Source organism: Notamacropus eugenii, chromosome 1 (assembly GCF_028372415.1).
Source record: "Notamacropus eugenii isolate mMacEug1 chromosome 1, mMacEug1.pri_v2, whole genome shotgun sequence".
NCBI lineage: Eukaryota > Metazoa > Chordata > Mammalia > Diprotodontia > Macropodidae > Notamacropus > Notamacropus eugenii.
The window spans coordinates 272,162,952-272,302,139 of NC_092872.1; the positions used below are offsets into that span (position 1 = coordinate 272,162,952).

Genomic DNA, 139,188 nt, shown 5'->3' on the forward strand with positions numbered 1-139,188 from the left:
CCCTCTAGCATTCCCTGGAACCCAGGGTAATCTTCAGACACCAAGCTTGGGGTTTCTTACCTGAGACTGAGGCAAGAAATCTAGTTGATTCCCGGTCCCTAGTCTCTTTATAAAGAGCTCTGTGTGGTCAGCAAATCTCTATAAGGACCAGGTTTCTTTCTGAGACAGGAAACTTATTTTCACTACTTTTATTTCTTATTTTCTTTTTGCTTTGGAGTCAAGGCCATTCTAATAGCAAGCCAGGCACTTGCTGAATGTTGAGCAAACACTAATATTAGATACACTTTGGGAAATGCTCCTTGCTTACGGTATCTGAAAAATTTATATTTGGGGAGAATTGTGATTTTTGCCAGTAAATATGAGATGGTGCCACAGTGCCTGTTTTGAGATGCTTCCCTGGGTGGCACTGTGGAAGCAAGCAAGGGAAAGGATAGTTCTGAAGACTCCTCAGACACTGCAGAGGACTGCTCTGGATTGAGAGTGTGGGTAAGGTGTTCAAAATGCATTTCTACCTATTTCCAGGGAAGTTTTTCAAACATGGAGGGATACAACAGGTTTGGATCTGAGACAGTGGAACCAACCCATACATGTTGCACAGAGATAGGTGAAAGATCACAGAAAACTTGAGGGGCCTCCTAAAATTAGAAGACAACCTGCCTCAGTTTGGAAAGAAAACAGTTTGCATGTTGTTGATTAGTGAGCTTGATCACCAGTCTCAATTCTTAGAAAACTTCTGAAATAGGTCATTGAAGAAATAATAGTCAATATTAAAAAAAGGGAAGTGGACTATAGAGAGGTAGTGTAATTAAGTTATTATCAGATCATGCCAGACTAACTTATTTCATTCTTTTCTTTTTTAACAGGATTACTAAACTAAGAGATGAGGGAAAAGCAGTGGACATTTTGTTGTTGCTTTTTAATTGTTTTAGTTATGTCCAATTCTTTTTGTAACACTATTTGGAGTATTCTTTTATTTTCCTCCAAATTTATTCATTTATTTGTTTTCAATTGTCAACAATCACTTCCACAAGTTTTAAATTTTCTCCACCTCTCTCCACCCTCTTTCCTCAAGATGGCATGCCATGTTATACGGGCTCTACACATACATTTTCATTAAACACATTTTTGCATTAGTCATATTGCATAAAAGAATTAAAATGCATGGGAGAAAGCATGAGTAAAACTAAACAAAACCAAACATAACAAAAGAGAAATAGTCTGCTTCATTCTGTGTTCTGACTGCATGGTTCTTTCTTGGAATATGGAAGGCATTTTGCATTACGAGTCCTTTGGAAATGTTTTAGGTCCTTGCCTTGCTGTGAAGGACTAAGTCTATCAAAAACAGTCCTCTCACACTGTGGCTGTTACATATAATGTTCTCCTGGTTCTGCTCTCTTCATTCAGTATCAGTTCATATAAATCTATCCAGGTGTTTCTGAAGTCCACCTGTTCATCATTTCTTTTTTTATTTTATTTTAATTATTTTTATTTATTTTCAGTGTTCTACAATCACTACCATATAACTTAGATTTTTTCCCCTCCCTCCCTGAGATGGCATACAATTTTATATAGGTTCTACACATATCTTTCTATTAAATAAATTTTCACTATAGTCATGCTGTATAGAAGAATTAAAATGAATGGGAGAAATCATATTACAAACCAAAACATAATACACACACACACACACAAATGATCTGCTACATTCTGTGAATGAATTCCATAGTTCTTTCTCTGGATGTGGAAGACATTTTGCCTTAAAAGACCATTGGGGATTTTTTTAAGTCCTTGCATTGCTATGAAGTTCCAAGTCTACCAGAAAAAACTCTCGCACACTGTAGTGATTGCTGTGCACAAAGTTCTCCTGGTTCTGCTCCTTTCGCTCAGCATCTGATCATAGAAGTCTTTCCAGGCCTCTCTGAAGACTTCCTGTTCATCATTTGTTATAGCACAATAGTATTTCATTATGTTCAGATACTACAACTTGCTCAACCAATTGATAGGCATCCCCTTGTTTTCCAGTTCTTGGCTACCACAAAAAGAGCTACTATAAATATTTTTGTACATGTGGGTCCTCTTCCCATTTTATGATCTTACTGGAATACCCTAGAAATGGTATTGCTGGGTCAAAGGGTATGCATATTTTTATAACCCTTTGGGCATAGTTCCAAATTGCTCTCCAGAATAGTTGGATCAACTCACAGCTCCACCAACAATGAACTGGTGCTCTAAGTCTCCCACATCTTCTCCAACATTTATCATTTTCCTGTTTTGTCTTGTTACTCAATCTGATAGGTATGATGTGCTAAATCAGAGTTCTTTTGATTTTCATCTCTCTAATCAATAGTTATTTAGAACACTTTTTCATATGAATATAGATAGCTTTAATTTCTTCCTCTGAAAACTGCCTATTCCTTTCTTTGACTGTTTTTCAATTGGGGAATGGCTTGTAGTCTTGTAATTTGACTCAGTTTTATTTGGAATATTCCTGAAAAAGATAATAGAGTATTTTAGAGATGAGGAAACTGGGGCAAACAGGATGAAGTACTTACCCAAGGTCACACAGCTAATAAATGCCTAGGGTCTGATTTGAACTCAGGTGTTCCTGACGCTGGTCTAGGTGTTCTAACTGCTACATCAGTTAGCTGCTATGCATATAGTTCCCTAGTGTTTACAAAGTTTTTAAAATTTTGTTTAATATTTTATTTTTTTCCCAATTCCATGTAAAAACAACTTTAACATTCTTTCTTTTCAAATTGCTTTCCAAATTCTTCCCCTTCCTCCTCTCCCCCCCCATTGAGAATGAAAGTAATTTGACATAAGTTATGCGTGCATAGTCAGGCAAAACATGTTGCCAGATTTTGCAAAGCTTTTGATTAAATATGTTTTGCTGTTCTTATAAAGAATATGGAAATATATAGATTAAATAATAATTCAGTTAGATAGACACAGAACTGGTTGGATAGACTTTCTCAAAGAAAAACTGTTAATAGTTAAGTGTCTCTGGCACTGTGGAATGCCACAGTGATCCACACTTAAACATGTGCGTTCTGTTTGAACTCAGATTTTCATGTCTTAAGGCCCAGTTCCCTATCTATTGTGCCACCTAGCTGCCTCAGAGACTAGATGGCCACTGGCTGGGGAGGTTTTTGAATGATTTCTTGGTCAGTTATGGATTGGACTTGATGCCCTCCAAGAGTCCTTCCAGCTCTGAGGCACTGATCCTTTGGTTCCATGGCAGCCAGAAATCCAAACCACAGCTTAACCCAGAGAAATACAGAAAGGAATGTTAAGGTATTCTTAGGAGACCTGGGCCTACCACTTAGCTCCAGTCAAGAATCAATGTGACAGTGCATTTATGCATCTTAAAGGGAGTGAACCTTTAGCTCTGTCAGCTTGGCTCCCTTAATATATTTGAAATTATTCAGTCCAGTGAATAATTCACTCCATGTACACTGTCAGAAATAGAACTGTCAATCAAAGTGAGTCTGAGGATGACTCACTCAGCAAATCATCCTGTCTAATTCTTTACCTTTCAGCCAGATGTTTGGAATCTTAGAGTGAGCCTCAGAATAAGGAATGTGAGACTCCCCAAAACGTCATGAAGATACCTCAGAATGAGCTAGGAAAGGTGTCCAGGTACATGTTATGGAGACAGGCAAACCAAACATGAATACTGAGAACAATAATATGAAACCCTAGATTTTCAGGGGTGTCTGAACATTTACAAATCTCTTACCTTCTAAAAGCTTGGAGACACTGATTGACTACTAAGCAACCAAGAGCCAATTCAGTTAAAATACATTTGGAAAATAGCCTCTCAGAGTTGGAAGAGACCTCAGAGACCATTGAAACAAATCTATGCATGAATCAATTTTCCAGCATAGTCAACAATTGTTTGTCCAATCTTTGCTTGCAAATTTTCGGTGATGAAGAACTCGTTACCTTGGAAGGTATCTTATTCTCCCTGTGGATAGTCTTACCTCTTGGTTTTTGTCCATTTGCTTATTTTTCCCCTGATATCAATCCTGAATGTACCCCTATGCAGCTGCCTACAACTGTTTCTGGCCTTGTTCTCTTGGGCTATGCAGAACAATTTCCTTCCTTCTTCTTGGAAGGAAGGGAGCAAATAAGGAAGGAAGACATGAATGGTCAAGGAAGTAGCAAGGAAAGAAGGAAGAAAACAAGCCTTTATGTACCTATTCTTTGCCAGTCCCACGCTATGTGCTTGACAAATATTACCTTGTATGATCCTCACTACAACCTTGTGAATAAGGTGTTATTAGCACCCCCATTTTACAGTTGAGGAAACTGAGACAAATAAAGATTAAGTGACTTGCACATGAGGTCAAAGATGAACTCAAATCTTCCTGACTCCAAGCTCAGAGCTCTATCCTCTGAACCCTTGTAATACTAGATAACAGCTCTCAGCTCTCCACTAAGTCTTCTATTCATTTACTGTCTTTTGAAGGAGCGAAACACAGCAAACAAAGTAGACAAAAATAACGACAGCTAAGATATTACATCAATGACTGATTTACTTCTTCATCTGCCTCCCACTCTCCCTACATCCCCCCAACAAATATGCATGCAAATTTTCCTGTTGTTCCCACACAGAAGTAATTGAATCATTGAGTTTAGAGGCTCAAAATAACTTTATAAAGCATCTAGTCTAAAGCCATTATTTCAAAGATAAAGAGATGAGGCTCAGATTTTAAGGGACTTGTCCAAGGTCACAAAGCTAACATGCTAATAAGAATTCCCCTTCTCTTTCTAGTCAGGTCAATAACAAGGACATATTGATTTCATAGATAATAGATAATGGATCTGGAGGGAAGCTTAGATTTGAATTGGGTTTAGCCCACTCATTTTATGGATAATGAAAGAGACACAAAAAGATTAAGTAATTTTCCTAGGCTTATACAGCTAGTAAGTATCTAAGGATGTATATGTACATGTACATATGCACCTAGGTTTCCTTGACTTCAAGTCCAGTGCCTTTTCTCTTTTCAATTCACTTCAATTCAATGCATAATTTGGATAGAAATGGAATTTTGGTTTGAGTGCTTCATAAACCATCTTCTTTCTCCTTTTCCCTTTTTCTGTGCAAAGAAATTTCAGGCCAGACAACTTGCCTATTTATTCAGCCTTATGATGGTAATGTGACATGAGTCACAAAATCATTTCTATGATGAGTTCTTTTTCTCTTTGCACTAACAGGTACTGCATGCTATGTCTGGACTGATGTTCCCCAGTGTTGACATGTGATGTTCCCATGATCAAGTTCAAATACCATGGGGGGGAGGGTCAATAGAACAAAGCTGTGTCCTGCTGCCATGGCTTGACTCTTGTCCTGGTTGTCACCCTCTGGTGACAGTGTTGTAAAGGTTGGCCTGCATGATCCATACTGGATTTCACTTATTTTCCAGATCTTTGATGTTGGCTTGAGAGGTTTCCTAAGTGAGATCATATGAAAGGCCCTGATTCCCCCTTTTTTCCTTTTTATTCACTTCATTCATCATACTCCACCTAAAGAAGTGGTCCTATCTACAAACTAGACAAAGGACACCATCCTTACTGAGTAATGGAGAGAAATTATATAGAGCATATTTATGCTCAGCAAGGCCTGAGGGACATTCTCATATATTTGTCTGTCTGTCTATCTATCTATCTATCTCCATATAAATCTATAAAATGTATCTCTACCACACTGACAACATGCAGAGAAACCCTAATCATAATATCTCATAGGCCTTAGCATAATCCAATTATAATAGCTTAAAAGAGAAACCAATGGGCCAGTTGTGGGATCAGGGGAGGAAGAAACTGACCATGGAGAGGATGATTGAAGATAGAATATAAACTAGTTCCTTAAAGTTTGAAATATATGCACACATACATACACACACACATGCTCACACATATACATATGTTTGTATCTATGTATATCTATCTTTGTTGCTGTTATTATTGTTGTTGTGTGTGCATCCTTTGTTTTTGAAGAGGACCATGACATCAGAGGAATGATGACATGACTTGCCCTTGACATTGTTTTGAGTGAGGGAGGGCTGCGAAGGTCATGAGTCTCACTTTCTCCTCCTGAGCCATCTGGATCCAGTGACCAGATATTCATCAGGATGGCTGGAGACCTTGGCCTTTTAGGCTAAGGCCTTTTCAGGTGCTCATTAAAAGTGAGGTAATGCCCATTCAGTAATAGACCTCTTTAAAAAGTAATCAGGGGATGGCTCCTTTAATTAGAAAAGAAAAAGTAATAAATGAAGCTGGGAGGGTCCCTGTCCAAGCTCTACTCAATGGCTGTTTTTGAATGCTCCTGGCTTAGAGTGAATGCCAGTAGTAACTGATTCTGTTCGAAGCAGCAACCCTGTGGCTCATGCCCAGCTATCTTTGTGTCTATGTATTGATGTCTGTCTGTCTGTATCTAGCTATCTATCTGTATCTTATCACTGAAGCTTCCCAACCATTTATGATGTGCTTACTACAAGTATTATTATTTCAATCAACTTTTATTGATAGTAAATTGTTTTCTCATTACTTAGATTTCTTATTGAAATTCTCTCCCTCAAAGAGAGACACAACTTCTAACAAAGAATGTTTTTGAAAAAGGAGAAACACTGACCAAAACTGATCTATACATTAGAATCCCTCCCCCTCTGGCATTATATGTAATTTTACATGCCTCTAGACAACCACTTAGTCCCTGCAAAGAAGTAGGGTGAGGTGTGAGGAACCTTCTCATATCTCTTCTTTAAAATTTCACAGCTTTCTACTTTGTATGTTTGGGAATTATTCTTCCATTTTCATTTTGACGTCCTTGTGTATATTGCTTTCCTCTGCTTACTTTGCTTTGCATCAGTTCACCTGACAGTTGCTATTAACCTTATTGTACTTATTATTTGAAAAGGTCAGTGACTTCTATAGAGTCATACAGGGAGCAGATGTCATAGGAATGGTTTGAACCTAGGTCTTTACACTCTCATTTAAGTTCAGCAGCTATGATTATGGTGTTTTTTAAAAAAAATCTCTCTCTATATATATCTATTTCTTTATACGATACCATTATATAATATTATAATATGCTGTACAGTATTATATAATATTGTATTATTTTATGTTATAGGTTACATTATATATTATTTTATATATATTAAAATTTTCTACTGTACTGAAGGAATATAGAAATGAACATGGACTAGTTACATGGTAGGAATGAGAGATAATTTATGGATATACCATCATTGGTAGCCTTACAATTTCAAGGGAAAAAGTGAAAGACTTTTGGCATTTTGGGAAGACACCTGTTGGTAGGGTTATGAGATAAGACAGAAACAAGCTCCCATGTGCAAGCACAGATATGGATGGTTTTGATTTGCATCATTAAGGGAACATTTACAAAAATGAAATGTGAGATCCATTGGAATAATTCAGTTTGCTACTGATTATCAATGTCACAAAAGATACAACTGGATCAGAGTCTTAATGGAAGAAGAATTTTCAACAGGGAATGAAGTAATTCAGATATCCATATTTGAAAATGATATTCTACTGATTGTATCAGACTCTGGGACATTTTAGCTTTCACTTAAAGGAATTTGGATTAACTATCCACATGGTAAGAACCAATTGGATGAGGAATGCCCATTTTCCAAATTATGATATATACACACATGCATGGCTCATAGAGTTGGACCATAAATGCATTGATCTTGGATGGATATTGTAGATGAGAAGTGAACTGGAGCCAAAATTGACTGCTAGGGAGGATGGAAGGGTAAATTCATCTGGGAAATGATTCATTCATCTTAATGGCTAAAAGATTCTCTATGAAAAAAGTTCCAATTATTTTAATATAGATATTTTTCTACTTCTCTACAAAGTCCCAATCCAATTGCAAATCATAGAAAAGAAATGAATCTGAAATTTGGGAGGATATTACAGTCAAGAACATGATCTATAAGGTTCTACAACACTAAAAGTTATTTTTCTGGTATAGTATAAGCAATAGACTATGTCTAGTTTCTGAGGATCAACTCAGTCAAGTATGGAGAAGGTCATTACTTTTAGGCTATTTATTTGTTGATTAGTCTTTGGCTATGCTATCTCATGAAAAAGGAGATATAAAAACATGGCCCTCAATCTTGTATTGTGCCATTCTCTTTCTACAATATTGGTGACAAAGTGATAGAAAAGGAACCAGAAAATCCCTTAATCAAATAGTTTAAGATAATCTATAAACCTTAAGTGAAGTATTGGTGCCCTAAATGTCATGTTTGTTTCAAAGGTCTAGTGAATGGACAACCTTCCTAAGGCTCCAGATAATCTCAATTGACCTTCTTACTATAAAAAAAAATCAAAAGAAGAAAAACTTGTAGGTCAATGAAAGGATGACTCACTGGGTCTCTTTATAGAGGCAAATGAAGGAACTGTTTTTGTTTTTCATGCATTCAAAGGCAACAAGAGACATCATCACATAGGATTTTTGGTAATCTACTTTGCAGAGCATATGATAAATATTTACAAATACAGACATGAAAACCAGTGCAATGTATGCACTGATGTCTTTTGCATAGAATGAAAAGGAAAGAGAAATTTCACAAGAATATTGATGAGATGTCCTAATTTGAGTCAGCATATACTTTGCTTTTTGGTAACCCATTCAAAAGTAGATAGAATGGAGGAGTATGAAAAAAATAGAAAATATGTTTCAAAAGGAGAGAAGTCAAAAATTTGTGCATTACATAAATGTTTTACACATATGTCATGATTACTTTTTTGGAAAGAAGAATCAGTAGGTGCTAGATTTGACAGGTCCTAAAAAGCATCAAAAGCATAACTGACTATATTTTAACTGAGAGAAAAATGGATTGTTGCTGCTGTGTGAGTCATTCATGGATTAGCTGTGGGTGTACAGTTAGTTCACTGGCTTATTAAAGCAAATACCAAAATTAATATGCAGATAGAAGCGATAAAAATGAGAAAAATTCAGATATGGTGTCAGTCAGTTAGTTGGTCATTAAACTTTATTAAGCACCTGTTAAGTGTTGGGGAATATGCTAAGTGCTAGAGATATAAAGAAAGGTAAAAGACAGTCCTTGTTCTCAAGGAGATCATAGTCTAATGGAGGAGACAGTATGAAAACAGCCATGTGTCAACAAGATATATGCCAGGTAAATTGGAGATAATCAACAGAAGGAAGGTATGAGCATTAGTGGGGATAGGGGCATAAGTGCAGATTAGCCTCATTTAAACAAGTTATTGGTGCCCCCAAAGCAAAATGTCATCAATTGTGATAATCTCATAAAGAAATTTAACTAATGAAAATTGATTGTCATGAGGAGAACAAAAGAGCCTAAAAATTACTTTTAAGAAATAGTTGATTTCTTTGTCAAGTGGAGAGATATCCAATTGTTTAGAATATAAGCTTGGTTATAAAATTTTACTGTGAAATATTGTGGAAGAAGGATAGTAGACAAAGCAGAGAAGAAATAGAAAGAAAAATAGTGTTGAAAAAGCTTGATGTGAGATTAATATTATCCTAAGTGTATTCATAGATAAAATTAGGAGGACAATAAATCCGTAAAAATAGAAAAGATTTGTAAATTGTTTTATGGGAATCCCTTTACTATCAAGGAGAGTAGAGGCTACATTTAGAATTACATGGGTGAGTCCTGAATGTACTACCTGGGTAAATAGAAATGACATTGGAACAAGGAGAACAAAGCAGAAAAAACTGCTTAGGTATACACAAAAAGTGAACATCTTGAAAATGACATATTTTTGAGGGCATCAATCAAATCAATCTCAGGGTACATGAAACAAGGGAAAATACCAAAAGCATGTTTAAATGAACAAAACCCAAAACCTCACATCTCATTTTCACCAAAATTATCTACCTAAGAGAAGATTAATAACAATTAACCTATATTCCTTCAACCTATATTTACATCTAACCACAATTTTATGAAGTCAATTTACATGTGCATCAAGAAAATATTTGATGAAGAGTGGAGGAAGAATTAGTTCAGTTGGATGCTATTCCAGAGTAGGAGGCAGATGGATATCTCAATGGATAGAGTGCTGGGCCTGGAATTAGGAAGACATGAGTTCAAATTCAGCCTAAGATAATTACTAGCTCTGTGAACCTGCTTAAGTTGCTTAAACGTCAGTTTGTTTTAATTCACTGGAGAAGGAAATGGCAAACCACTACCGTATCATTGCCAAGAAAAGACCATGGACAGGATGGTCGATGTAGTCATGAAGAGCTGGACATGACTGAACAACAAAGTCAAGTGTAGAGCATATTTTTACAACCACGCAATTGACTAAATAACGTGATGAGTACAAGATCATATTTATTCTGCTTCTACGTCTATATACTGATATGTATGTATGTATATATATATTATATAATTTTTGGACTCTATAGAAGTGGTTCAGTAGAGCAAAATATTTCCTTAAAAACTCTCCAATAACCAGGCAATTTCCATTTCTATGTCAAAATTCTATTTTGCTTAACAGTTCTCTGATTAGTAATATAAAGAAAAGCAGAGAATAGGTAGATGAATTCTCACCAAAGATACTCACCACCTGAGATTCCCCCAAAGCAGAGAAACAAGGAAAATTATTATAGAAGGCAATATCTTCTAGATACTGCTGTTTGCAGATGTTACTGTACTGATCACATCAAATCTTGGAACGCAGCCAAGTTTACTGAATGAGATCTGTGGTCTCTCAAAAGAGTTAGTTTTAACAGTGTACACAGGAAAAGAAGAGTAGATTAGGAATGCCTTTGTCCAGACTATGAGATATAACTATATGGACAACCTACAAGGTCAGTTATATCATAAAGGTAAAGCACAGACAGAATCCATGCATTATTGGTGGCCCTCCAGTGCCAAAAAGTATTGAAAGAGCCATGGAAAATTAAGTATACAAAAGTGTCAACGTCATGAAGTATTTCCTTCAAAATGTAGGCTATCTGTAGAAGCACGAAGAAGAACATTTCTCTCTAAGGAGGGAAAACAAAGAAATAATTACATAGCTTCTTTACTAAAGACTGTTTACCACAGCAGTCACCCCCAAACTATTAAAGAACTTTTCACAAGAGAACTGGCAATGAAAAATCCTAGTTTATTTGAAGACAGCATCTCGTGACAGGTGATAGAAATTGTGTTGCATTTCTTTTGAATAAGACAAGTCTTATGCTATGCTATATTATAGTATGATGTCCTCCACAAATTTCCCAAGTAGATCTATATAAATTTATTTTAGGGTGAATTATTATTTTATGTGCTGTAAGTTTTTCTTTATTGTGGTTTACTTTTAAAAGTTACTGCTGGGATCCCAAAGTATCTGACTGCAAAAGGATTAGGAACTAAGTAACTCTCTAAAAGTGGGAAAACTCACAGATTTGTTGTTCATAAAAGGAAATGTTTATTTTTTCCCTAAACTCTTTAACATAAGCCTCTTAGTGCAGTTTTTTCATTGTTGGGAGCTGAGAATGTAGGAGGAAATAAAAACCCTCAAAATAATTGTTTATTTTAACAAAAAGCATTTCAAGACAATATCTATTTTTTGCACAATATGCCCTCTTGACTTGTCTTATTCAAAAGAAATGCGACATAACTTATATTACCTTTCATGAGATGTTGTCTTGAGACAAACTAGGATTTCTCATTGTGAATGCTCTTGTGGAAAGCTCTTCATGAGTCTGGGGGTGACAGCTGTGGCTAACAGTCTTCAGTAATGACTCATGTTGTTTATTCATGTCCTATTTGGTCATGCTGAGTGCCAAAAGGCCACATTGTCAAGGAACTTGACCAGCTGAATTATTCCCCAAAGAGACCCCCAAATGAATGAAAATCCAGCATAACATTTTGTACCTCCACTGAATGTATTCATAGAAAAAGAAATTAGTTCCATTGATATTGCCAGTTGGGTGCTCTGTGACATAGCAAACTTAATCATCTGGGTTAATTAAAAACCCCATCAGAGAAAGATCTACTGTGGGTAGAGCCAAGATGGCAGAGTAAAAGCAAGGACTTCTAGAGCTCTTCCCCCAAACCCAGCCAAATACCTGTAAAAAATTACTCTAAACAAATTCTGGAGCTGCAGAACCCACAAAATGACATAGCGAAGCAAGATAGCCTGGAAAGTGGTAAGCAGCTATCACACCAGGCTGGGAGCAGAGTAGTTCAGAGTAGGTCACACTAGCACAGACATAAACTGAGCAGGTCTCAGGGGACTGAATCATTGATCCCTATGGTAATTTCCAGACTTCTTGACCCCAAAACACTGAGGACAAATTGGAAGGTCAGTGGAAAAAAAACTGTCTGGCCTGTGTGAGAGAGTGGAGAGGTCTGGCCCCAGCCCCAGGGTGGTGATGGAGGGGGAGTAGCCTGCAGAAGCCACAACAGCAACAGGGGCAGAGGCAGCAGCTATTTCTGGAGCTCTAGGCTCACAGATTGTGTGTATGGAGGGGATGGAGTAACTGACAGTACACTCCCCAACCCACACTAGGTGCAGAGAACTACTTTGACAAAGAGCTCAGAAGTCACATAATTGGCTGGGGAAATGAGCAAAAACAGGAAAAAAAATCAGACTATGGTGACAAAGAAGACAAAAACATACAACTAAAGTGAGACAACAAAATCAAAACTCCTAAATCTAAAGCCTCCAAGAAAATATGAATAGGTCTCAGACCATGGAAGAGCTCAAAAAGGATTTTGAAAATCCAGTAAGAGAAGCTGAGGAAAAATTGGGAAGAAAAATGAGATTAATACATGAAAATCATGAAAACTGAGTCAACTGCTTGCTAAAGGATACCCAAAAATGTTGAAGAAAATAATGCCTTAAAATAGACTAACCCAAATAGCAAAAGAGACCCAATGAGGAGAAGAATGTCTTAAAAAGCAGTATTGACCAGATTGAAAAGGAGTTCCAAAAGCTCACCAAACAAAATAATTCCTTAAAAATTAGGATGGAGTTGATGGAAGCTAATAACTATGAAAAAAATCAAGAAATTGTAAAACAAAACTAAAAGAATGAAAAAATAGCCGACAATATGAAGTATCTCATTGGAAAAACAACTGACCTGGAAAACAGTTCTAGGAGAGACAATTTAAAAATTATGACTACCTGAAAGCCATGATAAAAAGAGCCTAGACATCATCTTTCAATAAATTTTCAAGGAAAATTACCCAGATATTATAGAACCAGAGGGTAAAATAGATGTTGAAAGAATCCATAGCTTGCCTCCTGAAAGAGATCCCAAAAGAAAAACTCCTAGGAATACTGCAGCTAAATTCCAGAGCTCCTAGGTCAAGGAGAAAGTATTGCAAGCAGCCAGAAAGAAATAATTCAAATATTGTAGAAATATAATCAGGATAACACAAGATCTAACAGCTTCTACATTAAGGGATTGAAGGGTTTGGAATATGATATTCCAGAGGTCAAAAGAGCTATGATTAAAAGCTTTTATTACTATGTATCTACTGTATGTCAGACTCTCTTCTAGACACTGGAGATTTAATTCAAAAGTGAAATACTTCTTGCCCTCATCTGGGCAGATGTGTATATACACATACAGAAATTTTCAACCTGCATTCAAAGTAGTCAAATAGTTGGAGGATAGGGGGCACCAATAGGGAAATCAAAAAAGCCTCATATAGATGTGGCACTTTCCTGGAATCTTGAAGAATTCAAGGCTTTTGAAGAGGGAAAGGTGAAAAGGGAGTTCATTTCTGGCTTTGGGAACAGCCAGGACTAAAGTATGTAGACAGGAAATGGAAGATCATGTATGAGGAATGGCAAGGACAGGCTGACTGATGCTTAGAGAAGAGGATAAAATTTTGGATAATCTACTTCTGAAGCAACTGATAAACAATCTGCTCATCTCCCTTCTCCAATAGGCATAGGTTATTAGGGATTGGCCAAAGGATCCTTCCAGAGGTGAGACTGCTTTGAATTTCTCTACACTTAATTAGATTAATGGGTTTCAACAAAGGTTACATCCAATTTATAGAAATTATAGTAACTAATTAATCTAATCTCTATGTATCTCATATTCTTCCATTTTTAGAAAGTACAATGATTTGGTCCATACTTACGAACAGGAAGACCATGTCCAAAGTATCAACTGGTGTCTGAGGAGACCAAGTAGGCAATGTGGTTATAGTAGGTGAGATACTGATTCATAATTCACCATCATTTTCATGTCTCATACTGTCACTATGTGTTTTAACCATGAGTCATCTGGGTGAAATATGAAGTCCCATGACTTAGAAAACCTCAGGTCAATTCCCAGTTTTACTTCTTTCTACCTCTGTGGCCATGGGAGAGTGATTTTCCTTTATGCACTTCAATTTCCTCATCTGTAAGATGCAGAGGTAAAACAAGATGATCTCTAAGTGGTCATCTAGACATCACCGCACAATTGAATCATTGTTTCTCTACCTCAGAAGGTTTACCTGGTATAATGTTGCCCAACTTGTGGTAGAATATCTGACAAGGAGTCTTGGTTCTGCTTAAGGATTCCCAACATGGGAGGCCTTTGGCAGAACTTCAGTCTTTAAGCAGGTAGTGTATCATCCCAGTATGGGAAAATACATCACATGCTGAATGGGAAGAATACTGGTTCTGGAATCAGGAGATAAAAGTTCAAATTCTACCTCCAACATTGTGAAATCTTAGATTGTCTTAGGAACATTCTGAAGATCACCTGGCAGGATAATGTACTAGACACTGGAGTCCTTACTCAAACTAAACTGCCAAGCACTCCAACTATGCTTCAGAGAGAGCAACTCCAAAGGACTGGGCACATCATTCAAATGTTAAATGCACGCTTGTCCAAAAGACTATCATATGTCATGCCATCCCATGTAATGTCACCATATATTTCTACTATATCATATTATGTTAATCACATTATTTATCACAATATATGTATATATTTTCTTCACATGTATTCATGTATCCATGTACATGTATGTGTATGTATCAGTTCTGATAGAAGGTCAATTCCTAGAGTTCAGGGGCTATCTCATTTTTGTCTTTGTAGTCTTAGCACTTAAACAAAATGCCTGACCTATGGAAAGAACTTAATAAATGATTATTGGTTGATTGATCACACGCACACACACACACACACACACACAGACAGACATTTGTTATCCTCTGATAGAATGTATACTCTTTGGAAACTGGGTCTTTCATTTTTCTCTTTGTAACCCCATTGTCTAATACAGTGCCTGACACATAGTATGTACTTAATAAATGCTTGTTGATTAATTAATTAATTGATTGGTCTACACTAACAAATAATTTGATTGAATCTCTGATCTCCTCCTTCTTTCAACCATACTTCTCTTTCCTTCCTCAGTCACAAAGTGTACATTTGCCTTCCAATACCAGTGATGCTAGGTGTAATGGGTGATATACACATTTTTTATATAGTGTCAGCAGTCAAAAAATGGGTGGGGCTTCTGGGGGATGGGAAGGAGTTCGTTAGCTGTTTCACCAATGGGCAGATAGAATCTGAGGTTCCATATCTGTCTAAATAGTTCATCAGTTTATCTGAATAATGATAACTAGTGATCAAATTAGTGAATTTTAAATCTGTGTGGGCACATTTCTCATGTCTGTCTACACTGATAAATACCCTAGTTGTTTCAGTAAATGCATTTTTAAAAGGTCATCGGTTTAGATGAAAGGGAAATAAAACCTTACTGGTTCTCAGTTTCCCTATGAGGATGAGAGAGTTGGATTGGATGATGCCTAGTTTTATCCTCCCAACTTTAATTTGCCAAGAGTCTTTGTAATCCAGCTAGGACTAGTTATGATACACAGTTCAGACCCACAGACATAGAATTCAGTAGTAATTGTCATGGAAGCACACATCAAAGCCATTGCCAATGGGCAAAGGCTTTAGGTTGTTGATGGCTTTCTCCCCATTCAATCTCTCTTCTCCCTGCCCAGGTCATATTTGCCTATTTTAACAGTGCCCCTTTATGGACAGTACTTTTACCTTTGTCTTACCTGAGGAGGGACCCTGAGTATGTGATGGTGTCTCAGGTTTCTAATGATCCTAATCTTTTAGCATTTAGGGAGCTGTGGAAAGACAATTTTCCCAATTATAATTTCCTACAATAACTTCCAGCTCTTTTTTGCTCTAAGGACTCAGATGGGAGTTAATTTCACTTATTCTCCTATTGGCAGCTCTCTTATTGGAATAAGATCTGCGAATATCTGTTTTACACAGTGCTTAAGCTGTGTCATGCAATGACAAAGCTTTAAAGAAGATACTTTTAGGTGTAGGAAGGGTCTTTGGAAGCACCTTATAGAAGGCCTTGGAATTGCCCAGATGATGCAGAATGTCAAGGACTTTCCAGGTAGGACACCACATATGTCAGTGATCAGGAAAGTAGAATACTTGACCCACGAGTCAAAAGGGAAATTGCCATTATTTTAACTGGCTTTGGCAACATGGGAATGAGAGCTTCTCTTAAAATAGTTGCAAATAAGAGGTTTCAGAGAAGAGGAAATTGCTAGACATTCAGAAGTCAAAAGGCTGGGAGCCCAGGAAGTTTGTCCAACTTAGCCTTCTTCCCTTAAGTGTAGGTCTTTGGATTTTTGAGGGTCAGTTAGCCTTGGTTTGTACAGACTCCCCAAATAGTCCTGGTTGAGCTCCTTATCATCATTCATCTACTACCACTGAATCTGAAGCCCAGAGAGATTCTATTACCCTAGCTTACATTCCTGGATGTCCCTGACTTGCTGATTTTCTCCATTTCAGATTTTCATGGCTGTAAAGTAAAGAAGCTCTACTGTGTAGCAGTAGCAGAAATAGCCATCTGATAGTTTTTTCTTTGGATACCCTTGGGCTTATTGTGATCAGAATCTATGTGTTCTCATGAATGCGAGAATCCAAACCACTTTGGTGATTTAAGACTCATGAAAACGAGGATCTAATTCATCCATTGTATCATTGCTTGTGCTCCAGAAAAAAAAAAAAAAAAACTAGGAGAAAATCTTCCTACTTTGTCAACTTGTCACAGGGATAATGGGAAAGGAGGCCAAGCCTGAATAAATGCGATAGGGGAGGGCTGAGTTAATTCCATTCTGTAATGAGATGCATTTGCAGGAGAGGAATTTACACTCTTAATTAGTATGCAGGAAGGTGTGGAATGTAATGAGGGCTCAGATAAAATTAATGGCTTTAGAAATTCTGACAACAGAAAAAGCCATTAACCAAGAAACTCAGCAACAAAATCCTGAATAAAGATTGCCCTAGTGCAAGGTGGAGAAGGATGGACCTAAATTGGGGGAAAAACCTTCAAGCACTGAAGTGTATGCATATCCATGCTCTCCAAAGGTGGATGAAATGGGAATCCCTTCTACAACTCACTTGACAATCCAGTTCTGGTAATGAATGTTAGCCATCAAACATCTCTTTTGGAACTTGGGTCAAGGAGAATTCTGTTCTTTATACATAAAGAAAGTAGAACCTATGTCATATGACCTTGCTTCAAGTGACTTTCACTTAAAATCCTGAGAATTTCAGTAAAATATATTATTCTCATCCTTTGAGTAGGTGATGCCACTACTAGGTCTTTATCTCAAAGAGATCAAAAAAAGGTGAAAGGATCTATTTATACAAAAATGTTTATAGTAGCTCATTTTGTGGTGACAAAGAGGAGGAAATTGAGAGGAAGCACATTAGTTTAGGAATGACTGAACAAGTTGTGATATATGATTGTGGCAGAATATTTTATATATATATATGTGTGTGTATGTATATATGTATGTATGATGACAAGCAGAATGGTTTCCAAAAAACCTGAAAAGATTTATATGAACTCATGAAAAGTGAGGTGAGCAGCACCAGGAGAATATTGTATACAGTACCAATAATATCGTAAGAATGTTTGACTGTGAAAGACTTAGCTTCTCTGATCAAGACAATGACTGAAGTCAATTCCAAAGGACTCATGGAGAAAAATGCTCTTCATCTCCAGAGAGAGAATTGATGAACTCTAATTGAAGATTGAAGCATACCTTTTTGGGCTTTCTTTATTTTCATTGCTTTATTTTGTTTGTGTTTTCTTTTGCAACATAGCAAACATGGTAATATGCTTTGCATGACTTCACATGTATAGTTGATATTGAATTACTTGACTTCTCAAGGAGGGGTGTGGGGTGAGAGGAAGGGAGAGAATTTGGAACTTATAATTTAAAAAAAGATTATTTTTTACATGTAATTGGGAAATATTTAGTGAAATAAAAATAATTTAAAAATATTATTCTTGATTGGGTTACCTTTTAGGATCATAGTTGGAGACTATGGGACTTTAGAGGCTATTTAGTTCATCTCTCTTATTTTACCGAAGGAGAAATTTAGAATCAAAGAACACAAAGAATTTACCCGAGTTCATGCTGATAGTAAATGCAGAGTTAGGATTTCTAGAATGCCACATTGCTTGGGTAACCACCATATTACATCTTGATTTTCTTTATTTTCATGGGTCCTAACTACTGAATGTGTTCCCAAATTGAATGGATTGCTTAGAAAGGTAAGAGGTTCCTGATCTCATCTGGATTGTTTGTAGATGACATTCAGGAACTGAGTTGGAGTTGGACCGAATACAGTTCATCCTTCTTTTGAAGTCTAACTCTGTTACTCTGAGATTCTATTTGAGATCATTGGAAGAAAGATAATTTGCTCCAAATAAAAAAGTTAGTAAATAGCAGAGTCAGGATTAAAATCTGGTTCTCTTGAAATATGATTGAGTTCTTTCTACAACACAATGCTGCTTCATCCATACTAATGTTCTAAGTAGGCTTTATGGTGTGGCATTGCCCAGACACTCACAATGGAGAGCCTCTTGGCTAGTATATTGCTCTGGGCAATACTGGTCAGACAGAGACTGGGAGAGAGTCCTCTGGGGCCAAGATTCAGCTTGTCTGGCCTGAGGATTTCCTGAAGGGGAGTTAACCCTAGGGAACATGGCTGAGAGGAAGTATATTGACATTAAGGGGATGATACTAAATCAAGCCTTGCTCCTAAGGATATCCCTGGGAAACATCCTCTAACATGAGGCTGGAATTCCAAGTGACAAGGAAGGGTCAAGACTTTAAAGATTCTGTAGAAGGAGTCACAGTCAATCTGTGACAATGGAATAAGAGTTCAGAGAAGCCAAGGAATGATATTGTGAAGCTGTGAGGCAGATGTTGCAGAAAGGAGCTGACAAACTAGGTCAGAAGTGCTGGCTGATTTGTATGATGTTGGAGTGCTTCTGAACGGGAGTAGCCAGAGCAGTGACATGAAATCTTTGTGGCCTCCCTCTTCTGTGGTACAATGGGAAGGCAGGTGGATTTTGAATCACAATAGCTAGATTGAATACCACTTTTGCTATTTAATATCTCTGTGTCCTTGGGCAAGCCAATTATACTCCCGATCCACAGTTTTCTTGTCTGTAAAATGAGAGAGTTCAGCTAGAAGGCCTTCTGGCTCAAGCTATAAGATCCTATGAAGGTAGGATGAGTCATTTGTTTCTTTCCCTGTAGATGTGACGTTAAATTAGCCCATTTAGCCTACAAGGCTTGGAACACTGGGGAAAGAGGCAGAAAAGTGGTGAATATTCTTCAATCAGAGGATGTTAAAACTATAAAGAACCTTAGAGAAACATGCAAATATGAACATACATGTGTACGTTTAAGTGTGTCTTGGCAGATAGTAAGCACTGTATAAATATTTACTATTAGTATTATTGTTATTATTATAATTCTAATGAAAGAGAAGGCAGACAGAAGGGCAGAGTTACAGAGACACAGGTAGAGACAGAGATCAAGAGAGATGAAGAGATAAGAAAGTCAGGGAAAGAAAAAGATAAAAGAGGGACAAAGAAGATAGGACAAAGAGATTCCATACAGCACTTTAATTTCAGGAAGAGGTACTTACATGACCTCTCTGTCATTTTTTGGATATGTGAAAGGTATATACTGCCAGCCTTCATATTCAAAGTGCTTTAAGATAACTAAATAATCTTTCTACATTTTCTCATTTCATTATATCATGAAATATTCAAATTGGAAGGAATCTTAGAGATCATCTATTTTGCCTTCCTCTCCCCACCCTCAGTTCTATCCCATGTAACAGATGAAGTAACCAAAGTCAGGAGAGAAGAAGCCAGTTTCCCAAGGTCACACAGATAAGAAATGGTGGAGTTGGCACTTTTTCCTGCAAACTGTTAGCTCTAGTGTAGTATATTATTTTCTGGAATGGTACATGGCAAATTTTTACCTTGTCAGTACAATCTTGTCCTTCTCTCTTTTTTGCTCTCTTTTTCTTCCCACTCCCTCTTTCATATAAATATATGTGTGTATGTGTATACATACATACATACATATGTACAAGTATATATATAATATATATAGTATAAGTGCATGAGTGAATGTAGACACACACCCACACACACACCCACACACACACCCACACACACACATACACACACACACACACCAGGCCTAGAGTCAGGAAGACTTCCCTTCCTGAGTTTAAATCTGAAATCAGACACTAACTAGCTATGAGACCCTGGACAAGTAACTTAAATTTCGTTGCTTCTGTTTCTTCATCTGTGAAATGAGTTGGAGAAAGAAATAGCAAACCATTTCAGGATCTGTACCAAGAATATCTGAAAAAGGGATCACAGAGGCAGAGATGGCTGAAAAATGGCTTCACACCCACACACACACAAAAGTGTTTTATGTAGGAGGTAGCATCTAAATTGTGTTTTGAATTAAGTTAGAGGTTCTATGATGCAGAGGGTCGGGGCTAGTGCCTTCTTCTCATGGAGAACCATTGCTTATTCAAAGGCACAGAGAGGGTTGATGAAATCTTTCAGGTGAGGGATAATAAGGAGGTAGAGGTTGGACTGGTGAAGCACACTAATCTATAATAAGCCTAGAATATCCAGTTCACTTCTAAATGACAATGAGCTGCTAGCAGAGGGCTTTAGTGGGTGAATAGTGTTATGCCCCGCATCTTAGAGATGAGCAAAGTGGGGTCCAATGATATTGTGTAAGGTGCCCAAGTTCATACAGTCAGTAAATGTCAGGACTTGAGCCACGTTAAAGGGAATAATAATAGCACCTACTTCCCTGGGTTGTTTTAAGGATCAAATGAAACAATATATGTAAAGTTGTTTGGCAAACTTGGAAGCACTATCCATGTAAGCTCTTATTGAACACAGATCTTAGGGTGACTAGATGAGTGATGTCTACATTGTGCCACTGGAGATTTGCTCTAACACAGAAAACTACGTTAAATTTGTCAATTTTACCAGGTAATAGGGAGAAAAATTTCTGCAGCAAAGTTCTCTGATAGATGTCTCATTTTCAAGATACATAAATATCTGATTCAAAATTACCAGAAAAAAGAACCTTTTCCCAGTCAATGAATGGTCAAAGAATATGAACAGGAAATTTTCAAAGGAAGAAATCCAAACTTCCATTAGCCATATGAAAAAAGCTTCAAATCACCAAAAATTAGAGAAATAAAAATTAAACAAACTCTGAGCTTTAACCCATCAAATAGACAAAGTTGACGAATCAAGAAAATGACAGATACTGGAGAGTGCAGGAAAAACAGGCATATTGATATACTGTTGTGGTGCTGTGAAAGGGTATAGTCATTATGGAAAGTAATTTGGAATTATGCACCCCAAATTACAAAATGTATATATATATATCCATTTTCCCAGAGACACTGCTATTTTGTGGATGCCTCCAAAGAAATCAAAGAAAGAGGAAAAGATCCTATATTACAAAAATATTTAAAATAGCTTTTTTTTTTGTCTTTGCAAAGGTTTCAAAACTATAGGAGATGCCCATGAATTGGGAAATATCTGAATAAATTTCAGGATGGGAATGTAATAGAGTACTATTTTTCCATAAGAAATGATAAAAGGGATAGTTCCAGAGAAATTTTGGAAGACTTGTAGCAGAAACAGAAGAACGATGTATAGAATAATAATATTGTAAAGCCAAACAATTTTTGAGAGATTTAAGAACTCTAATCAATGCATTGATCAGTTGGTATTCTAAGAGATCAACGACATGCTACTTCCTGCCATAAACATTCCATATTCAGTACAAGGAATAAAATACACCTTTATGAAGTTGGATAGTTTGGGAATTTGTTTTTTTTTTGACCATGTATATATGATTTTATTTTTCTTTTTTATGGGTGAAGAGTCTGTAGGAAGAGAAAATAAAGTAATGCTAATTGAAAAAAAGAAGCTTTCCATGATGCTCCAAAGGTTGTCCCCAAAGACAGTCCTTGGCCAGGGGTCCTATTGGATGTTTTCCAACCTTTAAAACCATAACTGATCTTTAGGAGCAGGACTGGTCTGGTAAATGCTTAACTCTCAGCTTCAATATCTTTGAAGTACTATTGGAAAAATGCAATATACAATCAGACAAATATACCAATATTTAACAATATAAATTATAGGCAGAGAACTCTAATAACAGTGGATTGGGATAGTCTTTTTATTAAGGATGGGGAAGAATTTGAGCTGCACCTTGAAGGGACCTAAGGACTTAAGGGTAGAATGCTATATTCTAACTGTACAGAGCAACCTACTCCAAGTGATGGAGGCAGAGCAAGTAACCAGTTTGAAAACATAGACTGGACTCAGATGGTGAGGGACTTTAAATACTAAGCTGAGGAGCTTGCATTTGATGTGGGAGGAAATAGGGAGCCAGTGAAGCTTCTTGAACAAGAGGAGCATCAGACTTGTGCTTTAGAAAGATGATTTTGTCAGCTGTGTGGATCATGAATTAGAGAGGGAAAAGGCTAGAATCAGTGAGGCCAAAATGCCTGGCATATAGTAAGCACTTAATAAATGCTTGCTGATCAACTGACTATTGCAAGAGTAAAGGCAAGAAAGCTGAGGGTTTGTGCTAAACCTGAACTGTGTGGGCAAAGCCAAGTGGATAGATCAAGCTAAGTTGGAGAGGTCTGAATACCAAGACCCCCAAGGCCTTTGAATGTGATCTTAGGGTGTAATCGATATGTTGACTGCTACTCTCCAGTGAGGCTGAGAAGTTTTCCTACCAAAGACTGGATGATTGGCCCAAAGTCCTAAAGAAAGGTAAGCGATCCAGTGAGGACCAAGCCCTGGGCCTCCACATTCCTAGTTCATGTCCTTTACACACTGTGTGTGTGTGTGTGTGTGTGTGTGTGTGTGTGTGTGTGTGTGTGTGTGTGTGTATGTGTGTGTGTGTGTGTGTGTGTGTGTGTGTATTGAAGTACCTGCTACATTCTCTAGAGGGTGAAGAGACAGACACAATGTAGAAAATGTCAGCTCATGATTTGTATCCTAGGCAACCACCAAGGCTCCCCATTGTCTCTGACATTAGGGCCTCACTCATAGGCTAGCCTCAACTGATCTTTCAAGACTGATATCACAATTTGGACTTTAATGCATCCTATCTTCTAGCCCCAATAGCTTATTTCCACTGTTACCCTTTCCTTGTGATTTGTTTGTTGCATTGGATCTACCTCTGGAAGTCTCTCTTTACTTGTACCCCTGGGACTGAAATAAAATCCCCCTTCTCCCCATGAACTACGGACGGCTTCCCTCAATCAACTGATGGATCAGGAAGTCATACAAAATTTGTATTTTCATTTCTCCTGCCATAACATTATTCTCAGCTAGATATACTGAGTGCCTCCTGGGGGCTCTCACCTATGCATATATTCATATATTCTCTTTTATATAAAACAAAAAACATCTTAGCTTTTCATGGAATGTAGCTATTATTTCTGGATTTGCTTTGAAATGAGACATAGTTATAAGTGCATTTCCCATTCAATGATTAAGAAAAATTAGCATTCATTAAAAATAATCCTTTTTACATTTTCTATGCACCCAAAGGGGAGCTGATAAGTATTTAACATGAATCAAAGTAAAGTTGATTGACACAACCTGGAAATTCCATGCACATTTAAATCCCTGCAAGGGACCTTGAAAATGATTTCCTGACCTGACTTGTCATACAAAAAAGAAAAAAAAATGCTCTCTGTTAAATCACTAAATAATTCTCCCCATAATGAGAATATCAGTATTTCAGTGGTACCTTCAAAAGAATTGATTTGACAGCCCACAAAAGTAAAATCTGACTGAGGAAAATAATCCTCTTTCATCCTCTTCTTGGGTTTCCATTTACTAACCAGCTCAGAATGACAGAATCACAGAGTCTTAGCATGGAAATGGACCTAAGAGACCATGTTGTCGATCCAATAGCTGGACAAGATTCCACTCCATATTATACCCCCAACGCTCATGAAGACTCTGAAGATCACAACCTAGAGGGAATCCCCCAGTTCCCAAGGTGGTTCCTGACATTGACTAAGGAGAAGGGGCTTAGGATCTTAGGAAATGTTTCCATTAGGAAAGCTTTCCTCCTTGTAACTTTCTCCTCTTGCTCATAGTTATCTCCTTTAAGACCAAGCCAAACCACTCAAACCAAGCATCCATGTGACAGGCTTTCAGAAATTTGACCACAATTATCCCCCTCTCCCCCAGCACAAATACTCATGGAAAGAAAAAATGTCTAGAAAAATTGAAAATTAATTTGTTTGCAAAATGTGGTAATTTTAATTAGTTTATCAGATTTGGGAATAAAAACTTCTGGAACATTATTTGTAGAAAGTGCATCCCATTCCAACTCTCACCAACATCATTTACCAACCAGCTTCCACCTATGGGCAGGGAAGTCCAAAAGTCCAGCATCCCTAAGCCCTCAGGCCTTGAATATAGCCAGCTCCCTGCCTTTGTCATCCAAGGGAACAGGTCTTCTGACGATGCAAGCTGGCAACTACTTCTGAAGATGCTCCATTTTCCTCTTCCTTCAAAGCTACAGCTGTTGGAGAACCAGAAAATAAAATGTTTACCACCACAATCCTTGGCACTATCAAGCAGGTCACTTGAATAGTGCTTTATCAGTGGGAATGACTTAAAAGAAGATGTGTGACCATCTGCTTTACTGCTGCACTGTAAGACCCACTGAGGCTTTTCAGCAGATTTGAAGCTGAATCCTCCTAGTTGCTCTGGCTTTGCCCACTAGAAGGTTAATGTCTTGAGAATAGAAACTGGTTCTTCTTTCTTCTTGCATCCCCAGAGCTTAACACAGTGCAGTGTACCTAGTAAGTATTTAATAAAGGCTTGTTCACCTTCCTTCCTTCCTTCCTTCCTTCCTTCCTTCCTTCCTTCCTTCCTTCCTTCCTTCCTTCCTTCTTTTTTTCCAATTTTTTTCTTTTTTGTAACCTGTCTGTGTATACAATAAAATTTGTAGAATGTAATAGAGAATAGGAAAAACTTATGTAATATCCTCTAATAAGAAATTAGACAGTTATAGAACTCCAAAACAAGACTGCATAATTGTTGTTATGCAAAAACAGTTTTTTTCAACTTTATCATTGCTGCTTCTAAGTAGAAATTGGGGAGTCAAAAGAAAATCTTGCCAGTCATGAAATTGGTCAGGCATTAATATTGTCTTGGGTTCAAATTTGGACACTTCTAATTTACTCTTTATTTGACATTAAACAGGTCATTTAAACTCTTTAGACTTAACTGCCTCATTTGTAAAATGAGGAATTTGACTAGATTTTTTTTCAACATCTCATTCAAGTCTAAACCGATCTGTCCTTTATTGGAAATTTTACAAGATCCTCTAACACTCATTCAAATTTATGTTCAATTGTGTCATAATAATTTATATATGTGTTTTATTCCCCCTACTAGTTTTCAACACCATTCTGGCAAGGCCATTTCATTGTTATCTTTCTCTCTTCCTTCATACCTAGTAGAGTTTCTTCTGTTCTCCCAGGTGTTCCTGCTCCTCTCTCTCCAAATTACCACACATATATTTTGTATGTAATTCTTATTAATTTATCTGTCTATCTATCACCTAACAGATTTTAAGCTTCTTAAATTCGGGGCTGTCAACTCTTTTTTTTTTTTTTTTGGTTTTTAAGGAACCACCGAAATACAGATGCTTTCCTATATAGGGAGAATTATTAAATGATTTAACCAGGAAAATCTTCTTTTTTCTCCCTCAGGGAATTAGGGGCTTATACTTAACAAGCTAAGTCAGGTATTAGTTTTCAAGTTCCCTCACAGAAATTTAAATGTGCATGGAGTTTTCAGGTTCTGTCAATCAACTTTACTTTGATTCATGTTAAATACTCATCATCTACTCTTTTGGTGCATGGAAAATGTAACAGGATGCTTTATAGTAAATGCTAAATTTTACTGATTATTGAAGAGGAAATGCAGTTATAGCCAGCTATCATTTGAAACTAAATCCATAATTAATTAGTGGTCACATACCATAAAAACAGTGGGTTTCTGCACTTAAATAAAAGGGAATATGTGAATACATGCATTGTATGTCACTCACTATTGCTAGTTGAGTTCAATGTTATGGCAGGGAAAAAAATGGAAGTGTATATTTCCATTTCCCACATATAAATCTCTAGGAGGAAGCCTTCCTTTATTTATGGAGGAATAGAGGAATTTTGTTTCTTTACCATAGGTTAAGCATAGCAAAAGGAAGATTTTCATAGATTAAATAAATTTAAGAAACATAAAAGTTACAAGAGGCTGGATATCTAAGGGGATATTTCCTTCTGAGCTTCCCTCATGTCCTGTTTCACCTTATCTCTTCAGACTATGGAATGGAATTCATTTTCCATGCTCACTATTTTAGACAGAATGTCTACTTGTAATTCCTAGTATTTAGCACTTTATTTCCCACCTCAGAGCCTTTATATAGGCCTGGGCCCATTAATAGAATCTACCAGCTTTCTTTCTCTACCTCTTAGAATCTTTTATCTTCCTTCAGGGCTCAGTGTTACCTCCAATGAAACACCTCGTTGGATAATTACTGTTTTCTGCTCTACAGATTATACTATCAGCATATTATGTGTGATGGTAGGCAAGTCACAACCTCTCTATCCCTGATTTATATCATCTGTTAAATGAAAGGGTTGGATTAGATAGTTTCTAACATCCCTTCCAACTTCAAATCTATGTTCCTATGATCGTTGTATCCTATACAATATCCTTTCAGTCCACTGTAAACTCCTTGAGTATAGGAGTTATCACTCATTTTATAGTTCTTTAAAAATGACTACCTGGACCCCACTGCCTGAAAACCAAAATTATTTTTGTTTGTATTTTATTTTCACAGAGGGCCAGTGATGTCATTAAGGTGATGTCTTGACTTGGATTTAAGTGAGAAAGAATTCCACAAAGTTGTCAGTTTCATTCTCTCTTCCAAAGACAAGTCAAGATGGCTGGTAACGGCCCAGAATGTAATGTATGACTTTGATATCTTTAATGTCTGACTAAGTTATAAGTGCTCCACAGTACCTACTTCAGCTACTTTCAAGGCTTTTGGAACAAATTGTTCTCATCCATCCATTTTTCCATGGGGATGTCTTCACATGCTTGAGTAGATACCCCCTAACTCATTGGTAGTTTGAGGCTGGTTAGTTATCCTCAATTTGGTGTAGCCTGTCTGTTCAGATGGTTTTAGCAGGGTGTGTTCCTTGTGTATGCTACAGCTTCTTGGAGCTGCAGGTAAGCATTGGGTGGCAGGTAGACACCAAAAATGGATGACAACCCTGAAAAGGGCATGGCAAGCCCTCACATCAGAGGTGCTAGTCTTCACTGAATATTCCATACACCCCAATAAGAATTCACCCTTATATAACTTCAGTCTGAGAGAAAGGGAGGAGGATCAGGTTCACAATTTAACTCAGTTATCTTATTGCAGTGACCCAACCAGTTCAACATCCAATGCCTCCCTAGTCTGTGGTTGCAGCACCCTGACTTTTTAGGACTTCCTCACCGGACCAGCAGCAATAACTGGCCTAGGATTTTGTCTTCAAATTCATCATGGCTTGAGCTTCTGGGTCTGAGTACTCCACTGCTTATGGTTAAAACTAAGAAGAACAAATGAGACTAAAGGCACAAGCTCAATTATTGGGGCCACAGAACCTGTAATTAAAGGAAGTAGAGATAGCTTTCAGCCTTACCTCTCTTAGGCATGATGCTTAACTTCAGGTGAGCAGGGTCTTCTCCTGATCCCAGATGTTTGGATGCTTCTAGAAAGAGAAAGGCTATCTCAATCTGGTATTTTTAAAGATGCAGCCCAGTCCTCCTATATGGCCAAAGGACAGAATCTGTTTCTACCCAAATGATAGGAGAACATGGAATATCTTTTCCCAGAAATAAGTCCCTGCTATCTCCCACATGGGTGCCTCTGTCTTATGTGATCTAGGTATGACAAAGCACACATATACTAATAAGCCCAATAGCTAGGATAGTGAAATGCAAATAGGCATAGTTCCAGTTGTGGAAGAAGAAGAAGGAGGAGGAAAAGGAAGAGGAGGAAAAGTGGTTGTAGTAGTGATCCTAATCCCAGCTAGACTATATGAAACTCTTTAGGGTCTTTACAATCCTTTGTTATCCCACTGGTTCCTCATAATAGCTCAAGGAATTAGAAATTATAATAATAATGATAATAATTTTTTTACAGATAGAGAAATAGAGACTTTGCCAGTTTAAATGAATTGCTAAGGGTTACGAAGTAGTAAAAGTCTGAGGCATGGTTTGAACCTAAGTCTTCCTGATGCTAAACCCAGTGTTCAATTCACTTAATAAAGAATTGTTAAATTATATTATGATTCAGTCCCCATCCACAGAGATGACACTACCTCACACTCTTGGGTAAAATGCAAGAATCACTTTTTTTCTAAAAGAAATTTTTTTTGGAATATGAAATGGAGATGTACAATAGGCATTGTCCTAAGAACTATCTTTATCTCATACTCAAGCCATTAACAGACATGAGGTCAGCTTCCAGAGGCTCATTTTTTTCCCTTCCACATACTGATCTTTATTTTTAAAAAAGTGGTTTCACTTGAGCTGTTTCCCAGAAATTAGACGTGCATCCTAAAGTCTCTAGGACTGTCTGGAATATAGAAGGCTTCATCATTGTCATGTTGGCAAACACACTGGGTATAAAAACTGAAGGTATTCATCAAAGTCACTGGGTGAAGGCATCAATGGTAATATCAGTGGTGACAAGGTGAACCCTGAAAATAGAAGAAATGTATATGATGATTTTTGTGGCTAAAGGACCACATAATTGAAGAAAGGTAGTCAATGTTGCTAACAAGGATCATTTCTTTAGAAGAAGTTGTTATCTCTGCTTTACCTTTCAGCAAGCAAGGGAAGACTTTTACAAACTATTTCTCCTAAGAGATTCTAAAAATTAGCATTACTTAATTTTTTCCACTGTGGTCTTACTTAGCAGAAAGGAAGGAGGATAGAAATGAATAAAACAGATGAAATAAAGGATAGAACTATGGGAGAAATGAAAAGAAGGAAAAAAGAATGAATGAAAGGAGGATTAAAGAAAATAAGAAAGGGAAAGAAAGAAGAAAGAAGGAAATAAGAAAGAAGAAAAGAAGGAAGGAAAGAGAATAGAATAAGAGAAATTTTGTTGAAAGGAATCCTAAGAGCTATCCAGAAACAACTTTCCTTAAAAAAAAAAAAAAAAGAACTTGCATTACAAAATACTTTATATCTTTGCCAACTTTTAATTTTAGGACTTCAAGAATGTGATCTCATGATGTTTTGAGGGAGTCCATCTGAGGGAGTGGATAGCCCTGTTAGGGACTTTTCTTATTTGAAGCTTGCCTCTTTTTGCCTCTTTATAACTTTCCCCAATGATTCCTTGTTTTGTGCTTTGGGTTCAAGTAGAAAAAGATGCTAGACCTTCAGATAGTTGAAGAAAGTTGTCATTTCATGCCACAATTCTATGTCTACTTCTCCTTCCTAAACATCCTAATTCCTTCAACTTATTTTTTATGACACAAACTCAAGGCCTGAAAAGTAATCCCCACTAGAATTTGTCATAACTGACAAATATTGATCCAACCTTTGTTTGAAGACATCTAATGAAGGAGGACCCACTTCTCCCCAAGGCATCCCACATCACTCATTGGTAACTCTCATTGTTAGGCAGATTTTTCCCCTTCCACCAGGCATAAATTTGGCACTTACTAGCTTCTATCCATCATTCTTATTCCTGTTTTCTAGAGTTAAGCAAAACAAGTCTAATCAAATTTCCACAGGGAAGTCCTTCAAATACCTGGAGGCAGCTAATGTATCCTCTAATTTTTTTTCTTCTCCAGGCTAAATGATCCTGCTTCTTTCCAATAATCCTAGTATGAAATTATCCATATACCCTTTACCATCCTAGTTGCCTTTCAATTAGGAGATAAACTCACTTGGTAGACAAATTTATGAACTTGGTAGACATTCTGAGATAATTTTTGTGACTCCTCTTCTCCTCCATCCCCCTTTGAAAGAATCCAGCCTGGGCATGAACCTGTTTGAATTCAGTTGGGCTTATTCTTAGATAAAGGACCCATTGCACAACTCATACTTGAATCCCTCAAATTAGCTGACACCTTTCAGAACTTGTATTTCTCCAGCATACCCATCAAGAATACAAAACTACCTCTTATGTAATAATGCAGCATCAGAAAATGATTTTACATTTCTTTGTTGTTATTCCTCAATATTCCTCAATAATTGCAATATATATGTATATATTAAGACAGAGACAGAGTAGAGCAAAGTGTGAGCAGGACCAAGACAAAACCTTCAGATGGAAAAAGCAAAAACAGAAACAGGTAATAAATACATATACATACATATATACAGAAGGTAAAATGAGGTGAAATGAGGAGAAGTTCAAAATAGGCATATTTAGGCTTGAAGAAATGAAAAGAAATTCTTCACAATTAGAATTCTCCCAAAGTAGAAGGGGCTGCTTGGGGCGTAGTATATTTACATTTGCTGGATGGAGGTCTTCAGATAGAAGCCTCACAAATCCTTCTCAGGTATACAGAACTGGGGATTCTTTTGTAAATATTGATTAGGCTGAAAGACTGCTGAAATCTTTTTCACTTCTGAACACCTATGATTCTGTGAAAGTAAAAAAAGGACATTTGAGATATGATTAAAAATAAGCTATCACAGTTATTGATAGGAATTTTTTATTAAAAAAATGAAAACAAATTAATGGCTCATTCAATAGATTTGATGTGAGATTAGAACTATATCAGTTTACTTTTTCTCTGAACAAAGACAGAATTGAAGTGTGGGCAGGTATTATGTAGGCACATGATGCTGATTTATTTTGAGTGAGTTACAAATGGGAGAGGAAATTTAAAATCAAGAGAAAGCCACAAAGTGTCTTTCCATATCTTGGTGAACTATGATGGAGTTAAGAATTCCCAGAGACCAGAACTCTATTCTACTCTGGAAACCAGAAGAACCTCCAGAGTGGAATAGGTTTCAGGACTTTGAATCTAAAGTTCTGGGTTCCAGTCTTTGACTTTGGTCAAGGTATTCTGTGTTTTAGTTTATTAATCTATACAAGATAAAGACTCATAAGTCTTCATGCAAGTTTAGGATTCAAAAGCTTCAAATTGTACTAGAACTTTTGAGAAATCCTGTCTATAGATCCAGACCTTTCAGAGAAAGTTATTGTGAAGCTCAAATGAGCCATGAAATATCTCACATGTAGTAGGTACTAGAGGTATTATTGCCATTTGACAGATGTATAAAAGAAGCTGAGAGGTTCAACAATTTGTTCACAAATACTGGTGACTTTAAAGCCCTATTTATTCATTGTTTCAGAAGCATTATACATACAGTTCTCCCTTCACAGAAATTTGCACTATGCAAATTTGACTTTATATAAAGAGTTTTGAAAAGAAATCTGCATTCCAAAAAATACCTGTGTTAACTTTACTGTATGGTACTGTGCTCTTTCTCCCTCCTGCTTCTCCACTTGGTGTTCTAAGACCTCTCACTCCTCCCCCCAAAACAAAAATCAGTAAAGAAACAAAAACCCTACAAGTGAAAATGAATGAATGCTGAGAGGTCAAAGTAAGATTGGATTTTGGCTTGAGGAACCTCCCCCGGCAAACCCTAGTCTGCGTGTCTGTCTTCAGTCTGTCCCTGCTGATTACCATGTGTCTGTCCCTTGTCTAGCTGTCTCCTGATCTCTGGTGTGTGTGTCTATTAGGCCCCGGTAGTCTGCCCCCTCTCACAAATGTCCTTCCTTTGAGTTCTGGCTGGCCCCAGCTCTGAGTATTTCTCCTCTTGCTCTTGCTTCTCTTTCCCTGGTCCCCATGTGTCCTTGAACCATATGCTGGCCCCCTCCCTCTGTGGGTGCAGGTGGACATGGGGAGTGTTTCTGCCACTCTTTTTTCCACAGGTCTGCAGGCAAAATTGTATTACATAAAAATCATTTTACTGAGAGCTGCCAAATGGTCCACTTATATAAAGCCAGAACTGTCCTTACCTATTATAGACAGTGGGCTGTCCTAGATGCTGATGGGGGAGGGGATACCAAGATAACTAAGCCATGCCTCTTTCTCTCAGACTGTTTACATTCCAGCCGGGGGTGGGTGGGTGGGTGGGGGAGCTATGACTCAGATAGGCACTATAAGACAATAACTAATTGTAGAAGAGTAAATAAAAATCTATTAATGAGTTATAGGAAATAAATCTAATTTCTTATTACAGAGATAAAGGAAGGCTTTATGGAGAAAGTTTTTGAGGTGATTCTTCAAGGATTTTGAAAGGTGAAAATGGGTTAGATAGAACAGGGAAAGGTTTTATGTCATAGGAAACAATGTGAGGAAAAGTATTCATGAAGGGAAATGCTGGATGAGGGAGAGTGAGTAATTTAAAGAAGGATCATCAGACAACAGTGAGATTCAGGGGAAAATCGATGTCTTTGGACTCAGACAAACTGGGTTATGAGAAAGAGACAGAGAGATAGAGAGAAAGATAGAGACACAGAGAGAGACAGAGAGACAGAGACAGACAGAGACGGAGACAGAGAGACAGATATAGAGACAGAGAGATACAAAGAGACAGAGACACACATAAAGACACAAAAAGAAACAGAGATACAGATACTGAGACAATCAGAGAGAGACAGAGAGACACATTAAGACAGACAGAGTAGAGCAAAGTGTGAGCAGGACCAAGACAAAACCTTCAGATGGAAAAAGCAAAAACAGAAACAGGTAATAAATACCTGTTGGGGGTGTAAGCTCAGTTCCATGTGGACAGTCTCGGGCGGGTAAAAGTGAGAACTTCTAAACCTTAGAGTTCTCATGAGGCCCCCCAGGGAACAGCAAGGAATTGAGGTGTGAGACCGGGATATCTCGTGCATTTCCGCCTCTTCCCGTGGGAAACGTGATGGGAGAGAGCATCCCTGCCCTCGAGATTGGCCCAGATCTGGGCACACCTATTGTTATCTAACAGGCACGGTATTGAGGTGCAAACGATGCGGCAGAAGAGCTTAAGTAGGGTCAGGAAAGCCCGAAGGCGCTCTTAGCGCTGAGGGGCCCTTACAGGACAGAAGGCCCCTCTTCCTTCTTTCCTCTCTTCGCTCTTCCCTCTCCCCTCTCTCCCCACTTCCACTTCTGCTTTCATTCTCTTACTGTAAGATCTTTGCCTCCTTGGGAGATTTCTCTCTCTCTCCTAAGGAAGAGTTCCCCCTGCACATGTAACCAAGACCCTGAATAAAGCCTAACCCTTGTTCGACTCTGGAAAGTCTCTTCTCTCATACGTTTATCCGGTTTGGCCAGCCGAAGACCTACGATAGGTAAGGTAAGACTCGGGTAGCCCTCAGGCCTCTAGGCCTGGCAAATACCAGAGGGTTTTTCTGTTTTGATTGTTTGAAGGCATCACTAAAAGTCCAGTGACCCAAAATCATTTACTTCAAGCCTGAGTTACTATTTGAACTTGAAGACATCAGATGATTGACTGTGATCTGATTTTTTTCGTTAGTTTCTGAAGGAGAGTACTTTTTTCTCCTGAAGGATGAGTTTGTATCTTTCTTCCCTATGAGGACCATTGTTACCACACTTTGCCTTGTAGTGATGTGAGGCAGAAATATTCTTGGATACCAACCTAAAATGCTACCTCCTCCCTGACACTCACAAATGTGCATTCTAGGATGCTCTGAGTAATGGGCATGACTTCTCCATTGTTTGGAGTGGCTGTTCTCTGCAATATTGTACTTAAACTACCCATGCCCTGATGAACTGAATTTTTGCCATGTATGAATTCCACTAGTTGATGGGCCTGGATATCACATTTGAAACAAATTATAGAATGTTAAAGGTAAACCCCTCAGCATCATAGTGGAAAACTGCTTCAGTGCAAATATGTCATTGACAACCTAACTGCTTGTTAGTGGGACTTCCTGGACTACCTGGGGTTTCATCCTGCCATTGACTCATCGGACCTCACTTGAGTAGTGAATGAAAGAATGGAGCATGATTTTGTAGAGTTATTGAGAGCCATTAAACCAAACGATTTAGTCAAAGAGAAAGAAAGGTAAAGTTGTCATGGGGAGACTTCCCTAGTAGCCTTGAGATGAATGTACTTACATAGTCTGAACTCTACTTTCTGTGAGGATAGAGTCCTTATGTAAGCAGATCCACACTTAATTTAAGGAGGTAGAAAGTGGGGCAGAGGAAGTTAGTGCTCCGTATTTATTCCTGAAGTTGTCTGGCATTTGTTAGGGCTGTAAGAATTTGTAGAAGCTGCTGCCAGTGTCTTCAAGACCCATTTGTAAAGATGAGACTGGATACTTTGCCATCTGCTATAAATGTTCCCTAGGAGATTTAGCTGCTCATGTTCCCTAGTTTCCATAGTTTATTTCCCTTCCACAGCTATTTATCCTATGGTGTAATTTGGGGATCCAATCTGCTTAAAATATACAATTTTGGCACTGCATGGAGTATAATTCTTAATGGTTTTGCCCAGCAAAATCAGGTTTGTCTTGGGTATCATGAGGCAAGTTGTATTCCTGAAGGCCTGAAGAGGATTAATTTTATGTTTCAAAATGGAGGACATTATTGAAATAAAGATTCTCTTTATAGGAATCATGAGAAAGAATTTGACTCTCATGCTAGAGCCTCAGGATGCTGATAAAGCCAGAGAGTTGGAGCTGAAGGGACCTTAGCAGTCATCTCATCCAATCCCCTCACTTTATAGACTAAAGAAATTGGGCTTTTGAGAGAGGAAGTGATTGGCCTAAGGCTACTTGGTAAGTTGAAAATTCTGAGTCTGAGCCAGGATTTCTAACTCCAAACCCAGTATTCTTTGTGAAAATGTCACATCGTTTCAATACTCTGTTCTGTTCTAATTCCTTCAATTTCTTCTTCTTCTTCTCTTATTGCTACAGCTAACATTTCTAGCACTGTAATGAATAATAGTGGCGATAATGGATATCCTTGTTTCACTCCTGAGTGTTTTGGATATGCATCTAGCTTATCTCTATTGCATATACTGTTTGCTGAAGGTTATAGGTAGATACTGCTTATTAGTTTATAGAAAGTTCCTTTTATTCCTACACTCTCCAGTGTTTTCAATGGGAATGAGGGTTATATTTTGTCAAAAGCTTTTTCTGCATCTATTGAGATAATCATGTGGTTTCTGTTAGGTTTGTTGTTGATGTGATCAATAATGCGAATAGTTTTCCTAATATTCAACCATCCTTGCATTCCTGGTACAAATCCTACATGATCATAATGTATTATTCTCATAATAAGTTGCTGTATTCTTTTTGCTAAAATCTTATTTAAAATTTTTGCATTTATATTCATTAGAGAAATTGGCCAATAATTTTCTTTCTCTGTTTTGGCTCTTCCTGGTTTAGGTATCAAAACCATATTTATATCATAAAAAGAACTTGGGAAGACTGCTTCTTCCCCAGTTTTCCCAAATAGTGTACATAGTACTGGAATTAACTGTTCTTTAAATTTTTGATAGAATTAACTTGTAAATCCATCTGACCCTGGAGATTTTTTTCCTAGGGAGTTCACTGATGGCTTGTTCAATTTCTTTTTCTGAGATGGGGTTATTCAAGTATTCAACTTTCTCTTCTGTTAATCTAAGCAATTCATATTTTTTAAAATAATCCCACCCTTCCTTTTACTACCCTTTACCCTTACTACTTCTTCCCTCCCTTTTAGCCTCCCCCCCTTTCTTTCTCCCTTCCCCTTCTACTGCCTATAGAGTTACTCAGATTTATATGTTTAATTTTGTTGTTCACTCCTTGAACCAAGCAGATGAGAATACTTCTCAAACAATGCTCCTCTACCTCCCCTTATCCCCTCTAAGGCAATATAATTTTGTACTTTTTCCTATGATATAATTTATCATTTTCTGCTTCTTCCTTTTCACGTCTCCTGTTACAATCCCTTCAGATGCTTAAATCACATTTTTTACATCACATCATTTACTTTATACCTACTCCCTTTATCTGTGTATATCCCTTTTATATTTCTTAATAAATATACAATTCTCAAGATTAGCAAGTATCATCTTCCCTTATAAGGATGTAAACAGTTTGCCCATATTGAGTACAAGTTTTTTCCCTCTCTTTAACTTTTTATGCCTCTCTTGAGACTTGTGTTTGAAGACAGAATTTTCTATTGAGTTCTGGCCTTTTCATCAGGAAGGTCTGGAAATCCCTTATTTCATTAAATGTCCATATCATTGCCTGAAATCTTGTGCTCAACTTTGCTGAGTAACTGATCCTTGGTTGTAGTCCCAGCTCCTTTGCCTTAAGGAATATCATATTTCAACTCCTTCTATCTTTTAATGAAGAAGCTGCAAAGTCCTGTGTGATCCTGTCTGTGTCTCCTCTTTATTTGAATGGTTTCTTTCTGACTGCCTGTAGTATTTTCTCCTTGACTTGATAGTTCTGGATTTGACAAAGATATCCTTTGGTGTTTTCAGTTTGGGATCCCTTTCAGGAGGTGAACAATGGATTTTTTTTGATGATTTTCACCTTCTGGATCTCGGACTTCTGGGCAGTTTTCCTTGATGATATCTTGGAAGATATTGTCCAGGCTCTTTTTTTTCATCATGACTTTCTTATAGGACAATAATTCTTAGATTTTCTTTCCTTTATCTCTTTTCCAGGTCAGTTGTTTTTCCAATTACATAGTTTACATTTTCTTCTACTTTTCATTCTTTAGATTTTGTTTGAATAATTCTTAATGTTTCATAGAGTCATTTACTTCTACTTGCCCAATTCTAATTTTATCAAATTGTTTTCTTCAGTTAACATTTGCATCTCTTTTTCCATCTGTACAATTATTCCTTTTAAGGAGCTATTTTCTCCAGTTGGTTTTTGTACTTCCTTTTCCTTTTGTCCAATTTTCCCAGTTTTACAATTTTCCTTTTTAAGGAGCTGTTTTCTTCAGTGAATTCTTTTTTCATACTTTTAAAATCATTGACTAGTTTTTCTTCTATTTCTGTAATTTGGCTTTTAAAATCCTTCTTCAGCCCATCCAAAAAGCACTCTTTGTGCTTGTAACCAGTTCATAATCTCTTCTGAAGTTTCAGATGGGAGTACAGTCTCAATGTTGACTTCTTTGGTATTTGTGCTTTGGTCCTTGTCCCCACAGAAAGTTTCTGTAGTCTTTCCTGTTTTGCTTCTTACTCATGGTGATGATAATCACTCTTTTCCTGGCTTTTAAAGTAGATCTCTGCTTCTAGGGCATGGGGAACTCTTTCCCACAGTTCTTGTGCATTGAAATTGAGGCTTTGTGTGTTGTGGCCTCTGGTTCTTTCAGCTAGAAGCTGAAGTGATGCAGCTTACCTGGTGCTGAACTGGCTGGTGTGAGAAAGCAGAGGCCAGGTGAAGTCTTTTTGTGTTTTCCCAGATTTGCCCTGGAGCTAGCTTGTTAAGTATGGGGTATTGGTGGTCTGGTCACAGGAGGTCTCATCTGCTGAGCTAGAGCATAGGCAAGGACAGTGGTTGATGATCTTGACTGCCCTAATGTCTTCCCAACTCCCCTGTGGTGCTGAGGCATGACTGAGGTCCTGGTGTAGGTGGTTGTGGGGCTTCACCCCCCTGGGGTTCTGAATTTCCTCCCAGTTTGCTGAGGTGGGGCTGTCTGGGACAGCTCCGGTCCTGCACTGGTCCCCTTTAGCAAAGCAAGAGGGACCCTCCTTAGCAATTTTCCTAGTCTCATGTGCTAAGAGACTGTTTGCCCCTTCTGCTGATCCCACTGTTCCAGGATTTTTCTGGGAAAATATTTTATGACTCTTTCAAGGTCAGCAAGGGTAGGGGGAGAGAACATTTACTGACCACTCTCCCATTTTGGCTCTCAGAAGTGCAAGTCTGTGAAAACTCTTAATGAATGCAGAAAACTTTAATCTAACCAGTTACATAGAGCTTGCCATTTCTGAATGGTCTTTTCCACCTTAGGTAGTTTTTCTCTTTAGGCATGAGAAGCTTTGTAAATACATACTTTGGATGACGATGACACAGATTTAGAACCGGAAGGATTCCATGTAATCCAAGACCCTCATTTTATAAACAAGGAAACTGGGGCTCACAAAGATCAGGTAACTTGCCTGATGTCAAACAGCTAATAAGACAGGGCTTCAATTTGTACCCTGCTGCTCTAACTTCAGATTTGGTATCCTCCACAGTGTAGTATGATGTCTCATGGCTTAAATTAAGACATGTACAAAAGATCAATTTAAGAGAAAATACTGCTTTCTTAACTTTTAAGTTATAGAAACAAGGAAAGTAAATCAAGAGCCCAAATAATAGATGTTTCCTTAGGAAAGCTGGTGGAAAGATGCTTAAGTATGGATACAAAGTGACTGCCAGGACAAACATCATGCTGTGAGAGCTTTGCTCCCAATTGGATTTCCTCTAGATCATCTCCCAGGGCCCCATACACCTCCCCAAATTCTTGCAACTGCCTTTCTTTTTGCTCCATTTCCAAAGATATTTGAGACCCTCCCTTGCTGTCTCTCCTGTTCAGTGTCTCAATTCCCCAGGCTCTGAAGAGCTCAGGGTTCTACCCCCTGCTTCCTCTCCTTCTGCCACTCTTCTCAATTGCCCTGATGCAGCAGCAATGGGAAGGAGAATGAGTTTTTCTCAGTTCTCTGAAGTCAGCCAGTGTTCCACTTGGATTCACAGAACATCTGTTTTAACAAGGTTAAAGTTATCAAAAGGCCTTCCACTGTTGCTTTGCACTGAAAAGCAACCAAGGTGCATTTTAATATTTCCTGGGAGAGTCAAACTCTCCAAGCCAGCACATTCACTCTCTCCTCCACCACACTCTAAGCCTGATGCTGGAGACCTAAAATCTGATCCCAGTTCTTCTGGTCCCCAGGTTTTTTGAAGTGGAATACATCACAGTATATAATAAAGTCATTGACTTGTGCCTGGATGGGACATTGGGGAGGTTCAGTAGCACAATGGATAGAGCCTTGGACCTGGAGGTTCGGAAGCCCTGCGTTTAAATTCAGCCTTAGACAATTACTGGCTGTACAATCCTAGGCAAATCACTTAACATTGATATGTCTCATTTCACTCATCTGTAAAATGGATATAATTGTACCTAACTCTCAAGGCTATTGCTAGGCTAAAATAAGACAATACTTACAAAATACTGTGAAAATACTTTAAATGTTATATAAATGTTAGCTATAGTGGTGGTGATGATGATGATGATTATGTGATGTAAGCAAAGTCAGCATTATCCTCTGTTGACAGATGAGGGAACTGAGACTAAAAAAAGGTTAACAATGATTCCAGGGTCAGACAGTTGGTATATTTTAGAGGTGGTTGGCTTAATAGTTGGATGGTCATTTGCACTCCTTCATTTTTGAAGAGAACTGAAATGATATGCCTATGTCAGAGTAAAATATGTCAGACACATCTGGCTGTGTCTGATCAAACCAATATGAGCTCAGAATGCTCTACCACAGGTTGGGCAAAAATGGTCCATTTTGGGTGCAATCTCTAAGTCTGCACATCTCATGCTTCTTTCGAGCTGTCTCAATTCTGCTTTGCTCATGGAGCACAGCACCTTATCTGATGTGGGTTTGCCATGCTGAGTGGTCCTGTGCCAGTGTCTCCCATGCCACACAATAAATTCCAAAGTTCTTAAGAGAGACCTTGAGAGTGTCCTTGTATCACCTCTTGACCACAATGTGAGGACTTGTCCTGTGTAAGTTCACTATAAAATTGTCTTTAAGGCAAGCACACATTTGACATTTGAACAACGTGGCCAGCCCACTGGAATTACACTCTCTGTGATAGAATTTGAATACCTGGCAGTTTAGTGTGAGAAAGGACCTCAGTGTCTGCTACCTTGTCCTACCAGGTGATCTTCAGAATCTTCCAAAGATAATTCAAATAGAAGCAATTCCATTTCCTGGCTTGACACTGGTAGACTGTCCATGTTTCACAGTCATACAGCAGTGTGGTCAGCACAATGATTCTGTAGACTTTCAGTTTGATAGCTAGTCTAATGGCACACTTTTCTTTGGAGTTTCCCAAAACACTGAGCTAGCTCTGGCAATGCATGTATCAACCTCATTAATCAATGTGCACATCCACATAAAGTATACTGCTGAAATAAGTGAACTTATCCACAGAATTTAAAATGTCTTCATTTGCTGTAATCAATGGTTTCATGTATGGATGGTGTGGTGCTGGCTGATGGAGCACTCGTGTTTTCTTGGTTTTAATTGTTAGGCCAAAATTAGTACAAACAGAAAAGAAATGATCCATTCTTTGTTGTATCTCAGCTTCAGAGGCTGAATTCACTGCACAGTCATCTGCAAACAGAAAATCATGCACCAACCTCCCTCCATTTTGGTCTTGGCTTGTAGCCTTTTCAAACAGAAGAATTAGGTGAACCTTAATGCTGTGTTTGTCCTTACTGAGGACATTTGGCAACATGGCTGCTAAAATTCATGGGAACAAATATACACATTTTAGAGAGGGAGGACTTGAATGCATATGTTGACTTTTAATTCAATTCAATTTCCCTAGACCACACTAGATCAGTTGAGGCCCCTCATGTTCCTTGATCCTGCTTTGCCTCCTCCCAAGCCTAGACAGTTTTTGAATCTAAAGTCTCAGGAACTCATACAGCTTTGGAGTTAGGCTGGAGGGGATCCTTGGGATCTCTGAGACTCTCAAGTCAGTGGATCATTTTCATCATTCCCTTGATGTTTCTAATTACTTGAAGGAATTTGGAGGGAGAGTTGCTCCAAACCAGGACACTTTCCCATCTTCATTGTTCCCTCCATCACACTCTCCATGGGGCATTTTATAAATGATTATCATTCCAGCATAGTAGGACTTGTGTTGAAAGTCTGCCCTGAGACTCATTGCCTCTGTGACCTGGGTCAAGTCACCAATTTTTTTAACCTTCCCAGGGTTTACAAGGAATGTGGCTGGGGGTTGGGGTTGGAGTGGGTGTAGTTGTTGATCTATATGACTGAATTTAGCTTAAATTTATGATTCTGTGCAGAAAGGTGAGAGAGTCACCTACTTGTAGATCTAGATTGAATAGTTGACCCAATGCTTTAAAAGAACTTCCATGAGCAAGAAGGTCTCATGGAGCTCTGCCTTCATACATTATTACTTGGGTAAGATATAGTTAAAATGAATGTGAAGAGCATCCTTGGCAAGGAAAAGAAGCCATAAGAGACTTTGAAGGTACTAAGGATTCAGTTCTCATCCTCATGTAGATGCCTCACAGATCGATTTCTCCAGCCTTGAACTCCAGGGCCACATCTCAAATTGAGTGTCCCTTAGAAATCTTAAACTCAGTATGTCCCAAACTGAACTCATCTTTTCCCTAAACTCTCCCCTCTTTCTGCTTCTCTCTATGGGCACCATAATCCTTCAAGTCACCCAGGCCTGAAACTTAGTTGACATCTTCAATTCCACAATCTGTCTTAAGCTCCCTGCACCATATCAAATCCGTTTCCAAACTCTTCCATTTCTTCTTTCTCAGCAAATCTATATTCTGCTTTCTTCTCTCCTATTACACTGTCACCATGCTTGTTCAAGACCTTATCACCTCATTGTGAGACTATTGTCATAGCCTACTGGTTGGTCTCGCAGCCTCAAGTCTCTTCCCATTTCAGTTCATCCTACAGTCAGCTGTCAAAATGATCTCCTTAAAGTGAAGGTCTGGTCATCTCAGGCCTATATTCAATGAGCTCCATCTCCTCTAGGATCAAATAGAAAGTCTTCTGTTTGGCATTCAGTGCCCTTCCCATCCTAACCCATCCAGTCTTTCAAGTCCTCTTATACTTCTACCATCTTTATAAACTCTGTAGTTCAGTAACACTGTCCACATTCTTGTTCCTCACAAGAAGTACTGCATCTCTATCCCATGTGTTTTCATTGGCTCTCCCCTATACCTGTGATAGTCTGTCTTCTCTGCCTCCTGACTTCCTCCAAGTATCAGCTAAAGATCTCACCTTCTTTGAGAAGATTTTCCTAGTCTTCCGTAATTCTTTTGTCTTCCTTCTGAGATTACCTTCAATATATCTGGCATATAATTTTTATGTGGATATTTATGTTGGTGTTTTCTTGCTCATTAGAATATAACCCTTTTGGGGACAGCAACTTTCTGTTGACTTTTCTTTTTATCTTAAGCACTTAGCACAATGTTTGACACAATGCATACTTCATACTTGTTTGATAACTTGACTTAATTAAAATGCTGACCCCAGAGCTTTAACTTATCTTCCTCAAAGAGGCAGTACTTCTATGACAACTATTTCGATGGATCAGAATTGGAGGGAGCAGGACCAAACTTGAGTCCCAACCTGAACATTGGGCAATCAATTCTACTTGTAGCTATTCTTCAATTCTCTTACCTCTTCTCAATTTTTCTTTCCTAAGTCAGGCCATCATCAACTCTTCAGGGTTAGTCTCTCTTATTTGGATGCCAGGTTTTCCCAGTTATAATCAGTCTTTGATAGTGCTGTTTATGTTACTTGGGGAATAAACAAGTCTGATGACAATAGACCCTATGTGATACCCCCTTGTCTGGAATTATTTTCAGACTTTTCAGCCCTGCTCTAATGGCAAAATCTAGCTCCAATTTATGCTATGGTTCAAACAGATTATACTCTACTTTGCATTTATTATCTAATTTTCATTATGGTTGTATACATGTATGTAAGTGTTATCTCTTTTGAGAGTCTAGATGGTGAAGTATAATAGGGACAGGGCTTTGGCATCTGGAAGATCTGCCTCTGGACATATACAGGTTGTGGGATACTGGGCTAGTCAGTAATTTCACCTCTCAGTATGTCAGACAACTCTCTAAGATACCAAGTGGTAGATCAGTTACCAACCTGCTATGGGAGAGGAGTTTCCTCACTTATCCTGAAGAAATGAAAGGCCTGATGAAAAAAGAAAAAAAAAATCTCCTTTATACATTGAATGCTTTCTGAGGGCCAGAATTACATTACATTCAACAGTGCATCCTTACAGGTCATATAAAATTTCAAAATTTACAAAACAGTCTTTTCTCAACAATCCTGTGACATTGCCAGTGAATTTATTATTATTTATGTTTTACAATGGAGAAAACTGAAGCTGTGAGAGGGGGAACAACTAGCCCAGAGTCTCACCTTGAGTGATATGAGAAACTACCAGGCTTTACGTCCTGCTGTCCAGCCTCTGAGCTTTGCAGACCCTATTTCCTGCCTTCTGATCTAGTGACATAATATCAGTACTACATCATCCATTTTATTGTTGAACCCTTAGAACTTGAAGCCTTTTCTATTCATCTCACAACTGAATGTTCTTTTATCGCCTGTTTCCCCCAGGTAGAGCATGGGTTCCTTGACAGCAGAGACCGTTTTATCTTTTTATATTGTGTCTCTAACACTTAATATTGTGCTTATCTCAGAGTAAGCATTTAGGTGATTTTTCATCCATCTGTCCATGCATCCATCCATCCATTCATCCATCCATCCATCCATCCATCCATCCATCCATCCATCCATCCATCCATCCATCCATTGACCCACTTATCCATTCATCCAGTTATTTAGCTCTTAGTTTGGGTCCTGATTCCATATACAAAAGTTTTCTCACTATGTCACTGTCTTAGTGCAAGCTACTTAGTTCAGACAGTCTCTGTAGTATGACAGACAGAGCGGGCTTGTGGTCAGTTTGGGTGCCTCAGCTTTATTTAAGATTATATGGAGGTGGGGGGTAGAGCCAAGATGGTGGAGTGGAAGGAAACACCTCTAGAAGCTCTCCTCCCACAGCCTATAAAATACCTGTAAAGAATGACTCTAAACAAATTCTAAAGCACCAGAAGCCACAAAACTACAGAGTGAAAGAGATTTCCAACCCAAGGCAACCTGGAAGACTGACAGGAAAGGTCTGTTGCACCAGGCATGGAAAAGAGCGCAGACCAGCCTTGGCTGCACTGTGGCAAGTATAGTACTGGAGTGGCTTCAAAGTGCCATCAGCAGCAGCTGCAGGTCCCAGATCCCTCAACTCACAAATGCTAAAGACAACTTCAAAGATCAGTGAGAAAGCTCTTTCACCTGAGTGAGAAGGGAATGTAGCGGTCTAGCCCTGGCCTCAGGTGGCAGCAGCTTCCATTGATGGAGCCCTAGCTTAAAGACCCTGGGAAAATTGAGCAACTGATCTGCATCTCAGCCTTGAGTGGCAGCCCTGGGGTGAGGAGGAGCCCTGGCTGGTGGAGCCAGCCCCATTTTAACACCTTTAAAACTAGACTAACTCAAATGACCAAAGAGGGCCAAAAAAGCCAATGAGGAGAAGAATGCTTTAAAAAACAGAATTGGCCAAATGAAAAAGGAAGTTCAAAAGCTGACTGGAGAAAATAGTTCTTTAAAAATTAGAATGGAGCAGATGGAAGCTAATGACTTTATGAGAAACCAAGAAATTACAAAACAAAACCAAAAGAATGAAAAATTAGAAGACAATGTGAAATATCTTATTGGAAAAACAACTGACCCAGAAAATATATCCAGGAAATGCAATTTAAAAATTATGAGACTACCTGAAAGCCATGATCAATAAAAGAGCCTAGACATCATCTTTCATGAAATTATCAAGGAAGACTGCCCTGATATTCTGGAACTAGAGGGTAAAATAAATATTGAAAGAACTTACCGATCACCTACTGAAAGAGATCCCAAAAGAGAAACTCCTAGGAATATTGTAGCCAAATTCCAGAGCTCCCAGGTCAAGGAGAAAATATTGTAAATAGCCAGAAAGAAACAATTCGAGTACTGTGGAAATACTATCAGGATAACATAGGATCTGGCAGCTTCTACATTAAAGGATTGAAGGGCTTGGGATATGATATTCTAGAAGTCAAAGAAACTAGGCTTAAAACCGATCATCTACCTAGCAAAACTGAGTATAATACTTAAAGGGGACAAAAAGGTCATTTAAGGAAACAGAAGACTTTCAAGAATTCTTGATGAAAAGACCAGAGCTGAATAGAAAATTTGACTTTCAAGTACAAGAATCAAAAGAAGCATGAAAAGGTAAACAGGAAAGAGAAATTATAAGGGAATTACTAAAGTTGAACTCTTCACATTTCTACATGGAAAGATAATATTTGTAACTCTTGAAACTTTTCTCAGTATTTGGGTACTTGGCAGGGCTACACACACATACAACTCACAGAGTGAGTTGAATAGGAGGAGATGATATCGAATAAATTAAAATTAACGAGTGAGAGAGGAGTATATTGGGAGGAGAAAGGGAGAAATGGAATGGGGCAAATTATCTCTCATAAAAGAGGCAATAAAAAGCTTTTTCAATGACAAGGAGAAGTGGGGAGGTGAAAGAGAAAAAGTGAAGCTTACTCTCATTATATTTGTCTTACGAAGGAAATAGCATACACACTCAATTTGGTATGAAAATCTATCTTACACTACGGGAAAGTAGGGGAGAAGGGGATAAGTGGGGTGCGGGGGATGATAGAAGAGAGGGCAAATGAGAGGAGGCAGTAATTAGAAATAAATACTTTGGGGGAGGGATAATGTCAAAAGAGAGAATAGAATAAATGGGGGGGCAGGACAGGATGGAAGGAAATATAGTCTTTCACAACATGACTATTATGGAAGTCTTTAGCACATAGCCTATATTGAATAGCTTGCCTTCTCACTGGGGATGGGTGGGGAGGGAGGCAGGGAGAGAAGTTGGGACTCAAAGTTTTTGGAACAAATGTTGAAAATTGTTTTTTCATGTAACTGAGAAATAAGAAATACAGCTAATGGGGTATAGAAATCTATCTTGCCCAACAAGAAAAAAGAGAAGATGGGGATAAGGGAATGGAGGAGTGTGATAGAAGGGAGAGTAGATTAGGGGAAGGGATAATCAGAATGCAGGGTGTTTTGGGTTGGGGGAGGGGAGAGATGAGGAGAAAATTTGTAACTCAAAAGCTTGTGGAAATGAATGTTGAAAACTAAAAATAAATAAATAAATTTTAAAAACTCATTACTTCAATGTGCCAACAGACGTTAACATTCTTTAGATGAACCTACACTTCTGACTTTTTCTATCCTTATAAGGAAACCACTTTACTGTGGAAGTGTGATTCCTCTTGGACTTCACACATTATGTCCTCTTTTCCTTCAATCTCTCCTTCCAATTGTCTGGCTTTTCCTAGAACTTCTATTTCAAGGAGGACAGCCAGGCCAATCATGTTGTTATTTCTACCTGGTTTCCCGTTGAGGTTCTGAGTTTTCTTCCTTTACTACAATGTAAACTCTATAAGGGCAGGGACTATCTTTCTGCTTTTATTTGTATCCTCAGCACTTAGTATGGTGTCTAGAACATATTAACTTCTTAGTAAATGCTTGTTGACTTGACTAACAGCTTCTCTGGATAGTCCCTGTGGTTTCAGGACCTTTTGAATCTAACCGAAGACATGGTCAGTGCAGAGAATTTGCCTTGTGAATGTTTGGATTTGTGTTGGTGCTCAGGAACCCACCCATTCATGGGGTGGATGGTTTGTATGTATGTAGGGCCTCTACTGAATGATTCTGTGTGAAGGGGAGGCTGGTTCTACCTCAACAAGTCTCAGGTGATATTTACCTCTCATATTCCTTTCTTCACTCTATGTCCAAGAACTGGGAATATTCAGAAGGCTTAGATGATACATATAGAACTGGGAAAGCTGTCATGGGTATTGATTTACACACAACAACCATACTGGCCATCCAATGAACAAAGTGCTTTCATAGAGTAGGTATTTATTTGTACAATTTATATGAATGACAAAATCATCCTGATTCTCAGTTCCTAGTGGAAGTTTCAGGTCCCGAGATTGCCCCATCTGAACTTGCATTCTTGGGAAAGACTCATAAACTGGCTCAAAGGGTGTGCATCAATAATATTTTTCTTAGCTGTGCAATGGAAATTATTACTATAATATCAATGACTGAAGTATTCCCTTGCATTTTCCCACAAAGATTGAAGTTTTTGAGGTAACAATACAATTTCAGTCTGAAGATGGCAGGCAGATTGCAGATTCTGAGGAGGAGAATTTTATTTTTGCCTTTCCTTATATAGAGGAGTTGGATTTTGACCAATCTTCTAGCAAAGAAACTAGAATGTGATCTCAGAAAGTAAGAGTCAGATATTGGGGTATTCAACTAACAGTTAAGGCTGGGTGATTGATCCCTTTGGGAAATGGGAACATATTTACTTTCAACTGACCCTTAAAAACAATCAAAAGACTTTTAATTAAGGTGAATCAAAGCCAAAAGCAGTTTTGTTGATTTTTTTTCCTTCTCACTTCTAGCAGAGGATGAGAGAAGAAATTTCTACATTTTTCCTTCCACATGCTTTGAAATAGTTACTTGCCTAGTGTGAAACACATCTAGTAATGTTCCTTTTCAGAGAATTCAAGGCACACTAGAGGAGGCAGAAACTACCTATGTAGGCAAATGTCTGTCTATATCTATCTATCTATCTATCTATCTATCTATCTATCTATCTATCTATCTATCTAATCAGAAAGGTAATAGTTTCAAGGGCCAGGAGAGTAGCAGCAGTAAAGAGCCAAATGAGAATGCAAAGTATTGCTAGCTCCATCAATTGAACTCTGAGGAGGAGCAGACCCTGAGAACCCAAGTGAGCACTCCATTTAAGCAGAGATAATGGATCCAATAGAAAGTGTTGAGAGTCCTATACAAGCAGAGCAAGGACTTTCAGGTCCTGCAGAAACAGGCAACATTTCATGCTATCGCCTTTTTCTATTCTTGATGGTGTGAGGAGGAGGTGGGAAGATGGGTATTTTGCAAATATTTTAACTTTCTGTTAATATTTTTCTTGTCCTTTTCTACTACCATGCTCAGCATTCTACTAAGTATCTGGGAGATGTGATATAAGAAAAGACACACATGCAGAAGTGAGGTTTTGGAAAGGAATATTAAGAATGAGAAAAAAATAGATGAAGAACTGACTAGGACATAGCTATATGGACTATGTCATTTTGACTTTTTGAAGACTGAGATTTCTTTTTGCCACCTGCTGACATGCAACATTAGGTGCTGATCCAGTCACATGGTTCATTTCTAGGTGGTCTCCTGCTTTCTGCTAATGTCTGGTTTGCATGTGGTATGTTCTCTTCCAGACCCTTCCCTTCCATTAGAGAGCAGAGCTCCTGGGTTGGGCTAAGTTCCTGACTAAGCTTCCTGATCCCAATGACTTGATGTTCCAGTGGTAATTGGAAAATTATCATCTCAGTGTTTTCAGGTTTTCTTGATCAATCTACAAGGACAGATGAGGCTGGAGTTAGGACTGGCCTGACTAGATTAATTACCTTCCATCCCTGAAGTTTGGTAGAATATAAAATTGTTTGCTTGGCTCATGTATGTTGGGGACATTTATTTTTCATGTAATTTTTAATCTCACAGTTCTAGATATTTTTAAGGAATAGTTTTTGTTTGTTACCACTGACATGAATTTTAACTAATTTGTTAGGACAACTAATTATATATATATTTATATTGGAATTTGCCAGTGAAACGAGTAAATATAAGCTAAAGAGAGTATCTAGAGCTTGGAAGTGAGAGGGATGGTCCTATGACTATACAGCTGACCAAGAACAATCAAGTTAAAAGCATTTATTAAGCACTTATTAAATGCCAAACACTGTTTCATGATAGGGGTACAAATATAATGAATAAAACCTTCCCTATTTACAAAGAACATACATTTGAAAGGATGCAGTTTGCTGTCTTTCTATCACAAAGAAAAGTAACAAAAGATATTAGCTTTTCAGCTACAAGTGGCTTTCAAGGTCATTTAGTTCAATCTTCTCATTTTACAAATGAGGAAAATGAGGCCAGGAGGTTCACAGAAAATCTACAGAGACAATCGACTCTTCAAAGAAGATGTGAATTTGACATTTTTAGGGCCTGAATCCAATATGGTCAACAAAAAGACATTTAGGAATGCTAACAAAAAGGGGGAAACCCAGTTTGAATCTTGACTGGGCAGAACTTTTGACAGCAGATGTTATCAGTAATTTCAATGTACCTGCCTAAATTAGAAGGCTGTAAGGGCTCATTATTATTTCATGGTAATGCACTCTAGAACATTTTAATCGACTTTCTTGCTTTTCAAGATTAGTGAGTCTATGCGTGTGAGGGCATAATTAAATAAAATTAATATTTTAATAAAAGATTAGCCATACCTCCCATAGAGTATATTAAAATACATCAGTATTAACATATGGGACTTTTAAGGATTTAAAGCATCGTATGAGCAAAATTTATTTTCAATGAACAAAGACGTTGTGGAAAGACAGCTGGATCTAAAGTCAGGTGACCTGAGTTCAAGTCCCAGATCTGTTAATGACTACCCCTCATTGCACCCTTAACAATGGGAAAGTCATTAAGCCCCTTTCCCCTTTTATGCCAGTTGAGGGGAATCAATCATGTTGACAAACACTTATTGGGTGCCTACTATGTGCCAGGTACACCTAAGGACTGGGGATTCAGAGAAGGACAAAAACAGTCTCTAAGATTCCTCCTAGTTCTGAATTTTATGATGCTAGATACTTGGATGAAGTATAAAGGTTAGCCAAACATTCAAATTAATAACCTTGATCTGTTCTGCCCTTTAGGGTTTTAATATGCTTTCAATGGATAATTCTATGAGGACTACATAACTATTGCAAAATTAAGAAAATATTTATTGTGTTCAGATCATTGTGCCTATGGTAGTTACAGGAGTTGTAAGGTTCAGATGAAATGTTTTGCTGCTCTCAAGGAGTTCACAATCTGGCATATAATTGTATGCAATGGATCTATGATCTTATTGACAGGGATCTTCCTTCCACTGATCAATCAACCGGTATTTCTTTTACATTTAGTGTATTCAAGGCACTGTGCTAAGTTCTGGATGATGCTGATTGCAGCCCACTCATGGCTAATTTGTGCTTTGCAACTTAGATCATGTCCTCTTACCTATTCTTAGACGGGTTCCTTCTATTCCTTTCCCATTGTCTGGCTACCAGTGAAGAACCCAGACTGTTTGTAAATTGGTCATTCTTGCTACATAATCAATCAATATTTGTTTTATTTTGAGGAGAGTCATTCATTCATCTGATTTGTATGACATCCCTTTCATAGTTCTCACCCACCATGTACTCCTTCATTGCCACCTGAGTGATCCTCAAATACAAATTTCATAAACTTCTGTCTTCCATACATCATGGATATATAAATTACCAGGAGAATATCAGAATAAGTACTTGTTTCAGTGAGAAGCTTGGAGTCATTAAAATAATTCTGTGATTTGCCAAATGATTTGACCTGCTTTCCCTCTCCTGTTCAATGGTGGGCCCACTTCTTTGCCCATTTCCAGTCTGTTCTAATGGACAACTTAATGGGTAGTCAATCCAAAAGCATATCATAGTCTAGATAACAGGCATTTTTCATCCACTTGCTGTCTATTTGTTTTGTGTGGGGATCTAATTTCAAACTCTTTTGAGTGACTGTGGATCTCATTTAAAAGACTCTGAAATATTCTGTCAGATGAAGCAATTAGCACAATGTTATCCCCATATAGGAATATTTGGAGAACCTCATGCAAGAAATAGTGGAAAGTAGGAGCAGCATGACAAAGTGAAGAGAACAATGTGTCTGAGATTTAGCCTAGCATTGTCACCTGCTATATAACTTTCACAAGTAACTTCATCTCCCTATACTTCAGTTTTCTCATCTGTAAAATAGGGTCAGTCTAGTTTCACTAGAAGCTAGGGACACAAGAACAATGAAATCAATGACCTCCATTTTCAAGGAGCTTATATTCTTTGTGCATTCATTTCAAGTTGATTTATACTTATGTAAGAAAGGTTACCAATTTGTTCATATCCTTTGACCCAATATTTTTCTTACCTGTCATTTATATCACAGAAAATCAAAAGTTTGATACCCATGGATATATTAATTACTAGCATTTTTCTGGGTAGCAAAACACTGGAAACAAATTGGGTGACCATTGGTTGGGGAGATGACTAAATAAACTTTGCTATATGAATGTAATATTACTGTGCCATTAAGATTGATGGGATTAAGGGATGAGTAAGGAATGAGAAGCAGCATAGTGTAGTGGTTAGAGAAATGATCTTGGAATGAGGAAGACCTGAGGTTGTCTCACTCTTTACAGGGTCTTTGTGACCCTGGACAATTCACTTAAGTTCTCGGTACTTTAGGCAGCTGTAGAGGTACAGAGGTGATGCTTATCTGCATTAATAGAGGGAGATCCATGTGCCATTGAAATTACATGTTCAATTTCTATCCTATCTCTAAGGAATGATGAATATAAGGAATTCAAAGTAACATGGGAACACCTGTAGGAACTAAAGGAGGATGCAGCAAAATGAATGGGGGCAGGGAGAATATGCACTATTACTGCAATTCTGTAACTGTAGGTCATCTCCAGTCATCAGAACCTATGTCTTGCCACTGGACTTGGATAACCCTGGAGGAGAGAATGAAATTGATAACTTTGCATATCCCTGCCCCACTTAAATGCAATTCACTTGCAATTCAAGACATCCCTCCCCCTACACCGATGTCTTTGGTCCTCTTTGAGAATGAAGGACAAACAATAGGAACAGGCATCCCTAAAAGATAATAGAACCAGGACAAAATGCAATGGTCAGTATTGGTTCTGGGTGACCACTTATATACATGCTCCTATATGAAAAAAGATGGGGTATTCTTAGGAATGTATGAATGCTAATTTTCTTTGGAGGCTTTGCTTAATTTTTTTTTTTTTTTGCAGAAGGCTCTATGGAGGTCATAATAGGGAAGTGATTAATGACAATGTGAGCAACCAGATGCATAAAATAATATAAAGGAGCTTAATAAAATAAAATAAGGAAACAACAATCTCTGCATCATCCCATCCCAGTCTCCAGTAGGAAAATCTAGAGTTCTTCTATATCAATAAGATAATACGTCTTTTCCCCAAGGGAACAGAATTCCATGTGTTGTTTAGCAAGATCTAAGGTTCTAATTCAATAGTCATTTCCATTTCCCACAAGTTCCACAGGGTATGACATTGTTTACACATAGTTTATCTTCATATGCTTCTCCTTTGTGTCCCTGCAGTTCAATGCATATTAATTTGTTTGCAGTACTGTTATAAATGGTATTGTAATGATATTAATCAACTGTTCAGCCTGAAATACATGAGTTAGTTTACTCTGTCCATTGTATCTGAATATATATCATCTTTCTTTCAAAATGCCAAAGCCAAATTTGGAAAGTTTGAAGGAGCAATAGCTGTAGATTACAGCTGGCCTTTCTCATGTGTATTCTAAGTGCACTGTTGTTTGATTATGTTATTTTTAAATAGTCACATGCTGTATTGTGTGACCATGGCAATTAATTTGGTTCCACAGAGTCTCAGTTTTTTTCATTTATAAAAATGAGAATAGTAACACCTGCAGTATCTACTTCCCACCATGGTATGAATATCAACTGAGATCATAAAATATTTTGTACTTTACAATCCATCAATAAGTATTTTCTTAGCCCAATATGTGTCAGACACTGGGGACACAAAGACAAACATGGAATTGTCTCTGTCTGCAAAAAAGTCTACAATCTGTCTGAGGGACACAATCAGTACATATGTACAGTCAATTTTTAACTTTTGTGGGGGCAATGTTACCAGAAAATGAAACAAAACCAAAAAATGTTGATGCATTGAACCCTTGGGAAATAAAGGATTAGGTTTTGGAGATCACTAAAATCTATAATTTTTCTTAGGGATTGCAGAAAACACTTTTATGCATATGATTCTTTATAAGAAAACATGAATTCTGATAATGTTGTTTTTCCTTTGTTTAGAAGAGGAACAATGATGTCACAGAGTGATGACTTTACTTGTGTGTGAATTAGATTTAGGTCAGGCAGAGTTTCACAAAGTTGTCACCCTCCATTTGTCTTCTCAAGTCATTGAAGTCCAGTGGCAAGACAAAAGTCAAGATGCTGACTGATTGCCTAGGATGCAGTGGGTGACCTTGGAGTCTTTGATGTCTGACCTAGCTCTGAGCACTCCATTATCAGAATTCATGTATGGGAGCATAGCAAGCCTAGCAGGATATCAGCCATTCTCCCAACTTGTGTGCATTGTGCCTCCTTTTGTCCTCTGTTTCACACGGTCATGAATGTATATGTTTGCCAATGTGAAAGTAAAAATGTTATTATTGTTTTCAGTCATGTCTCACTCTGTGTGATCCAATTTGGGATTTTCTCAGCACCTGGAGTAGTTTACCATTTTCTTCTGCAGCTCATTTTACGGATGAGGAAACTGAGGCAAACATGGTTAAGTGACTTGTCCAGTGTCACACAGGTAGGAAGCATCTGAGACCAGGTTTGAATTCATGAAGATGAGTCTTCCTGATTCCATACCCAGGGCTCTACCCACTGTGCCTTCTTGCTCCTTAGCTGTGAAAATGAGGTTACTAATAAAATCAGAAGACTGCTGGAAGTCAAGAATGTTAAACATAGGAATGCAGAAGATGAACTATAATACATGTGTGTGTATGTATAATAAATATGACTCTTCAAGCATTACAAAAAAGTGATGTATTTGGGGTTTTATCATCATTACTAGTGAAGCTCAGTGGGCAGAAAACTATCCTCAGAGTCAGGAAGACCTGTAGACAAGGCCCACCTTTGATGCATCCAGGCTGTATGACCAAGACCAAGTTATTTTACATTTCAGTGCTCCAAGCAATTCTATAAGACTATTATCTTTCAGAGAAGGTGCTTCCTTGTGTTGGTAGAGAAAGATCTTTATTATGAATTTTCCACATGGATGAAATAACTAGTTCAATAATAAAAAAATAAGCACATATTATATGTATACAAATATGTATATATGTGTAGGTATATTTGTATGCATACTCATAATTTGTACGTACATGTCTACATAATGAATGCATGGCATCTCAAGAGTCTAGTCACATTTTAAGTTATTCAAACTTCAAACCACTTGGGACACTCAGTATATTAGGTTCAAGTGCAGAATATTTTCATAGACTCTCCCCTGCTGTACTGACTCAATGCTGTGGGCCAGTGTGAAAGAGGAAGTTGGCAGAAGAGCTCTGGGAAAGAGACATTCTTCCACTTTCCTGTTTAAGAGGGTATATATGATACTATGCTCTCTCTGGAACCAATTTCCAAAGATAAATATAATGCTTTAGCAGGTAGACACCAAAGAAAAAAAGTGATTGCTCTGTATGTCCCTGATTTCTAGTTTGCCTTCTACAGACTTTGGGGCATTTCTCTCTCTTTGTATGAGATCAGGGCGCTTTCTTCATTGTGTTTCTGTGAGAGGGCTTTTTCATGCGTTTACTTTCTGGTATATTCCAGTCCACAGATGTCAAACTCACTTCAAGAGCCTCTCAAACTCCAGAGTGCTGCCCAAATCAGATTAAACTGTAACTGTGAAACGTTTAACAAAATAAATAAAAATATAATAGAACATAGATAATGTTAATTTGTGATTTTCTAAGTCAATATGTGGGCAAGCTAGATGATACTGTGGTGGAGGGCCCAGTCTAGAATCAGGTGGTCTTATCTTCCTGAGTTCTAATTTAGTCTCAGACACTTTCTAACAATGTGACCCTGGGCAAACCACTTAACCCAGTTTACCTCAGTTTTCACATCTATAAAAAGAGTTGGGGAAGGAAATGATAAGCCACTCCTGTCTCTTTGTTCCCAAAAGGGGTCATGAAAAGTTGGACACCACTGAAAGGACGTAACAACAACAAAGAAGCAAAAGCCAATAGGTAGCTCGCAGATGGCACTCTGTTATAATTTGAGTAACTCACCTGATATCTGTTGGCTGTTTCCTTGGATAAATGGGTTTACTCCCTATTATCTTTTAGTGACAGCTTTTTGTATGACCATAATTTTTTCAGAAGGGATAAGATATGAGCCTGTCTTTCAACCTCCTCTTTTAGGGATAACAAACAGAAAAATGTCCTGAACTTTAAAAAATAAACTATTTAGTGAGTGTGGGAGTGAAGTGACAAAGGGATCTATCTATTGATGTATCTCCAGCAACCATATTTAGAAAACCCATGTAGACATGTACATAACCTACAAGGCAATAAACACTCCCTTCATATATATGCACATGTGCATATATATATATATATATATATATATATATATATACATACACACACACATACACACACATATACACATATGCATGTATATACAATATACATCTTATGTATACACATACACACATGTGTATGCATATGTATATTGTATATCTACCCCATATATACATAAATATATATGTGTGCACACATACACCCCCACCATATATACCTGTGTGTGATTGCTGTCATCATAATATAATTCCCTTCCCTTCTATGGGAAAAACGATCTCTAGTCTAGTTTTAATATCCAGCTATTTTCGTCCTTGAATGTCAATCCTCTTTCCCCCTAAGACAGATATCTCTCAGTGTGAGGTGCTTCCGTGCACTGCTGGCTTTCAGATTGGAAGTCTTCATTTCAAATCCCAGCTATCCACTCACCTTCTGTGAGATCTTGAATAAGTCACTTAATCTCCATGGGCCTCAGTTTCTTTATCTATAGAATGAGGGCATTGGAGTCTATGACCTGTAAATCTCCTTCCAGCTCTAAATCTATGTTCAGGTACGTAAAAGGGAATCGGACACAATGGCCTGGATGCAAAAACACTAAAGGAAGTTGTCTATATTATTAGCTGCCTCTCCCTGCTGCTCTCCACCTTTCAGAGCCAATCAACACAAGCTTTTTCTTTTTCTTTTTTTTTTCTTTTTTTGCCTTTGGAGGTGAAAGGTTCTGGCTTTCATCAAATCTCAGGAATGAATATTGGTATTCAGTATAGAAAACCACACATTAAGGTTCTTGGTAATTAAGCCAAAGCAGATGGTTGTTCACAGCATTTATAATGTTGTTTAAATTTTATTTTGATTCATTAATGGAACTATAAAATCCCATCATGAAGCACGGGGACAAAAAACCCCCAAATGAAAAGCAGATGATTAGCTGGGCTTCTATTACCCAGGCAATAAAAGTGAACAAGTAAACACCCAAAGCCTAACCACTATATTATTTATAGACTTTTCTTTAACATAAATATTTTTGAATATGGATTCTATATTTCCAGGCAACATAAGCAGGAAACCCAGATCAGAGTGAAATTCTATTTTAAGGCATTCAAAAGTTCCATGCTGTCATGAGCATAGCAGCAGGACAGGCCCTGTAGAGCCCTAACATTTTGTGGTTGAAGGGGCATCAGTGGCTTCCTTATGTAGTTGTCACTCAGTTGTTTTAGTCATTTCTGACTCTTAGTGACCCCATTTGGAGTTTTCTTGGGAAAGATACTGGAGTGGTTGGCTATTTTACTCCAGTTCACTCCAGTTCATTTTACTGAAAATGAGACAAACAGAGTTAAGTGACTTGCCCAGGGTCACATAGCTAGTAAAGTGTCTGAGGTCAGATTTCAACTCGGATCTTCCTGACTTCAAGTCCAATACTATATTTACTGCACCACCTAGTTGCCCAGAGGCTGTCTAGTCCACCTCATACTCCCTTCTACCCAAGAATTTCTGGCAAACACCTGGCAAAGGATATTCTAGCCTTGGTCCAAACACCTCAGGTGAGGAAGGTGACCCGAGAGCCTAATGCATTTATGAGACAGCTGTAATTTCTGAGACGTTTTTCATGAGCTGAGCTTAAATTTACTTCTTTGAAACTGTAGGAAAATTTTTTTTATTATTTATAAATATTGTTTGAACCTTGCTGTACATGACTAGAAAATTGTGAAACCAAAGCTTCTGGTAGAGGGCAGGTTGACCTCACTCTGGGGAAGCCAGATGATTGCAAGGAATTCTTAGAGCCCAACCATGAATTGTTTTGGGTCCACTCAAAAGTTGTATTTTGGCTTCTCCAAATTGAAATATTTATGTCCACTTGTTGATATACACCCCAAATTGCTTAACTGTGACCACTCAGGAAAATTTCTTGCAATATTGTCTGAAGCCTAGATGATATAACCTCACAAAGACTTGATGAGGTGGACCCATCTTTTTCCAGCTGTCTCCTTTGCCAAACGATCTCCTAAGATTCTTCTAAAATGATTTCAGGTTTTACACTTTGGTCTCAACCAAAAATTACTGAAACAACTTCCATTTATCACTCTTAGTTCTACTCTGTAGCCAAAGTGAACAAGTCCATTTCTGTCCTCCCCAAGGCAGCTCTTTAAATATTTGAAGAGAGCTAACATGTCTTTTCCCTGATGATACTAAATCTCCTCCGTTCTTTGAAGTGAATCTTCACATTGCATGAATTTGAAGCCTGTCATCGTCCCAGTTATCCTCTCCTGGTTCCTGTTTGGCTTATTCATGTCCTTCTTAAGCTGTGGTGCCCACACTAGACATAATGGACTAGATGTGTTCTGTTAAGGGTCATGATTGGGTGATTAATTAAATTAAGTGGATATTAGAGGTCATCAGCAGGCAAGAAGTCCAAGTCCAAGTGACACAAAAAGAAGCATGAATATTTGGAGTGACCCATGATGTAGCCATAAAATCATAGCTTAAGATCAGCAAAGGCCCAATATTGGAAAAGAGACCTTGTTCTCTAGACAAGGAATTACAACAATACCGTTAAGACACTTTGCTCAGACGCTAGAAAAGTGGGACTACTTCTTCCTTATTCCCAGATGTTATGCCTCTTTTCATCCACTCCAATGTTACATTCATGTTCTTTGCTGCCATATCCCATTGTCAACACATACTGAGCTTGTAGTCCTCATAGTTCATCCTTTTCCTGAGAAATTGTATCACCAAGGCAATATTCACAGCACTGGGGGTGACTATGAACATGCCAGCATAGTTCTCAATCACAAAATATAAAAGACTCTCCATATAGAAGGCAGAAGAAAAACATTTATTTAAACACTAGAATGCCAAATCCCAGAACCAGAAAGCAAAATCCATCAAGGTGACCAAGAAGTTAATAACCATGATCACAGCAGGGGGGCAAAGCCATTTTCAAACCTCCCCTCCCCCAGTCAGGGCCCTCTCACTACCAACTGTGACAATGTGTCACTCTCCAACCTCCCCTCCACCAGCCAGGACCCTCTCACTATCAACTGTCACAACGTGCCAGTTGGTCCTGTGTCAGTTGGCCTGCATTCTTTCCCCTCTGACCTGAACTCACTCACTCACTTCCTTTCAGTTCTACTCCACCCTTCCTCTTCAGCAAGCTCCTCCCACCACATGTGACCCAGGCTTTCAGGCGCTTTAAGCAGATGATATGGGCCTATTAATTAATGAGAAAGATCTTTCCATTTAAATTGCTATTACAGAAACTTTTGATTTGTGGCACCTTCCCCATCTTGTACTTGTGAATTTGATTTTTTGAACACAATTATAAAACTATTTCCCATTTATACATCAATCATTCAACACATACTTAAGTGCATACTATGTGCCAAACACTGGGTGACTTATAGTGATGCATACAATGCAATCAGATTTGGAACCTTAAGAGTCCATACAGAATATGTGAGAGAACAGGATGAATCCTTGACAAATAATCACAGCTGGAGATAGGGGTTGTTTCATTTCTCTTTTTTATGCCTGACAGTGAGGGTTTAGTATGTTCTTAATAACTGATCCAAATCTATCATCTGACACTGAGTGAATATGGGTGGAGAGAGATTAAATAATTTGCCCAAGATCACACAGGTAATCAGCGACAGAAGCAAATCGAACAATTCCAACATCATCCTTCTTTTCATGACACCAGGCCAAAGGTCTCTGTTATCTTTCTTTCTTTTTTTTGTTTCCTTGGCTCTGAGTTAGTTCTTCATCCGTTGATCTGTATACCTTTATGAAGTACCTACTATGTAAAAGGCATCATGTTAAACCCTGGGAATAAAAAAAGGCAAAAGACATTCCTTGCTCTCAAGAATATCACAGTCTAATAGAAAAGCTCACAGAATAATTGTCTAATTCTTTTCTGGGCTTTCCCTAAAATCTAAAGGCATTACAAAATAACAATTTAACTGGATATATTTTTTAATTATTCTGCTCAGTAGAAATAATGCACTAGGGGATATGGTGCACTCATTAACTTATTTTTTGAAAGCCTGCCCTCAGAAAATTTACAGACTGACTTATATTCCATTACTTTGTTTTTTATTGGTAGGTTCATATGTTGGTTCAGTACTATTTAACTTTTTTTCTTAATTTTGTAATTCATTGAAAGATAAATGTATCTGTAATGATGAGTATTTCTATTTAAGGTCATGGGAAAGGAGACAAGAATTGCTGAAATTCGAAAGGCTTTGAAGGTGGAGGACAGACTCATCAGGCTTAAAGGTTGTTTTCAAGTTCTTGCCAAGAACCACCCCCAAGGGGCAGTCAGTGCTTTGAGGTTGGAATTAATTGAATAAAGAAGTAGCACACATTACTTATCTCGACCCATATCCCAGAGAGTACTGATAGATAGAACATGGAAGGCACTAAAGAAAAGAGGTTGAAGAAGAAAATAAATTATTAAAAACCGTCGAATGAATCTAGTTTGATTCCAGTTTGGACGATAGCTGGGAATCTTGAGCATTTAAAAATAATAAATATTGAGACCTAATCTAAGATTATACAACAGAGAGACAAACCCATATCTATGGATTAATTGGTTTTATATATTTACACACAAAGACCTGTATTTCCTGAGGAAAGTTGGATGTGAATCTTGTGATTTCATCAATTTTGAAATTACAGGCATAGAAAAACAGTCCACTGAGGATTAAGTGACTAAGAAGTTAAATGATTTTCCCAGAGCCACAAAATCTGTATAAAACAGAGGCATAGCTTGAAAAGAGGTCTTTCTGATCTCCCAGATGGCCCCTCTATCCACTCTGCCAAGTTGTACCAAGTTGTATTACATAGAAAGCCTCAATAATTCTATATTATTAAGGTAATTGACAAAAATGTGAGCAAGATTTGCAAGGGAAAACTGGGTTTAATGCCTTAAAAATCTTTAGAAATTAAGAGGAGGGCTAATGAACAAAAAGCGTTCTGTAAACTTTGTAAAGTATGTAGAGAAGTCAATTTTCATTACATATTATTTTACCATCCTTCTGTTTTTAGCAAACGCTCTTGCACTCATCCACCTTGACTATATGTTTGTGGTTGTCAGAGATAGGGATAGACGCTTAATACTAATAACCACAAACATATAGAGTACTTGAGACTCTCCAAACATCCCTATTCACAACAACATGTTCAGGGAGATAATGCAAATTTTCTCATCCCACTTTTATTTATTTGTTTAAATCTTTATATTTTATTTTTGTGTAATTACATGTGAAAACAACTTTAACATTTTTTAAAATTTTGGGTTCCTGTTTCTCTCCCTCCCATCCTTTTCTTCTCTCTCCTTGAGAAGAAAAGTAATTTGATATCAATTATACATGTACAGTCATGGAAAACAATTTCCACATTAGCCACATTGCAAAAAAAAAAATGGAGAACAAAAAATAAAATAAAAAAAAGTACTCTTCAATCTTTATCTGAAGGTGAATGATATTTTTCATAAGTCCTTCAGAATTGTCTTGGATCATTGTATTTCTCAGAATAGTTGTCATTCACAGCTGATTGTCATACCATATTACTCTTACTGTATACAATATTCTCCTAGTTCTCTTTACTTTCCAGAAGGCTTCCCAGTAAGTTTTTTTTGAAAGCATTCTGCTCATCATTTATTACAGCACAATAGTATTCCATCACAATTATATATCACAGCTTGTACAGCCATTCTGTAATTGATGTGCTTCTTGTCAATTTCCAATTCCATGCTCCCACAAATGTTGTTATAAATATTTTTCTACACATAGAGCCTTTCTCCTTTTTAAAAATTTCTTGAGACACAGGGTCAGTAGTGGTATTGCTTGGCCTTTGCACATAGTGCAAAATTACTCTCCAGAATGACTGGATTGATTTACAACTCCACCAACAGTTTATTAGTGCCCCAGCTTTTCCACATCCCCTTCATTATTTGTCATTTTCCTTTTCTGTCATATTACCAATTGGATAGGGGTGAAGTGATACCTCAAAGTTGTTTTAATTTGTATTTTTCTAATCAATAGTGATTTTTAAAAATAGTATTTTATTTTTTCCCATTACATTTAAATATAATTTTTAAAATTAATTTTATAAGATTTTGAGTTTTAAATTTTTCTCCCTCCCTCCCTTTATTCTCTGTCCCTTGCTCCTGTTCTCCCTCCCCAAGATGCCAAGCAAGGTGATACAGATTGTACATGTTCAATCACAAGACATTAGTCATGTTGTAAAAAAAGAAATAAAACAAAAGGGAAAAATCATAACCCACCCTCAAAAAAAGAGAAAATAGTATACTTTGACCTGTATTCAGGTCAAGAACTCCATAGTTCTTTCTCTGAAAGTGGATAATAGTATTTTCCATCATGAGTCTTTTGGGATTGTCTTAGGTTATTGTATTGCTGAGGAGCTAAATCAGTCATGGTTGATCATCACACAATGTTGTTATTATTGTGTACAACGTTGTCTTGGTTCTGCTCACTTCAGCCAGCATTATCTTGTGTAAGTCTCTCCAGGTTTTTCTGAAATCCAATTGTTCATGATTTCTTATAGCACATTAGAGTTCCACTATATTCATAAACCCTTTCTTGTTCAGCCATTTATCAGTTGATGGGATTCCCTCCATTTAAAGTTCTTTGCCACCATAAAAATACCTGCTATAAATATTTTTGTACACATAGTTCCTTTTCCCTTCTTAATGATCTCTTTGGGGTACCTATCAGTGGTATTGTTGGATCAAAGAGCATGAACAGTTTTGTAGCCCTTTGGGCATAGTTTCAAATTGCTCTCTAGAATGGTTGTATCAATTCACAACTCTACCAACAATACCTTAGTGTCCCACGTTTCCCACATCTTCACCAACATTTGTCATTTTCCTTTTCTGCCATTAGTCAATCTGATAGGTGTGAGGTGATACCTCAAAGGTGTTTTAATTTGAATTTCTCTAATCAGTAGTGATTTAGAACATTTTTTTTCATGTCTATACATAGCTTTAATTTTTTTGCCTGAAAACTGTTCATATCCTTTGACCATTTGCATTTTGGAGAATTGTTTGCATTCTTATAAATTTGACTTAGTTCTCTATACATTTGAAAAGTGAAGCCTTTATCAGAAACACTGGTTGTAATTGTTTTCCATCTTTTTGCTTTCCCTCTACTGTTGGTTGCATTGGTATTGTTTTGCAAAGCCTTTTCAGTTTAATGTAATCAAAGTTATCCATTTTACATTTCATAATGTTCTCTGTCTCTTGTTTGATCCTGAATTCTTCCCTTCTTCATAGGTCTGACAGGTAAACTATCCCTTGCTCTTCTAATTTTCTTGTGGCATCACCTTTTTGTCTAATTCATGTACCCATTTTGATCTTATCTTGGTATAGGTTGTGAGATATTAGTCTATGCCTAGTTGCTGACATATTATTTTGCAGTTTTCCCAGCAGTTTTGGTCAAACAGTGAGTTCTTATCCTAGAAACTGGAGTTTTCAGGTTTTTCAAACAGTAGATTACTATAAGCATTTGCTACTGTGTCTTGTGTACCTCATCTATTCCATTGATCCATCACTCTATTTCTTAGTCAGTCCCAAATTATTTTTGATTATTGATGTTTTTTAATATAGTTTTAGATCTACTACAAATAGGCTACCTTCCTTTGCAGTTTTTTCCATTGATTCCCTTGATATTCATGAACTTTGGTTTTTTCAGAGGAATTTTGTCATTTTTTCTAGCTGTATAAAATAGTTTTTGGTATTTTGATTGTCATGGCACTGAATGAGTAAAATCATTTAGGTACAATTGTCATTTTCATTATATTAGCTCAGCCTATCCATGAGCAATTAATATTCTCTCCAATTTCTTCTGTCTGACTATTTGTGTGAAAAGTGTTTTGTAATTGTGTTCATGTAGTTCCTGGGTTTGTCTTGTCAAGTAGAATCCCAAATATTTTATATTGTCTACAATTATTTTTTCCTATATATATATATATATATATATATATATATATATATATATATATATATATATATATATATATATGCATATATATAAGAATATATATATAGGAATAATATATATATCCTTTATATAAGAACATATATATATATAGGAATAATATATATAGGAATATAATTAATATAATTTATTTATTTTCAGTTTTCAACATTTTGAATTCAAAATTTTCTCTCCATCTCCCTCAGCCCAAGAGAACCTGCACCAAAACCAACACTTTCCCCAATCTGCCCCTCTTCTATTCCCTCCTTCTCCCATTCCCTTTCCCTCTGTTTTTCTGTATGGCAAGATAGATTTCTATACCCCATTGCCTGTAACAACTTATTTCCCACTTACATGCAAAAACAATTTTTAACATTCATTTTTAAAACTTTGAGTTCCATATCCTCTCCCTTCCTTCATCCTACCCACCCTCATTGAGAAAGCAAGTGATTGATGTAATACATGTATAAGCACACAAAACAATTCTATAACAATCATGTTACAAAAGATCATTGCCTGTAACAACTTATTTCCCACTTACATGCAAAAACAATTTTTAACATTCATTTTTAAAACTTTGAGTTCCATATCCTCTCCCTTCCTTCATCCTACCCACCCTCATTGAGAAAGCAAGTGATTGATGTAATACATGTATAAGCACACAAAACAATTCTATAACAATCATGTTACAAAAGATTAACCATATTTCCCTCTATCCTGTTCTGCCCTCCATTTATTCCATTCTCTCCCTTGACCTATCCTCCCAAAATAGTGTTTGCTTCTTATTATCCCTTCCCCCAATCTGCTGTTCCTTCTATTATCCTCCCTCTCCTATCCCCTTACCTACTGCCTTCCTGCAGGGTAAGATAGATTTCCACACCCAATTGAACGTGTGTAATTCCCTCCTTAAGCCAAATCTAATAAGAATAAGGCTCACTTATTTCCTCTCCTTCCCTTCTTTCCCCTCCATTGTATAAGCTCTTTCTCACTTCTTTTATATGAGATGATTTACTACATTCTACATATGTATATATATGTACATATGTGTATGTGTGTACATGCATACAAACATATACATACACAAATAGACCTATACATATATAATATACATAAATGCATACAGCTCAACTTTAATGAGTCCCTTATGGCTCCTTTTTCTTATTTACTTTTTCATACTTCTCTTGATTCTTTTATTTAAAGTCAAATTTTCTATTCAGCACTGGTCTTTTTATCAAGAATGCTTAGAAAACCTCTATTTCATTGAAATTTCATTTTTTCTTCCCTGAAGTATCATACTAAGTTTTGTTGGGTAGTTTATTCTTGATTTTAATCCTGGCTCTTTTGACCTCTGGAGTATCATATTCCAAACCCTTTGATGCTTTAGTGTAGAAGTCGCTAAATCTTGTGTTATGCTGATGGTGTTTCCACAGTACTTGATTTGTTTCTTTGTGGCTGCTTGTAATGTTATCTCCTTGCCCTGGGAACTCTGGAATTTGGCTACAATAGTCCTAGGAGTTTTCCTTTTGAGATCTCTTTCCAGAAGTGATCATTGGATTCTTTCCATTTCTATTTTGCCCTCTGGTTCTAGAATACCAGGGCAGTTTTCCTTGATAATTTCTTGAATGATGGTATCTAGTCTCTTTTTTTGATCTTGGTTTTCAGGTAGAACAATAATTTTTGCATTATCTTTCCTGGATCTATTTTCCATGTCAACTGTTTTTCTAATGAGATATTTCACATTGTCTTGTATAATTTTTTCATTCTTTTGGTTTTATTTTACAATTCCTTGATTTCTCATAATGTCATTAGCTTCCATTTGCTCCATTCTAATTTTTAAGGAATTATTTTCTTCTCTGAACTTTTGGACCTCCTTTTCCTATTTGTCCAATTCTGCTTTTTAAGGCATTCTTTTCTTCATTGGCTTTTTAGATTTTTTTTGCCATTTGCATTAGTCTATTTTTATTATTTTTTTTTTTTCTAAGAAATTTTGGTGCTTTAGTTTCTCTCAGAAATTTCAATTACAAGAAAATTACATTTTCACAACTATCATCACACAAAAATTGTATTTTCAATTCTGTAAGTGGACTATTTGCTTAAACATAAATGCTGCTTTTGTTTTTTTTTTTTAATTTTTTTATTTTTTTAATGTTTAACAATCACTGCCATACAATTGCGATTTTATCCCTCCCCACCCACCCCCCACTACCTCCCTCCCTCCCCACGACTGCATACAATTCTGTATAGATTCTACATATACTTTCCTATTTTTAAAGGTGTTATTTTTCAGCATTTTGGGGGATCTCCTTTAGCAAACTGTTGACTTGTTTTTCATGATTTTTCTTGCATCACTCTCATTTCTCTTCTCCATTTTTCCTCTACTTCTCTTACTTTATTTTCAAAATCCTTTTGGAGCACTTTCATGGCCCAAGACTATTTCATATTTTTCTTGGAGGCTTTGGATTTAGGAGCATTGATCTTGCTGTCTTCCTCTGGTTGAATACTTTGGTCTTCCTCAGAGTATATTCTTTGATTTTCCTTGTCATAAGAAAATAACTTTTTAGCAAGAAAGTAACCTTCTATTGTCTTATTTTTCCCCCTTTTTGGTCATTTTCCCAGCCAATTACTTGACTTTTGAGCTCTTTGTTAAGTGGAGGGTGTACTGCCCCAAGTTGCAGCTGTCTTCAGAGATAACTCTAGTGACATATAAATTCTCAATTCCTCCAAAGTAGTATGTTGAAAGAAGCGGTGTTTGCTCCTCTCGTGTCTTACTGTCTGGTCTGTGAGCAACCACAAGCAATCTTTTCTGTTCTGCAACTGCAGATAGAATACCTTCTCCACAACCTTCCCCAGCTCTTCCATGCCAATACTCCTCCTTGCCCCAGGACTGTCACCCAAGACTGTGACCCAGATCAGCCACTTGATTCCCCCTCCACCTATAGATCAAGAGCTCCAGAAGCAGCCACCACCATTGCAGCAGGAGCCACTGCTACCCTGGGGCTGGGGCTGGACCATGTTCCTCTCTCACCTAGGGGAGAGAGATTTTCCACTGACCTTTGAAGCTGTTTTTGGAATTTGTAGATTCAGAAGTCTGGAAAACATAGCACAGTGATTCAGCTCCCAGTGGCCTGACCTAGTCCTGTCTGTGCCAGTGCAGCCCACGCTGGGCTGTGCTCTGCTCTGAGCTTGGTGCAATAGATCCTTCCTGCCAGCCTTCCAGTTTGTCTTGGGCTAGAAATCTGTTTCATTCTTTCATTTTGTGGTTTCTGCTGCTCTAGAATTGGTTTAGAGTCATTTTTGCAGGTATTTTGAAGGGTTTGAGGGGAGAGCTCAGGCAGGTCCCTGTTCTACTCCACCATCTTGGCTCTGCCCCCCTTCTAAAATTATTTTAAATGAAATTTCTCTTATCTTTTCTTGCTGAGCTTTGTTGTAATGTATAGAAATGCAGATAATTTATGTGGATTTATTTTATATCCTGCAACTTTTATACATTTCTCTTTCCTTTTACTCTGTCTGTCCTTATCAATGTTTTGCTTCTGATCACTGCCTTTTCCAAGATGCCCTCCCTTTTGTCTTTCCCTACCTTTTCTTTCCCCTTTCCCTCCTAATTCCCTATAGAGTAAGAAAGATTTCTCTACTCAAAGAAATATGGATGTCATTGCTTCTTTGAGCCAAATGCAATGACAGTAAGATTTAAACAATGCTCACACCCTCACTTCTTTCCCTCTGTGTAATAGGTCTTTCATGACTTTTCATGTGGTATAATTTTCCCCATTCTGAATCCCCCTTTCCTCTTCCCCCAGTACAATTGTTTTCTTTTACTTTTTAATTTATTTTTTATCAACACATCAAAGTTAACTTATACCCACACCTGTTGTCTAAGTATACTCCCTCTAATTGTCCTAATTGCGATACAATTCTTTTTTTTTTTAATTTATTTATTTAACTTTTAACATTCATTTTAACAAAATTTTGGGTTCCAAATTTTTTCCCCTTTTGTCCCCTCCCCCCCCAAACATCAAGCATTCTAATTGCCCCTATGACCAATCTGCTCTCTCTTCTATCATCCCTCTCTGCCCTTGTCTCCATCTTCTCTTTTGTCCTGTAGGGCCAGATAACTTTCTGTACCCCTTTACCTGTATTTCTTATTTCCTAGTGGCAAGAACATTACTCGACAGTTGCTCCTAACACTTTGAGTTCCAACTTCTTTACTTCCCTCCCTCCCCACCCCTTCCCTTTGGAAGGCAAGCAATTCAATATAGGCCAAATCTGTGTAGTTTTGCAAATGACTTCCATAATAGTTGTGTTGTATAAGACTAACTATATTTCCCTCCATCCTATCCTGTCCCCCATTACTTCTATTCTCTTTTGATCCTGTCCCTCCCCATGAGTGTCAACCTCAAATTGCTCCCTCCACCCCATGTCCCCCCATCCATCATCCCCCCCACCCTGCTTATCCCCTTACCCCCCACTTTCCTGTATTGTAAAATAGGTTTTCATACCAAAATGAGTGTGCATTTTATTCCTTCCTTTAGTGTAATGTGATGAGAGTAAGCTTCATGTTTTTCTCTCACCTCCTCTCTTTATCCCTCCACTAATAAGTCTTTTGCTTGCCTCTTTTATGAGAGATAATTTGCCCCATTCCATTTCCACCTTTCTCCTCCCAATATATTTCTCTCTCACTGCTTGATTTCATTTTTTTAAGATATGAGCCCATCCTCTTCAGTTCCCTCTGTGCACTCTGTCTCTATGTGTGTGTGTGTGTGTGTGTGTGTGTGTGTATATGTGTGTGCATGTGTGTGTGTGTGTAATCCCACCCAGTACCCAGATACTGAAATGTTTCAAGAGTTACAAATATTGTCTTTCCATGTAGGAATGTAAACAGTTCAACTTTAGTAAAGTCCCTTATGACTTCTCTTTGCTGTTCACCTTTTCATGGTTCTCTTCATTCTTGTGTTTGAAAGTCAAATTTTCTTTTCAGCTCTGGTCTTTTCATCAAGAATGCTTGAAAGTCCTCTATTTCATTGAAAGACCAATTTTTCCCCTGAAGTATTATACTCAGTTTTGCTGGGTAGGTGATTCTTGGTTTTAGTCCCAGTTCCTTTGACTTCTGCAATATGATATTCCACGCCCTTGGGTCCCTTAATGTAGAAGCTGCTAGATCTTGTGTTATCCAGATTGCATTTCCACAATACTTGAATTGTTTCTTTCTAGCTGCTTGCAATATTTTCTCCTTGACCTGGGAACTCTGGAATTTGGCCACAATGTTCCTAGGAGTTTCTCTTTTTGGATCTCTTTCAGGCGGTGATCTGTGGATTCCTTGAATATTTATTTTGCCCTCTGGTTCTAGAATGTCAGGGCAGTTTTCCTTGATAATTTCATGAAAGATGATGTCTAGGCTCTTTTTTGATCCTGGCTTTCAGGTAGTCCCATAATTTTTAAATTGTCTCTCCTGGATCTATTTTCCAGGTCAGTTGTTTTTCCAATGAGATATTTCACATTATCTTCCATTTTTTCATTCTTTTGGTTTTGTTTTGTGATTTCTTGGTTTCTCATAAAGTCATTAGCCTCCATCTGTTCCATTCTAATTTTGAAAGAACTATTTTCTTCAGTGAGCTTTTGAATCTCCTTTTCCATTTGGCTAATTCTGCTTTTGAAAGCATTCTTCTCCTCATTGGCTTTTTGAACCTCTTTTGCCAATTGAGTTAGCCTATTTTTCAAGGTGTTATTTTCTTCAGCATTTTTTTGGGTCTCCTTTAGCAGGGTGTTTACTTGTTTTTCATGCTTAGCTTGCATGTCTCTCATTGCTCTTCCCAGTTTTTCCTCCACCTCTCTAACTTGATTTTCAAAATCCTTTTTGAGCTCTTCCATGGCCTGAGACCATTGAGTGGGCTGGGATATAGAAGCCTTGACTTCTGTGTCTTTGCCTGATGGTAAGCATTGTTCTTCCTCATCAGAAAGGAAGGGAGGGAATGCTTGTTCACCAAGAAAGTAACCTTCTATAGTCTTATTTCTTTTTCCTTTTCTGGGCATTTTCCCAGCCAGTGACTTGACCTCTGAATATTCTCCTCACACCCACCTCCCCTCCTGATCCTCCCAGCCAGAGCTTGGGGTCTGAGATTCAAATGCTGCTTCCAGCCTCAGGGCTTTTGGTGGGGGCAGGGCTGCTATTCAGTGTGAGATTAAATTCAGGTGCTCAGGTCAGGGCAGGGCTGCCTCACAGGCTCAGTTCCCTCAGGAGGTTTATGCAGAGACCTTCAACAATGGATCCAGGCTCCTGCCTGCTTTGGGAGCCCCTGTCTGCTCCCACCTCTGCTTCTGCCTCCCGAGGGGGCCCGAGTTATGGGGGCACCCCACTCCCCTCTCGACCTGCCAAAGAGACCCTCTCACCAACCCCCATCACCTGTGGGTGGAGGGGCCCATGCAGCTGCTAGAGAGTCTGTCCCTGAAGCCTGCTCGGATCTGCTCCTCTCGGTGCCGCGGCCAAGGCAGGGCTGTACTTGGCTCCCAGTCCGCGGTGCAAAGGACCTTTTGTGAGAGGTTTGCAGGTCCCTCTGGAACAGAAATCTCCTTTGCTCCAATGTTCTGTGGCCTCTGGCCCTGCAGAATTCGCAGTGAGTTGCTATTTACAGATGTTCTATGGGTTGTGGGTTCAGAGCTATGTGTATGTGTGTCTTTCTACTCCGCCATCTTGGCTCCGCCCCCTTCAATACAATTCTTAAGAGTTAAAAGTATCATCTTACCATGTAGGCATGTAAACAGTTTAACCTTATTAAATATCATTTTTCCCCTTTTCTTTTTACCTTTTTGTGCTTCTCTTAAGTCTTGTATCTGAAGATCCAATTTTCTATTCAGCTCTGGTCTTTTCATCAGGACAGTTTGAATGTCCCCTATTTCATTGGATGTTTATCTTTTCCCTTGAACAATTATGCTAAATTTTGCTGGGTAGTTGATTTTGGTTTTAATTCAAACTCTTCTGCCTTCCAAAAGATTTTATTTTGAGTCCTATGATATTTTAATGTAGAAGCTGGTAAGTACTGTGCAATCATGACTGTGGCTTCTTGATATTTAGAGGCTATTTAGAGATTTTTTTTCCTTGACCTGATCCAGAATTTGACTACAATATACTTTGGAGCTTTCATTTTGGGAATCTCTTTCAGGAGGTGATAGGTAGATTCTTTCGATGACTATTTTACTCTCTGATTCTAGGATATCAGAGTAGTTTTCCATAATAATTTCTTGAAAGATGCACTCTAGGCTCTTTTTTTTATTTGATCATGGTTTTCAGGTTGTCCAATAATTCTTAAATTATCTTTGCTGGATCTGTTTTCCAGGTTAGTTTTTTTTTTTAATGGGGTGTTTTATATTTTCTTCTCTTTTTTCATTCTTTTGATTTTTTTTAAGCGATTCATGATGTCTCATAACGTCATTAGCTTCCACTTGCCCAATGCTAATTTTTAAGGAATTATTTTCTTCAGTTAATTTTTGTACTTTCTTTTCTATTTGATCAATTTTCTTTTCACAGGAGTTGTTTTCTTCAGTACTTTTTTTTTTTTCAAATTTGACCAATTTTATTTTTTAATGAGTTATTTTCTTCAATCAATTTTTTTTGTGCTTCTTTTTTCCAAGCTGTTGACTCATTTTTTTCATATATCTCCTGCATAACACTCATTTCCCCTTCCCCGTCAACATTTTTCTTCAACCTCTCTTATTTGATTTTTAAAATCCTTTGTAAACTCTTCGAAGAGGACTTTTTGAGCTTGAGACCAATTCATGTTCACCTTTGACGTTTTGCAATAGGCAATTTGACATTGTTTTCTTCTTCCAAATTAGTGTTTTTATCTTTTCTGTCACATTAGTAACTTCTTATTGGGCTTTTTTGTTTTTTGCTCATTAAAAAAAAATTTAAGCTGTACTACTAGGGTACAGAGAGATCTTATTGTCCCATTTTTCTTGTACTGCGGGCCAAGGATCTGGTCACTGGCTTTCTGTGTCAGGGTATCTGGGCCTGGTGGCTTGCCCACTGGTCTAGGGTGGCCCAGCCTAGTAACACCTTTTGTGTCCTTGGTTCCAGGGCTGGCAGTTTGCCTTCTGCACTTACTCTGGAGGCCTCAAGGCTAGCCTGCTGTTCCACTGGCCTGTTTAGCCAGAACTACCTGACCATGGCTACTGATCTGTACTGTGGCTAAGAGCTTCCCACTGGCTTGTGTAGACTTTACCTGCACTGGGCTGTGCTCCCCTTTAGCCAAGTGAGATGTACTTTTCCCAAAGTCCTTCTAGGTTATCTTGGGCTGGGAAATTGTTTCACTACATCTTTTTGTGGATTCTGTGGCTCCAGAGTTCTTTTAGGGGCATGATTTAATATTTTTTCCAAAGGAAACTGGGGGAAGCGCAAACAACTTCTTGGCTTCTCTCCACCATCTTGGCTTCACCCTCAATAATGATATAGAGTATTTTTTTCATATGATTATTGATAGTTTTTATTTCTTTTTCTGAAAACTGCTTGTTCATATCCTTTGTCCATTTAGCACCTGGGGATTGACTTGTTTTCTTTTATGTTTGGCTCAGTTGTCTATATACTTGACAAATGAGTCCCTTATAAGAAAAAAGTGATATAACCCTCTAATTTTCTGCTTTCTTTCTAATCTTGGATACGCTATTTTTTTGTGCAAAACCTTTTAATTTAATGTGATCAAAATTATCCATTTGTATCTTATAATGTTCTCTATCTCTTGTACAGTCATAAATTCTTCCCTCATCCATAGATGTAACACATAAAATATTCTATGCTCCCCTAATTCGTGTGTAATATCACCCTTTATGGCAAAATCATATACGCATTTCCAATTCTATCACATGAGATATTGGTCTATACCTAGTTTCTGCCTAACTGTTTTTCAGTTTTCCCAATAATTTTTGTCAAGTAGTGAGTTTTTCTCCAAAAAGCTTGGATCTTTGTTTTTATTAATCCCTGCAATTATTTAGTGCTTTGATTGTGTACCTAATCTATTTCACTGATACACCTCTCCATTTCTTAACCAATACCATATTGTTTTGATGATAGTTTCTTTGTAATACAGTTTGGGATCTGGTAATGCTAAGTCACCTTCATTCAAATATTTTCATTGATTCCCTTTATATTCTTTATCTTTTCTTCCAAATAAATTTTGTTATAATTTTTTTAACTTCATAAAATAAATTTGTTGGTTGCTTAATTGATATGGCACTAAATAAGTAATTTAGGTAAAACCGTAATTTTTTTTTTATTATATTGGCTCAGCCTAGCCATGAGCAATTACTATTTTTCCAGTTGCTTAGCTATGACTTTTTTGTGTGAAAAGTGGCTTGTAATTGTGTACATACGGTTCTTAGTAGACACCCAAATATTTTATTTTGCCTGCAGTTATTTTAAATGGAATTTTTCTTTCTCTCTCTTCCTATTGAATTTTATTGTTATAGAAATGCTGATGATTTTGGGCAGGGGGTTATTTTATATCCTGTAACTTTGCTGAATTTGTCAATTATTTTAATTAGGCTTTTAGTTGATTCTCTAGGATTCTGTAAGTGTACTATCATATCATCTGCAAAGAGTGCTAGTTTTGTTTCCTCATTGTGTATTCTAATACCTTCAATTTATTTTTCTTCCCTTATTGCTAAGGTAACATTTCTAGTACAGTATTGAATAATAGTGGTGATGAAGAGCCTCATTGCCCCATCCTTGTTTTTTTTGGAAAGTCTTCTATCTTATCCCCATTACAGATAATGCTTGCTGATTTTTCAAAACAGATATTACTTATCATTTTAAGGAAAACATAATTTATTCCTATACTTTCTAGCATTTTTTAATTTGAAGGAGTTATATTTCAGCAAAGACTTTTTTTCTGAAGCTATTGAGATAATCATATTTTGTTTTTGTTGTTGGTATGGTCAGTTATAGTGACAGTCTCTTTAAGTCTGAACCAGGCCTGGCATTCCTGAATTAAATCCCACTTGATCATGGTGTAGGGTGTGTGATCTTTGTGATATAATAATATTCTTGCTAGCATTTTATTTTAAAATTTTTGCATCAATATGTTTTTAGTCTTCCTCGTTTAGGTGTCAGGACCATATTTATGTCACAAAATCACCCCCCTTTCCCTTTTACAGAGGACACAGCTTAGCCTCAGATTGATGATGTGCTTTGCCCATGTTGCCACAGTTTGGGAGCATTTCAACCCAGAGCATATGCTACCAAGTGCAAAGCAGTTTATACTACACACCTGGCTTCTATAAACTTGATGCTATTAAATAGACTAATAAGCACTAAGATCAAGCAAGTCCCAAAGACAATGTCAATCAAATGCATGTCTTAAAAACCTTAGTACATACTTCATTCAAAACAACAACAAAATAAACATCTAGAATAGTTATATTTTGACAAGGTATAATTTCCTCCTTTATTATATATTTTATTAAAAAATACTTGAAGTAAGCTACTCTACAATGTGCTCATGCTTTTGTCTTTAATGAAACCCCATGCCTGGAATGCACTCTGTTCTCACTACCTACCACCTCTTAGAATTCCTGGTTTCCTTGAGGGTTCCTTTCAAATGCCTCCTTCTATATGAAGCCTTTCCTTAGGCCCATCTCCAGATGCTATTGCACTTTCTTCTCAAACAATCTTGTGTCCATTTTGTATTTATTTTCTGTAGGCTTCCCCATTGAAATGTAGACTCCATGAGGGCAGGGCTTTGTTTTCTTCTACTTGTATTTCAAGGATATTTCAAGGCTCAGCCTACCTGGAACATAGTGGGTGCTATGTAAATGTTCATTAACTCTGAATCAGACTTATTGATTCTTCAATCAATCCATCAATATGCTCTTTCCCCAACAGAATGCCAGTTTCTTGAAGGAAAGGTGTTTTCCCCCTAAAGACACCAGAGATTAGGATAGGTATAACTGAAGCCTAAAAAAAAATTTGTTGCATGGTTGATAGAAGTTTTTAACATTTTGATCTCATTGCTAAAGATGTGGAATTCCTATTAGAAAAAAAGTTCCAACTACTCTCTAAATGAGACCTATCATGACCTAATTTATTCCTGAGCCTCATCATCCATCAAGATTTTTAGGATGATTATTAAAGTCTTCAATAATTGCTCTTATGAAGTGTTGATAAAAAAAATAGACACATAATCTACCAGTGCCAAGAATGTTTAGGAAATCAATCTAAAGACATTTGAAAACTTTTCAAACCATGGGGAAAGTGGTCTTTGGGATATCCCAGTTTTGACAACAGAATTGGTGTAGTGAAGAACAACTCTAACACTTCCAAAAGAAGACTTAAGATATTTCCAAATACAGTCCCTCTCATAGAGCATATATACAATATTTATCAGTGCATGTGTTTGTACCAGCCATATTTGTTACAGCTCATTAAAAGTGCATGCCTACCCCATGATCACAAAATAATGTGCATGGTGTCCATGAATAGTGCATGAACCAATGACAGACAAATCCAAATTTTTATTTGATCAAGGATTCATTAAATTTTTAAGATCCTAAAGTAAATTGGGATGTTTATTCTGAATTTGTCATGAAAAACCAAGATCTTTTCATTAACAATTCCCTTAACTACAGTTCCAAATGGCCTCTTTTTGTTGGTTGCACTACTGGGGAACAACTGCTTACAACCGAATCCTACAAATGTCAGCTACATATTTGTCATCATCCAAGATTATATCCAAATGAAGCATGGTATACATGAGAAGTTTCAATCAGGAAGGCACTCAGTTTCTAGGTACTCCCGATACAGTATCTGTATCTAGAAACATAGCTATACTATATACTATATAACGTAACTACAAGATAAGTATAAATCTCATCTGAAAAAAAATAGAATTTCTACCTAGTAAAGATGGGTTTTTTGGTATTAAATTATGAAAAAGCAACTGTAATTTCCAAAATCACCTCCTAAGAATTATGAATTGTGCCCACTGAGAAAATCTGGCTCAATAGCAATTTCAAATTAAAATGATTCTCCAACACATTCACTGTTGATGTAGACAGATCTCACACACCCTTTTCATATTTTGGGACACAAAATCTGTGTAATATTTAGAAATGTGACATCACTCTTGCATGAAAATTTTTTTAAAGTTCAACCTGATCTTTGGGCTATGAATGCTTTTTAAAAAATCAGTCATTTAAAAGTGATACATTCTCATGTCTCAACTAGTCCATATAGTTGTGGTATGATGGAAAGAATAATTTCTCTGGTATTAGGGCTTACCAAATCCTTTTTAGGGTTGATAATCTGACTTTAAAGTACACCTGTCACACAACTCTCACCTGTGACTCCAAGAAACTGTGACATGTGCAGTGGCCACATGCTAGTAAAAATATCTCAGCAGAAGGGCTAAGCCACAATATGGGTAACTAAAAGGCCTCAAACCTATCAATCAGTTAGGGATTTGTCCACCCCAAACATGTGACAACTCCCCTGTCCCCAGCAGATTGGGTGGATGAGACCAATTTGTTCCAGCAGCCATGAAGGTGGCTGAAGTAGGCACTGGAGACAGCTTAAAGCTTTGTCAGGTATCAAAGACTCCATGGTCATCCATTGCATCCTAGGTCATCACCTGTCATCTAACTTTTGTCTTGCCTTTGGGCTTTGACAACTCTGTAAGAGAGAGTGAGGCCAATGACTTGGAACAGCTCTGCCTTACTTAAATCCAATTCACAAGGAAATCAAGAAGTCACTTCATGATGTCATTGGTCCTCTTCAAAAGGCAAGGACAAACAACTGTAATAGTTGTCAGACTTAAAAAAACAAACTAGTCATTACAATTAGCTATTCCTGTCTGATTTTTAAGGTAAAGAATAATAATAACATATCAATATGTTTCATATGTATAGATACACACATATATTCAATTTCTCAGCAAGAATTTTATTTTTAGTTCCATTCCTTCCATAGCTGTATGTTTTCCTTGTCTTTATGTTGTACAGACACACACAGACACAGACACACAGACACACAGACACACACACACACACACACACCCTTACATATTGTCTCTACCTATAGAATGTGTGTTCCCTGATGGAAGGTTTATTATTGCCTTTACATCTTCAACACCTAACATAATATGTGGAATGTAATGAACTCTTGTAGATTAAGTATGTTCATATGTGGCATAGGAGTTTCAAATCATTCTTATCTTTGAGAACTGAAAGACCTAATCTTTCTATAGGATCCTCCATTCTGGAACTTTAATTCTTAGGTCTCAGGCTGCCACAAATTGCTAGTGCAGGCACTTGCAGAATTTAGGGAGGGTGCTATGAAAGAGCTCTTAGACTAGCCAATGAGGAAAAGTTGCGCTTGCCTAGCCTTTTGGCTTGTTCTTTTGCTAAGACCTCCAGCAGCTTATAACACAGTGTGGGACCAAAAAATTTCCAGAGCCACAAACAATATTAAAAAAAAAAATCTAACCTGCTGAGAAAGCATACAAGGTAACAAAATTTCCCAGAACTGTATTTCTTTGCCAAAAAGTGGTCTAATCTTTTTAATGGTCTCTTTTTACAACATATAACTCAACCACCTTGATTTAAAGTAATGCAAGCCTAGAGTTAAAGGGTTTTCCCATCTTTATCTGCTGTTCACAGACTGCTTCAGAGTGGGAGAACGACTGGAATCCTTGTTTCTATAATTGGCTATAGCTCTGCTTTCTTGTCCAATAGTTCCTTTGCCTTCCTGAGTAAGATAACACTAGGGCTTAAGCAATGTACATGTTCACTGTACAAGACAATATAAAAGTTTTTGCTGTTTTCTATGTCTATCCCACTATAACTCTAGATCTAAATTTTTTCCATAAAATTCAAGAATTTGATAAGAGGAATAGACTGTAGAGATGAAGGTCTGCCTGTTTGAAGAAAGCTGCTAGGGCAGAGGTTAAGAGTGTGTGTGTGTGTGTGTGCATGCATGTGCTCACATTTATGTGATGGTAATGAACTCAGCCATGTTTGGAGTTACAGTATTACAGACAACGTACCAGATGAGGAAATTGAGACTAAGAAAATAATAATACTGAATCTCACTTGCTAATGAAATATTAAGACTCAGGGAGAATGCTATCTAATTGATTTTTCCCAGAGAGCATTATAGGGTACCATCTAGATACACAAAAGACCACTCATTTATCCAAAATGTTGTATTTTTGCCAAACATTACTTTTCAAAATAGTGATAAGAGAGTTCTCAGAAGAACTGCTATGTATTTTGAAAGTGAATCCAACATTATGTTAGGTAGAATTTAATGTGGATAATAAACATTACAAAATAACCAAAGTTCATTATTTTATGACTTTCAGGGGTTCAATGTATAGGTAGGCAGTGGTAAGTAATGCCAAATGAGAGAGACCAAAAGTTTTAGATAAATTCGATAGAGCTTTTCTTAATTGGATTTCAGTTGTGGAAACATTTCTATTTACATATAAGCATATTTATCTGTAAATAGCCAAAGGACTCCTGCTTAATTAACAAGAAAAATTTAGAAATAAACAAATGCAAAAGAGGTACATTAATAAATGAAACAATAAGCTCTTTACCAGATACTTAGGAGACATTTTTGAGAATTCTATTGCAATGACTTGAAAATCAACAGAATTTATTACCAAATTGGTAGAATTTTTTTCCTGCTAAGTTCAAGGCAAGAGTAATTGACACTGATTTTATATATTTTATCTTCTACCATTCAATTCAGTTAATTCAACTCAATTAAAAAAGCATTAATTTGATTCTTACTGTATAGTAAGAGACAGTATGATAGTGGGTAGGTAAGAAACCTAGTAACAAGGAAAACTTGGGTTAAAGTCCTTTCTCTGACATTGACTCTGACCTTGGGCAAGTTTCTATGATGATAAGTTGTAGAGAAACTTCTGACTTGAATTAGTAGAGAGAATTCCCTCATGTGGGAATTCCTGATGCTAATGAAATCACAAGTTTGGTCTCAATTCTTTTATCCTAATCACTGTGCTAAGCCTTGATGATTCAGAGGGAGGAGAAAAGAAGGAAGGAAAAAAGAGGATGGAGAAAGAGAGAAGGAAAGATTGAAGCAGTTCTTGACCTCAAAGAACTGGTACTCAACTGAACGAAAACAATGTAGACATGCACGCACACACACACACACACACACACACACACACACACTTGAGTAAATATCAAATATATATAAGAGGTAAGTTGGGAAGAGATACTAGTGTGAGAGACTCTGGAAAGGTGGTAGATTAGAGGCATGTTCAAACTGAACCTTTAGGGAAATGAGAGATTCTAGGATGTGCTGAGGATCATCACAGAATGGTTGACATGAGACTTCTCTCTCTCTCTCTCTCTCTCTCTCTCTCTCTCTCTCTCTCTGTCTACCTTTTATGCATATGTATATGCTCACAGACATTTTGAAACCATTCATTGCACAAATTATCTACTAAGGTGTGAGAGATGGTTATCTGAATTGGTAGAGGGAATGTCTACACCAAAGAAATCATTGCTCTTCTAAATTATGGAAGGAAGAAAGCTTGTCAGTGGGGGTGGAAGTTAAAGTGAGCTGATGTGGATTACATAACAATTGTGAACTAATATTTCCTTTGAAGTCCTGGAAGATATCATAGTATAATAGAGTGAATCCTCAATTGGGAGTCTAGAGATCTGGGTTCTAGTCTCCATTTTCCCATTACCTAGGTGTATAACTTGAAAGGCAATGTGGTATAATGGACGGAGACTTAGATCCGGAGAAAAAAAGACTTGGGTTGAAATTTTGGCTCTTTTATGTATCACCTGTATGACAACAATCTTGGAATAAGATGAACCTGAAGATCCCTTATAATTCAAAGACAAGTTTTATGCTTCAACTCTTTCTACCATCCTCCTTATCCACTGACCAGCAACAGGATTATCTTTCATGACAGAAATTAAACATAATAGCTGACTTTAAATGTTATTGAAATAATACATTTCTTCCCCGTAATTAGCAGATAATTTAAATCAGTTTTATACTTCTTAACTTGAATTATGCTGCTTTTCCTTTTCACGTTTGTAAATAGTTCTGTTTTGTCATTGGTTAAAATTCTCTCCTAAGGAGACTTTGTTTCTTTGGCCACCTTTCTCCCGTTTCTGGGATGTGAGCCATCTTGTCCCAGAGCTTTCAGACTTTAATTTGTCTAAGGTGAAACCTTAGTTTCATTAATTTTTCACCCTCTGCCCCAGGAAGCTTATCTAGGTTGGGCATATTTCCCCTAAATGTCTTCAGTAAACATGAGATGGAAATTGATTTTGTTTCCTGATGACACTCTCATTATATGTCATTTACAATATTCTGTCAAAGGCTCTAGATGAGATCATGTGGAGCATATACTCTCGTGAACATTTATTATCCTATCCAATACATGAGAGCTTTATGGTGTCTTTTCACTTTGGTTTTCCTTGTGTCTTTTTGTGCTTGTTTATATGTTTTTTCCTTTGATAAATCTTGTGGTGACAACCCACCTAAATCACAACTATGGTGAATTCCTTCAATCTATAAAGAAGAGGAGTGATTGTGAGTGATATGAGCACTCTTGTAAAACCCCTTTTTAAAAGAAGGGAAAGCTGAATGCCTGAAGTTTAACTAAGGGTTGTCTGGTGTATTTCACCTTACTTTGATGTCATTCACATTTTTCTTTATTTACATAGGGTTAGCCAAGGAGCCTATTTGATGATCTATTTCCTCTATTCTATCATTTATTACCAAAAAATTATAGACTTAGAATTGGAAGGGACCTTAGAATTCATCTTTTTCAACCTCTCTTTTTGATAGAGGAGGAAACTGAGGCCCAAGAGAGTGAACTGACCCAACTGAGGTTGGTTGGCTGTTGTCCTTAGTGCTTGATTATGGATATCACATCACTACGTAGGGGTCAAGGTACAGTGTATCTGATCAAATCAGTATAACCTTAGAAGACTCTACCACAGGTCACACACACACACATATTTGTCTATGTATATACATATACATATATATATATATATATACATATATATATATATATATATATATATATATACAGAGAGAGAGAGAGAGACAGAGAGAGAGAGAGAGAGAGAGAGAGAGAGAGAGAGAGAGAGAGAGAGAGAGAGAGAGAGAGAGAGAGACAGTAGTGAACCTAGAATTTGGACCCAGATCTTGATTCAAAATCCTATTTTTTTATTGCTTTACCAGACATTCACCAAGTTTTCCCTTACTTCTTTGACTACTGGTTTCATAATCATCATTCCTCCCTTTATAACTTTAAATTCCCAATAATCTTCTTGCTATCTTTCTAGTTAGATTTTACATCATTCCCTTCATGAAAGCTAGATTCTAGTCAAATTATACCCTATCCCCCATATCTAGAATGGTTACCAAAATCATTGTCCTAAATAATAGAAACCATTATAATAGAGTTAAAGCTGAAAGGGCCTGGAGAGTCTACTTATTTCCATCTCTTTCATTTTACAAATGAGGAAACTGAGATTGAGAGGTTAGTGACTTGCTTAGAGTCACACAACTGGTAAATATCCAAAGGATAATTTTGAATTGAATGACTGTCTTAAACAATTAAATAGAATGATGCTCTGTCTCATTTTCAAAGATAAATGGTCTTGACAAACAAAAATCCGGTGTGGAATAATATTTAGGGAACAAATATAACAAATCTCCCAGAATCAAGGAAGTTGATTTGTCCAATTGACAAATCTGACCAATACTCATTGGATTACATGCTAATCTTTTAGAAATAGACAAATGAAGGAATCTCTTCCCCAATGGTGAATACCATAAACATGTAATAATGACAAGATAATTTCAAAAAGTTATTTCAATACATGTGAGTATCCGACTGGTTAGTGAAACTAAATTAGGTTCATTATCATATTTTTCATGCCCTCAGTTATGTGATATGAATAGAATGATTTAGATTTTCCTTCTCAATAATCATGTTAAAATTCAAGGTTTTCAGGAAGAACAAAGGGTTGTTATCAAAAAGGACACATGTAATGGGAAAAATGCTGCATGTATAAATGGATGGGATGGGGCTGGATCAATTTACATAATTACTGATAATAGCTAACAATTGTATTAAAGTTATTAAAAAAGTTAAAGTTAAAGTTTTCAAAGTGCTTCACAAATATTTTCTCATTTCATTTTCAGAACAATCAGTAGAGGGAGATGCTATTATTATCCCCATTTTACCAATGAAAAAATTGAGATAGATAGCAGTTATGTACCTTGCCAGGGGTCACATAACTAATAAGGATCTAAGTTTGGATTTAAATTTAGTTCTTCTTGATTATAAGGCCAGCACTCTAGCTACTATACTAAATTAATGCATTATCTAGAAAATGAAGGAAAAATAAATAAAATTATCTTTTAAGGAAGTCAATTGTTTCCAAGTATAGTATGAAGCAGTAAGCATCTCAGCTATTTAATACTGGTTAAAAATAGAAAATAATTCATTGAGACAGAGTAGATAAGCAAGACCCCAAAGTCACCAGATAGAGAATTCTATGTTTTGTAAACCCAAGTATTTAAGTCATAAGGAGGATAGCTTATTTGCTGATAGCAAAATTAGGAAGAAGATTGACAGATATACATTTAGATGAATACATTATATTGTATAACTCAAAAAGCTCACAATATATTGTTCAGTCATTTCAGTAGTGGCCAGCTCTACTTTGTGACCCCATTTGGGTTTTCCTTGGCAAAGATACTACAGTGGTTTGCCATTTACTTCTCTGGATCTTTATACACATGAGAAAACAGGCAAACAGAGCTAAGTGACTTGCCCAGGATCACACAGGTAATAAGGGTGTAAGGACAGATTTGTACTCAGGAAGATGAATCTTTCTGACTTCAGATTTGGCACTCTATCCAGTGTTATCACCTAGCTGCAAATACACTTGTAACCTAAATATAAAATGTATAACCTCATATATGGATTCACTGTGCATATGCACTTCTGTAAAGATGCATATATTTATCTATATACCTGTGTACACACATATGAACACGCCCATATATCAGACATGCCTGCAGGCATGTGTACACATATGTACACATATTTGGAACATAGACATATGTGTATATATGTACACTAGCACGCACATAAGTATATGTGAATATACATATACACACAAACATATACATACATGAAACAATATACAGGTATATAAATGCATAGTACATATATACATACACTAACCTATGTGTGTACATATGTATACATACATGTGTATATATGTATACATGAAAATTTCAAGATGGTAGGTCGATATGTTTGGTGATTAATTCTGGGGTGAAGGAAAGTGTGTACCCAAGGAGGAAAGATTTTCTCTCTTGTTTCTCACACATAGGGTTTCACCTCTGTGAATTCAAGAAGAGAGAACCAAATTGAATATCATCAGTTGTATGAATCAGGCCTTTAAATATATGAAATATTTGAATTGCAATATTTCTTCTAAATTCAGGTCATGGCCTCCTCCAGGGAGATAGTAAGAGCATCTGTGTTTGGCTTGTTTTGAGACTCAAGGGAAATAATGAATGCAAAGTGCTGTGACCACTGGGATGATCCTTTGAGTTAGCATAAGTGAATGGATTTTAAATCTATTATGTCATATGGCTCCCAACCTCAAATTGGGACATAGGAGCTAAAAGTATCACTGTTCCCACGCAATAGCTGAGGAAACAGACTCAGAGAGGTTCAAGGATTTGCCACAATCACAAAGGGTCTGAGCTGAGATTCAGATCCAATACTTAACATGGCACATGCTTCTTGTCTCATGAACCTACAAGAAAAGGTACATAATGAAACCAGGATGCACCTTTTCATTCCTTCGTGTTCCCTGCCCTTTGCTCCAGAAATGGCAATGGTCATTTTATAGCAAATACTCCTTTAGGAAAAAAAAACCCAAGATCAGTCCAGCAGATAATTGCCAGAAATCCAGAGCTCAGATCAACTCTGTTTCTCTTACAGAACAGATCCTACTCTTGCACACAAGGTCTTAAACAGAGAGAAGATTCCACAGGAGTACAAGGGGAAAGTGACGAGCCCAGCAGCCTCCTCTTTCACTTGTCTTCTCCTCAACTTTCCCAACTTGAGGACAGTTGCTGTTTGCAGAATCTCAGAGTTGAAAGAAAACTTGGAGTCTAGTGAGGCTTTTAGAATAAATAATACAAGGCTTTGAAAAACACTTGTGGAGTGAAATTGATGCCAGACAAAAAAATCTGCTCCAATTTGGCTATGGGCTTTTATTCTATTCTCTGTGTCCTGTATAAAAGCATCAATTTAGCTGGACAAAGAGGTTGTTTCAGAAATTGGAGTGAATGTGGAAGTCTAGCTAAATTCCTTGGGAAGAGATGATATGGGGTGGGGAGGAGACGACTAGGTTTTGGCCTTGGGCAGGTGTCTTCCATCACTCCTTTGACTGGAGAAAGACCTTCTAGCTTTAAAGGATTGGAGTGTATTGGACTTTACATTTTCCTGTCAGTGTTCTTGAATCATATTCTTGAAACAGTAGCAGGTCACAACTTCCTGTCTAAATGACACTTTAATTGTGAGTTCCCTAAGGAAGGTACTGTCTTTTGCCTTTTTTGTATCCCCAGCATATAGCACAGTGCCTGCCACAGAACAATATGCTAATTGACTGACTGGATGACTAAAGGGTCATCAAAAATCACTGGAAGTGTCAAGGACAGAATAGACTCATGGCTTTTCAGGGAAACCAGAAAAGAGTGTACACCATACTTAAGGATAAGTTCTTGAGAATCTCAAGAATTGGAGCAAAGGACTTCCAGAAACCAGGAATATGAATCACGCTTTTGCTATGTGTGCTACTTAAATTTGAGTCTATTTTTTTTAACTAATCCTTTTTAAAAATCATTGAATGCTGGCTGACTAAACAATTCCCAAGTAATAATGTTGGGAGGAGGCAGGCATAGAAGTGGAGGTTTGAGTCAAAGGCTCAGGAACAAGTTCCTGCCTTGCCCCCTCTGCCTGCTGCTCCCTCATGGAGAGCAGGTGACTGGGGTACAGCTGGTGCCAATGAGACCATTAGGCTGCCCAGAATTCTGCTCTCAGGTACACCAGGGATTGGAAAGACCACACTAGGTAAAGGACTTGCATCAAGAACAGGACTGACATACGTTGATGTGGGCAAATTAACACAAGTAGGACAGATTTATGATGGTGTTGATGAAGAATATGAGTGTCCCATTTTGGATGAAGATAGAGCAGTTTATGAGTTAAAAAATAAAATGAAAGATGGTAGAGTTATTGTTGATTACCATGGCTATGACTTCTTCCCAGAACTATGGTTTCATAGCATTTTTGTGCTTCAAACAGATAATTCTGTATTATATATGAGACTTGAAAAGAGGGGATACAGTGTAAAGAAACTACAGGACAATATTCAATATGAAATTTTTCATATTCTTTATGAAGAAGTCATGGCCTCCTACAACTATGAAATAGTACACTGGCTGCCCAGCAATATACTAGAAGAACTTGAGAATAATTTAGATCAGTTAATGAAATGAATAAAGCAGTGGATAAAAGATAAAAATTGAAGCTTGGGGGCAAAACATGGACTTTCAAGGTTTTCCCCATGATAGTTAAAGAATTTCTTGATGATTTGTCCTTCCCCATGCAGTAGAAATTAAGACAATATACCAAATCTTACCATTCAGGATTGTGTTGTAGAAGTATCAGATGGACAATATATAAATTTGAGTTAACTGAATTAATTTTTTTCTCCCATGAGAAAAACTGAAACCTCCCAAATACAATAAGTAGGATAAGAACTTTTTAAGTTTAGGAATATTCAGTATTCTCATTTATTTTGGTTAACTGCTAAAGAAAAAGCAAATTTGAGAAAATAGATCAAAATCTTTAATATCTGACATGTAAAAGAAAATGAAGGCTAGGAAGAATGACTGACATAAGAGTCTAAGAATAAAAAAATAGAAGAAACCACTTCTGATATCTCAATGATAACTCTAGAACATTAGTTCTGGGACCCTTAGTACATGCTAGGGACACAAAGACAAAAGTAAAGTCAGACCCTGCCATATTGGAAAGTGTCTACCAGTGAAATGTATTATGGTTTATAAAGTTCATGGGATTAAAGTTAATGGGATTGTAGGAGGGTGGGGACAGGGGCTGTTGAGAAGATGGTTTGGGAGTAAAGGGAACATGACTGGATCTAAAATACCATAGTAGGCCATGTAAGACACAGACACTAGTTAGTATATTGAGGCACCAGGGTATAGAGCTTAAAGGGTAAGATCAGTCACCATGAGAGAACAACAAGAAAACCAGTTAGATAAGGCCATACCTTGTAGGAAAGGGAGTAAGAAGGAAGGAAAGGCAAGTTGGTGGCAAGTCAGGTTAACACATCAGAAGATGTAGTGTCTTCTGCAAAGAACAGCAAGTAAGCTAGTTTCAGGGTCAGTATTTGGAGAATAGACACATGGAAGGATCATTCTCAAGTATTTAATAAGCACCAATTATCCACCAGGCACTGACCTAAGTGCTGGACATTGGGGGGGAAATATTAACAGTCTGATAGAGAAGACAACATGTCAACAACTACATAGAAACATTTCATACAGGAGAAATTGGAGATTATCAATGAAGAGAAGGCACTAGAATTAAGAGGGGCTGGGAAAAGCTTCTTATAAAAGGGGATTTTGAGCTGAGGCCTGAAAGGAAGCTGGAGAAAGAAGCCAGGAGGCAGATACGAGAAGGGAAAGCATTGCATGTGTGAGAGATAGCCCTTAGTTGGGAGTTGGAATGTCTTGTACAAGGAATGGTAAGTAGGCAAGTGGCACTACTTGGAGAGTACATACTTAGTAAGATCATTCTCAAAAATTCCTTGGCCTATGCTGGTCTAACAATAAAGAACTCAGGCCCACACTCATGCCTCAGTGAGGCACTGGAAAAATTTAGGAGAGAGCTAGGGACGAGGATTAGATCAGTCATTTCATTGGTATAAGGACCACTTGGAAGAGAAAACTCCTTTTCCCCAAACTGGTGGGCATCTTCTCTCTAATTTACAGACATGAAGAGTTGCTTATGGTGCTGAGAGGCTCACCTGGCTGTCATGTGTCAGAATTAAAACTTTACCAGAGTCTCTATGGTTGTGCCCCTAGCTCTCCATCCACTGTACCAGGCTGCTTCTTTAGTAGAAGGAAGTTACCATAACTGAGGTTAATTTGACTCTTGAAAAGTGAACAAAAATATTTTCCTAGGCAGTTTACTGACTGGATCATTCCAACTTGACAAAATAAAACCACATAGGGACTCCTACATAGGGAGGAAGGGATGAGGAAGTGAAGCCAAGAAGCATTTATTAATCATTTAATCTATGTCAGGCTCTGTGTTAAATGCTGTAAATATAAAAAAAGGCAACTCCTCCCCCAAAATAAAAACAAACCAAAAAACCAGTCCTTGATCTGAAGTTTGCAGAGAAAGAGGTTATAAGTGGGATTCTGGAAGCCCATAGGATCATCATTTTAGTCGTGGAAGGGATTGTAGAGGTTACTGATTCCAGCCCCATCATTTTAGAGTTTGCGGAAACTGTCACTGGGCTGGGTGAAGGGACTTGCCTAGGGTTACACAGCTAGTAAGTGTCTGAGGCAGGAGTTGAATTCCTCTTGATTGTAAGGCCTACTCTATCCATTGTACCACTGAGAGAAAAGGGCAAGTTAATGAGTGTGCCCCATAAGACAGAGAGGCCAATATTTTTCCATTCCCAAATATTTCTCACTCTTTTGAAGCTCACAGGGGCTCAAGGGGCTGGTAACAGAAGGACTCAGGTGTATTTAATTTTGATGGGATATGACAAACACCAAATGGGCAAAATTTAAGAAGAAATTTGAGTTGGGCACAATGTGGAGATGCACTTGGTGAGTGGGTGGGGGCTGCCATTTTACTTGAGCATGAAATCACGGAGATGGAAGGGACCACTGAGCTCTCATTGCCTTAACTGTATCTTAAAAGGTGCTCTCAGTCTCACATCCCTGTCAAAGAAGCCTGTTGTGAAGAGAAGCTTCTTCCAGAGTACAGAATCCTTCTCTGCATGTGCATAATCATACTCTTATTTATATGTTCAGTAATTTCCCGGAGAGCACACCTGCTCTTGACAGGAGTTTCCCCCGATAGCAGATAAAGCTGTTATCACTTACAGATCCAAACCACTGCCTCCTAAGACTTGAACTTCAGAAGAATAAAATCACAAAAACAGCAATAATGTCTTCTTGACATTGGACTTCCTTCTCCTATTAGTCTTTTGGGTCTGACTGAAAGTGCATAAACCCTGTTTCAACACAGACACCTTCTTTCTTCAACTATCAAATCCTTCCAATAATAGAATAACGTCTAACCAAGCAGATCAAAAGAAAGGGCTTTAAGAAAGTCAGATGCCAGAAGTAGATGGGCAGTTAATAAAATGACTTCTGAGAATATAGAATTTGGATCCCCAGACTACAAATAGGAAGGATAAACTCTTGTCCAGGCATAGAGGGCACCAGACTAGGACTGGGGAATATGTATTTGCCTAGTTTTTTCAATTGAATGAAAAGGACTTTAAACAGAAAAGAGAGATGGAGAAAACTAAGGCAGATATCCAAATAGCAATAATTTTTGGGGGAGAAATCCAGATAGATATCCAAAAATTCAGATAGATATCCAGAAATTTGGAGGAGACAATAATCTAGGAAGACAGGAATAAAATCCAAGATGTCAAATGTCATATCTGAGTAAAGCAAAGCTATTGACTCTAATGAAAGGGGGCCAATTTGATTGTAAGTATCACTGGAATTTGATGGGATGGCCACGACTTTACTCTGACTTATGACTCTGATGTAGCTTATACAAAAGGAAAGGGAGAGACTTGGGTGATGAAGGGGACAAATTATCATGAATAGTAATAAGATATACTCATGTGAAGAATCCAGAATCAAGAGAGAGGAAACATAGAAATATTTTGAATGAAGATTAATAGATACAAAAATAGAAGTAAGATAATCATTTGAGTAATTTTGAAGTACTGCAGGCCACCTTGATAAGAAAAAAAGGAAGAAGATCATGATGCTGGCAGTAGAACATGATGTAGCAATAATTTAGATATGTAATTGAGGTTTCTCTCTGCCAAAACAAGAGAAATTAATCACATTGTTATCTAAGTGATAGTTTTATCCTTCAAAAAACAGAGAAAGCAACACAAAAATATAATCACAATCATAGGAGCTTTGATTTCAAACAGAAATTGATCTCGGAGACTATCAAGCTCCACCCGATCATTTTATAGGCCCACAGAGAATCCCAGTGACTTGTCCAAGATCACACAGCTAATAAAAATCAGGGGGAAGGATTTGAACCTTAAGCTTCCTGGCTCCTAAACTTTCTATTATGATCACATTGCTTCTCAGTGTTATTTGTCCTTCATTTCAAAGAGGACCAATGACATCATGGGGTGGTATCTTGACTTCTGCATGAAATTGATTTAAGTGAGGGAGAGTTGCACCAAGTTGTAAGTAAGTCTCTCTCTTCCAGAGTCATCAAAGTCTAGCGGCAAGACACAAGTCAGGATGAATATCAATGACCCAAGATGCAGTGGTTGGCCTTGGTGTTTTAGATGACTGAACAAGCTCTAAGCGCTCCTTAGCACCTACTTCAACTGCCTTCTTGTTAGTTGGAACAAGTTGTTCTCATCCATCAGGAGAAGTCTTTGCATTCTTGGGGTTGACATCTCCCTAATTAAATGGTGGATTTGAGGCCTGTAGGTTACACTGAAGAGCTTACATTGCCTCCTAGTAGTTGTAATAATAACAGCTAGGTGGTTCACTGGATAGAGTATTAGACTTGGAATCCAGAATACTTGAAGCCAGATTTTCAGAATTTATATGGATGATGGCACTTGAGTTGAATGTTGAAGGAAATCACTGATTCCAAGAGCTGGAAACAAGATAAGGAAAAAGAAAATATTCAGCATGAGGAATAGTCATTGAAAAGGTACAGAGATTGCACATCAAAAATTACTTTTTAAGGAAAAGCAAGCCGCCCAGTTTGACTGGATTGTAAAATGTGTGGAGGTATGTAATATGTAGGAATATAGGAAAGGCAGGAAAGAGGCAAGTTGGAAAGACCTTTGAGAGTCAAAAAGAGTGGTATATATTTGATTCTACATGTAATAGGATACTACTGGAGCTTATTAAGTATGGAGATTAACTATACATTTTATTAAAATCATTGTGACAGTTATAAAGAAGATAGATTGGAGTGGAGAGAGATTTGAGGCAGCGAGACTGTACTCCAAAGATCGGGAAAACACTGTGCAAAGATACAGTCTTAGGGGTTGTAATATCATGGAGAGAGAAGAACTAGCAGACCATTTTAGTTGGAATAGAGAATGTATGAGGTAAAGTCAAATGTAGTCAATTTGGAAAGGTAGATCTTTCCCCTTCTACTAGACAGTGAGCTCTCTGAGGACAAGCACCTCATACCAACTTTGTATCTTGCCAAGCACTCAATTAACCATCTCTGAACATAGCAGGTAGTTAACTGATATTGTTGGATCAATGAATGAATATTATTCAACTACTCAAATTGATCTTTTATCTCATATATTTGAGTTCTTTCCAAAAATATAGGTTGAAATCTATCTATCCTTGCTCAACTCCTGCCATTCTCATCCTAGTTATTCCAAAGGTTGATTATAAAAGGTCCACTCAACTTGTTTGAGGACTTCCTTATTTTCTTCTGAATGATCAGAAGGACTGAGGACTTTGCCATACACCTTGATATTACCATGTGACTAGCTCTAATGTTAATAAAAGTTGCTTGATTAGGGGAAGTTTGATTGTAGGAAGGCAAAGATCTTCCCTGGGTATTAGTAGGCCGCAGATGGAGCCCATTAAGGGAAACTTGATTAGGAGAGTCTTGTTTTATAGGAAGGACCACATCTTTTGTTAATTTCTACTGAGGCACTGGGTCCCAAGGGTCATGATGCCCTCTGACTCTGAAGAGTATATAAATATTCTGAGGTGAGGTTTTACTTTAGAGGCTTACTCTTTGGAAGAAGGTTCCTGTGCTAGATCAAACTCTAGTTAGCCCTTAAGGAGACCTCCACCCTGGCTTTGAAAACCCAGATGTTGGTGCTTCTCTCTCTGGTAACTATATATGTATGTAATATTCAGACAGTTGAATCTATCTGTTGATCTGGGATATATGCATTGCTTATAGTCAGATAGTCAGAAACCTTGTCTGCTTGTCTTTATTTTTCTGCTTTTGTTTTCTCTGTTGGCATATGTGATTAAAGAAGATTGTTGACCCCTCAAAAGTTGCTTTTCTTTTAGATAAGAAGATCTAAGAACCTGTGCTAGCAGACCATCCTGAATGTGTCAAGAGTGCTTGCTACTACACCAGCCCACACTTTCTGTGTGCAATGAAATTCTTTGGTGGTATCTTTTACTACCATTTTTCTTTACAATTCCTTCTTGCTTGTATATTGCAGACTGTTTACAACTATCATCCATCGCCCTTTGTGTGATATTCATCTTTGATAGTGTTCCATGTCCTATTGGAATACAACATCAGTAAAATGTTTGCATTAAAAAAAAAGATTGGCCTTTTCTATTATGAGAAATATATAGGCAAGAAAACAACATTCCATCTTCCTGAAAGAAATCCAGCCTGCTCTCTGCTTTCTTACCAACTCTAGACCTAGCTCAATGTCTATCTGAATTATCTGTCCTGGATACACATACAATTAGCCAAGGTCTATAGAGTATATATTCAATTTTATGTCAAAATCTGTACTTTAGATAGTCTTCGTCCATTTTGTCTTTTCTGTATAGATGGATAGGTGAACTTCCTTTAAGTGATTACATATCTCTTCCAGGAGGCTGAGTAATGTCTTGAGGCTTGCTGCAATCTATACAATATTATTGATAAAGTGAATGTTAGAAGGAACTCACAATTCATTGAGAATTCCTCCTAAACCTTGACTCAGTGCTATTTCTCCCCTCCTCTGTGGCAGATACTCTAAGTGAGCATACATCTGCTTATGCCGTAATTGAAGTTTATTATTGGAAGGTCATTGAGCAGTTTTATTTTTCTTGTTACATTTTCTAAGTTATCTTGAATAATATTGATGTAGGAATAGGAGATATCTTGTAGTAAGGCAATGTTTTGTTCTACCAAGATAAACACTCTTGTAATCACCAAAGAGTAAAAACAATGCGATATTATGTCCTCTATATCATTCAGTCAGCTGTGAGAAGGTAAAAGATGTCAATGAAATGCTATTTTCCTCCTGTTAATATCCTCACTGAAGATGCTCTCAGGTCACGTTGCTCTTCTTTTCAGGATGAACGTCACTCATATAGAGTCATTCATGTTTTCTCAGTCACCATTTTTATTAATATCAACATCTGACTTTTTTTCTAGGTCTGACATCTTTGAATACTTGAGATATCTTGGAAATCAATCCCTAAATGACATCAAAATTGTGCTGCCTTTAGCATGGTTCTCCTCTTTCCCTCTGTGTTTTATCGAAATGACTGCTCTTCCTGATTTATGTTTTCTTTAATACTATTCCCATTTAAATTAATTAATTAACATTTATTAAGCACTTACTATGTCCCAGGCACTGTGCTAAGTTCTGGCCATGCAAAAAAGCAAAAAGACATGCATTGCCTTCAGAGAGTTTGCAATAAAACTGAGGAGACAAAATGCCATCAAATATATACAAAATAATCTATCCATAGGATGAATAGAAAGTAGTTAATGGGGAAAAAGCACTAGGAAAGAAAAAATTAAAAGAGACTTGAGAATGTTTCCAATAAGAGATTTCAGTTGGAATTTTAAGATGACAGAAAGGTCAGTAGTTGGAGCAGAGGATGGGGAGCATTCCAGGAATGGGGGCCAACCAGAGAAAATATTTGGAGTCAAGAGATGGAGTTTTGTCTGTGGAACAGTCAAGTAGCCTTCACTGGGTCAAAACATATGTGTCAGGAAATGAGGTATAGGAAGACAGGAACAGTAAGAGGAGGGTAGGTTATAAAGTGTTTTAAATGCCAAAGAGAGCATTTTATATTTTCTCCTGGAAGCAATGGTATGTAAAATTTTCAACTGTATCCATGGTGTCCATGTTATGTGTAGGCATATAACTACAGATATATTAATAGATTTAAAAAAATTGGGATTATGCCCTGATACGTTTTTTTCCCTCAAAGTATGAGAAGTTTCAGGGAATATAACTGCTCATGAGAGATTACAATGTTTGCTGTGGTCTTTACAAACATCCTGGTACTTAGAGCCCAACAGGGAGCTAAATCTAAGGTGAACTTGATAAATCTACAAAGGTTGCAAAGGATTTCTAGGAATCAGTGCTTGCCCTCTGCCATGTGTTCTCTATACCTCTATCTCACTACTCTTATATTTAATTCTCATGAGCTCTGAGAGTATACCTCTGATTTTGGAGAAAGAAATGGCAAACAATCCAGTATGTTTGCTAAGAAAATCCCAAGTGAGGTCACAAAGAGTCAAACATGACTGAAATGATTTAATAACACCAAGTGCCCCTGATTTGGGAAAAGGAGTAGTTTTAGAACTATTCTTTTTACTTATAATCTCAGTAAATACCCTTTGCTAAAAAGCAAACTTATCTTGTCTGGCAGAGTAATTTCTAATAGGGAGTACATTGATGGAGATTCATTATACACAGTGCTAGAGACCCAGGTCCTCTAGATCCTTGAGAATAGCAGCAGTAAATACCTTCTTTAGACCTGGCCACTAAAGAGAATGGGGGTTGGTGCAAATAGCTCAAGAGAAGGCACTACCCTAAGTATGTATGCATGCATGTCATATCTATATGTACATAGGTAATATATGCAATGCTAGCTTTTAGTTTTATAGCACCTGTATTTCTTAACTCTCTTATTCCTGTCTCTTCTCAAAGAAAATTCAGTGCATCAAAAAAAAATTTAAAGAAGGAAAAAACCCCACAATTTAGTCACATTAAACAATATGCAAAAAACCTGGCAATATATGGGGTTTTCTACACCCATGGTGCCTTACCTTTACAAGAAAGCTGAACTAGATTCTTTCTCATTTTTTTTCCTTTCTCTCTGGGAACAACCATGTTCATTATTTTGCAGCATTTATTTTTGATTGTTTTACTGTTTTTTCCATTTCCATTGTTGTAGTTATTGTGTGTATTGTTTTCCTGGTTGGCTTATTTTGCTCTATATGAATTCATATAATTTCCCTATGTTTTTTTATTCACTTTATTCATCATTTCTTATAGCAGAGTTATATTCTATTATCTCTATATACCTCAACTTGTTTAGTCATTTCCCAATCAATGGGCATCTACTTCATTTCCATTTTTTACTACAAAAATGCTGCTATAAACATTGTTGCATGTGGACTTGTCTTTTTGTCAATAAAGTATGAATCTAATGGTGTCTCCAGGTTGAAGAACATTGGCATTGGAATAACTTTCTCTTACTTTCTCTAATTAGCATATTATTAATGATTTCCTTATAGTATCCTGATCTCTTTTGACTTGCTTTTATCTTTTACCTGCTGCTGAGGACCACAAAATCACAGAATTTCAGAGAGTATTTTGGAAAGAACTGGAGGCAATGTTGCACTGGGGAAATTCATATACCAGCTCTAATGCTTCCTACATGTGTCCTTGAAGAAGCTCTTTCACATCTCTCAATCTCAGTTTCCTCTTCTGTGAGAATCTCAAACTATAGAATGTGTTAAGTCTCCTGCCTCCTAGATCAATACTCCCTCCTCTCAATCACACTTTGGCTAGTCATTGTTAAGAAAGGAAAGAGAGGAATCAGTTAATATTTGACTTCTTGAATTTAGCACCAAAAACATCTCTCAATTAAAACAGTAAAATTAAATTTAAAAATCACATTTTCTCCAAATAGCTACAGTCTTATTGCTCAGATCTTCAAGGCAGACATTTTCAATGTAAAATGCTGAATGTCTAGCCCTGTGGGTTTGTGTATTCAGTACTTGATCTGATCATTGAAAACAAAGAGTCTTAACCCATTGGCAGAGTGAATTGGACATGAGGGAATGAAAATTTCTATGATTTAAGCAGAGTACAACACTATAAAAGCAAAGAGTAATGTGACCTTCCAGAAATTTTTTCATTGATTCATATATATTCTTAAAAGACCAATGAAACAGCTTTTCAAGAATAAAGAAAAAATGCTCCCACTCAGCTCCATTTGTTAAATCTCCCTAGAAATCATGAACCGAACGTTTCCGACATTGGGCTTTGCCTCATTTGTCCCTTGTCTGTCCTCCATCAGTGGAGGCTCATTTCAGGGAACCCAGCTCAGTCATGCGTTCAGGCTGTAGTAGATCAGAGTTGGCCTTCTTGTCTCACAATAAAGAAAAAAATTATACATTCTGTGCATCAACACATCCAGCAGTTTTTTTCAGTATTTATTGATTTTAACGATTTAATACATAAAATATCCTAGAGTAAACTGAAATACTTTCTTGCTGTAGGAGTAAAGATTTTAAAATTTCCTTCATTACTTTCTCCTTAATTGTATTTTTTTATTCTATTAATTTTTTTTATTATATCCCTGTAGGGAATGTTGTTGTGCAGAAATCCTTCAATGATGCAATAGCAAGTTATTTATAAGTTGAAGTCTTATAGAGCTGCCTAGAAAATTGAGAGATAAAGTAACTTTCCCAGAACCATATATCCAATATATGTTAGTGGTAGAACTAGAACACAGGCCTTTTTGACTACCAGGCTTGTCCTCAATCTACTTTTCTACTGTCCTTTTTAATCGAAGAGGAATGGTGCAAATTCTCTTATTCCTGAATTGGGTCAAACTCATCCAGTTCAAGATATGGAGTTATACGATAGAATTGTGATTTTTGTCAGCCTAAGGAACTCTTAGTATCAAAGTTACTTTAATAGATAGGCAAACACTGTCTCTGCTCTCCAAACCATCATCCACAGATGTGCCCAAATGATTTTCTTAAAGTGTAAGTCTGATTATGTCACTGTCCTGCTCAGTAGATTCCAGTGTCTACTTCTTCTCTGCAGGTTAGAAGATAAGCTCAGTTGTATACTATTTAGCTTTCAAAGTTTCTCATATCCTAGAGATACTTACCTTTCTATGGTACTTCTCTTCCTATACATTATGAGTCAGCAAGATTGGCCTATGTGCTCATAATGTTCCGTCTCTCATCTCCATGCTTTTCCATTGACTAGCGAGCTCCTGTTCTAGAATATACTTCCATTTCATCTCTGCCTCTTAGAAATGGATGTTTTCCTTAAAACTCTGCTCAAATTAAGACTTTCCCTAGTACTTTTTCCTACTGGTGTTCATCCCATAAAAATACATTCTACTTGTGGTGGGGGCCATCCAAATGAGTAATGAGGGTTACCATTCTTGATTCCAGGTGACCCCTAGAAAAGCTTTTCTTTTCATGAGGGCCCATTCTGTCCATCTGTGATTATTTCTTTAGGGGTATGAAATTTTAGAATGCTCAGATGGTGCATAAAAGTCAATGACCTACCTGTTCTTTTTTTCATTCTAACTGCCTGGAGGACAGGTCAGTTTTGAGCTATTCTTTTGCTCCTATGTATTTTCAGAGCTGAGTAGTACAGAGGCAGCTGAAACCAATCCTTGAATTCTGGTCCTCATGTGGCATTGATCACATACCTTTGCCTGGGCAGCCCTGGACATGAATTTGGGCAATTTCTTCTGTGGCTTTATTTCCTGAGGCATGATATGGACATGTCCAGGCTTGGAAATATCCTTGTGAGTTCAAGAAATCCACAGTTATGTGGTGACAGTGGTGAAATGTATTAGTATGGCAAGGAAAGCTCCTACAACAGAGAGGACAGCCACTGACGTAAGAGTTGGCTCAAACATAGCCATGTTTCCAGCAGACATGTACTAGGGATTATTTGTACAGTGAGGAGCTGAGGTGAAATGCAGATTGCCTAATCAATGGTGCTGAAAACCATCTTTACCTTCTAAGAGGTGTAAGTATTAAATATGGCCAATTCCAGCAGTACTTAAAAGTTCTTACTGAATCATGTTCTCTTAATATGCACTTGTGGGTCTTTTATAATTAGCATTGCTTGTGGGTGGAGGAATAAATTACCTGTCTTATTCATAATTCACATTGTGCACTAAATTCTCTTTTCTACACCCTTTTCCATGGGTACCAGGTGGAAGGAAATGAGTATAAGAAAAGGGAGATAACTCCTGTCATTAGAGCCAGGCTCCCCTAATACTGAATCTAATCTAACAACATACGTGTGTTCAGAAAAGAAAAATGGTGAATGCCCAGCCCCTAAAGTGAATAAATAGTAGTTCCTCAAAATTCAATGGACATTTAAAAATATAGAATAATAAGATCTCAAATTGAACGTTTAAAGGGAATGTAGAGGCCATTGAGTTAACTAACACCATTTTACAGATGAGAAAACTGAGGTACAGAGAAGTTGAGTCTTGCTCCTCTCCCCTCTCCCCATTAAAATTTGTTGCCAAATGTTGCCTTAGCAACATCTCTCACCCTTATTTCTTCTGACACTGACCTTTTCAGTCTAGTTACTTCTTATTCACCCTCTCTACCCACATACTTTATGAGTTCTGGGCTCCTTGCTATTCCATATGTTCAAACAACCCACTCCAACTCCCAACTCTTGGCATTTCACATGGATTCTGTAGATTCTTGAAGTCTCGTTTAAAATTCTACCTTCTAGAAATCTTCCTGGTTCCCCTCAACAGTAATGTTTCCTTTCTGAAACTACCCCAAATTTATTCTCTTAATATCTTCTTTGTATATGGTTATTCACAAATTGTCTCCTCCATTAGACTGTGAGTTCCCTGAATGCAGAGATTTTTTTGGCATTTCTTTGTATCTGCAGAATGTAGGACAGTGTCTGGCATCCTTAATATAAGCTTGCTAATGACTTGCTCAGGATCACATAGGCTTACATATCTATGTAGATATAGATATCCAGTGACACTGTATATCTGTATAAAATAAAGGATGCATACATATATCCTTTGTTTTATATAATATATATGTATATTATATGTGTGTATTAAATGTGCACATGTATACATCTATTGTTGTTGTTCATTCATATAATTCTGTCCAATTCTTTGTGACCTCATGAACCATAGCAAACAAATTCTGTCCATGGGCTTTTCTTGGCAAAAATATTTAAGTGGTTTGCCATTTCCTTCTCCAGTGGATTGAATGACTTGTCTAGGGTCACACAGCTAGTAAATGTCTGAGCGCAGATTTGAACTCAGGTCTTCCTGACTCTAGGTCTATCCACTGAGCCACCTGTCTGTCTTATTTTACACACACACACACACACACACACACACAGAGTTTCATATATATATTCATATATACATACACACATAAATTCATAGTTTCACGTATACACATACACATATGTATCTATATCCATATATACTTTATTTCACCTGGTAAAAAGGAAGGTAAGGGGAAGTTTCATCCTTATCTTTTTATTCATAGAAACTAGCATGGTACCTGACATATGACACATACTCAGTAAATATTTGCTCAATAGTTGCTTGACTCAGCAACTTTACCCTAGTCAAACTGTTAGTAAGAATCAGGAGTAAGGCTTGAATGCAGGTCTTACTGTCTCTGAAGCCAGCACTCAATCCACTATGTCAGAGTGGGTCAATTTAATTTTAACCTTGGTAAACAACTGATATTTGAACTTAGAAATTCCATAGTTGGAACTGAAGGATGTTATGTTTGCCAGAACTCAGGCTGCAGGAGACTTGTTGTCCTATCAGCATGTGGACCACACATTAAAAATTAGTGAGCAATATCTAACTACATAAATACGTATTACCTTCCCTTCCCTGCACTGCTCCTTTTCCTCATTATAAAAGATTTAAACTCTCAGGAGGGAAAGAAAATCTTCCCCAGTTGCTGAGGGAAATAAGAGACTAATTAAAGTCTTTCATATCTGCATAGAATTCATCTGAACACACATACATACACACACCTGAGACTTAATGAATTGAGTATTGGAGTTGGAGTCAGAAAGACCTGGGCTCAAATATCACATCTGCATGTACCAGATGTAGCAAGTCACTTACCTGAGCTTCAGTTTCTTTGGCTGTAAAATGAAGGAGCTGAAATATACCAATATCTCTATTATCTTCTAGCAGGACTGGTAGCACCTGGACGGACATATTGTAACCTTACAAGAATCTCATTCATTTGCTTGGCTGGTTTGCTCACTTGACATGATTTGTAACAATTTGTCCCCTCTATCCAACTCTCCTTCTTTCTATTACTGCCTACCTCCTGGCTAATGCAAAATCTAGTGGCAAGATTCATTCCTCATTTGTTTCTCATGATTAGGAAAACAAAGAGGGAAGGGAACATGCATTTAGTAAGCCCCTGCTATGAGTCAAACGCTGTGTTAAGTGTGTTGCAATTATTATCTCACTTCATGCTCACAACTCTGTTAGGCAGGTGCTGTTTTATAGTTGATGAAACAGAGTCAGCCATAAGTTAAGGGATTTGCCCACAGTCACCCAGCTAGTAAATGTCTGAGACTGGATTTGAATTCAGGTCTTCCTGACTCCAAACCAGGTGATCTGTCTTCTATATCACCTAGTTTTCTGAAGAGGAAAAGCTCTATCAGATACCAGTAAAATAGATTCAGATGAACCTGGAATTAAATCCAGAGGTGACTCTGCTTTCTTAAGATGCAAAGAATAGAACCTTTAAGCTTCTTCAATTCAGTAAATATCAACTAATTGTAAACTCTCAGTAAGGCACTGTTTTAGTTTCTGGGGTTCAGTGATGAGGGGGAGAAATGGCACAGTCCCAATGTGTATAGGGCTGAGGTTCTTCCTAGGAGAGGGATAGAATCGTAGATTATGATGACCCCTTTAGACATCAATTAGCCCAACTATTTCATTTTGTAGATGGGGAGGCAGAAACCCAGAGACGTGAAAGGACCTGTCCATGGCCATTTATGGAGCAAGTCACACAACTGGGATCAAAATGCTAATCCATTGATTCCAAACCCATTGGGTTTTCCATCATACCACACTTTTAGCAGTGCAATGTGACTAAGAACTATTTGCAGCTGTTTGTTGGATTATGTCATTTTTGTTGAGTTCTTTAATCTATAGATTCTGAATAAAAGATTATGGAATGAATGAATGAGTGAATGAAGCCCCAGTGAGATCACTTAAATAAATGTTTGTAAACTTTAAAGTTCTACTTAAATATCCACTATTATTATTGTTACTATTATTATTATTATTATTAACCCTGACCCTATTGTTAGCTCAGATACTCCAAATGGGAGTATGTGAGTAACTGTGTTTGTTCCTTGTGCACACTCCTCTCTGCACCACACTGCGTTTCCCTAATGTTGTCTATCAGTATCTCCACTCATTTGCCAAGAACTTGGCTGCCAGGGGCACTCAAACACTCTCAGGCTGCTTCCTGGCACTATTTTAGCCAGGGTGCCCCTTACTTGCAAGAAGGAAGAACAAGGCAGTTGGGGATGGGTGAGAGAGGGTGGCTTGGTTATCAAGGATCTGATATCCCTGCATACCTATTCCTGAGGTTAGACTGTACACATACTCTTAAGGGAACATTATTCAACACGGGAGGTGGGAGGGAGCAAGAAACCAAGTCTTTTTTTGTTACATTTCTCCATTCTCTGAGAAGTTTTCTAACTTTCTCCAGGTGGAAAAAAGAGCTACCTCAAAGACATTGATTGATGCCCCCCTCTGTCTGATCTGCGTGCACTTTCTGTGATTTATGATTCTCAATTTGCCTAAGCTAAATTATTGAATTTTTGTCCATTTTACCTATATGGAAGCAGTGTGTGGTGAAATTGGTTTCATTTCTGTAATGACTAGTCAAATTGGTGCCACGTATCAGCTTAGCTCTGGAGGGCTCCGTGGAAACTGGGCAAACTTCCTGTCAGATGCTTCTTCCTTTTTCATGTTGGGCAAGTGATGGATAGTTTTCTGTGGGAACAACCTCAGTCCTCCAAGGGGAAGAAACTGAACCTGCTGGCCATTATCTTGACCACACCTTTTTAGTACTGAAACTGAAAGCCATTAGAGAGAAGTTTTTGATAGCACATTTTCCTCCTTTGTCGAAACATTTACAGAATTCTACAGGTACCTCTTTTCTCTATGCTGTTCTTTTTTCTCCCTGCTTTTCTTCACAGCATTCAAAAGTTGATAGGAATTATATTTTCCAAAGTGACAAGAAGGCAGAAAATAATATCAAACACTCCTTTTGCCAGATGTCTGGTAGACTGGCCTGCATGTTGCACTGAAGCATCTTACACTATTATGCTAGCAGTCCACTTGGTTTGAAAAAGGCTACAAGCCAAGACCAAAGTGGAGGAGGACTGGTGCATGATTTTCTACTTGCAGTTGATTGTGCACTCTATGTAGTCTCTGAGGCTGAGATGCAACAAATCAATTCTCTGCTACCTGTGCTAATTTTGGCCTAATTAACACCAAGAAAGCACAGGTGCTCCATCACCCACCACCACACCATTCATATATGGAACCATTGATTACAGGAAATGGAGAAGTTTTAAATGCTGTGGATAAGTTCACTTACCTTGGCAGTATACTTTCCAGGGATGATTTACCTTGGCAGTGTACTTTCCAGGGATGTACATATTGACAATGAAATTGATGCAACATTGCCAGAGCTAGCTCAGTGCTTGGGAGGCTCTGAAGAAAAGTTTGGGAGAGAAGAGGTATTAGACTGGCTAACAAATTGAAGGTCTCCAGAGCTGTTGTGCTGACCTCATTGATTTATGCCTGTGAAATATAGACAGTCTACAAACTCCATGCCAGAAAATGGAATCACTTCCATTTGCACAATCTTAGGAAGATTCTGAGGATCACCTGGCAGGATAACATATCAGACACTGAAGTCCTTGCTCAAGTTGAACTGACAAGCATTCAAACTATGTTTCAGAGAGAACAACTCTGAAGGGCTGGCCATGTTGTTCGAATGCAAAATGTATGCTTTCCAAAACCACTATTTTATGGAGAACTCACATTGGGCAGGTGATCACATGGTGGTCAGAAGAAGAGATACAAGGACACTCTCAAAGTCTCTCTCAAGAACTTTGGATTTGACTGTGCAACATGGGAGAGAGTGGCACAGGACCATTCAGCATGACGTGCCCACATCAGAAAGGATGCTGTGCTGTATGAGCAAAGCAGAATTGAGACAGCACAAAGTAAACTTAGAATGTGCAAATTTGGAGTATCCACCCCAAATATTCATATGGACTATCTGTGCCCAACCTGTGATAGAGCATTCCTAGCTAATGTTGGTCTGATCAACCACAGCTGGATACAATGAAACTTCACTTTATCATGGTGATGTCATTTTGGTCCTCTTTGAAAACGAAGGACAACAACCAACCAGCAGTCCACTTGGTGCAGTGCTAATGAGCCATTCATTCTTTGTAGGTTTTTGAGTTAAAAGAACTGAAGGACACACACACACACACACACACAAACACACCTGCAAAATTTTTTTGTGGGTATGTCTTTTGTCACAAGGGATAAAAAAAAACAGGATCTAATTGCAAGAGTAATTTTCTTTCAAGGCTTTAGAAATCTCTATGACTTTGTCGATATATAGTTTCTCTTCACTGTTGCAGAGACAAATGCCCTGCTGATAAATAAAGGAAGGAAAAACATTTTTAAGCACTTACTATGAGCAATGGGGACCCAAATACAAAAGAGAGGATGTCTCAGTTTTCAATAAGTTTACTGATGGAGGGAATGGTGGTAGAGTACGACGTGAACAGTAGTTGCTCTTACTAAGGTCTTGAAGTCAAAAAATATCCATCATCAGTGCATAGATTTGGAGCTAGGAGGAATCTCAGAGGTCATTCAGAATAAAGTCTTCACTTGAAATTATGGGAAAATGGAGGCCCAGAGAGGTTTTATGCCTTATGTAGGGTCACATAGTTATTATGTTATACTTGTGGCTCATTTTTGTCCAAACCCCTCCTTGTTCCTTTGGACCATATGTCTTCATGAAAACTCCTACAGTTAATCTAGTAATGAAACTACCCAGAGTTAGTTTAACTGTTTGCTACGGACAAATGATCAATCATTGTGCCTAAACACATACCCCTTCCATTGTAGGAATTCCTACCAGAAATTGATTTTTATTGAAATGTCATCTCCATGTCATCATGAAGAGTTGGAGTAGGATGAAGAATATCTATATATCTATATGTGTGTGTGTGGGTATCTGACAACATGGTATAATGGATGGATAATAGACCTTGGTTTCAGGAAGAGGTTGATTCAAATTCCAATTTAGACATGAACTGTTTGTACAACTCTTGGCGAAGTTACATACTATCTCTTTGTCCTAGGAAACTTTCTAAGGCTATAAATTGCCGGGCAAATGATGATCTGAATTGCAAAGGGAATTGTCTCTTTGGGCTTTCCTTATGCCAAACAAATGAGAGGTTCAGTAATATATATACGTATATATATATATATATATATATATATATATATATTATATATTAACATGTAACACAATTTTAAACATGACAATGAAAGATCTGAAGTTTCATCCTTATCCATCTTCCCTCCAAAAGCACATGATTACAAACTTCCTCCAGCTTAATAAATGGTTTTCAAGAATTCATGTTCTTCTCTTCCTTCTTTGGAGAGGTGAAGAATTATGAGAGTATAAGTGTATATAATGTCAGATTCTGTTGATGTATTGGATATATTTAATGCTTTTTCCTCCCTTCTTTGTAATCTTTGTTATAAAGTTTGGACCTCTGGAATGGAGTGGAGGAAGGATATAGCTGGAAATATGTTCAATGAAAATGGAAATGAAATGAATAAAAGTGCTTTTTTAAAAAGTATGATTATCACTAAATAAGCTATGGAAATGAGGCACTGTGTCGTTTTGTCACAGGCACATGCTTCATCCTTGGATTTAGGCTCAAATACTTTTCAGGGTGCTAGGACCTACCAGAATTTACATTCTTTGAGTATGAACTTCAAGAACCTCAAATAACCTCTGCCTCACAATGAGTTACTTGAGCAAGACATTTGTATAAGTAGCTAAAAATTCAATAATATAAGAATTGAGTTCTCCTGATTTAACATTTATTTTTTTTTACTATTATTTTTTATCATTGTTGTTATGTAATTTCACTGGTGGCAACCATTAGAAAAATGGTGATTCAAATTAATTCTCAAAAATGAGCATAGGGAATAAAGAGGTAATGGGCCTTAGTGTATCCTCAATTCACCTAAGATGGAATCACTCATATGGAAGGTACTGTGGGACCTGCTTTTAGAAGACAGGAGAACTGGTATAAACACCAATCCCCATCTCACACACACACACACACACACACACACACACACACATACACACACAGTATCTATCATCTAGCTACATGCTTAAAATATACACATATAAAAACATATAGATATGTATATGTTATCAATAAATATTGGATATATATCTATATATTATTTTAATCTATTCATATATATAGATATATACATATGCACATTTGATAGTTACTGGTTCTTGATATTTAGAAGCTAATTAAGGTTATTTAGTCTGTAGCTAATGTTTTTTTCAAGTACTTCTTAACCTTTCTTAAATTCTAAAAAGGATCCTTGTTAGTTTAACTTTTACCTTTCAATGACTGTCTAGTATATTGGAAAGTTCACCCAGAGATTCAAGACTCAAAAGTAAATATCCTAAATTTACATTACCTATTTGTATGTAATTTATAAATGTGTTACCTCTAGGAAATGTCCAATGTAAAAGCAAAACTATTTTTGAGATGGATAACGTGTAATGCCCAGGTTGAAGGTAGTAATAGAGAATCCAAACTCCTCTCATTTAAATCATTGCATGGAGAATTTTAATATTTAAACAAAGTATTTAATTTTTAAGCATGGCAATTATTCTAATGAAATGTAAATGAATATTAAAAACTACTGAGAAGTGGGAGATACCCTCTTATCTCCAGTGGGGATCTGACACCCTCAGAAACTGAAATGATAGGTTGTATCAGGAAGACAGTCACCTCCAGTGGTAGGATTAAAGATAGCAAACAAAGTTAAATATTTATTCACAAATCAGTGGTGAGCCTTCAGATTTCTAGGAGAAAACACATTGCCCTTAAACAAATTAAGAACATTGAATCTAAGAAATTAATCTTCCTGGCCTAAATAATGTATTGTTCATGCATAATATGAATAAGTGCATTTTTGTGGATGTACGGTTAAGTTCTTAAGTAATTCAATTCAATCCAATCCATGAAGAATTTATTAAACATCTACCACGTACAAGCCATTGCATTAGATAGTGGTGATAGAAAGACAAAACAATCATCCAAGGAAAAGCAAAGGTTTCTGCCCTCAAGGAACTTATATATAACAACATTGATTTATAAAGCACTTGCTATGTTCAAGTTGGGCGACTAGGTGGCACAGTGGATGGAATAAAGGGCTTGGAATCAGGAAGACTCATCTTCATGAATTCAAATCCAGCTCAGACACTTAACAGCTATGTGGCTGTGGGCAAGTCACTTGATCTTGTTTGCCTCATTTTCTTCATCTTTCAAATGAGCTGGAGAAAGAAATGCAAAACTATTACAGCATCTTTGTCAAGAAAATTCCAAATGAGGTCATGCTTGAAATGACTCAACCACAAAAATGTTTAAGACATCAGAGAGATGAAAAAAAAAAAAAAAAGAACCAATCCATATCCTTGAGTAGTTTGCATTCTTCTGGGCAGCTAGGAGGTATGGTGGATAAAACATGGGGCCTGGCGAATAGAGGACCTGAATTCAAATTTGACCTCAGACACTTTCCAGCTGTGTGACCCTGGGCAAATAGCTTAACCTATGTCTGCCTCAGTTTTCTCATCTATAAAATAGGTATAATAATTGTGCTGACCTATTATAGTTTTTGTGAGGATTAAAAAAGGTAACTATTGTAAAAATGCTTAATATGATATCTGGGGCATTGTAAATACTATATAAATGATAGGATTATTATTTTTATTCCTGGGTAGGGTAAAACATGGTAATAACTACATACAATTCATTATTTGAAGAAAGCAAGCCCAATAATAACTCAAGGAATCAGGGAAAGCATCCTTTAGGAAACAGAATATGAAATGACCCTTGACAGAAATTAGGTATTCTAAGAGGCAGAGGTGAGAGAGATGAAGTTCTATTTTCAAAGATCCTCAAGACAGTTTGGCTGCAGCTTAGTGAATTTAGCTGAAGGAAGAGAGTGAGAAATAAGGTTGGGATTCTATCCCAGAGGAGTTATTCAATTACAATGACCAGACATTCCTGAGCAGGAAATGATATGGTCAAATCGATGTTTAGCAAGTAGAATAAATTGAATTTGGTGGTAACAAACGCTCATGTATGGTACCTGTCCAAAGTTTGAGACTTCTTAAAACTCAGAAAATAGCCAAGAAATATATTTTGTGAAGATATAGAATTTAAAAATCATCAGCTTTATAAGATTTAGAAGTAATCTTAGAGGTCATAGATTCCAACTCTCTCATGTTACAAATTTGGAAACTGAGGGCCAAGTAAATATATGACTTTACCCAATAAATGCCACTATCCCAAATTCAATCTTGAATACAGAAACTAAAGAAGATGACATTTTACAAATAACTATAGTTGCTATTTTCATTTTCAGTATCTTTTGAAATGGTAAAAAAAATCTAGTTGTTGATCTTTAAAAAAGCAATTGGTTTCCTTTGAAAAAATACACCTGATGCAGTCTCATTTCCAGTTATTGTTTTCTATCTGTGACCCAGACACCTACCAGATTGCTTCCTAGAAAAGCTTAAGTAGTCTCTATCCTGTGACTGATTTTTCTTTATTATTCTCAAATTTTCATTGCTTGTAGAAGTTAGGGGGAATTATGTCATGTCGTTCACTTTGAATAACAGACATTCAGGTTCCAGGAGAAAAGGATGAAGGGATTTGAAGGCAGCAAATTAATTTCCTCAAATTAGGAAGAGCTGTTAGGGTTAACTTTTCCATGGATGTATAAATTTGGCTATTACCTAGAATCTCTACATTAATTTATGCTAATATATAATCTGCTTATATTGCAGGATTGAAATCACTGGAGCTAAATAATTTTAAGCTATATTTGAAACCTTACAAAAGTTTTTTTCTGACATTAGAGAAACATAACAATAATTATATTAACAATGTGTTAAATTTATAGGACTTTTTGGTGGCCACAGCCATGATTTCATTGCCCTGAGAATTTCCACTGGAAGAATGTCCTCAGCTTATGAAGATGAACTGCTAGGTGGTACAGTGAATAGAGCACCAGGTTTAGAGTCAAGAAAATTCGTCTTTCTGAGTCTCAGTCTAACCTCAGAAACTAGCTTTGTGACCCTGGGAAAGTCACTGAACCCTGTTTGCCTCAGTTTCCTCATCTATAAAATGAAGTGGAGAAGGAAATGGCAAACCATGTGAGTATCTTTCCCAAGGAAACCCCAAATAGGGTCATAAAGAATCAAAAACAACTGAAAAGTGATGGAACAACAATAAAAGGATTTTTAGGGGAAAAGGGCAGAGACTAGTCTCCTGGCTTGACTGTAGGAAATTCCACATATAAAAACTCCCTCTACCAATGCAGATTAGTACTTTTTTTTTGGTAACTTAGAGTCTTAGAGAGTTTCCTAGAGCATTGAGATGTTAAGTGACTAGCCCAGGGTGACACAGCCTCTATGTGTTGGAAGCAGAACCTGAATCCAGGTTCAATTGCCTTCTGGGATTCAGTTCTCTCCCTGACAAAAAGGGATAACGATAACATTTATCTCACAGGTTTGTTGTGAGTATAAAATGAGATAATATTTACAGAGTTTTGCAAATCTCAGAGCACTATATTAATGCTATTATTATTGTTATTACTTATCATTATAATTATTACTTACCCCAGATTAATTTCCATATGTTTTCTAGTATATGTAGTAATCCTTTGGTGGTTAGATTGGTATGACAGTAAATGAGTAATTTAACATAGGTGGAATTGTCACTTATATTATATTGGCTCAGTCTACCCATGCACAATTAATATTTCTCCAATTATTTAGGTCAGTCTGTTTTTATTTTCATTAATAGAGTTTTGAAGTGTATAGTTCCTGCATGTATTATGTATGGGTAGATTCTCAAGTATTTTATACTTTCTGTGAGTATTTTAAATATACTTTTTCTCTATCTCTCTCTCTCTTAGAAAGGGTATTGTTGGTAATAGACAAAAATACTGATGATTTACTTTTATCTACTGCAATTTCATTGCAGTTTTTATTTCAGTTCATTTTATTCGACTTTCTGGGGTTCTCTAAACATACCATATCATGTTCACAAAGCATAATTTTATGTGTTTTTTGCCCATTTTTATTTCCTTGATTTCATTTTCTCATCTTATTGTTACAGGTAGATTTTAGCACCTTATCAAATAAAAGTTATGAAAACCAACATTCGTGCTTCACCCCTAATCTTTGTGGAAGGAATTCTAGTTTATTCCCATTTTATATAATGTTGACTTTTGATTTTAGATATATACTATTCACCATGTTTTTTAGAAGGTCCACTTATTCCTATGTTTCTAGTGCTACTTTTTAAAAATAAGATTAGGTGTTATCTATAAAAGAAAGCTTTTCCTTCTTCAATATAATTATAGGTTTTTTTTTTAATTCTTCCTTTTAATATGCTCAATTATGCCCATAGTTTTCCTATTATTGAAAAACAAGAACGCTGCCTTCCTGGTATAAATCCAACTGAGTCAGAGGACATAATCTTCATGACATCCTACTGACAATTCTTCAATTTTATCTTATTTAAAATTTTTGCACGGATGTTCATTAGGCCTACCACTCTACGGTTTTCTTTGTTTTCCTTCTTCCTCTTTTAGGCATCAAGATTATATTGACATCATGGGATACCTGTTTATTTAATAGAAATTTAAGGTTAACATGAGAACTTTGTGAAGTACAAAGGACAAATATTATTATCCTCATTTTATAGGTGAGGAAGCCAAAAATCAGAAGATATTTGACTTTTCCATGGTTGTTGAGTCTGTGTCATGGGGGTCGGATGCAGTACAAAGGATTTATAGTCAACGGTTCTAGGTTCATATAGTATGTTATGTAATGTAACCTGAATGCCCTTGGCCAAGTTCAAACCACTTAGGACTTCAGTGTTCTAACCTGAAGAATAACAATATAAGACCAGCCCATCTCTAAGGTCTCTTACAGCTGAAAATCTTTATCTAGATGCAGATTTGTATCTCCAAGTTTATGGCTCTAAACACAGATCTCACTCTTATAATTCCACCGTTGATACTACTCTACCACACCGCCTCCTTTACATAAGGCTACATCTTTCAAAAGACTCGATACTACAAGTGCATCTTATATTATATTTCTGAATGCTAGCGTTTCTAACTGCACCATGCATTATCTGCAGATTCTAGGAAAAAAGAGTATGTCTTTCACCATGAAGGGTTATGTTGTATTTTAACGATGTACAAATAACACATTGAGCAACGATATTACATGTCAGAGGTAAGCTCAGAATGCAATTTTCCTCTTGGAATATTGTTACCAATGGGAAATGGCTGGTTTCCTCTGTGACGCTATGGGTGGGAGATTAGACAGGGGTGTCAAGGTTAATATACATTCATCCGTAGACTCAAGGGCAAGAAACTGTGACTGCCTTTGAAGCATTCATCCATTCCTTTGAAATCTCAGAGAAATGCATAATTTCAAATTTATCTCGAGATGCTCACACTGCTTGCATGTTAAGAAGGTGGTTCCATACCAATTGTACATAATGTGACATATACACACTTATGTGCACATACATATATATGTATACATATTTGCATGCATATATAAAATATATGCACATACACATACTTACACTTATATACACACATGTAACTTTTTTCTGATATTTATGAGCTACTGCTAGATTAAAGAGATGTCCATATAGGAGAGTTTTATATACACACATGCACACACAACACACATATCTACACACATATGTGTACACACATGTGAATGTGGGGTCACAATGCATGTGTGCATATGTATATGTGTGTATGTGTGTGTATGCGTGTGTGTGTGTATATATATATATACACATATACATATATACACACACAAATACCTATACACACAATTCATGCAAATCCCTAAAAGTTTGGCATTAGAAGATTGTGAGTATAGCGAGAAAGACATATTTTTGGGGGAAGAATGGATCAAAGTTCTAGGACCACCCTGTCTGCATTTTAAAGAACTTACGACTTTTAAAAATTGCTTTTAAGCATGGCAGGCTGGGATGATTGGCACATGGTGGTAATCCTTGAGACGAAGACTATTGGATCTTTTGTGCTTGGGAGCTCTGAACTTTGGTATGCTGTTCCTACTTCTTCCAGCACTAATATTGGGAACTCCCAGGAATGGGGACCCACCGGGCTCCCTAAGGGCAGAAAGTGGTCTAGGTCCCAAATGGAACAAGTTGAGACTTTTATGCTAATTGGAAGTGGGATCTGACTAATGGAGGGCCTTGACACTTCCAGCCTAGGCAAGGAAAGGAGGTCTGGTCTCAAAAAAGAAATCAAAACAAAACAGCAGCATAAACAATCCAAGGAAAATGAATTTATTTCTATGTATGAGTATCTGTTTCAGTCCATATGTTCACAAGATTTCAATTTTTAAAGATCTTAGATGTCCAACTTTCCTTGCTCCTCCACCTCATGCACACACATGCACATACAACTCACTTTACAGAAGAAGCAGCAGAAGCTCAAAAGGGGAAACCACTTGCCTTAAGTATCACAAGTTGTAAATTCTTCTGAATTTCAAGGATTTATTCTTTACTCCATTTAAATCAAAGGTTTTTACCCTGAGATCTAAAGACATCCCACCCATGCCCAAGGAGTCCATGAATAGACTTCAGAGTACCTCTGAACTTGGATGCAATACATACACACATATGTATGTATATGTGTTTGCATGTATATATATGCATGTATATAGAGAGAGAGAAAAAGAGAAAGATATAAGTAGATACAGATATATAGACAGATATTTATTTTAATAAGATTATTTTCCTTTTAATCTTACATATTTTATTATTTTAAAGTTTTATTAAGAATCCATGCTACAAAAAATTATAAATCTCTGACTTAAACTGTTCTAAACTGTTTTCTTATCTGTATCTTTGGGTAACAATAATAACAACGCCATACAAATATGAATAATATTATGACTTTTCTCATATTTTGATCAGAGAGGGGTTAATCCAAAAGCTGAGGAAGTGAATTCAGCCCAATAAATATTTACAAAGCACTTACTGTGTGCAAAGCACTGATGGGCCTGCAAAGACAGAAATGAATCCTAAACAAACATCATATACTGGGGAGGGGGAAATGATGGTTTATGTATAGTTGAGAGACTTGAGTTTGAATACCTGTTCTCTTTATTATTAATGTGACCTCAGGCAAATTATTCAGTATCATTGTGCCTCAGTTTTCTCTTCTATGAAATCAGAGGGGGGGAAAGGACTAGATGATCTATAAGGGAATTTCTATCTCTAAACATTCTTTTGCTGAGGATATCACGTTTCAAGCCTTGCTAACTTGTGTACTTATAAGGAATGGTCATTCCTCTGATCCCAATAGTCAGATACTGACCCACTCAGATTATTTAGGGATAGAGGCAATGAACTAGAGAACTGAAAATACTCTAAATATACCTGGGCCCTCAGGGTTAGAAAAGAGCCTTTGATGTAAAGACCTGTGATTTTACTAGTATAAGGTATCCCAGGGTGATGAAATGCCCTCTTCTAGTAGCTATTCTCCATATCCAATATACTCTCCTACCTCATCTTTGTGTCCTGGACTGCTTCTGGATTTCTTCAAGACCCAGCTCAAATAACTGTGTTACGCTATGGGCCTTTGCCTATTCTTCTCCTATACTCCACTACTAGTATCTTCTCTCTGAAATTGTCCCCCAGTTGTATATACCATGTGTATCTTGTATGCATACAGTTGTTTGCATATTATCCTCCCCTATTAGGATGTAAACTTCTAGAGGGCAAGGACTGTGTTTTTGCGTTTTTTTATACCCCTAGGAATTAGCTCAGTGCCTGACATATAATAGGTGCTTAACAAACATATTTCAATGTTCATAAGGAGATTGGTACCCTTTTTGCAATGTATGGTCCTAAAGAGTTGACCAGAATGCTCAGAGGCAAAATGAGTCATCTAGAGTCATAGCCAGTATATATCCAGGGCTTGAACCCACGTCTTCCTGGCTTTGAGTCTGGTTGCTTATCTTCAAAACCACACTGGGGAAAAGTATGATAGATATGGAGAAGTATGGGGGTGCTAAGTTGTGATAGGATTTGAATGGCAATTATATCCTTAGGTTTTTTCAACTTTGACATTCTGTAACAAACCACCTCAGATCAACCCACCAGATTATATTTCCTCATGGAAACACTAAAAGAAATCCACTTCACTAGATGTATTTCTGGGAGATTCCTCTATTAATATTTTCTCTGTTCCTTTGTAATGGCTTGGAAGTTACCTTGGGCCATCCTTGACTAAGCCAGCAGGACATGGGTTTGCTGGTCCTTTGAAATTGTAAGGACTTTCATTATAACTCTGATGAGAGATTGATTAGATGTCTGTTGTCCATGGATTTACCTGAATATGTACAAAGAACTTTATCAACAGGTGGGCTATCATTTGATAAATGAATTTTGGAGCCATGTCAGTTCTTGAAGATCATCTCTTAGTAAACAACATCCTATATGCTTGGCATACTTGGAAAGGTTACAAGTTGAGGATATGATTAGTTGCTGCTGAAAGTAATCTCATGAAGTCAAAAGCAATATATTCCTATTCTTTAGTTGTTTTAATTGTCATGTCTAGCAAAGCAAAAGATTATTAAGTGAGTAATTGTGTCTTGAAATTGGAAGCACAGGAAAGCCCCCAATATTGTTTGCACGTCAACAGTCATCCTTTGCAAAGCAAACTGATTATCTTTCTCTCACAATCCATGGGAGGCAGAAGCATGACCCCAAATTCTAGTATCGAGAAGAGACAGTAGAGAACTACAAATAATTAGATGATAGGACAAGAGGGAGGAAGGTGAGAGTTGAGATTCTTTTTCCTCTTCTTTGTGGAAAAAAATTCCTTAAAAATTTCCTTGTTTTCTGCTTTTATGCCAATAAGGATAAATGCCCTGAAAACATTTTTGAAGGCATCAAGTTCAAAAGTTGTTTTTTAAAAATCATGTACAATAATAACAATCATTCTGTAATTTTTGGTTGTAGTCATAGAAAAGAAAGTATGACCATTAGCATTTGGAAGGTGTATTAAATGCATTTCCGGGGTTCTGATATTTGATGGTTCATTAGTAAGTACAAAGGAAATTATTTCCATGGTAATATATGACTTTGTAAAGGGCTCTAATCAAGTTAAAATGATCATTTACAGTGAATGCTCAAGGGAAAAACCCAAAAATAAATCCCCAAAGAGTTGCCTTCAAGGTAACATGGTCCATATGGAAATGTCTTTTCAATAAGAAGGCTTGAATTCCAACCTCACCTCTGGCACCTACATATGTGACCTTCATTTTACTCTGAGGGCCTCCATTTTCTCAGCTATAGAATGAGAGGATTGGTTTAGGTGGCTTATAAAGATCCTTCCACTTCTAGGTCTGTGATCGTCTCATCCTATGACAGTCAGAAAAGAGGGGAGACTGTATCTCACTGTATCAGGTCTGGAAGGGACTTTAGTGGCCATCTTGGCAAGTGGCCCGGAAAGCCTCTGCCTGAAGGTCTCTAAGAAAGAACCCACCACCCCTTACAGTGGTGCATTCCAATATTGGATAGTTCCAGTTGTTAGGAAGATCTTTTTCTCTCACTAAAATCCAGTCTAATTGACCTCTTTGAGATTTCTTCCCATTCCTTCTAGTTCTGCCCTTAAATATAAACTCTTCTGTTTGGATTTTGAATGCCCTCTCCCCTTGCCCTTCATAATCCAACCCTTCCTGCTTCTCCAGTATCCTCATACCTTATTCCCTTCTATTTACTCACCAGTCCAGTGACACTGGTCTCCTTACTCTTAGTCATACAAGATACTTCACCTTCGGACTTTGGTATTTTCACTGGCTGTCTGCCATGCTTCAAAAATCTCTCTTCACCTCTGCCTTTCAGTTTCCCTGACTTCTTTCAAATTCCAGCTAAAATTTCACTTTGTATGAGAGATTTTTTTCCTATCTCATTTAATTCTAGTGCTTTCCGTCTGTTGATTATTCCCAATTTTTCCCATGTGGTTAACGTTTATGCATACTCATTTCTATATTGTCTGTCCAATAGACTGAGATCATGGGCCTTTTTTGATTTTCTTTCTGTTCCCAGGACTTCCCTCAGTGTCTAGTACATAGTAGTTTTTAAATAAGTGCTTGTTCACTTGCCACCAGGCCACTTTTATATCTTTGTTATACATCACTGCCTTCACCACACTCTGTGGTCTTGACAAACTGATCTTCTCATTGTTCCTCACGTGGCAGATGACTTCACCCTCCCAACTCCAAATCCTAGCATTTCACCATTTTGATTGGTGTGTGTCTCAATGACCTACTATATCAGTCTGTTTCCAGCCATGTTCCCTTTTGTCCCCAACCATATTCTCACCATCTGCTTTATCACTGCTCCTCTGTCTCCATGCACCATTCCTTCAACTTTAACAACTATAATACACCTCCCTGGCCAATACTCCCTTATATGTCTTGTGCCTCCCATTAGAATGTGAGTTCCTTGGAGGATTTGGTTTGTGTCCTTATCAATTAACACAGTACTTGGCATGCAGTAAATATTTAATATCCATTCCTTCATTTGTTCATTCCTTCATGTCATCCCTTTGTACTGGTTGTTCCACAGGCCTAGAATTCCTTCTCTCTTCACCTCTATCCCTTTCCCTTTGAATCTCATCTCTTTTATATAAAACCTTTCCTTATGCTGTCCAACCTTTAGCCTCAGATAACCTTCTCCCACATATTACTTTCTTTTTCTTGTCTATATTATTGTAGCATATGTACACATGTATTCTAGTGTGTGTGTACATGCCTTTCCTGATAGAATAGAAACTCCTTGAGGGCAAGCATTGTTTTATTTTTATCTTTGATATTTCCAATGCCTACAAGAAGGCATTATGTTCTTAAGGACAAGAACTGCTTTAAGAGGTGATGACCTCTTCTCCCCACTTTGCCTGAAGTCTCCAGGACAAGTCCTAGTGTCACCCTGTATGGGACACTGAAGAAGAAATTCTTTTAGAGTTAGAGACATGGTAAAGGGTAAGGAGGATCATTCCAGTGCTGAGATTACATAAATCTCCCTTCTCCCAAGGTCACCATCTTCTTGGGTTAAAAAAATGGGATAATTAGTTTGATACATGTTTTATATAATCCTTGCTATCCCCTCTTCCCCCCTCCTCATCTCTTTTCTCTTTATTTATTTATGTTTTTGCTTTGAGGTCCACAGGAAGCTCAGGACAGTCCTCGCTGAGTGATACCTCAGTTGGAAAGCCACTTGTGACTTACAAGCTTGTCTTATTCTCTATGTTTTCCCTCTTAGATAGGTATTTCATAGCAACTGTTCAGATATGTAAGTAGTCATCATGCTAATCTCTCTCTCTCTCTCTCTCTCTCTCTGGTTTTAAATCAGATGCATTTTAGATCCTTCTAAACTTGTTTTTTTCTCAATTCCTGTGAAGAAACATGCCAGAAATAAAATTTTAACAAATAGGAATAACAGTATTACCATTTCCTGGAAAAGTCTGGAAATAGATGTTGGTTTTTCCATGGGTCTTATTGTCTATCTCTTCATCTCAAATAGTTCTCAGAAAAATGATTCTGAAGGTTGGTCCATTTTCACTTGTAACAAGAAGATTTGGGTGGCATCTGCTTTGGGAACAGAGGGACAGTTCATTACAGAAAGAAAAGTATGCATTAGTCTGCTACCCAATCCTATTTGACTGGGGAAATTGAATTTCCTTTCCTAAGAAATTTTTCTTATAGTCCAGAGGGGTTTGGCCTTTCATACTTGAAAACTATAATGCTGTTTCCCAATTCTGAGGCAGAATGACTAGAGCTTTCAGGTGGTCTCTGGAAAGCCAGTTGGTGGGGGAAGGGGATGAAAGAACCATGCTTCTGATTGCATCAACTATAGCCTTGTGTGGAAACCATTAACAAGAAGGAACAATTTGTTCTCAGGATTTCAGTCCCTGCCTCATTTAAATGAGAAAATATCTGCTAAAAACAGTGGGAGGATTTTGCAAAGAAGCACTGTCTTTTGGCTGATATTTGTCAATTTTTTGTTTGTGGAGAAATGCCTACTAAATAAATTCAAAACCTAATGTATGAGTTCCAGACATATCAATCTTCTTTTGAAATTGACTGTTCCAATAAAAAGGATTGCACACATTGATAGAATAATAGTAAGAACTCTAACAATGAAAAATTCTTACAATGAGTACAATGGAAAGGGGGCTGGATTTGAACTCAGAAAACTTAGGTTTACATCTGACTTAGTTACTTATTAGCTTGTAACCTCTCCTATCCTCAGCTTATTCATTGGGAAAATGGACAATGTGTCTTTTAGTTGCTTCCAGTTCTAAAACTCATGATCCCAATCAGGATGAATGGTAGAGGTCTGGCTACCAGTTCTCTTTATAGCAGAAGTGATGAATACTTTTCTTAAAATATTAATAAGAAGGATAAAATCCAAAGTAAATCATTGTAGAAAAGGAAAACAAAACAATAGATGGTGTGTGGACTCTACTGGTCAAATTAATATTGATATAAAATATAAAATAATTCACTAAAAGTGAATTTGGAAGAATTAAAGTGTGAGAAGTGGTAGGAAAAGGGAAGAAACGTATGATATTCGAATCCTTTGGGAGGAGAAATGAATGAACATTGAGAAGAAACAAAATGAAATAAATGATGTTAACAGATGGGGAATGAAATAATTAGAACATAAACCTACATGATGGTCTAGGGATTATGTGAAACAACTTGAGTCACTGAGATGAACCATTAGAGGATAGACCAATGAAAAATGAGAATTTCTTTCATTTCATCAATTAGTAAGAGAGAAGATAATAATTTCATACAGAAAATTAGTAACAGAAAATTTACATGAAAGGAAATATGAAAACTAGGACTTTGAAGATATAACAGGGGACATATGTTAATTGAGAAAGAAAAAACATACAAATTATTTTAAAATTGAATTTGAGACAGGCTTTGGTTGGCCTTATTCTTCATCCAAAAGTCCTTGAATAGAATTCAGGAGATCTGGGTTCAAACTCTGCCTCCAGCTCACAGATAGCTGTGTGAACTTATGTATCATTCCACCTCTCTTTTTACCCAGTTTCTTTTCCTGTAAAATGACCTTCAAGGTTCTGCCAGTTCTGTCATTTTAATGTATGCTGAATAATAATAAAAAAAAAAGAATTCTGCCTGGCAAACTGCTAACCCCTTTATCCCCCAACCAGCCCTGAATACTCACTTATCTGCTCACATCTATGAATGTCTGGCTTCCCACTAATGCATTGCCTTCAGCACTAGACAGGGCTACTCTCTATCCTACCCTCTGGCTAAGGGAAAGCTAAAGCCCTAAGTCAAGCACCCTTGATCACTAGTTCTAGAGTCAAAAGACCCGAATTAAAATCTTTCTTCTGACACTTAGTATCTGTGTGACTTTGAGCAAGTCACTGAACATCTCTCAGTCTCAGCTTCCTTATTTGTGAAAGAAAGGGGTTGAACTAGAGGACTTTTGAAGTCCCTTCTAGATCTCAATCTAGAATCCTTTGTTTGCATGCATGATTCATTGTGACCAACAGGATGAAGCTTGGGCAACTGATCCAGATTGATGACTTTACCTCCTCTTTTTCTCATCATTGAGTACTTAGGATGTGATCTTTTTGAATAGAGAGAATAACCCCATCACTGATTATATATCCATTTGAATGATGAAGTTCAGGAAAAATCAATCGGGGTGGAGTCAACATTTCTTGACTGACTTTTTAATTTTAATTTTGTTTTCTTTTGCTTAATTATTCAAAATGGTTGAACTGCTAGTCCTCATAGTACAGTCTATATTGTATTGGTTTTGAATATGACACCCAGTCAAAAAGCAATGAGGTCATTAAGATGAGGAAATTGAGAAAAAGAAAAAAAATACTCCTGATATGGAAAATTGTCTTTATGGACTAAGTGTGATATGAATAGCTAGGAGCAGAAAAAAAGGTGCACTAGAAGGATGGACAGATACAAAGACTGAATACTAGGTTGAGTGTCAGCAAAAGATCAGTACAAGTTGTTATTATAAATCCATGAAGCTAGCACTAATACCATGAATCCAAGCTAAGGTGATTGATCGGGAGGATGTGACTGTATTAAAGGTTCAATATAGTGGGAGTTTAGAAATCAGGAATAGCAAAAGGAAAAGAACTTTTACAAGTTTGAGGAAGGACTAAAACAAACAGAAGAAAAGTCACTGAATCACAATAAAACAGCTTTGATTGGTGAAAAAAACTAATTGACTCAACCTTAGAGGTGATTTTATGTGACTGATGGCTAATCAATCAATAAACATTTAGTAAACATCTACCCTGTGTCAAGTGTTATGCTATTTTCTAGGGATACAAATACAATGAATAATATGTCCCCTCCTCATGTACACAGCAGTGTCAACAAGGACTTAATGGACAGTATAAATGTTTGTTGATTCAGCATCAAAGCTAAGTCAATCCCTGAATGGAACCCATCAAAAGTTCTTAGGGAAAGGCAAGCCAGAATATCTGGCTTGCGCGTTGATGTCTAGAGCAGTTTCTTCCACATAATATGAGAATAATAAATGTTTATTGAATTGAACTGAATTTAACTGAGCTGAATTGAATTAAAAGTGTGCAGGAGACACTCCTGAAATTTCTTGAAAGAATTTGTCAAAACAAAAGACCAGAACTCTACTTCAAAAGAAATATACCAATGGTTTCAAAACTATCATTATGAATAATTAAAAAAGAACCTTTCAGATATTGAAATATTCTCCCCAGAGTATTTATTCATAAAAATCTTTAGGGAGTCAGACACTTATGATAAGTACATCTCAAAGATATCCATCTCTGGTCAATCTTCCCTGATGATGGAGAATGAAATTTTATATAGAATGGAGGAATTGATGCAATTTCATTTCCTCTTTCTTATATCTTGTGTCTTGACTCTGAAGCAGGACAAAGCTTGGCAATGGAACATGTATATACAACCAGAAGAACACAGAACTATCCCAAGAACTCCCGACTGGCCTTCAAGAAAGAGACAACCCACAACAACCTAAAAGGAAAATCCATCACATGAGAGTCAAAACCTTCCTAGAGACTTACCTAACTATTTTCTTCCTTATTCTTCCACCTAGGACCCATTGACTCATACAAAAGATGATCTGTCTTTGCATTGGTGTACCACCACTGAAGGCAATATGAAATTAGCTTTAATATTGATTCTTTACCTAAAACAAATGTGGATGGATCTCCTGGAGTTCATCTCTAGAACATTGCTTTGGCTACATTCCTCCATATACTTTTTTATTTCTCTAAATTTATGCCTCTCTTTCAAGCCTTTTGAAATGGCACTATGGGATAGGTAAAAGAGTTCTAGATTTTAAGTTAACAGAAACATAGGTTTAAACAACCCCTCTGTCTCTTTGGGAGAGCCCTTTTCAATCTCAAATCATCACTTTCCTAGGCTGTATAATTGGGGAAATCTCATCCATAGCACTTCTCACATAGGAAAAGTCAAAACCTGTGGGGATCAAATGAGATGATGGATGAAAAGGGCTTTATAAAACCTTGAAACAATAGTTAAATGACATTTAAGACCCTTTAATCTTCCTATACCCCAGGGGAAGGAGACAGTGGTCTTTATGAATATTATTGATGAAAACAACTGGTTGGTATCAGTATATTTTGAAGTCTTGATGTGGCTTGACATAGAATCACAGAATCTCAGTACTGGAAGGGCTCTCAGAGGCCGTGAAGTTCAACATACATCAGATCAAAACTGTTGTCTGAAATGAGTCATCATCCACTCTTTCCTTAAAGACCTCTACTGCTGATCTGCCATTACTTTCTGAGACACCCTATTCTTTTATGGGGAAAGATCCAATGACGAGGTATAGCTAATTATTAAGATTTTTCCCCATAGATCAAAATTCCTTTTGCCTTTCTGTGACTTTTAGTCATCGATCTTATCTCTACCCTTTAGAGTCATGCAGGAAGAACAAAAAGTCTGATAATAACTGACATGTATATATAATGGAAGGTGCTTTGCAAACATCTCATTTCCTGTGATGTGCTGGAACCAGCTCAAGCTGGCACACAGGAGTGAACGAATTATTAACTTTTCATTGTGAGACATCTTGACACCAAGCCTAGCTTGAGACCTACTCTACTGTACTGCCGGCCCCTTGTCATTGCAGGGATTTAAGATTATATGCAAGTTTTACTGAAGAGATGGCATGTTTTCTAGTCCCTACATAAACTTATTTAATGATACCAGATTCAAATGTCAAATGATAGCAAATGGGTCAAAGTAACATTCACTGATGGTTCAGAAGGACCTTTGTGTTAATAAATTCATTTTTTAAAAATATTCCACTTTCTGGTCTTGAGTCTGCCTTTGCAGTTAGACCAGATCTTGCTGTGTGTCCCACAAAGATTTCTTTAATGTTTTTATCATTTCTTAAATTTGTAGCCCTTGACCTGACGTTGATATTAAATTGTGTCCAAAACACAATTTTTAAGAAAAATAGTCAAATGACATGGATATTCAGCATAAATGGTATCATATGTGATAGTAGGACAGAGGATATCATTTTATGTTGAAATTGTAGAGGCAAGTCAAAAAGAGAGGATTACTTTGGATATTTCTTACAACATAATGACACCCATACACCAGCCACCAAAAGGATTGAATGAAAAGGTAAAATAAGAAACCAATTAATAAGATACCTCTTGCCCTGTTACACATGCATCTACAGTGGAATGAAAAGGCCATTAGTCCTTAGCAGAACATGGCTAAAGCAAAGGTAAGGCCTTAGAACTCCAGGAATCCTATTTCAGATCAAATATGATTATAAATCAAACCTTTGTTTATTTCATCTTCTTGACACTCGGATATTTTCTATGTTGGTAGTAATGACATTATATAAACAAGGGAGATTTTTGAATAACAATAAGGTCTAGTTCTATCATAAAAGACCTTTAGTGGTAGGGAAACTGGCAGAAATTGAATATTCCCATGATTGAATTAGGGATAGCTGGGTGACTCAGTGGATAGAACGCTGGCCCTGGTGTCAGGAAGACCCATATTCATGAGTTCAAATCCAGACTCAGCTATGTGATCCTGGGCAAGTCACTTAACCATGTTTGCCTCCGTTCCTCATCAGTAAAATGATATGGAGAAGAAAACGACAAATTATTCCTATATCTTTGCCAAGAAATCCCCAAATAAGATCATGAAGAGTCATCATGTTTAATGGAAATGGCTGAACAGTACGACTGAATTGTGAGATGAAGTCTGGCTGGTCGATAAGCAGACATCCTGAGGAACTGACACTCATGCCATGAGCTTCTGGTAGCCTTCTTCTGGTAGCAGTTACATGCTGTGGTACAGCAGCTGCATAGTTGCAGAGGAGAAGGGACAAAAAGCTCAGACTAATACTGCTGAATAGCTTAAGATTCTTGTCCCATTGTAGGTTATTCACTCTTCCACACATTTTACTCTGAATCTTGTGAAAGATGGACTGGTCTGATAATAGTATAGCAGCACAGAAGGCAGTGAGAAATTCCTGCTCTTTATATAAACCAGACATGCATATACATCCATTGTATAGGCCAAATAACATTTTTTCTGAACCTACATCTTTAGTTAACAAAAAGTCAACTAAAGAATAAAAACACATGCTAGAAGATGGTGGATTCTCTCTGTCTCTAATTTTTCTTTGTTTTTGCCTCAGTACCTTTGTGTCTATGTCTCTGTCTCTTCTCAGTCTCCAAATACCTTCCCTCCCTCCCTTTCCCTCTGTCTTCTTTTCCCTCCCTTTCCTTTTTCTCTCCTCTCTCCCTTTTTTTCTCTCTCCCTTCTTCCTCTTTCTACCTCCTTTCATCTTTTGCTCTCTCCCTCTCTTCCTCACTTATTTTGCCCTTCCTTCCCTCCCCTCTCTCTCCCTCCCTCTTTCCCCCTTCCTCTTTTTTCCCTCTCCTTCCCTTCTTTGTCGCAGTCAGGAATGACACCTCTCCTGTCATCATGATGAAACTCTGGAAAAGGAGATGAGTATAGTAGCAAACAAAACTCAGCCCTTAATGTTCAACAGAAGGCTGAAACAATGTGAACAAGGATGTCAAATGATAACAAATGGCTTTCTAATGTGGAGGAAGGGGGGAAAGTAGCTGAACAAGGACAAATGGCCAAAAGAACTGTGAACATATGTGATGGAGAGATAATGAGAGCCATAATAGCCTGGGATGAAGTTGGTGAGGATGAATCAGTGCACCTCCCTTGATCAGGGAAATCAGTTCTCATTCCTAAACAACTCGGCTGAAAACAGAGATGAATTTAGTGTGGGAATGACTGCTTTAACGTAGTTTGTCTTTGAGGTTTACCTGTCATTGTGCAAATGCCATTGAGAGCAACCAAATTGGAAATGATTGGGAGGGCTTTTTTTAAATATAGTACCTTTTTATACACACTTGGGATAATCTGAGTTTGAAAGAATCACTCTGTTCTGACAATCAGCTTTTCGCTTTTTGTTCAGGGTTTGGGGGCGAGTGAGCTGCATTATCACATTAAACCTCAAAGGTCAAAAAACTGGGAAATGCTGAATTAAAAAGCAAAGAAGCTGAGACAGAACTTTTCACTTGCTTCATCTCAATTTAAATTGCAGATCAAACAGTTATCTGGATCGACAATGGCCATCCGATTTGAGAAGAATTGTGTTCTATTTAACGCAGAAAATGTCATGCTGTGTTACGCTGCGCCGGGCACATGGTTTTAATTTTCAGATTTCCAACCTTTATTCTGGTTATTCTTATCTTCCATATGCTTCTTTTGACCTTCAGATGATCTGATTTTAAAAGCCAGTATGAAAGAGCAGGGGTTTGTTATAACTCCTTATAGGCAGCCAGCACTTTATTTGTTTATTCATGTATTTATTCCTGAATATATTTACTTTGTGGAGCAACAAAAGGAAATATCATTTTAAGCTGATTTATTGCAAACAGATGGTTCATCACAGGAGAAAATGTTTTCAGAAAGCTAGGTTGTGGGATAGTTTTGAGAAAGGAGGCTTGAGAATTCATTTGCCATTTCAGGAAACAAAGCTGTTAACAGAGATGTTTTGAATGGGCTAAACTTTAGGATCTTTGTCACAAATCTTGGAAGGGGGACAATAAGACAAAGGTTGGAAAAAATGGTTTGTTTATAGAACTATTTTTTTTTAAACTGCTCTCTCTCTCTCTCTCTCTTTCTATCTCTTTCTCTCTCTCTCTCTCTCTCTCTGTCTCTCTCTCTGTCTCTGTCTGTCTCTATGTCTGTCTTTCCTTCTCTCTCTTTCTGTCTCCCTCTCTGTCTCCACCTCTGTCTCTGTCTCTCTCTCTGTCTGCTTCTCTGTCTGTCTATGTGTCTCTGTCTCTGTCTCTCTGTCTCTCTCCTCATCCTTCTCTTCCACCTCCCTGCAATTTAAGCATGGATAGCTAAACTCTTCTATGCTTCACTAGATTTGCAATTTCTGTTATGTGTACACCATCTCCACAGGGACAGACTATAGGTCATTCATGATTTCCCATCATGTGTGCTCTTTCTTCATGGCCTTCCAAAAATCTTACAAGTATACTGGAGGTCATCCTCTGAATTCCTTAACAGATATTCATGCATCCCTTGGGCTGTTCATCTGTGATCCCTCAGTCTCACTATTTAACTGGCCCATATCCTTTTCCAGTCTCATCAAAGAAATGTTATGTGAAAAAAAAAGTAAGGAGATGGCATCATCATCAAGTCCAAATGGGCTTTCCCTCAGGTTCTGAACCTTGCTCCTATATGACCATGGTTATCTCCACCAACTCCCCTTCCTTCAGTTTCCCTTTTCTGTACTGTCTTCCATTATCATAGTGTGACCACTTTGAGATCAGGAGCTAGCTTTCTGCTAGTTTTTGTATCCTTAGTGCTTAGCAGAGTGCCTGATACATGAAAAGCTCTTAAGAAATGTTTGTTGACTTACTGACTGACAAAGGTAAGGGGTAAATGATAGAAACTTATATGTTCCACTAGAATTCCCATGGTGTCCAGAGGAAACAAGAAGGCACAAACAGATGCTCATGAACTAGGGAATGGAAAATGCATTATGGTATAGGAGTGTACTATCCTGGTAAGGTGCTTAAGAAAAAAGAATAGTATAATGCATCAAGAGAGGCCTGGGAAGACATATAAACTGATGCAAAGTGAAGGAAGTGGAATCAGAAAAATTATACATGCAACATCTATGACAATATAAATAGAAAGAAAAAGTAATAATTAACATTTATAGAATGCTTACTATGTGCCTGGCATTCTATTAAGCACTTTGCAAACATAATCTCATTTGATCCTCACAACCACCCTAGACAGTAGGTACTATTATTATTTTAATTTTGTGGGTGAGGAAACCGAGGCAAATAGAGGTTAAGTGACTTTCTCAACATCACAGAGCTGGTAAGAATATGAAGCTTCTTTGAACTTAACATTTTCCTGATTCCAAACTAGGCATTCTATCCACTGAGTCATCAGCTATCTAAGACCACCTCCACTAACAGAACAATAGAATTTGAATCTTTGGAAAATATTTGCACAAGTAAATCCAATGCAACCCAGATTAGGAGGGAAGCAGAAAACTGAGAAAGGATTTTTGCAACTAGTGTCTGTGATAAAGGCCTCATTTCTAAAATATATAGAGAACTGAGTCAAATGTACAAGAATACAAGTCATTCCCCAATTTATAAATGGTCAAAGGATATGAGCAGGGAACTCTCAGAGGAAGAAATTAAAGTTATCTGTTGTCCTATGAATAAATGCTCTAAATCACTATTCATTAGAGAGATGCAAAGCAAAAGAACTCTGAGATACCACATCACACCTGTCAGACTGGCTGACATGACAAAACAGGAAGATGATAAATGTTGGAGAAGATGCGGGAGAGTTGGAACAATAATTCATTGTTGGTGTAGCTGTGAGCTGATCCAATCATTCTGGAGAACAATTTGGAACTATGTCCAAAGGGCTACAAAAATGCACATACCCTTTGACCCAGCAATATCCCTTCTAGGGCTGTATCCCCAAGAGATTATAAAAATGGAAAACGGTCCTACATGTACAAAAATATTTGTAGCAGCACTCTTTGTGGTGGCCAAAAACTGGAAATCAAGGGGATGCCCATCAATTGGGGAATGACTGAATAAATTGTGGTATGTGAATGTAATGGAATACTATTGTGCTATAAGAAATGATGAACGGGAACACTTCAGAGAGGTCTAGAAAGACTTATAAGATCTGATGCTGAGTGAAAGGAGCAGAACCAGGAGAACTCTGTGCACAGCAACAACCACATTGTGTTAGGATTTTTTCTGGTAGACTTAGAACCCCATTGCAGTGTAAGGACATAAAAAATTCCCAATGGTTGTTTAAGGCAAAATGCCTTCCACATCCAGAGAAAGTACTATGGAATTCAATTGCAGAATGTAGCTGATCATTTTCTTTTGTATTACGTTTTGGTTTGTTTTATGATTTCTCCCATTCATTTTAATTCTTCTATGCAACATGACTATGGTCAAAATGTATTTAATAGGAATGTATGTGTAAAACCTATATAGAATTGTATGCTGTCTCAGGGTGGGGGTGGGGAGGTAGGGGGAAGGAGTGGGAGGGAGGGGAAAATAATCTAAGTTATCTGGAAGTGAATGTAGTACACTGAAAGTAAATAAAAAATAAAGAAAGAAAGAAAGAAAATGTAATGATCAAGTTGGGCTATGATGTATATGAAACACTGTACCTAATGTCAGAAGTTTTCAGGACAGCAGATGATAATCCTCCCCTGTGACTTTCATTTTTTTAATGAGATTTTCTCTACAAGGAATGAAGGGAGTAATGAGTTAAAAAATTAAGGGATGTCAAAAGCAAAGATATCAACAAAATATCTAATTTAATAATAGAAAGCAAAAAAATCCTCTAGCATATTTGGTCTCCTTCTTTGTGATAAAGTTATAGAAGGATGTAACCAAAAGTTATTCAAGATGGCCAAGCTCAAGAGGTTCACAGTCTGTATTGCTGGGGGCGGTACTCACATTAAAAACACCATAGACCCATCAGAATATTTGAAATCATGCCCAAGACCACATCTAATGTGTATATCATCATTGGTACTGTTGTAGCCTCTTTACACCCATTTTTCTCTGACCTCATTTATTCTTTCTACCTACCTCAAATTAGAATTTACAAGACTAGTTCTATTTCAATGATTAAATGCCTACTGATTAATTAAAGATTGTGAAGATTATCTCTGCAATTGACTTCATCAAAATATCAAGATCCATGTACAGTAGGAAAAGAGTCAGTAGGGTTCAACATTAAATCAGAAAATTCTCTCTCATTTTCCTTTTGGCCATGAGGAAAATAGCCTTGCAACTGCACTTAAAATCAAAAGGCAACCCTCCTCCTCCCTTCCCCCCAAAAAACCCCAAAATTCTGCTTCAGGCATTTTTACTGGGAAAAAAGTCTTGGTTCTAGAATCAGACTTGAGATCAATTCTTGACTCTTTCCTTTATTTTATTACCTGTGTGTCCTTAGAAAAGTCACTGTACCATTCCAGGCATGCTTCCTTGCTTGGTAAATGACTGGTTTGTGTAAGATGTAGTCTAAGGACCTTCTAATTCTAATTTGATGATCTTATGATTTGTATTCTAATCCTACCTCTGCTGTTAACTAACAGTAATCCTGAATAAGTAAAAATTTCTCAGTGTCCACCTATCAGCTAATTTGTATGGTGGATAGAGTACTGGGCCTGGAGTCAGGATGACCTGAGCTGTGTGACCCTGGGGCAAGTCACTCAACCTCTGTGTGCCACAGATTCCTGAACTTTAAAATGAGTATTATAATAATAGTGCTTTCCTCAGAAGGTTGTTGTGAGGATCAAATAAGGGAATGTGTGTAAACCTCAGATTATGCAATGAAAGGTTTAAGTGACAAATTTGTCTACTAATGCAATGATCTGAAGAGTTGCTAGCCCCACATATTTTTGTTGGTTTTTTCTTCAGGTTTGTTGATTTCTTACACTCCTGTGTCCTTTCATCTTCCAAGTCTGAGACCTATAATAATGATAACAAAAGCTAGCATTTCTGTCGTAAATTAACATTTATAAAGTACTTCACATTTCACCTAATTTGATCCTCATGACAGTGAGGTAGGTATTATTATTTTTTCCCATTTTGCAAATGAGGAAGTTCAGGCAAATAGTACTAAGTAATTTGCCCCATGTTGTCAGGCTAAGGAGTGTTTAAAGTGGGATTTGAACTCAGTCTTTCTGATTCCAAATTCACTACTCCATCTACTGCATAACCTAGCTGTCTCATGCTTTAAGAACGCATTTCTTGGTCCTTGTTGCAGCTGGGACTCTGCTGAAAGGCCTTCGTATATCTGGAACATTTTATTACTTCTGCTGCATTGACCACGTGCCTAGAATCACTTGCTTGTTCTGGCATCCTTGTTTTAACTGACTCACTGTTCCCTCTTGATTACTGGCTTCTGTGGAAATCATGTCTATCCATAACACCCCATGTTTGCACTGGTTCTCTCCATCCTAGCTTTAAGTCTACCCGTTTATGTGGAGTCACTGACAATTTTGCTTCTTTGGATGCATGTTTCCTTTTCAGTCAGTAGCTCAGGCTCCAGTCTAAGGAACATGGGCTTTGTTTGCTGTGTTCTCAGTAGGGAAGGAAATCCAATTCGTGTCACTGATTATGGCGGCTCTCAGGCTTTAGAGAATATCTTTTGCAGGAGGTCTTTTCTCATCCTTTAAGCTGCTATTGTTTTTGCCTCTACAATTGCTTTCCCCTTGTTTTTCTGTTTGCTTCTTGCATGTATCTAATTATTTACATGTTCTCTCCTCAATCACAATGTAAGCTCATTGAGGACAGGAACAATTTTTTTTCTTTGTATTTCCAGCATTTAGCACAACATCTAGCATGTAATAATGATTGGATTAAAAAAAATGCTTCCTGATTGATTCCATCAAGATACAAAGAAATGCCATACCACTGTGAGAGATTTTGAGAGTGGCAGTGAAAAATGTAGGCCCAAGAGCCTAAGTGCTATCATAGAAGTCTCAGAAGAACACATACTAGCACGTGGATCATTGGCACAGACTTCTACAGCTAAGCATTTTTGATTCCCCATATAAACTCCAGAGGAACAGAACCAAAGATGTTACTGTTTGCCAATGATGTTCTATAAGGCCCTGTTGGGGGCCTTCCCATTAATCAATGACTGTCCTTGCCTAAAAGCAGTAGGGTAGTATATATTAACTACTAAGAGCTTTGCTAGTGCTGATGACCTAATTGGTTGCTTTCCAGCTTTCCCCAGGAGATATTACAGAATGGTTACTGCATGTGTAAGATGTGAGAAAACTCATGTAGGGCACAATATTCTGAGCAACTCCAAATCTTCAAATCTGCAGGGTTGAGCAGCTGTTCCATCCTTGTCCTTGTATGCATTGACATGAGGGAAGTGGGTCCATCTTTTGTGTTCCTAGGACACCAGGAGATAGAAATCCATCCCCAATTTTAAAGCTGTTTGGTTTCCATCATGAAAAAATTCAGTGTCTTTAACGTTGTTTCCCAATAAATAAAAGAGCCAAAGGACAGATCAGGTAGAAGAAATTAATGATTCTAGGGTACTTCTCAAAAATATTTTCCATTTTGTATTCATTTTTCACATTTGGCTTCATCTAGACTGGACCTAAATAGAAGCTCAGGAGGAAAAAAAGATCACATATTTACCCCTGGAAGGATTCTTCCAAGTCATCTAGTCCACGTGTTATATTTTTATAGATGAGGAGGTTAAGGCCAACAGAGAATTAACTATGTGTCTAAACTCCTACAGGTCTTAAGTGGCAGAACTGAGATTTAAACCCAAGTTCTCTGACTCTGACCATTCTACTTGGTTGACTCCCAATCTGGGACTATTTATAGGATGGCAAACTCATTATGAGTCAACACTGTAAAATGGCAAGCCCCTAAAGCTAACAAAATTTCAGTCTGCATTTAAAGAGACACAAGGCCCATAGTGGCAGAGGTGATGGTCCTAATATACTCAACTCTGACCAGATCACGTCTGGAATACAGTCACAAGAGTTCCATTTTAGGAAGCACATTGCTGAAATAATTGCATCCAGAGGAAGGAGAGGCCACTTAAACTGAGACATAGGAGCAGCAGCAGCAGAAGCTGGAGATTTTTTAACCATAAAGACAAAGGGTGATTTGTGGAGATTTGTGGAACAAGAAGATCACACCTGAAGCTTATGTGTTTAGACACAGAGAGAATTAAAAGCTTAGCCCTCCAATAGCCTATTACTCTTCACCTTCACCTCAGTGGGAACCATAGGCACATTCTCCACTGGTGGGTTGCGTGATCTTAGTCTGCAACCCATGGGTTAAAAAAATATCTTCTAAAAACTAACTCATATGAGGAAAGTTTCGCATGAGAAAGCAGTGCAAAGGTAGTTTGTGTCTTTTCCCTGAACATAAATATGATAAGATGGACTTAAAATGACTTACCAATTGATTGCTACAGTCGTATTAACCAAAGCCTGCTTGTTTTCCTTCTTTTTATCCCTTTAGGCAAGGGACTAGTTGGCAATGCAGAACACTACAAATGACAGATCTATGGGATGTGCCAACAAAAGAACCACGTAATTGCAATTTGTGCAGATGATATTTTACTGACCTGATGTCGTTTCATACAGTTGATTCCCTTCTTTTGTGAAATTGTACCCCAGGCTTCCTCCTTACAATTGGTTTATGGTCCAATTAATAGAATAGTCTGGTTTGGAGCTGGAAGGAATTTGGAGCAGGTGCTGAACTTCAGTGGCCCAAGGAGTTTTCCTCCTGGAAACTACCCTATGTCAATGAAATTCCAGTGTTAGTCCCTGTCCCTGTTCCTTTAATAATGTACAGGGGTAAAAATGGGAAGAAATTTGGTCCCATTGCAAAACTCTGGTGTGCCCCAAATGCCATTCAATGACCTTAATGAATTAGTCAAGAGCCTGTTGATTTGTTACTATATAGAAAGATTTCAGATGATGATTTTCAGTTTAATTCCCACTCTCAACCAATCTGAGCAAAGACAACGATTGCAAAAGGGGGAGAGGGAAACGATTATATGGTTAGTGAATTTGGCTGATATTACTATTTACCCTTGGGCTGAAAGGAAAGAATATTTGAATAAATTGTGACAAGCAACAGGGAGAAAATAAACAAATTGCTTTTAAATCACCTCCCTCCCTCCCTCCCTCTCCCTCTCCCTCTCTCTCTCTCTCTGTCTCTCTCTGTCTCTCTCTGTCTCTCTCTCTCTCTTTCTCTCTTTCTCCTTCCCTCCACCCCCTCTCACACACACACACACACACACACACACACACACAGATCCCCCACTCTTTTTCACTTTCTGTCTGCCTTTCTCACCCTCCCATTCCTATTCTACCCCTCTCCCATTCCCATCTTCTATCTTCTCTCCCTTCCTCTCTCTTTTCTCCCTCTCTTTTCCTCCCTCCATCCCTTCTTCTCTTCCTTCCTTCATTTATTCTTTCCTTTCTTTCTATCCTTCATCCTTCTTTCCCTCTTTACTTCCTCCCATCTTACTCTTTCTCTCCTTCCCTCCTTCCTTCTTTCTTTCTTTCCTTTTTCTTTCTTCTACTTCCTCTGTATTTCTTTTGTCCTTGTTTCTGGCATTATCTCTTAACTCCAACCTCTCTGCTTCCTTATAGCTTTTCTGTGTATCTTTCTCTCTTCCTTTATTTCTGTATGTCTCTGTAGCTTTCTTATTGTCTTTTCCTCCAGTCTCATTTCTCTCCTAAAACTATTTCTCCTTCAAAGTTTTCAAGTTCAGATGAACTTTTTCTCTGTCTTAGGGAAAACTTACCATACCACTTTGATTCCATAATGTCAAAAAGTCTTCTGTTCATTTTTTTTTTCATTATGAAGGACTTAGAAGAATCCTGTTAATTTTCAACTAATTTAAATCAGTTTATCATCAAGCTAGCATCCTCATTCCCTGGTGGGAGTTTTAATCATTTATGCTAGAAAATGCACTGCACTATTGAACTTGTTTTATAATTTAGGAGAGCTCCCCTCACCAAATCATCAGCCAAAGGATGTGATGAGTTCTCATTCCAGCATATTGTCTCTATTGAAAAGATGAAAGTGCTTGAAAGATGCCTATTATATGGAAACTCTCACGCCTGAGCACCTCTAATATTTTTATTTTATTGGCAGATACTGTAGATGTAGAGAGTGGCCCATCAGAAAGGGACTGCTTTGGGAGAGATTGGGGTAGATTATTTATCACTTTATTACCTTTTATTTTCTCAACATGCTCTCAGGTCCTCTTAAAACTTGATTTCACACACCTATTCTGGATGGTAACTGCAGTAATTGTCCCTCAATGGATCAGAAAACAGGGTCAGAGAGATTTAAATGATATTCTCAAAGTTTCCCACAAAATGAGCTCCAGGCAGAGCATTTAAAGGTTCATGCCCATGTTTTCAGCCTTTAATTTTGACCAGTCAGGCAAATGTTGATTAGGTTTGGCCCAGAAGATGAAACTACAGGAACATAAGGAAGATCATGTAGTAGATAGAGAATGAGATTTGGGGTCAAGGAACCTTGGTTTGAATCTCACCTCAGGCATTTATTAGCTATGTGACCTTGGGCAGAATCCTTAACCTATCTATGACTCACTTTCCTCATATGTAAATGAGAGGGCTGGATGTGACAACCTTTAAAGTCCCTTGCAGCTCTAAAATATATGAGGTTAGATTTGATGACCTCACAGGCTGATTCTAGCCATAAATTTATGATCTTTTGAATGAAATCAGAGACATTTGGTACAAACTGAGAATGTGAGAACCCTGAGGTTGTGTATGTATTTATTTGTTTGATCAATTATTTTCTGATGATGATGAACAAAACAGCTCATATTTAGAAAATATTACAAAGTTTGCTAAGTGCTTCAGAATAACCTAAAGAAAAGAGTATTAATCTTGACACCCCAAATCTGACAGATGAGTGAGGCAGTGGATAGAATGCTGGACCAGGAGTCAGGAAAACATGAGTTCAAATCTGGCCTCAGTCAGTTACTAGCTGTGTGAACCAGAGGAAGTTGTTTAACCCTGTTAACCTCAGTTTCTTCTTTTTTAAAATGGGCTGGAAAAAGAAATGGCAAACCACTCCAGTATCTTTGCCAAGAAAACTCCAAAAGGGATCACAAAGAGTCAGACATGATGAAAGAACAACAAATAACAGCAACCCAAAGTTCTAGATTCAAGTCTTAACCTGAACACTTGCTAGCTAGATAAATCCGGACATATTATTTTACTTCTCGGCTCATCAGCCTTCTTATATGTAACATGCTGTAGTTCTTCAGTAATTTCAGTCATGCCAGGCTCTTCATGACCCCACTTGGAGTTTTCTTGGCACAGATATAGGAATGACTTGTCACTTCCTTTTCCAACTCATTTTTCATATGAGGAGACAGAAGCAAACAGGGTTAAGTGACTTGCCCAGGGTCACATAGCTACTAAGAGTCTGAGGCCAGATTTGAATTCATGTCTTCCTGACTCTGGGCTCAGCTCTCTATCCCCTATACCACCTAGGTTCCTCATATATAACAGGGATGAGAATAGTGATGATAGCCACACACACATATATAATATTTTATCTCATTTTATCCTCACAGCAACCTTGGGAAGTAGGTGCTATTATTTTCCCCATAACACTTACACTACCCTTTTCATAGGTCTATGGTAAGAAGCAAATATGATTTGAATATAAAGTGCTTTGTAAGCATAAATAGCCATAAAGGCTGTGATTAATATTGGTTCCAGATGGATAATGTTCAAAAAAATCTTCTTCATCTCAGGAATAAGATGGTATATTGCAGGGACAGAATTTCTGGTACTTTGTCAGTAGCTATGACTGTATTGTGCTTTTTCTTAACTTTTAAAAAAGATTTTGATGTATAGCCTCAGTGCTAGATCCCATTGGTATAGGATCTTTCCTCATTGGTGAAGATGAACGCCCTTCCTTGTGAGAGGGGTGGGGTGGACTTGGCAAGAGAACAGGAGAGAATATTCTCTTCAGTCTTCAGAACTCCTTCAAGGTTCTATGTCCTCTATTGACTCATATGGCTTCCAGCTTCAAGAGTGGAGATGGAACATGCCCACCCTTCAGGTTGCTGAAGGAGAAGATTCTGGGAAGACATGAGAGGAGCCAGCCATTTCCATCCTGTCTCCTCTCTAGGTTGCTTCACTAGAGACTTCAGGGAGCTTCCCCTTACATGAGATCCAGCATTCTATCTCTTTGTTGAACTGTTACCTCAAAATCGGTGGGAGAACTCCTTCACTTTGCTTCACCTGACATATTTTGCACCATTTATATGCTCTTTGATTTCTATTTTGCTACTGATTTGGTTAAATAAATGTCTTTGCTCTTCACTGGAATTGGTATATGGTGAGAAATGGGATATAAAGCTTATATGACACAGTAAAACTGAACCTGATCCTAGACTAGCCTAGATATTTTTAGCCCTAGACTAAGAGTACCTAATGGCCAGGTAGGGACAGTTCTTGCCTGATACAAGACAGCTAGATGGCTCAGTAGGAAGATTTGAGTTCAAATTCACCCTCAGACACACTAATTGTGTGACCTGAGCAAATCACTTAACCTGTTTGTCCCAGTTTCCTCCTCTATAAAATACGGATAATAATAGCACCTATTTCCCATAATTGCAAGGATAAAATGAAATAATCATTGCAAAGCACTTAATAGAGTGCCTGGCACATAGTACTTGATATATAGATGCTAGCTATTATTATTATTTTTATTAAGATTTTCTTTTTCTCAGGAGAACAGAATGGCTTTTGGCCCCAACCTCCTTCTTTCTCTCTTGGCACAAATGAAAGTCCCCTTTACAAAAAAAAAAAAAAAAAAAAAATGAGAGGAGAAGAGGCTAGAGATGTCTATTCTATTTTCCTTCAAGTCACACAGGGTCACACTTCCTCTCCTGCAAGTGAGGACCAGTCCCTCATATTGCAATATGTAGATATCAGTGGAAATTATTCTATAATTGTTTTTCAAAAGAAGTCTTCCTTATGGAAGAGATGCAACAAATCTGGGAGGGGTAGCAAGCATACTACATGCTAATAAATGTAGAGCTCTCGACAAACCTTAGAATGTTCTAGAAATGTTCACTGACATTATTCCTAATCTTATATTATCAAGCATCAGAAAAATTGAAAGCATTGGTCTCATTCTAATACAAAATAAACCAATGGGATACATATAAAGTTTTATTAGTGTGCTTAAAAATAAACTGTACAAGTTCAACATAGGGGAGGTTGACTAGATAGCCATTTGAAAAAGAGAACTGAAAATTTCAATGGATTGCAAACTCAGTATAAGTATAAGTGTAATGTGGGAACCAACAAAATAATTAATGGAATTTGGGGATATACTGAGAGAGTCATAGCTTCCAGGGTTAAGAAATTGATAATACTGAGATTTCCAGTTCTGGGAACCAAGATGGTGGGGTGATCAGTAATTGCTATCTCCTTCCCCTTGTTGACCTTGATGAGCCCAGAGAATATATCCCCAGGAAAAACCCTGGAACAATGGGAGCAGAAGAAGGGGTAAACAGATGCTTAGCCTATGAGGATAGGAAGATTGCTAAGGAGGGCCCCTCTTGCTGTGACTGAAGGGGACCAGTGCAGGATCAGAGCTGTCCCAGACAGCCCCATCTCAGCAAACTGGGAGAAGATCCTGGCCCTGGGTGTGTGTGTGAATCCAGCAACCATCAACACCAGGACCACAGGTGTGCCTCAGCACACCAGGGGAATGAGGACAATAGTAGCACAGACAGGATCACCAACCTCTGAACTTGCCTATACTCTAGTTCAGCAGATGAGACCTCCTGTGGCCTGACCTCCACACCTAACTCCAAGGTAAACGTGGGGAAACCAAAAAAGACCTCACCTGGGTTCTACTTTACAAAACCAGCCAGCTCAGCACCAGGTTAACTGTAGCATTTTAGCCACAACACACAAAGCCTTAAGTTTTAAGCACAAAAACCGTGGGACAGAGCCCCCTGTGCTGCAGAGGCACAGATCTGCTTTAAAAACCAGGAAAAGAGTGATTATCATGAGTAAGAAGAAAAGCAGAAAATAAAAGACCATAGAATCTTTCTACGGGGAAAAGGACCAAAGCATAAATACCAAAGAAGTCCACATTGAGACTGTACTCCCATTTGAAACTTCAGAAGGGAATATGAAGTGGTCTGAACTACAAAAAACCTTCTTGTAAGAGCTCAGGAAGGATTTTAAAAGACAAATTAGAGAAATAGAAGGAAAACTGACTAATGACTTTAAAAATATGAAAAAAGAAATCACAGAATTGAAAAGGACAATTAGACGAATGAAAAAGGAAATACAAGACCTAACCGTAGAAAAAAACTCCTTAAAAGGAAAAATTGGATAGATGGAAAAGAAGATGCAAAAGTTAACCAAAGAAAAGAATTTGATAAAAATTAGAATCAGTCAAGCAGAAGCTAATGAATCTATGAGACATCAAAATTCAGCCAAACAGAATCTGAAGAATGAAAAGATAGAAGAAAATGTAAAATACCTAATTGAAAAAAACAACTGATCTAGCAAATAGATCCAGGAGAGAAAAATCTAAGGATTATTGGTCTACCAGAAAGCCATGATGAAAAAAAGAGCCTGGACAACATCATCCAAGAAATCATCAAAGAAAACTGTGCAGATATTCTAGCTTTGGAGGGCAAAATAGTCATTTAAAGAGTCCACCGTTCACCTCCTGAAAGGTATCCCAAACTGAAAACACCAAGAAATATCTTTGACAAATTCCAGAAGTATCAAATGAAGAAGTTAATGCTGCAGGCAGCCAGAAAGAAACAATTCAAATGTTGAGGAACTGCTGTCAGCATCACACAGGACCTTGTAGCTTCTGCATTAAAAGATCAAAGGAACTGGAATACAATATTCCAAAAGGCAAAGGAGCTGGGACTACAACTAAGGATTATTTACCCAGTAAAGTTGAGAGTAAGATTTCAGGTAAGGACATGGACATTCAATGAAATAAGGGATTTCCAGACTGTACTGTTGAAAAGGCCAGAACTCAATAGAAAATTAGATCTTCAGATTCAGATCTCAAGAGAGACATAAAAAGGTAAACGGGGGAAAAAACTTTTTACTCAATATAGGCAAACTGCTTACATCCCTATAAGGGAAGATAATACTTGTTATTCTTGAGAATTGTGTATTTATTATGAAATGTAAAAAGGACATACATCAATACAGGGAGTATGTATAAATTAAATGATGTGATGATAACAAATGTGATTTAAGGGTGTGAAGGGATTGGAATGAGAGATGTGAGAAGGAGGAGGAAGAAAAAAATAAATTACATCCAAGGAAGAGGCACAAAAATGTATAACAGTAGAGAGAAAGAGAGGAAGGTGATGAGCATTGTTTGAGAAGTACTTTCATCTGATTGGATTAAAGGAGGGTACAAGGAATTCAGTTAAGTATAGGAATACAGTAGCTCTATAGGCAGTAGGAGAGGAAGGGGGAAAGAAAATGGAGGGGAGGCTAAAAGGGAAGAAAGAAGTAGTAAGGGAAAGGGGGATTAAAAGGAAGGGGGGCTGAAAGAAGGGAGGGAAGACTGAGGGAGGCAGTGGTCAAAAGTTAAAACTCTACTATAGAGAAGAACAGAGAACTAAAAGCATAAACAAGGGGAAAGAGGATGGAGGGAAAGACACAGATAGTAATCATAACTGTGAATGTGAATGGAACTCTCCCATAAAATGGAGACGGATAACAGAATGGATTTAAAAACCATAATCCAACAGTTGCTTACAAGAAACACATTCGAAAAGGGGAGATACAAAGCAAAGCACAAACACAGGGTAAAGGTAATAGGTTGAACCAGAATATTTTCTGCTTCAGTTGATGTAAAAAAAGCAGGGTTAGCAACTCTAATCTCAGACCAAACAAAAGCAGAAATAGATCCAATCAAAAGAGATAAGGAAGAAATCTATATCCTACTAAAAGGCACCATAAACAACAAAACAATTTTGTTACAAAACATATATGCTCCAAGTGATATAGAATCCACATCCTTAGAGGAGAAGTTAAGAGAGTTACAGGAAGAAATAGATAGCAAATCTATACTAGTGGGGGACCTCAGCCTCCCCGTCTTTGAACTTGATAAATCTAACCTCAGAATAAACAAGGAAGAAGTTAAAGAGGTGAATAAAACTGTGAATAAGTTAGATATGATAGATCTCTGGAAAAAATTGAATGGAAATAGGAAGGAATATATGTTTTTCTCAGTGGTACATGGCACTTATACAAAATTGATCATGTACTAAGATATAAAAACCTCACAGTCCAGTGCAGAAAGGTAGAGATAATCCATGCATCCTTCTCAGATCATAATACAATAAAAATGATATGTAATCAAAGGCCATGGAAACATAAACCAAAAATTAATTGGAAACAAAACAATCTGATCCTAAAGAATGAGTGGGTTAAACAAAAAATTGTAGAAATAATCAACAACTTCATTCAAGAGAATGATAATAATGGGACAACCTACAAAGTCTTATGCAATACTGCAAAAGTAGTTCTTTGGGGAAGTCTTATATCTTTGCATGCCTACATGAAAAAAAATGGAGAAAGAGGAAAACAATGAACTGGGCATGCAGCCGAACAAACTAGAAAAAGAACAAATTGAAAATCCCCAAGTAAAAACCAAATTAGAGACATTGAAAACCAAAGGAGAGATTGATAAGATGGTAATTAGGAAAGCTGTTGAACTAATAAGTAAAACAAAGGATTGGTTTTATGAAAAAACCAATAAAACTGATAAACTTTTGGTCAATTTGATCAAAAAAAAAGAAAGAAGAAAACCAAATTACCAATATCAAAATTGAAAAATGTGAAATCACTTCCAATGAAAAGGAGATTAAATCAATAATTAGGACTTTGCCCAACTGTATGACCATAAATTCAACAATCTAAAAGAGATGGATGATTATTTTAAAAAAATATAAATTGCCTAGATTAACAGAATAGTAGGTTGAGTACTTACATAACACCATCTCAGAAAAAAGAAATTCAACAAGTCATCCATGAATTACCTAGGAAAATATATCCAGGGCCAGATGGATTTAAAAGTGAATTCTATCAGACATTTAAACATCATTTAATTCTGATACTATATAGACTATTTGGGAAAACTGCTGAAGAAAGAGTCCTACCAAATTCTTTTTATGATACAAATATGGTTCTGATACCTACACCAAGAAGAGTCAAACAGAGAAAGAAAATTATATACCAATTTCTCTAATGAATAAAGATGCAAAAATATTAAATAAGATATTAGCAAGAAGAATACAGCAGCTTTTCATGAGAATAATATAATATCATCAGGTAGGATTTACACCAGGAATGTAGGGCTGGTTCAATATTAGATAAAACTCTTAGCATCAATATGATATTGATCATATGAACAACAAAACTCACAGAAATGACGTGATTATCTCAATAGATGCAACAAAAGCTTTTGAAAAAATACAACACCCATTTGTATTGAAAACATTGGAAAGAGTGGGAATAAATGGAACTTTTCATTAAATAATAAGCAGTATCTACCTAAAACCATCAGCAAGCATTATATGCAATGGGGACCAGCTAGATGCATTTTCAGTAAGTTCAGGGGTGAATCAAGGATGTTCATTTTCACCACTGTTATTCAATATGGTATTAAAAATGCTAGCTGTAGCAATAAGAGAAGAAAAAGAAATTGAAGGAATTAGAATAGATAAAGAAGAAACCAAGTTATCACTTTTTGCAGATGATATGATGATATACTTAGAGAATCCCAGATAATGAAGTAAAAAAGTACTTGAAATAGTGGATAATTAT

At 37.3% G+C, this 139,188-nt stretch overlaps 1 pseudogene; it reads left to right on the forward strand.

Annotated features, from left to right (window-relative positions):
• The first annotated feature begins 24,262 nt into the window (after positions 1-24,262).
• LOC140517065 (adenylate kinase isoenzyme 6-like) lies at positions 24,263-85,249 on the forward strand (annotated as a pseudogene).
• Positions 85,250-139,188: the final 53,939 nt, after the last annotated feature.